A 144,179-nucleotide genomic window follows, 5' to 3' on the forward strand; every position below is an offset into this window, starting at 1 on the left:
CTGCTCTTGAATGCCAGAGAACCTCACTGGAACACTTGTACTAGGATGTAAGATGGTCACCATAGTATTGCTTATCTTAGGGAGGATGTGAAGGCACCTACGGCCATCCCCAGGGGACTGGATCAGGCAAATGAGGTAGACACCTACTGGTTGGGGTCCACTTTCTACCCAAGCCTTATTAGAACAAGAAGTCAGAACTTCTATAAGAGAAAGGACTGGGAAGCAGGAAAATGGGGGGGCCTTCTGGAAGGATTCAGGATTCAGGGGTCTGGAATTAGTTTGAGTTGAGGAAAATAAATATAATCAGATTTATTGCATGTTAAAATTTACAAGTAGATATTTACTCCTGCTACACTGTCATTAGCAGCTATTAGACTCACTAACTCCCAGGAGCCAAATGGAAAGATGATGCTTAACCCAAAGAGAGTGGATTGGTAGTGGTGGAATCTTTGGCAGAGGACAGTCTAATGGGGGCATATTTTTGCATGATGGTAGTGAGAAACCCATGGTGCAGCACATGTGAGATTTTATGCATGGCCTAAAAAAGATTTTCAGAAAATCTAGAGCTTCTTTTTCTTAAGCGAAAAGTGTAACTGTGTCCTAAAAATAAATATCCACTGTTTAGATGGATGCTAGCAAGGTCTAAGCAGTGTATGTGAAGGTCTTTTCAGGGAAGAAAAATAAATCTGTGTTCATTTACTGTGTAGAAAAAATAATCCCTCAAGTTTTAAAAGATTAATGCATCAGCTCTTTTTGCAAGTGTCGATTATTATCTTGTAGCACTCAGAGGAATTTAAAATTCCAATGCCTTTGTCTCTCTTGATGTAAAATAAGGGGCTGATATTGAACTTGCTATAACCAAGGGTGAGGACACAGAGTGTTCTCTGTCCAGCTCCAGCATCAAAGGCATCTTTGCTTGTTGAGTTTATGCAGGGACAAAACCTTGGGAAGAGAACTCTCTGGGCAGTGAGCATCTTCTGAGAAGAACCTGTTCTGCTGCGCCCCACCCTTGTTCCCCTGGGAGTCCAGGCAGAGGGCTCCTAGGAAGAGGGCCAGGGTGGGATGGAGAGACGAACTTGGACTGAGATGAAACCACATGCCAAGGCCCGGGCTAAGCATCCTGTGAGGTCTGGCTTGTATTAACGTTTCTCACACTTGCCCTCGTGAAGCAGGCATTGTTCCCACCCATCTTACAGATAAAAACACTGAGTCCAGAGGAATTAAAACAGTTGGCCCAAGGTCACAGAGCTAGTTCATGAGCATGCTAGGATCCCATCCCCAGGTGGAATTTTCACACACTGAAAACTGAAAAATATTTTGAAGCTTTATATCAGGACTCGGTAGGGCTTCAGCTAGTTTGTCTGAGCTTGTCTTAAAGATGTCTCCCACTCTTCTTAGGATGCTTTGGCATTCCAATGCAGTCAGCAGAAAATAGCTGTAGGAACAATTACTGTCCGAAATTGAGTCTGCAAATTTCAGGTCATTCAGATCTCCATTCCATATGCAGACTTTATTAATACCCTAGCTTCAGGTTCAAAATGTCATGTTCACTGAAAAATTGGAGGGGAAAAAAAAAAAAAAAACCAGTCTGTTGTAGCCATTGGGAGCTCTTGCCAAGTGAGGCTCAGCTGCCGGGGACACTTAACAATTGCCCAAAGAGATGGAGTTGGAGATGCAGTCTGGCTTCCAAACCTTTAATAAGCTATGGTTTTGAGGTTGTTTGCCTCTAACCTTTCAGAATTCCTGCTCTGCAGGGAGGAAGAGGCATCAACTCAAGATCAAGGTTGATGAAAAGTTGAATATTCAAACTGACATTCACCAAGAATGATGAGAGAGGGAGCTTTAATGGCATAACAAACGATTCTCCTGAAAGAAAATGTCAGGCAGGCTATTTTTTTTCTTGGACTTTCTTTCCTCATCATCTCCGCTCTCCCCCACCCCCCCCCCCCCCCCCACCAATCCACCCACACACACTTAAATTTTGGCTTATTTAAACTTCAGGAGAGTTGCCAGCCAGGCAGAGAGAAGTGAAATTAGGACGATTCCAAAGCCTTGGTTTCCAGACACTAATAAATTAGGTGAATGATCAGGCATTGGTGAAAATCTTCATCGGGGCCAATTTAAAAGTGATTCTTCCTGCCTGAGTCAGCACTGGCTTTGGTGGGGCTTGGGGTCGTGGTAGAGAATCTCTCCAGCTGTCTGTGCTCTGCGTTCTGGCTTATCTTGGGATGGAGAGGTGAAATCGCACCCTGAAGTGGATTCAGTGTAATTAGGGCCAACAGAATTGTTCTGCTTCCAGATGAAATGTTTGTTTCAAACAGATCAGCTTTGCAAGGATGTCGCCGAAAATCTCAGCTGTTCTATTTGAAGATAAAGTCTGTGTGCATTTAGTCTGCGGCTCATTTGGCTTTCCCTGGTGTTGAATTTTATGTGAGTATAAGGCCCTCCTTGGGATTTTTCTTCAAAGAGGGAAATGACTCATGTGCTATGGTCTTGTTATTTACAGGAGAGTGGCAAGTTGTCACAAGAAAGGGTCTAAATTTTAATGTTTCAAATTGATTTGGTAAATTTTTATAGCTAGTTCTGTCTATGTACCTATCTATGTTTGTTCCTTCTTACCTATCGATCTATCTACCTACTGACTTATCATGGCCTAAATGTTTGTGTCCCCACCACATTCATATTTTGAAATCCTAACAACCAGTTCTATTTACCTATCTATGTTCATTCCTTCATATCTATCTGTCTATCTTTGTATCTGTCTACCTACTTACCTACCTACTGGCCTACCTACCTATCATGGCCTAAGTGTTTGTGTCCCCATCACATTCACATTCAAAAATCCTAACCTTTAAAGATGATGGTATTAGAGGGTGAGGCCTTTGGAAGGAACTTAAATATTGAGGGTGGAGCCCTCTTGAATGGGATTAATATTTCATCAAAGAGGGTCCAGATAAATCCTTTGCTTCTACCTTTTACACAGTAAAATGGCACCAGCCATGAACCAGGAAGAAAGCCCTCACCAAACCAAGCTGGTGCCTTGATCTTGGACTCTGCAGCCTCCAAAACTGTGAGGAATAAATTTCTGTTGTTTATAAGTGGTATTTTTTTATAGCAGCCTCAGCAGACTAAGACAGTATTTTTCTTCTCCTTTTCCTCCTCCTCTGTCTATCTATCTAATCACTCAACAAATACTTCTGGAGCTCCTACTATCTTCCAGGTCATATGAAAAACCCAAGACGAGCTCTTTTTGAAGACCCCAAGAACCAACCCTTGATAACCTCTCAGAACTTTATTAAAAGCTCAGATCCCATGCTCCTCTCCTAGGAATTCTGAGTCAGTAGCTACTATTCATTAAGAACTTCTTAATGCACTAGGCAAGGTGTGTAATCTCATCTAACCTTTACAACATCCATTCCAAGGGGACAATGATTCTTCCCATTTTACAGAGGAAGCTCAGAAAAGTTGAATAGCTTTCCCAAAGTCTCACACCACTTCCCTTCACTTCTGACTCATCTGAGGACCAATTGCAGATGAGAGAATCCACCCCAGCTAGCTTAGGCAGAAAGAGATTTAATAAGGAGGGTCCAATGCTTATAAAAGCATTGGACAGATTGGAGAGGCCGCTGGAGATTGTCACCCACCAGCAGAAACACCTCCTAGAACAACAGTGAAGAACTGGCCTGCAATAGGAGCTGCTGCCTCTGCTAGGATGCTGCAACTGGTCCATTTTGCCCACTCTGTAGTCCATGCCAACTGAAGGAATACTGCTATAACTATTCCAAAAAAGCAAATGCCCCTATGGCCAGGCCTGCCAGAAGGTGCAACAGATATATGCTCTGGGCCATCTTCCAAACTGTGAGTGCCTGCATGAAGAAACCTAGGTCACATGCAGACCTGAGCTGCAGGGGGCCATGGGTATGATATTCTTTCGCTTCCCATCCTCCTAGTGGGCAATAAAGCTCATTGCAAGCAGGTGGGAATGGAACCAAATGAGCCAGTTACTCTGATACCACCTTCTTAAAAAAAAAAATTATTTACTTATGACTGCATTGGGTCTTAGTTGTGGCACTCAGGATCTTTCAGTGCGGTGAGTGGACCTCTCTCTATAGGTGTGGTGTACTGGGTCCAAAGTGTGTGGGCTCTCTAGTTGGCAGCACACTGGTGCAGTTGCCTTGCAGTGTGTGGGATCTTAGTTCCCTGACTGGAAATCAAACCCACATCCCTTGCATTGAAAGACAGATTCTCAACCACTGGACCACCAGGGAAGTCCCCCACCTTCTTCTAATTTTCATCCCTTCTCAGAGTCCAGGGCTTCTCAGTGTCTCTGCTCACCTGACTTCTACATACCAAAGGGCCTCAGAGTTTGATCCTGGGTCCTCTGCTCTTTCTGTATCCTCTCCCTAGTGATCTCTCCCAGCCCCATAGCCTTTAGTCTTTCATTTTGATTTGTATGTCTTCAGCCCTATGTCTCTCTTGATCTGAATATCTAAGAAGCATATCAAACAGGGCATGCTCTGAACAGAACCCATAATTCCAGTAAAGCATAGTACCATCATCCAACTGCTTCAACCCCAAACTAAGGAAATATCCTGATACCTTGCTTTCTTTTCTTCTCCATGGAGGATCCTAAGCATGTGATGTCACTGCATCCTCCCCCTACCCCCACCCCAAATACTGCATCACAGAGCCGTCCCCTGGCTTCCCTATCCAAAGAAGGTTCCTCTCTACCCACGTTTCTGTTACATCAACCTGTTCCTTAAATTCTCTTGTTAATTTACATGTTTACTAATTTGTTGACTGCCTCTCCTTCTAGAATATAAACTTCACGGAGGCAGTTTATTTCCCATTATCCCTTCAATGCTTAGAGCAGGGCCTGGCACGTAATTGTTGCTCAATAAACATTTTGTCAACTGAACAAGTGGGAGAATAAATGAATGATGACATGATCGTGAAGGCCCCTCCCTCTGAAATAGTCGGCCTGCTCAGAATGATCCAAAGGCTACCCAGTCACTGGAGTTCAGGCCAAGGCCCGTCACCTTCAGGAAACTGAGGACACGGTGCTCTTTCCCTCCTCTGCACCAGTCATTGACATGTGGTACATATCCAGTGGCAGCATTCTAACCACTTTGCCCCTGTCCTATCTTTTCATCTAGACTCTCTACTCCCTGAGGACAGGCCAGTTGCCATGCCCTAGTAATTTACATTTACCTTACAAAGCATCTGGCATCTACACAGCTGCTATTGAGCCAGAGGCTAGACAAACATTCTCCCAAAGACTCATGACAATTTCACTAGTATGAGCCAGCAGCTGTCAGATCCCATTTGACGGAGGAGGTTCAGGATGTTCAATGATTCACTCAGGGTCGCATGTTCAATGACAGATCTGAGAGTCAAATTCTGAAACCCACTTCCTGCCTTACGTTTGGATCTTCTAGGTCTTCCAGGTTGGGTCCACAGTAGGTGATCCATAAAGACTGTGAGACTGATGAGTGAGAGTGTGGGGTGGCGGAAAGAACACTGGTCTGGAAGGCAGGAGGCCCAGTTCATGCTAGGGGCAGCTCTGAGCAGGATCTGCCACTCTCTGGGCCTTGGAGCCCCTTGGCAATTGGGGTTGTTAGATTGGATAATTTCTGCAGATTCATATTCTGGGACCCCAAGCAGCAATCTCCTGGAGAAAAGAATCTTTTCATTCTCAGCTTGTAGCATCCCCGGTGCTTGCAACAGTGCTGGGTACACAGTGGGTGTTCAATAAATGTCCATTGACAGATGACTCCCTCAAACCCTCCCTTCATCTTGGCAGGGTGGATGTGATGGAGTGAGGATTCAGCCTTCTCCAAGTTGCAATTAAAGGGAAAACTGGCCAGAGGGATATGGTGGTTGATCTGGCACCAAATGGGCTTCCCAGGGGGCTCATTGGTTAAGTATCCACCTGCCAATGCAGGAGATGCATTTGATCCCTGGGTTTGGAAGATCCTCTGGAGAAGGAAATGGTAACCTGTTCCAGTATTCTTGCCCAGAAAACCCCATGGACATAGAAGCCTCGTGGGCTACAGCCCATGGAGTCACAGAGTCGGACATGAACTGAGTGCGCTGAGTTCCACATAGTGGCTCAAGATCCACGAGACTGCTGAGGCCTTAGGAAGCATGGCAGCCACCAGCCAGACATACTTCTCTTCCTCAATGAGCTGTTACCAAGGCAATGAAGAAAGATCCTGTATCATTCTCTGTGTCTCGATATCTGGTCACTGCACAAAACCTCCCTTCCCGGACTGGTGACTACAGCTCTGGCTCAGCCTGCAGAACTGTCCACTCTAAATGGTCAGATAGAAGCTGCTTGGCAGGGTGTCTGGCTTTCATTTTGTGGTTGAATCCAAAAGCTCCAAATATATGTGACCCTGAGACTATAAAGGAAGATCAAAGGTTTCCTGGCAGTCCAGGCTGAATGCTGCCTTCTTAAGTCCCTGCATCTGAGTGACCACTAAGGCACAAGGAGATGGGAGCAGCCTTCTAATTCACCCTGTTGTCTGCATCCACCCACCAGGCCTTACTCTGGTATTCGGATGCCTTCCTTGGGATCCTGCCAGCCCCAGGCCACCAGGAGATCCAGCTCTCTGGGAGTCCAGGAAACCATCCCAAAGCCATGTCTCCCTGCTGAGGGACACAGCATTCACCCAAAGCCTGGGCAATCCTCTTAGGGCTGTTCCCCATCGTAAACAGCATGGTAGGAGTTTCCAAGCAGGAGAATGCACAGAGGCCTGGTTGAGCTCTCTGGGAAACCCTGAACCATCTACCCAGAGGCTCCTCCCTCCTGCCTCTCTCTCCTCCCCTTTCACTCCCCCGCCTCCTCATTCTTTTCTTTGGCCTTTGCCTGTTATTTTCTTTGAAGGAAGGAATTATTTTGCCCCAGGAAACTCATTTATAGTGAAATGAGTGAAAGGTCTGGGCATCTGGTCCCACGTGGGGCTTGTTCTCGGGTTATTGCTTTAGCACGGTTTCATCTGGCTCTCTGGAGCTTGGGACATCTCCCTGACAACATCACACCTGGTTTCAGCTGGAAGGGAGAGGACTTCAGATTTTCATCTTCTGGGCCTCTTTGTTATTATTGGAGCCAAGGTTTGGCCTGGGCTCAGATGGGGGGTGGGGATGCCTGAGAACTGAATCTGGAAAATGGCTGGGAGGCCAGGGAAGAGAAAGCTTCCCAGTGCCTTGGAGTGCCTGCCCCTCCTGGCTGGCACAGGGCTGACCTGCAGCCAGACCAACCTGGCGAAGCCTCTGGTCTTAGGGTCATTGCTGATTTTAGATGCATGAGAAAAGGCCTTCTTAGGCCTCTGGAGATGAGGAATTTTAAGTGATTTGGCTTAAGTCAGAGATGCATGAAGATGTGAAACAGCAAAAGGGTTAAGCTGGGAGAGAACCATATGCTAAATTTCCTGAGTAGGAAGATTGCTTTTTGGGACAGTTTATAGGTTAGTGGTTAATATTTCCTTAAAAGCTGGCTTATTTCTATCCCTTATTTATTATTTTCTTAAAAGTCGCTTTGAGAAAAACCAAATTATCCTTTAGCATGCCTAAGAGGATTTTGTCTATCGTATGTTTCAGGATCTTTATGGTGTGTATATCTAGCAGAAACCATTTCCCATAAAAATACCAAGGGAGGGCATTTCGATGGAATTTTAAGCTTATTTAAAATTAATTGCAGATTCATTTCACTGCACATTTGTTGAGGGTTTTTCTTTTTTCATTATTAATATGAAGAAATGGCGAGAGTGCTGCCAAAAGTCTGCGAGGAGAAAGTGGCTGCTGTTAAAGGTTTCTAGAAGTAGCAGACATCTGCCTAAGATAGGCATTCCTAGGCTAACCAGGCTTTGGCCTGTCTCTGATTAAAGGGAGCCCACGGCTGGGTTGGGAGTGAGACTCGTGGGGCCTCTACCCTGCTTCCTGCTTCCCTCCTTCCTCCCCTCCAGCCTGGGCAGTAAATCCCAAAGAGGACACAAACGGCAAGTCTGAGGTCGCACAGAATTCCAAGCTGGCAGAAAGCACAGACTGGATGGCCGGAGAGCGGTGTGCCTGGGGGTGGGTGTGGGAAACAGATTTCTTCCTGGATTGTCTCAAGGCAAAACTCACATAGGCTCCTTAGCTCTGGGTTGAGTTACCTGGGAACTTGGAAGGGTACCTCCCAGCAGAAGCAAGTTGGTCACTATGTTAGATAATCACTCTGGAGGTCTTTGTGAGGAGACCATTGTAACTAAGTTCAGTTTCCTTGAACTGCTGAGGTCCCAAAGATGTATGCATCGGAATTTGGTCTTGGTAAAGTCTATGGGTCCTGAAGATGAACAAAAGGACTCGGTAGGCATCTAATGCACCAACTTATTTCACACTGGGAATTGAATAGGGTGAGGGACTTTTCCCAGATCACTCAGCTGGCTGGGGAAGAACCAGGATTAGGGCCCTGGCCCCTGATTCCCGGTCAAGTGTGCTCCATTCCACGTCCATGCTATGGGAAAATAAGCTCTTAAATTGCAGAGCAGAGACACCAGGAGAAACTGGGAAAGGCTGATGAAAAGGCATAGTCCCTTCTCATGGGGAACATGGGGGTATTGAGTGGTATTCAAGACTAGTTAGTGAGAAGATTGTTTATTTTTAATAAGTTCATTATTTTTAAAAATAAAATTTAAGAATATTTGTTTATTTATTTGGTTGCACTGGGTCTCAGCTGTGGCATGTGAGCTCTTAAGTCTCAGCATGTGGGATCTAGTTCCTTGACCAGGAATCGGACCCAGACCCCCTGCATTGAGAGTACAGAATCTTAGCCATTGGGCCACGAGGGGAGTCCCTAAATATTTCTGCTTTTCCATGATTGGCTTAGGGCCCATGGGCACTTATCACTGGTCAAGATGATATGTGGACTTGTGAGGGTGTCATTCAGATCTCTCATTTTGTGGCCAGTGCCGTCATGAGCACCGCTGTGCAGATGAGACCAAGGGCGTGATCTGAGAGGGTCCACCCCTCTCACCATCCCGTGTTTCCTGACCCCCGTAAGTCTCCACTCTACCTGGACGACCACAGTGCCATTTCAGCTCCCCTGGCATCAGTGCCAGACAGATCCGGTGTCCAAGATTCCTTGAAAAGTCTGAGTGTTCTCCTCTCCCTGCACAGTTACTATAGGAACTGGGGAAGGAATCAGGAAATGGTTTACCATTTATACTCGGGATCATAGTGCTGGGTCCTTTCTCAAGGCAATATGATCTGCTCTCCAATCATGGCTCTCCTTTTCAAACTCACAGTTCCCGAGAACCATGGAAACTGGATGCAGAAACATTGCGTCCCAGTGTGACAGCTTCTGCTTCCTAGCTCTCAGGTTTTTGGGGTCTTTCTTCCTTCCTTTTTTTCCCCTCCTCTTCCTTCCTTCCTTTCTTTCTGGCTATATATATCAAATAATGCTCTAGTCCATTGTCTATCTACCATGCCTCAGAACAGCACAACCAATTAGCAATCACCAATTAGATTCTCACAGGACAAGGTGGCTTGATTGCTACTCTAGCCTTGCTGCCTATTACAGTAATTATGTCTACCTTGCTCCTGCTGATTGAACGCTTGCCTCAGCATCATCTTGCCTGGGATCCTGTCATCTCCACTAGGATTCATGGCAGTATTTTCAACCCTGTCCTGCTGAGAATTGCCACAATCACCACTGAGCTAAAAGATGCTGGTGAACCCCTTTCCAGTGCCATCTTTATCGCCTTAGAATGAGGTTAGGCTCTGGTAGCTTTGAGAAAACAAAGTGAGCTCTGTGCTTTCACATAATAGACCCATTCTAACAGTCCTACCTTTCTGAGAATTGTACCCCTTCCTCAATATCATGCCAACATTCTATCATCTTTATCTCCTGGGCCACAGGCCATCACTGAGCCCAGCCTTGAATAAGGCCTCAGTCCTTGCCAAGACACAGACATGTTCCCGTGTTAATAAATAGAAAAGATATTCAGCCTTATCTTTAGCCAACTAGAGCAAGCCCAGACTCTCAGGATTCACACCCACATGATGCCATGGTTCTTACAGGTGTTCGGCAGCCAGGGACAGCCACTCCTCTGAGGTGTAAGCAGTTTTCTCCCAGAGCAGGCACTGTGCTTCTCCTCTTGGGCTGTGCTGAACCCTGACCCTGGTTATTGGCTTAAGACAACAAGTGATGGTGCATGAAGATCGTGAGAAAGCCAAGAATCATTTCGGGAGGTGCCCGTCTCAGGCAAAGTTTCTCTGTGGTCTCCAGGCCTGGGGAGGCCACTCTTCTCTAGCAAAGAGAAAGGAACTTCTTTTTTATCCTGAGGATTCAGGTCATCTGGGGTTCAACATTCTTGGGCTTGCTCACCCAACGTCATCTGCTCTACATCTCAGGGCCCATTCTTGCTGGGAAGGTTTTGGCTTTGATCTGAGAGACTTGTCCTCTTAGTAGCATTGCCACCTGTACAATTAGACGTGGGACCTGAGTTGGAGCCCAGGAGTCCTTGTGAGTAAAAGAGATCAAGGTGTCCACAGAGGCTCTCTGGCTCTCACAGCGAACCTTGAGTTGATTGCTACCTGATCTGGGTCTGTCATTTTCTTTCTCTTCCCTTTCTTTTAAAAAATAGACTTTAATTTTTAGAGAAGTTTTGGAGTCACAGTAAAATTGAGCAGAAAGTACACATAGTTCCCAGATACCCTCTATCAACCCCAACACACACACAGCCTCCCACACAATGTCCCACACCAGAGTGGTACATTTGTAGAGTAAAAAGTGAGATAGAAAAAAGAAATTAAAATAGGTCAGTAATCACAATAAATGTAAAGTAGCTAAAAATCTTGGTAAAAGATAAAAATTTATTTCTTAAATATGCAAAATTCAGCTTATATGCTGTCTACAAGAAACATAAGTAAAACATAAGGATACACAAAAACTGAATGTAAAAGTGTGGAAGATATATGCAAGGTAAGTACTAAGCCAAAGAAATGGTGTGGTGATACTACTATCAGACAAAATAGTATTTAAGGGAAACAGTGTAACTCACAGAAGCAGAGTATCTCATAACCATAGGACATTCTTGACCAGAAAGATGTAACACTTCTAAGTGACATGCAAAAAAAAAAAAAAAGATTTAAAATATGTAAGGCAAAAATGGACAGGACTGTAAGGATAAATTCACAAACTTATGACCAAAGTAGATTTTTAACATCCTTTTCCTATTATATGATTTTTCTAGGAGATAAAAAATTAACAAAGATATAGAATATTTGAACAAAACAAAGTTTGACCTAATAGAAATGGACTGACTTTTGCACACAAAAAACAACACACATTCTTTTCAAATATTAGTACCTACAGAATATTTATGGAGATTAAAAGTACTCTTGCCTGGAAAATCCCATGGATGGAGGAGCCTGGTAGGCTGCAGTCCATGGGGTCACGAAGAGTTGACATGACTGAGTGACTTCACTTTCACTTTTCCCTTTCATGCATTGGAGAAGGAAATGGCAACCCACTCCAGTGTTCTTGCCTGGAGAATCCCAGGGACGGGGGAGCCTGGTGGGCTGCCATCTATGGGGTCGCACAGAGTCAGACACGACTGCAGTGACTTAGCAGCAACTATAAGAAAGGTCATGGAGTAAGCCTCATAAATTTCAAAAAGATTACTGTCATACAGACCACATAATCTAATCACAAAGCAATTAAGATGTCAATAACCATAATGACAGGAAACTACAATGAAAAAGGAAACACTTCTCAATAACTCATGGGTTAAAGAAATCATAATAGAAATTAGAAAATGTTTAGAACTTAACCCTAATGAAAATATTACACATCAAAACATTTGAATCAGTTCTAATGAGGTAGATGAAACTGGAGCCGATTATACAGAGTGAAGTAAGCCAGAAAGAAAAACACCAATACAGTATACTAACACGTATATATGGAATTTAGAAAGATAGTAACGATAACCCTGTAGGCAAGACAGCAAAAGAGACACAGATGTATAGAACAGTCTTTTGGACTCTGTGGGAGAGGGAGAGGGTGGGATGATTTGGGAGAATGGCATTGAAACATGTATAATATCATATGAGAAACGAATTGCTAGTCTAGGTTCGATGCAGGATACAGGATGCTTGGGGCTGGCACACTGGGATGACCCAGAGAGATGGTATGGGGAGGGATGGGGAGGGGGGTTCAGGATGGGGAACACGTGTACACCCATGGCGGATTCATGTTGATGTATGGCAAAACCAATACAGTATTGTAAAGTAAAATAAAGTAAAAAAAAAATAAAATGATGATGCAGCCAAAGCATTATGTATAGGAAAGTTTATAGCCTTAAAAGTAATTATACAAGAAATGAAGAAAGCCTAAAAATTATTGAGCCAAACACCAAATTTAAGAAGTTAGAATAAACTCAGAAAGTGAGGGAAAGTGATAAAAAGATAAGCAAAGAAAGAGAAAAGAAATATAAGCTAGAAGTAATTTAAAAAATGCTATAAGTTAGTGTTTGAAGAGATTAATAAACATTTGTCAAGATTGATCAAGAAAAAAGGGGCACAGTTGAAGGAATGGAAAAGTAACCCCAATATGTAAAGTTTTAGTCACTCAGTCATATCTGACCCTTTGTGACCCCATGGACTGTAGCCCACCAGACTCCTCTGTCCCTGAGATTCTGCAGGCAAGAATACTGGAGTGGGTGGCCATTCCCTTCTCTAGTATGAAAAGGGGTCTCATATCATTCTTAGCTTTTTAAAGATGAGATTTAAGATTCCTCCTAACTTTGGCCTAAGTTCTTTGTGGGAAACTTGAGCCCCGAGACTGACTGTGACTCGAACAGGGACAGAAGAGCTGATGGACCTGTCTGCCATCACCCTTTTTCTTGTCTGATCTTGTCTCTTCCTTTACATAGCCTGACATTTCTCACAGAAGAATTGTCCCTTTGATTTATAGGCTATAGCACCTCTTAAAATAGTGGCTGAGTATTGCAGGGTGTGTATCTCAGGGTTGCCTTCAGTCAATTCTATGCTATGGAGCCCCTACATTGTGCGAAACATGGTATCAAGATAAATGAAGTGAGAGTGAAAAATCAGTGCTCTTAACCTCTAGTAACAGAGTTTATCATAGAGAGGAATACAATAGCTTTGGAATAATAGCTTGGTAAGCCACTGGGACAGAAGGTGAGGGTGCTCGTAGGAGTCTAAGCCACAGAGGTGATGTTTAAGTTGCTGTGAGTGAGAACATGAGAGGAATTTGGTTTTGCTCATTTGAGGGCTAGGGAGGGAAGATCGGAGGAGAGAGACACAGGGGAGAGGAGGCAAGAGGGTGTGAACCTGGGGACTACATGAATGGACCTGGTCAGAATATATTCCCTAGGGGTGTGGAGTGAATGAAGGACTTCTCAGAATGAAGCTTACTACTCTTTAGTCTGAATAACTGTGAGATGCTGCAATGAAGCATGTCTATGTCTTTACCAAAAATATTTTCACTTAACCTACTTCCCACTGTGAAATTGTGAAAATGGAAGGCTGGTGGCTTGTCACTTCAGGCTCCAGGATGAAAAAGAAAAATGAGTAGGAGCTGAATATCAGTGGTTATGATGAGAATGTGAGCTCATTCTCTTGGGTGAGGAGATGGTTTGTATCAGTTATGACTGAATTCAGCTGCAACTAAGAAAAAACCCTCCAAGGAGTGGTTTAAACAAGGAATTGGTGCAGTGTCTCAAGTTACCATGGGGGACTCAGGTTCCTTCTGTCTTATTGAGCTGTGTGTGTGTGGCTTCTGTCCTCATGATTGCAAGGCTGCTGCTCTTCTACAGACCTCTTGTCCACGTTCCAGGAAAGAAAGGAAAAAGGCCAGAGGCATGAATCTGTCCTCTTTTGAACAGCTTTCCTAGAAGCCCCATCCAGTGACTTCTGCCAGGGGTGGGTCACATGGTCACACTTAGCTGCAAGAGAGTCTAGGAAGGAGATTATTTCAGCCAGGCACATTACCTCCCTGAGCAAAATCCTGGTTCCATCATTAAGGAGGAACTGGAAAATGGCTATTGGGTAGGCAATTAGCTGTGTCTACCATGAAACTCATCTAAACTAGAGCTAAATGGGCTGGGAGATCCCAGGAGCCGTCTGAGTTATTTGGAGATGAATAGGACAGACTTTGAGGAGCTCACAATTTAGGGGGGAAAACAAGTGCCTAATTGGAAAAACAAGAACATTGAATTGCATTTTAATGCAATGGGGTTAAGAGAAGTGATAGAAGTGAACACAGTGGGCTCTGAGCACAGAGGCAAGAAAGTTTCCCCAACCAAGCTCAGGGAGGCGGAAGAGCCCCAGAGCAGAAGCTAGCCATGTGGCTGTGTGTCCGTGGCTGTGCAAAGGGAAGGACCCTCCTTGGCAAAGGGGCCCCTGTAAGTGAAGTGCGAGGGTGAGTACGGAGTCTGTGTTACGACAGTGGATCACAGACAGGCTTGTGTATGGGGACCCTCAAGCCTAAAGTGGGAAGGCTCAGAAAGGAAATTGAAAACAGCAGCAGGAGCAGATAGTCAGGAGCTGTCTCTGCTAGGCTGTGGATCTTGGCCTGCATCCTCAAGGCTCTGGGAAGCGACTGGAGGGTGCTGCTCAGGGAGTGACCTGGTCAGAACTGTGTTTCGGATGGCCATTCTGGCAGCCCCATCGTGGGGGCACAGGTTGTTCAAACAGGAGGCAGAGAAGCAGGGAGGGTGCAGGGGGAAATGAATGCTGCACAGGGGAAGGGAAGGAAGGGAGTCTCCCCAAACTCTCAGATGTGGGGGCAGAGTACATGCTGCCCCTCCCCAGGTCTGTTGTGCAGGTGATGAGTCTGTGCTGGTGCTCCATGTTAATTCCACCAGGAGCAGGGGAGGGGAGAGGGGCTGTAATTCGGGGAGGGTGAGGCCAGATGATCTCTTGCCATTGTGTATGGATTCTGAAAAGAGAACTTTAATCAAGGCATTTCAGATATGAACAGAACCTCTCCTTTCTCAAAGTTGAGGAAATTCCCCAAGGGTCACATGTTTGCTGAACTCGTTTCCTGCCTCCTACATCAGTGCTCACTCAGCTCATGGACTGTACCTTTCTGTCTGTCCGTCCAGTTGGCTTGACTGTCGGCTCAGAAAGAAAGGAGACTCTGTTCTGGGGAGCGGGATTGCTGAGGGGCTTTGAGGTTTAGCAGCAACTAGCCTTGGCTGCACTGGTAAGGGTCGAGGGAGGTTGCAAGGAGGCAGAGGCCGCTCAGGAGGGGAAGGGGTGAGCCGCTGGGCATCAAAGAGGAGTGTAGGCAGACTGAAGACTGCCTGAGAGGAGGCGAGACGCTGCCAAGGACGTCGCCTCAGTAGCTGCGCTCCTCACAGCAGCCCGGGAGGCTGGCGGTCCTTCATCTGTACACTGGGTGACCCTCACAGTTGACCTGGGTTCAAGTCGTCCAGCTGACCTCGAGCTCAGAACCCCTGGAATCCTGTGCTTGCTGGACCGACTGCCTTCTCAGTGCTCACCCACCCAATTCGGCCTTTGCGTGGTGTCGGCTGATGGACCGGACCCGTGGCTGGAGAGGGCTCGGCGATCGGTCCGCAGGTGGCGCTGCGCACCCAGGCAAAGGCACAGCGCGGGCCGCGGGCCTGGGGGTGGGGCTCTCGACCCGCCTGCCCAACCTCAGCGCTCCGGCAGGAATTAAGAGGACAGGGTGCCGGAATGAAAGGGCTTCCAGACTTCACAGGAAATTCCCCGAATTTCCAGAGCGGCCAGCGAGGACAGCCGAGCGCGTGCGTTCACGGCTGGAAGCGGAGACCTGGGCTTCCCAGCAGGAACGGGGCCGCCAGAGCGTGTGGCATGGCCGCGTGGAGACCCTGGGACTTCTAGGGGTGTCCTGTCCCGCTTTTCCTGGGTCTGTGATGGGGGCTGGGGGCCGCAGGGCTCTGCCACCTCCAAGGCCACGTTTAATGTGGAATCTGCCCAGATGATTTCCACCAAGGCCACAGCCACAAGAGATCCCACTTAAGATCTGCGAACAGGTTTATAACCACGTTTTGCTGAGAAGCGTAATGGAGGTATCCAGGCGGAGTTTATTTTGCGTGACTGGTGAAAGCCGAAAGGCTGGTAGTCCCTTGCTAGCTGTGGTTTGGGCGCTTCGCACCTGTCTAGGGACTGAGCTTCCTCAACTGTTAAGTGAGGGGATGAGGCTGGGACTTGGCCTTTGAGCTTGGAGCTTCTGAGATTTTGGAAGTAACAACACCTTGCCACATGGTTGAGCTTAGCCCACCTGTTTCAGCAGATTGGGGTGGGTAGCTTAGGAGTTCTTCTGGAAGTTATTTCCAGTCTAGCGTAAGGGAGGTAGAGAGCCTCTGATGTCAGGCTTTAGAGGGGAGGGAAAGATAAAATTCAGACACCGGGTGTGGTGTCAGGCCCCAGGGGAGGAGGAAGGGGGAGTATGGCAGAGTGAGTGCTGCCTGGGGACCAACAGAAATGAAAACAACCAAAGGAGGGAGTGCAAAGACTCCACTCTCCTACTTGGCCCACCATCCTGAGGTTTCCTTAGGACCTCCTGCTGCAAGACCCTTTGCCACCCCCAGGACGTCAGCCGCTGTTGTAGGAAGTGTTGGGCACTAACCTGAGGTGTGAACTGTGGGAGGGGCCTGCTTGTCACACTCTGTCTTTCGATTTCTTGCCCACCCTGCCTGCGGTCCAGGTTGGGGGTAACGGAGTGAGTTGTTGTTCAGATGTTAAGTTGTGTCCAACTCTTTGCGACCCCATGGACTGTAGCACACCAGGCTTCCCTGTCCTCACTCTCTCCCAGAGTTTGCTCAAACTCATGTCCATTGAGTCAGTGGTGCTATCTAACCATCACATCCTCTGCTGCCCGCTTTTCCTTTTGAGATGGGAATCTTGTTGATGAGTTCTTGTCCGTAGAGCTGAAGAATGGAATCCATGAACACGCAAACACTCATGGTAGCAAGCAAATAGCATCTATTAAAGAGGAGGAAAGTACAAAGCTCTCAGCATAGACACTGAAAAGGGGATAAAGAGTACCCCCCAAGGTGGGACTTACAGCAGTTTTTATTTCCTTCCTTAAATCATATTATTTCTAACCAATCAATTTAAAGGTCAAGATACTTAACATCTTTATGGCTTCTCTTGATCCTTGGATTAAGTCACCACCCTTTTTCATACCCTCTGGCCATTTTACCATGGACCAGATGTATGGGTTTAAGATTAATGATCACCAGTTGTTTTTCCCTCAAGCCTATGGAACAGAATTTAATTACTGCCCTTCCCTGGATCTGAGTGCTGATAATTTATCAGACTAAAGACACATTCCAGGAATTCAAGACAAAGGATGTTTATTGAAAACAAGACTGAGGTCTCAGATTTCTACACTGACTGCCTAGTAACTTCTACCTCACTTTTGCTTCAATCTTTCCCAGCATCAAGGTCTTTTCCAGTGAGTTGGCTCTTTGCACCAGGTGGTCAAAGTATTGGAACTTCAGCTTCAGCATCAGTCCTTCCAATGAGTATTCAGGATTGATTTCCTTTTGGATTGACTGGTTTGATCTTACTGTCTTCTCCAGCACTGCAATTTGAAAGCATCAGTTCTTTGGTACTCAGCCTTCTTTATGGTCCAACCCTCACATCTTCTGAGGGATTCCCGCCCGCAGTAGTAGATGTAATGATCATCTGAGTTAAATTCACCCATTCCAGTCCATCTTAGTTCTCTGATTCCTAGAATGTCGAGGTTCACTCTTACCATCTCCTCTTTGACCACTTCCAAGTTGCCTTGATTCATGGACCTAACATTCCCGGTTCCTATGCAATATTGCTCTTTACAGCATCGGATCTTGCTTCTATCACCAGTCACATCCACAGCTGGGTATTGTTTTTGCTTTGGCTCCATCCCTTCATTCTTTCTGGAGTTATTTCTCCACTGATCTCCAGTAGCATATTGGGCACCTAATGACCTGGGGAGTTCCTCTTTTGGTATCCTATCATTTTGCCTTTTCCTACTGTTCATGGGGTCCTCAAGGCAAGAATACTGAAGTGGCTTGCCATTCCCTTCTCCAGTGGACCACATTCTGTCAGGCCTCTCCACCATGACCCACCCGTCTTGGGTTGCCCCACAGGTATGGCTTGGTTTCATTGAGTTAGACAAGGCTGTGGTCCTAGTGTGATTAGATTGACTAGTTTTCTGTGAGTATGGTTTCAGTGTGTCTGCCCTCTGATGCCCTGTTGCAACACCTACCATCTTACTTGGGTTTCTCTTACCTTGGCGTGGGGTATCTCTTCACGTCTGCTCCAGCAAAGCACAGCCACTGTTCCTTACCTTGGACGAGGGGTATCTCCTTACCGCTGCCGTTCCTGACCTTCAACGTGGGATAGCTCCTCTAGGCCCTCCAGTTCCTGTGCAGCCACCACTCCTCGGGTTGCTCCTCCTGGGTGCCGGCCCTGGCCTCGGGCTCTGGGTGGCTCCTCAAGGTCACCGCCCCTGGCCTCAGGCATGAGGTGGATTCTCCTGGCCGCCCCTGATCTTGGACGAAGGGTGTCTCCTCCCGGCCGCCACCACTGACCTCGGACACAGGGTAGTTCCTCTCAGCCGTTCCTGTGCCGTCACAGCCCGGCACTCTAGGCCGTTGCCCCTGACCTCGGACGTGAGGTAGCTCCTCTCGGCTGTGCTTAGTGGGAATCCTTCAGAAGAAATGGAGTAGCCATCATGGTCAACAAAAGAGTCCAAAATGCAGTACTTGGATACAATCTCAAAAATGACAGAATGATCTCTGTTCATCTCCAAGGCAAACCATTCAATATCACAGTTATCCAAGTCTATGCCCCAACCAGTAATGCTGAAGAAACTGAAGTTGAATGGTTTTATGAAGACCTACAAGATCTTTTAGACCCAACACCCAAAAAAGATGTCCTTTTCATTCTAGGGGACTGGAATGCAAAAGTAGGAAGTCAAGAAACACCTGGAGTAACAGGCAAATTTGGCCTTGGAATGCAGAATGAAGCAGGGCAAGACTAATAGAGTTTTGCCAAGAAAATGCACTGGTCATAGCAAACACCCTCTTCCAAAAACACAGGAGAAGACTCTACACATGGACATCACCAGATGGTCAACACCAAAATCAGATTGATTATATTCTTTGCAGCCAAAGATGGAGAAGCTCTATACAGACAACAAAAACAAGACCAGGAGCTGACTGTGGCTCAGATCATGAACTCCTTATTGCCAAATACAGACTTAAATTGAAGAAAGTAGGGAAAACCGCTAGACCATTCAGGTATGACCTAAATCAAATCCCTTATGATTATACAGTGGAAGTGAGAAATAGATTTAAGGGTCTAGATCTGATAGATAGAGTGCTTGATGAACTATGGAATGAGGTTCGTGACATTGTACAGGAGACAGGGATCAAGACCATCTCCATGGAAAAGAAATGCAATAAAGCAAAATGGCTGTCTGGGGAGGCCTTACAAATAGCTGTGAAAAGAAGAGAGGTGAAAAGCAAAAGAGAAAAGGAAAGATATAAGCATCTGAATGCAGAGTTCCAAAGAATAGCAAGAAGAGATAAGAAAGCCTTCTTCAGTGATCAATGCAAAGAAATAGAGGAAAACAACAGAATGGGAAAGACTAGAGATCTCTTTAAGAAAATTAGAGATACCAAGGGAACATTTCATGCAAAGATGGGCTCGATAAAGGACAGAAATGGTCTGGACCTAACAGAAGCAGAAGATATTAAGAAGAGGTGGCAACAATACATGGAAGAACTATAGAAAAAAGATCTTTGTGACCCAGATAATCATGATGATGTGATCACTCATCTAGAGCCAGACATCTTGGAATGTGAAGTCAAGTGGGCCTTGGAAAGCATCACTATGAACAAAGCTAGTGGAGGTGATGGAATTCCAGTTGAGCTGTTTCAACTCCTGAAAGATGATGCTGTGAAAGTGCTGCACTCAATATGCCAGCAAATTTGGAAAACTCAGCAGTGGCCACAGGACTGGAAAAGGTCAGTTTTCATTCCAATCCCAAAGAAAGGCAATGCCAAAGAATGCTCAAACTACCGCACAATTGCACTCATGTCACATGCTAGTAAAGTAATGCTCAAAATTCTCCAAGCCAGGCTTCAGCAATACGTGAACCATGAACTTCCTGATGTTCCAGCTGGTTTTAGAAAGGGCAGAGGAACCAGAGATCAAATTGCCAACATCTGCTGGATCAAGGAAAAAGCAAGAGAGTTCCAGAAAAACATCTACTTCTGTTTTATTGACTATGCCAAAGCCTTTGACTGTGTGGATCACAATAAACTGTGGAAAATTCTGAAAGAGATGGGAATACCAGACCACCTGACCTGCCTCTTGAGAAATCTGTAGGCAGGTCAGGAAGCAACAGTTAGAACTGGACATGGAACAACAGACTGGTTCCAAATAGGAAAAGGAGTGCGTCAAGGCTGTGTATTGTCACCCTGCTTATTTAACTTCTATGCAGAGTACATCATGAGAAACGCTGGACTGGAAGAAGCACAAGTTGGAGTCAAGATTGCTGGGAGAAATATCAATAACCTCAGATATGCAGATGACACCACTCTTATGGCAGAAAGTGAAGAGGAGCTAAAAAGCCTCTTGATGAAAGTAAAAGAGGAGAGTGAAAAAGCTGGCGTAAAGCTCAACATTCAGAAAATGAAGATCATGGCATCTGGTCGCATCACTTCATGGGAAATAGATGGGGAAACAGTAGAAACAGTGTCAGACTTTATTTTTTTGGGCTTCAAAATCACTGCAGATGGTGACTGCAGCCATGAAATTAAAAGACGCTTACTCCTTGGAAGAAAAGTTATGACCAACCTAGATAGCATATTCAAAAGCAGAGACATTACTTTGCTGACTAAGGTCCGTCTAGTCAAGGCTATGGTTTTTCCAGTAGTCATGTATGGATGTGAGAGTTGGACTGTGAAGAAGGCTGAGAGCCAAAGAATTGATGCTTTTGAACTGTGGTGTTGGAGAAGACTCTTGAGTCCCTTGGACTGCAAGGAGATCCAACCAGTCCATTCTGAAGGAGATCAACCCTGGGATTTCTTTGGAAGGAATGATGCTAAAGCTGAAGCTTCAGTACTTTGGCCACCTCATGCGAAGAGTTGACTCATTGGAAAAGACTCTGATGCTGGGAGAGATTGGGGGCAGGAGGAGAAGGGGACGACCCAGGATGAGATGGCTGGATGGCATCACGGGCTCGATGGACGTGAGTCTGAGTGAATTCCAGGAGATGGTGATGGACAGGGAGGCCTGGTGTGCTGCGATTCATGGGGTCACAAAGAGTTGGACACGACTGAGCGACTGAACTGAACTGAACCCTCACATCCCTACATGACTACTGGGAAAACCATAGCTTTGACCTTTGTTGTATGGACCTTTGTTGGCAAAGTGATGTCTCTGCTTTTCAATACACTGTTTAGGTTTGCCATAGCTTTTCTTCCAAGGAGCAAGCATCTTTGAATTTTGTGGCTGCAGTCACCATCTGCAGTGATTTTGGAGCCCAAGAGTTAGTCACAGCTGAACTTAGTTGTGACAGCACCCAGGTGACACAGGTCAGGAGATTTTGGGAGAACTGAGATAAGGTTGGGGGCGGGGTGGAGGCTTGATAGGGTGGGGCTGCCCTCTTATCAGAAGAACTGAGTCAAGAGCCTGGAATCTTCTTCAGGATCAGCTGAGCATCTTCTGTCAGCTTGGAGGCTAAATTCTCAGTAAGATGCTAGGGACACAGCCCAGGCTCTCATGCTCATAATCTTCATTACACATCATTATTATTTTGGTTATGGTTAGTAGCACCTTCCTTGTATTGGGTGCTTCCTGCAGCATCTACATCAGTCTCCATAACAGTCTATTAGGTGGAGGCTCTTGTTATTCTCGGAGAAGGCAATGGCACCCCACTCCAGTACTCTTGCCTGGAAAATCCCATGGGCGGAGGAGCCTGGTGGGCTGCACTCCATGGGGTCGCGAAGAGTCGACTCGACTGAGTGACTTCACTTTCACTTTTCACTTTCATGCATTGGAGAAGGAAATGGCAACCCACTCCAGTGTTCTTGCCTGGAGAATCCCAGGGACGGGGGAGCCTGGTGGGCTGCCGTCTATGGGGTCGCACAGAGTTGGACACGACTACAGTGACTTAGCAGCAGATTGTTATTCTATTTCATGGAATAACAAGCTCTGGCAGCACACCAGAGCATATGTTGAGCCAACAGTAGCCCTGGAAGGTAGGCAACGCACTGTTGGGCTCCCATTTATGTCATGGGGGCAGTGTGTTCCAGAGAGTGCAGGTCACTTGCCTGAAACCCACTGTAAGGATCAAAGCCAGTGAGTGACCTGAAGACAGGGTGGCAGCCCAGATCAGACATCTCCTTGTGGGTCTCTCCCTGTGGGTCTTCAACCCACCAGCTCATCCACGTGGGAGTAGTGGATGTTCAGCCCAGGTGGTTGAAGTTCAGGCTAGTGGAGTTAGAGGATGAAGGAGAGGGCCTTGAGCAAGCTCTGGAACTGTAGTGTGGAACTTCAGGCATCCTGGGTCAGAGTGTGCTGACCTGTGGATAGGGTCACTCAAGAGGCCCTGCTGCCCCACCCCAGAGTCCTTGGCCTTACATTGACTTTTACCCTCTGACCTGATGTGTCTATGGAATCTAGCCTGGACTGTCCTCCTAGCTCAGGTGTTGATCTGAAGGGACCCAGTATAGAAGCCACAACGATCCAAGAGCCGTCTGTCTCCAAGAATTTAGTGGTATGTGCGCTTGTGGGTGAGCAATCAGGTCAGTGTGCCCTGATGAAGACATGCACAGACCATTGACTCCTACTCACCTCCATCTTCCCTTCTGCCAGCGTATTAGGTGGAGTTCTCTCTGCTTGAGCTCAGAAGTCAGGTTGGGCCCCAGTGTAGGGCTGCAACTCCGCCCCAAGGAAGGACTAAGAGAATCTTCTCTTAAGACCTCAGCTGGGTGTGGTATTGGCTAAACCAAGCATGTGCAAGGCTGGAAGTGATTTCTCCGCCCAGCTTCTCACCCATGGCAGCTCTTTTCAATCATCCATTTGAACTGTTCCCTAAATATGGTTTTCACTGTGGAAGGTGGACACCATCTCCCTCCAAGCTTCAAGACTGCTCCTGAATCTACCCGTCTGGGCCTTATTTTGAGCCTTTTGAAGGTACTTCTGTGTGTGTGTGTGTGTGTGTTTTCTCTCTCTAGATTTAATCTATTTTAAAAAATTAAATAAAAATACATGTTTATTATATTTATATATACTTTTCCATTATAGGTTATTACAAGATATTGATTATAGTTCCCTATGCTATATGGTAGGTCCTAAAAAACAGATGCTTCTTGGGACTTCCCTGGGGGTCCAGTGGCTAAGATTTGGTGGTCCCAATGAAGGGGGCCCGGTTTCAGTCCCTGGTCAGGGCACTAGATCCCACATGCCACAAGTAAGACCCGGTACCCCAAAGAAATAAACAATAATTTTTTGGAAAAATGACAAAATCCCCCAGATACTTCTGGTTTTTAGCCCACACTATCCTTAAAGGATGCAGTGTTTTGGATTTTATACCTTTGTCTAAAGTGTCCAGTGGCCAAATCTGCTGTATAATATACATATGTTGCTCCTGTTAGGAAGGGTGAGGCAGATCCCTGGGGACAAACTTGGGCAGGGCTCCAGACAGGTTATGAACCAGAAAAGCCAACTATAGATGGAGGGCACAGCTCCTCACAGCCTGAACAGTAAGCAAGCAACAAAATACCCTCTGAAACAATATCACTTGCTTATTTGGGGCACATTATGTGCACATGTAAATAAATAGAAAGAGGCTTGGAGGTGATCTTAGGAAGCTGAGGGATGGTTGCCTTTGGGGAGAGTGGAGGGAGGGGCTGGAATGGAGGTTGGTGCATGGGGACTTTAGCCTTATTTGTACTATTTTTCCAACTGTTATGAGAATTAGTTGTCTAATTAAAAATTGACAAATAAGTTTCTCTTTCTGGCGGTTGCCACATACCTGTTTTAAGCTCCCAGCTGTTGCTCTGCATCATGGGGAGTGGGCCTGTGGGTGCTCCACCTTGGAAACCCAAACACCCGCAGAACATCTTGCATACCAGGCACTTTACCTGAGTGACCGCACGTGTCATCAGCCAGCCCTGGGTGCCTGCGGCCGGCCCCTGGCCTTTGATCTGATTCTTCTCAGCTCCTGCCCTTCCAGACTCTGGACCTAATTTCTTCAATGTCTCCGCAGATGGCAGCCCATCGAGCCAGGCCGTGTACGGTTGTTCTTCTCTGGCTGCCCTGACATTCCTTCCCTTTCTCTCTCTGTCTCTGATCCTTCTCTCTCCATTGGCACAGGTCATGGCTGCCAACAGGGGAGGACTAGGCAGAGGGGAAGATGTTTCCAGTTTTGTTTCTACTCTGGTTCCTGAAGATGCTCCTGGGCTGGATGCTACAGGAATTTCTGGGGGCCCTTCTGAACCCATCATGATCCCCCAAAGGCCTGGTTATTGTACCCCATTTACTCACTTATCCTTCAGATGTTTGTGGGTCATCCACCACATGCCTGGAGCTGTACTAATCCCAAAGCCTGCTGCTTGGTGGACTCGGAACCCACCCACCTCTTCCCATTCCTGCAGCCACTCTTCAGGCCAGGCCACTGTCATCTCTCATCAGCTACAGCAGCATCCAACTTTGTCTTCCACACATTTCGCCTTTCTCCAGCCAGAGCAAGCTTTCTAAATCAAATCTGATCATGCCTTCCTTTGCTGAAAATTCCCTATGGCTTCTCATTGGTCTAGAGACAAGTCAAACACCTTGATATAGTCCACAGGACTGATGGATGTGACTCCAGCTCACTCCTACAGCATCCATGCTCCAGCCACCCTGAACACTCAGGACCCCACCCCCAGGCTCTGGTCTCTGAGTCTTTTTGTTGTTCAGTTACTAAGTCACGTCTGACTCTTTGTGACCCCATGGACTGTATAGCACACTAGGCTTTCCTGTCCTTCACTGTCTCCTGGAGTTTGTTCAAATTCATGTCCATTGAGTCAGTGATGCCATCCAGCCATGTCATTCTCTGTCACCTGCTTCTCCTCCTGCCCTCAATCTTTGCCAGCATCAAGGTCTTTTCCAATGAGTCAGCTCTTTGCATCAAGTGGCCAAAGTATTGGAGCTTCAGCTTCAGCATCAGTCCTTCTAATGAACATTCAGGGTTGATTTCCTTTAGGATTGACTGGTTTGATCTGAGCCTTCACACATGCCTTTCTTCTGCCTGCAACATTCCCTGCTTCCTCATTCTCTCTGGCTCATCTCACTGAAGCTTCAGGTCTTAGGCAGCACTTCTTTCTGACAGAAGCTTCCCTGAACCTTATCCTCCTACCTGAATTCTCTGCGTCTTTCTCTCAAGGCATTTCTCACACCCTGTATAATTGCATGTTAAATTTGTCTGTTTCTCCCACCGGACTCTAACGCCTTGAAGATAGTGTCTTGCATAATCGTAATGACAACCCCACAACAGAGTGAGCTCTTTCTTAACCAGGCACCATGCTAAGCATTTTCTATGCCTCCCACCATTTTAATTTTCACCTCTCTTTGAGGTGGGAACTATCATTATTTCCATCTTAGAGGAGGAATTGAGCCTTAGGTCAAAAATGTGCCATAGTCAAGCAATTAGATGGTGGAGCCAGGATTCAAACCCCAGCAGTGTGACTTCAGAGCTTGCATTAGAGCAGGGGTGTCTGTCTGATGCATGATTATAACCCTAGCTCCTAACACAGCGCCTGCCATCTAGAAGGAACTCAATCACTATTTCTTGAATGAATAAATAAATCAAGAGTTGTTCAGTGATGGGCAGCAAATGTAATCCCTGCTAGGATTAGTTCTCTTTAAATGCAGCGAGGGTAAGCAAAGCTACATTATTGATCCACAGCAGAAAGAGCTAGCATACATAACTAAGACAATCTCAAGATTCTTTAGCCAGGCAGCACCACTGTGTCTGTCTGCTGGGCTGGGCTGGTCTGCCTGGCCAATGGGATTTGGTAAGATGGGGCTGGACACACAGAGAAGGTCCTGGAGTCTGGAAAGGTATTGACCCTCATGACCAGGTCAGGAAAGAGTCATTTGAGGAGTTTCAGGTTAGCAGAGACTCAATAGGATCGGAAAACAACATTTACTGTGGGGAGATTGATGGGGAGAGAAACAGTCCATAGGACTTGGATTTATTTTATTCTGTCCAAAGTGAAATTCCTGCTGATGTTTTAAGTCAGTGGTTTTGGGGCTTCCCTGGTGGCTCAGTGGTAAAGAATCTATCTGCCAGTGCAGGAGATGTGGGTTCAAACCCTGGTCTGGGAAGATCCCACATGCCTCAGAGCAACTAAGCCTGCGCACTGCAAATACTGAACCTGTGCTCTAGAGCCTGTGCTTTGCAACAAAAGAAGCCACTGCAATGAGAAGCCCCAGCACCACAACGAAGAATAGCCCCTGCTCACCGCAGCTAGAGGAAAGCCAGCACAGTCATGAAGACCCACGGCAGCCAAAAGTAAAGTGACCCATAAAAACTTCAAAAAATGTCAGTGGTTCCCAGCCAGGATAATTTTGATCCTCAGGGGATATTTGGAAATATCTGGAGATATTTTTGGTTCTCACAACCTGGGGTGTGGGGACTGCTATTGGCATCTGGGCAGTAGAGACCAGGGATGCTACTGAAAACCCTACAATGTACAAGACAGCCCCCCAATCCCAACAAATCGGACCCCAAATGCTGTTAGTGCTGAGGATGAAAAGCCCAGATTTAAACAGTGGAATGAATGGGTGAACCCAGAGAGTAATGATGTTTGCTGAAGTGCCTTCTCTGCTGGCCTCAGTTCCTAACAGTGCAGGCTGTGGTGGGGAGGGACCAGAGGTGACAGATGCTCTCTTTACTCCCCCATTCTCTCCCCAACCTGGAAAACATTATCAGGGACTCGGCCCCTCTCTGTGGTTTGCCTCCCCTTCTCCTCATTCCTCACAGTTCTGTTATCACTCCAGGATCAAAAGTTTGGAACATTTGGTGCCCATATTTGAGGACAGTGAAGGGGGTGGATCTCAGGTGTGAGCACGGTTGGCTCTCTTCCTCCAGGGACCCTGATGTAGGAGCATGCACACTGCTCATATCTTTGGGGGTCACTCCCTCCTGGGAGTGAGAATGGGACGGGGAGGACATTGGGGGTGGTCTTGGGGGTTTACCCAGGCGAGTGTGTGACTGGTTTTGCCATGCCCCAGCCCCTGGCAGCCTGACTCCTCCTTTAGGGGCCTGTTTATATGCACACTGTGGTGTGTCCTGAGTGCATCCTATGTTCAGAGACATTGTCAGGGACTGTGTGGTTAGGAGGATGCTTCAACCTTCAAGGCACATATAATCTCTTAGGAGAGAATAGGATTCTCTATCTCTCACTCTACTCTGTTATTTCAGGTCCTAAGAAAAGCAAACCCCAAGATAGAGTTAGAGGTGCAAACGATTTACTGGGGGAAACACCATGGAGGATGAGGGACGAGGAGCAGGCAGGGTTCCGACACCTGTGAGAAAGAGGGGCAGGAGCAGAGGTTGGACAGGAAGCATCTTATTTGCTGGTCAGAGCTGGCACCCTGCATGAATGGTACCAGTGCCTGCTGTGTCCAGCCCCTGGCTCTCCCCACCGCTGACCCTTGGCATTGCTTCTGTGGCCTTTCCAGTCACCTCTGTAGGAACCCTGGACCACGCCTTTCTCAGAAAGCAAGAAAACAACTGAAACCCAAACTCCTGCCTTGGAGCTGTCCAGGCCCCCAAGTCGGGCTTCATGGCCAGCATCCCACCTTAGTCCTCTCCCCGCTACTGGCCTGTCATCCTAACCAGGTGGATGGGATCTGCTGCCCGTTTGACCAGGCTGCCTCCTCAGCCCACTTTTGCAAGTCTGCTGAGACCATCTTCTTGCCCAGAGTGCCTTTTTTTTGCCGTTGTTGTTGATAGTTAGTGAATAAGTCATATCTAACTCTGGTGACTCCGTGAACTGTAGTCTGCCAGGTTCCTCTGGCCATGAAATTCTCCAGGCAAGAATACTGGAGTAGGTAGCCATTCCCTTCTCCAGGGAATCTTCCCAACCCAGGTATCAAACCCTCATCTTGTGTCTCCTGCACTGGCAGGCAGATTCATTACCACTGTGCCACCTGGGAAGCCCCTTCTTTTTGTTTAGTCAAAACTAAATCTACCTATTGCCTGGCCTGAGTCGACTCCCACTCCTTCCAGAATTTCTTCAGCCCCCACTGATGTTCCCAGTCCTGGCATTTCTGTTTTATTCAGAAGCACTGCAGAGTTCCCTGGTGGTCCAGTGGTTAGGACTTTCACTGCCATGGTCTGGATTCAATTTTCAGTATAGTTCCTCTGTTACAGCAAGCCACTTCTCTCGTGCTACCAGTGACTATATGGGCATGCAGGGACATACTTCCATCATCTCAGAAAGTTCTCTTGGACAATACTGAGAAAAAGAAAGGCATTTTAAAAAATTAAGGTACTTATTTTTGGCTGCACTGGGTCTCTGTTCCTGTGTGCAGGCTTTCTCCAGTTGCAGAGAGCGGGGGCTGCCCTCTAGCTGCGGCGCCCGGGCTTCTGATTACTGTGGTGTGGCTCATGGGTTTGAGAGCTCGGGCTCAGTAGTTGTGGTACACATGGTTAGTTGCCCCGTGGCATGAGGGATCTTCCTGGGCCAGAGATCGAACCAGTGTCCCCTGCTTGCAAGGTGGATTCTTAACCACTGGACAGCCAGAGAAGCCCCAGAAAAGGCATTTTTAAAAAGCAGGTGTGAGGTGTAGCAAGAACTTTCTCCAATCTTGAATTACCCCCGTTTAGGGGCTCTGGCCAAGAGAAGCCACATCTTTAAGGCTTCCTTGTTGAGCTGAAAGGAGGCCCCTCGGAACCATTCCCAGTCACTAGAGATGCTCCTGCAGTGTGCACAGGCCTTGAGGTCACAGGAGCAGTGGTCTTGGGGGGGAAATTAATAGGGCCCTGGTCCCCTCCCAGGTCTGGGTCCCTGCCCTCTGGCTCTGGGATGCATCTCTGGATGGTCAAATATCTCTGGCTAGTCACGGCTACTCTCCACTGCCTGCAGGAAGGGGAGGTCTGTGCTGTATCTGTGCCGCCCTGGGTGCAGAATTCCTAATGTACTCAATAACTGACATTCTGCGCAGTTTTATCAATTATTAAGCAGAAAGCCCAAGGAGAGTCTGAGGAGCCATGGAGTGTGGGTTGGGGAGGGAGTGCTAGGGAGGAGAAGTGGATGGTGAGTGCGTGAGGCACTGGGCAGAAGGTTTGAGCGCTGACCCTTCCACAGAGAATAGAACCTCGAGATCAGGGAGTGGATGGGCCTGACCCACTCCTGCCAATGAGTCTTTGGGTGAGGCTTCTCCTTTCAGTGGGCTTCTGACAAACCTGAGTGTGCTCAGGAGTTACCAGGAGGCTGGTGGGACTTGAGGCTTGGTTGATGGGAGAGGTGGCGAGGCCTGCAGTGAGCTGGGCGGCGGACAGGGCCGCACTCCTCCAGGTTTGCAGGGCGGTCATCTCGAGCAGGGGCACCCAACCTCCAGGCCACGTGTCGGCATCTCCGGTCAGATCAGTGGCGGCATTAGATTAGAAATAAAATGTACAATAAATGTAATGAGCCTGAATCATTCCCAAACCATCCCCTACCCCCTGGCTCAAGGAAAAAATTGTCTTCCACCAAAATGGCCCCTGAGGCCAAAAAGGCTGGGCATTGCTGCTCCTAGCAGGGGTGGGTACACTTTTTCTTTAAAGGGTTAACTGTTTTGGGGTTTATGGGCCTTATGGTTTCTGTTTCAACTGCTCAGCTGTGCTATAGCACATTAGCAGCTGGAGATAGGTGTAAACAGGTGGGCATAGCACTGCTGCCATCAAGCGTTGTCTGTAGAGACGGGTGGCAGGCTGGTGCCCGGCCTCTCATCTAGGACCTCAGTCCTCAGTGTGGGATCCTGGACTTGCCATCACTTGGGGTCTTGTGAGTCATGCAGAATCTCAGGCCCCACCCCAGATCTCTAGAAACAGATCTGCTTTTAATAAGTCCCCTGAGCCTAGAGAAGTCTGAGGATAGAGTTTAGAGTTATTCTGGGGAGATCTGGTCAGAATCACGCACAAAGTATAGAAATGGCAGAAAGCAAAATTTCATCTCAACATCAACTTTCTAATGGGACTTTCCTGGCAGTCCAGTGGTTGAGACTCCATGCTTCTGATGTAGAGTCTGTGATTTCCACCCCTGGTTGGGGAACTAGGGTCACCCATGCCAAGAGGCATGGCCAAATAAGCAAATTGCAAGCTTTGTGTGTGTGCGTGTGTTTTTTTTTAAAGATGGACTTTTTGTCAAACAGAGCTGTTCTCAAAGGCAACAGGAACACCTTATCACAGAGATGTTCAAGGAAAAGCTAGATAACCATGTGTTCAGGATGGTAGCGAGGACTTGGGCAGGATAAATAGTATCATGGATAAGTGTCCTTGCTGGGAGGCAAGCTGCATGGGTTTGGATATTGGTTATGCAAGAGGATGTCTCCCCCATCCTTATTTCAGATTCCCTGTCCGTAAAATGGGATCATCAAAAATTTCACAGAATTGTGCTGAGACTTGACTTCAGTAAATACTGCAACAGCACTTCCTATACACTAAGTGTTAAATGTTACTAGAGTTTACTTAATTCTATAACAGATAGCAATATTTTTGTGCTTCCCTGGTGGCTCAGCAGTACAGAATCCGCCTGCCAGTGCAGGAGATGGAGCTTCCATCTTGGGTGGATGGAATCCATAGGAGAAGGAAATGGCCACCCACTCCAGTACTTTTGCCTGGAAATTCCCATGGACAGAGGAACCAGGTGGGCTACAGTCCATGGGGTCACAAAGAGTTGGACAGAATTAAACAACAGCATTCATATTTTTGGTTGGATTGAGGACCAACCTTCGTGTCTAAGGTCTCTTTCTTCCAACCCTGAGATCTGAGGTGAGAAAGAGGGAATATTTGGGGAGCAACAATCCTAGCCAGTGTTTTTTGGGTATTTGGTGTGAGCCAGGCATTATGCAAGCATCGGTTAATGGCTCTCAAATTACTTTCAGATACTTGTTGCCATGGAAAAGCAGACAGATTATAATCTGTTGCTGCCCAAACGCTCGGCGGTGTTTCAGCTTTAGAAAGTCAGACTGAGCCCAGAGCTGAAGTGCATGTTTGTCATCAATAGATTCACTCTGTGTTGAGGGGCCAGAACTCTCTAGAGCTAGTCAAAGAGCCACCTCTTTTGACCACATCACCAGCTCACGTCTCAAGACGGCAGGGGCCAGGACACTTGACTGCACACACTCACACACACACACTCAAATGAGCCTGCTGACCCCCGATTCTATTTGTGTAGAGGCACCCATAGATGTAACGCCCCCTCTATCCTTATTGGTTTGCATTTTATGATCCCTAACCATAGGGTTTAACCATAGACATTGATTTCTTGCTCTGTCACTTCATAGCTGTGTGGTCAAGAGCAAGCCTCCTGACCTCTCTGAGGCTTGGTTCTTTCCCTTATTAAAGGGACTGATGATAACCCATGCTTCATAGGGCTGTGGTGAGACGGAAGTGCGAACATGTGAGATTTCCAGGAGCCGTGCAGATGTTGGCTGTCATTTTGATGAATCGTATAAGCCTCTTGAAGTATCTTTCTCACCCTCAGTGCTTGCCACAGAATAAGGGGTTAAAACAGACTTATCAGGGCTTCTCAGGTGGCGCTATTGTAAAGAACTGGTCTGCCAGTGCAAGAGACAAGAGACATGGGTTCAGTCCCTGGATTGAGAAGATCGCCTGGGGGAGGAAATGTCAACCCACTCCAGTATTCTTGCCTGGGGAATCCCAGGGACAGAGGAGCCTGGCGGGTTATACAGTTCATGGGGTTGCAAAGAGTCGGACACAACTGAACGACTCAGCAGGCATGCACAGACTTATCAACTATGAGATGAACAAGTGATCTCCTACAATGTGGGAAGGAACGGCTCCTGCGGAGGAGTGAGGTGATGTCCTCTCCCTGCCCTGTCCTCGGGCCCACCCCTACAGCTCTCAGCATCATTTCAGATCCAGGGTTCCTTGTGTGCTGCACAAGTTTCCATCAGCCGGTGGCAGGCCTACCCACCTTTCTTCCCCATAACAGCTTTGCCTTGATTTTGTGAATGCCAACACAGAGTTCTTATCTTCCCAAAGAAACCTTTCAAAAACAACATACTGAATTTTTTTATGATATGTGTGTGCTTTAGTTTCAAAAAGTTGGTGGGAAGGAAAGGGAAGATTGGCCTTGTACCCAAGGGCAGTAAGCAGTCAGGCTGGGGACTCCTTTCTCACTGCTTTAAACTCTCTTCCATCTCCTTCCTCGCCTCCTTCTCCCAGCATATGATTTTTGGTGCTTTTTGGTTAATTAATTTAAAGTGACGATCGTCTCAGATGAAACTGTAAATGAGTTTCAAATGGCGCAGCCGGGCCACCCACTACTGGAAGATCATATTGCAGTGACAACATTAAAACTTGAACAACCCTCAACAAGGCGGGAGGAGGGGAATCCTGAAACCTCAAGTAAAAACACATTTCCAGCTCAATTCCTTGCTGCAGCCCTTAAAAAAGTAGAAACAGATGGATGGTGGCTTTGATAATGAGAGAGGCAATCAACTTTAGATTAAAAAAAAACCCACCCTAAACCTACCCAAAAAGGATGAGTCTGACAGTAAAATCCCAGACACATAACGTTCCATTTAAGAGGCTATTGACATATTAGTCGGGAACAGAGGGGGTTCTGAGAGAGGTCAATCCTCCCCTCCCAGAGCACTCTGCATTGTTCCCTCGTCTCTAAAGCTAGAGCACTCAGCCCCCTAATTGAAAACACTGCTGTATCTTTGGATGTCAGTGATGGTCAGATTTCCCCTGGAAATCACTAAGTGTTCTCGGGAGGCTTGGCTGCTGCCTGCTGCCAGATTCTGGAGAGCCGAAAAGACATTTCTGTTTTTAATTTAACTTAATTTTTTTTTTTGGCTGGGGGAGGTGTATGAGTGTGATTTTGGGGGGAGGCGGAGGACAAGATACCAGGAACAGAGAGAAACAGTTCAATATCAAGAGAGAAGATGTTGAAGTCATGAGATCAGGACTTATCATGCTTCAATTTGGCAAGCTGTGTAGCTTGGGACGAATTCTGGCCTGTCTATGCCTCCACTTTTTTTGTCTGTAAAATGGGGCTGAAAAGGCCTGCCAGGAAGGTTCTCAGTGACGAATCTGGGTAGCGTGTGCGAGAACCTGTTATATAGGAGCTGGGGGTCTGGGGCTATTTTTTCAGCTCTACCACTTGCCAAGCTTGGGTCTCGGTGCCAGTTCCTGCCAGTTCCTTCTGTGGGCCTGTCTGACTGGGGCTGCGTTTCTGTGCTGCCCAGCAGCCGAGGCTGGGAGGGAAAGATAGTGGCTGGTGTGCATTTGCTGGGGTGGCCGCCCTTTGTCCACACCTGGCGTCCACACATAGCCATGCCCTTGATAAATCATGGTCGAATGAGTGAATGAACCCATGAGGGGGCTTGCATAAGGAAAAAGGTAATACTGCGAGAGAGTGGTGAAATGAAATTGACTTCTCAGGAATGGCAGCACGTTCCTCAGGGGACTTTGTCAGAAGAGATGGGCAACGTGAGTTTCTGTGGTCCAGAAGGTTGCTGGAGATCCCAAAGAGAAGAGAGACTCAAATGGAAAGAAGCCTTGGTTTGGTCCAGAGAACATTTGCACATTTGACAGTTCAATCTTTTTGGAAAATAGGGAGATTTGGTTCTGATTCAAGTTTCTGCTCAGGCTCATTTCAAAGGCTTTTCGGTCATATTTACAAGCATCATGAGGACTGGGCCTTGGCCTGTCTTATTCACTGAGTGTTCTAAGCATCCAACAGGTGGCTGACGCACAGGAGATGCTCAATAAATAAGTAATATGTAAATGTAGGAATCTCTCTCTCTTTTCTCTCTCCATACCCCCATCCCCACCCCTGAAGCCAAGATGAACACTGAGCTTTGACGGCTTCTGTACAAAGTGGGACTTGAGAGTGGCAGCTTTCTTGGCTGGAGAATTGCTCAGGACAGGTAGCTGATACACCTACCAAATTGCCTAGTGGGAGCTGGGGGATCATGTTCTCACCTGATTGGTGTTCCCAATAGATGTCCTCTGATCCAGGTACTGTTCCAACCACTAACTCCTCTGTGCTTTGCAATTTCCCAGGATGTCAGAATCCATATGTATTTCTTTTTTTTTTTTTGGAATATGATTGCTTTACAATGTTGAGTTATTTTCTGCTATACAACAACATGAATCAAGCATGTGTGTGTGTGTATATATATATATATATATATATATATATATATATCTTCCCTCTTGAGCCTCTCTTCCACCCCTACCCCCATCCTACCCCTCTAGGTCATCACAGAGCACTGAGCTGAGCTCCCTGCGCTATGTAGCAGCTTCCTTCTAGCTATCTATTTTACATAGAGTCATATATGTATTTCCATGCTATGCTTTCAATTTATCCCACCCTTTCCTTCTACAAGGACAGGGTCCACAAGTCCATTCTCTACATCTGTGCGTCTATTTTTTTGCTGTAAATGGGTTCATCCCCATACCAGTTTTCTAGATTCCATATTTATATATATATGATGCTAAAGCTGAAACTCCAGTACTTTGGCCACCTCATGCAAAGAGCTGACTCATTGGAAAAGACCCTGATGCTGGGAGGGATTGGGAGCAGGAGGAGAAGGGGACGACAGAGGATGAGATGGCTGGATGGCATCACCGACTCGATGGACATGAGTTTGAGTGAACTCCGGGAGTTGGTGATGGACAGGGAGGCCTGGCAGTGCTGCAATTCATGGGGTCGCAGAGTCAGACACGACTGAGTGACTGAACTGAACTGAACTGAATATATTTATATATGTGAATATAGGATATTCGTTTTTCTCTTTCTGACTCTTCACTCTGTGTGACAGGCTCTAGGTTAATTCACATACTACAACTGACTCAAGTTCATTCCTTTTCATGGCCGAGTAATATTCCATTGTGCACATGTCCCACATCTTCTTTATCCATTCATCTGTTGATGGACATCTAGGTTGCTTCCATTTCCTGGCGGTTGTAAATAGTGCTGCAGTGCGCCCTGGGATACACATGTCTTTCTGAATTATGATGTTCTCAGGGTTATTCTCAGGAGTGGGATTGCTTCTGGCAAGAAGGTTGTTTACTTCCATGTCCTCAGGGGTGAAAATAGCAGCAAGTGAGAACCGGGCCCTGTTGTTGGAGATGTGAGGGCTTAAATCTCATTCTGATGGCTGGTTTGGACCCTGGTTGGTGCTCCAGCAAGACAATGTGTGTGTGCTTGTGTGCGTGCTCAGTCATGTCCGACTCTTTGCAACCCCATGGAACATATAGCCCGCCAGGCTCCTCTATCCATGGGATTTCCCAGGCAAGAATATTGCAGTGGGCTGCCATTTCCTTCTCCAGGGGATATTCCTGAATCAGAGACTGAATCCATGTCTCCTGTTTGGCAGGCATATTCTTCACCATTGAGCCACCAGGGACGCCAGCAGATGGCAGCTGGATGATATGTATGGTGAGCTTGACCCGAGCTCTAGTTTTCTCCTCTGCTTCTCTCCCCGCCTACCCATCCTTACTCTGAAAGTCTAGGCCTTGGGAGGCATTAGGTTGAGGGGAGATCAGGAGGAAGGTTGGAAGGAATTCTTCCATACTTTATAGCAAGCAGCTCTGGCAATACCATGTTCCGTCAGCCACTGGTGACCAGCATTGAAGAGCGTGGATCCCCTAGCTGTTTCTTTCACCGGATGAGCACTGGGGTAGTTTTGAGATGAACTGGCTATTGTTAGAAACATTTAGAAACGTCTCCCCTTTCCTCCAATTTCCTCCTCTCTGCCAGTCTCAGCTCTCACAGCTGGAAGAAATTTCTCCTTCATCTGCTGTATTCAGTCTTTCACTAAGCTCCATCAATTTTGCCTTTGAAATTTTTTTTTGTACCCGCCCCTTCTCTCGTTCCCACTGCTAATCCCCGAGGCCTGGCTCTCATTCCCTTTGCATGCCGAGCTGCCTCCAGCACCTCTTGGCAGAGTTCCCTGCCTCTGGTCTCTCCGTTTTCAATCCAAGCCAGTCTCTTCTCTCTCAAGCCCCGTGTGCATCTAAGGATGCCTCAGTTCAAATTCTGCAGACTCTCCAAAGCACTTGGCATGGCCTAGATGGCTTTTGCAGCTCCCACTGCCTTAATTTCTTCTCAGAGCAGTGGCTATATTAGTTACCTGTGGCTGCTGTAACAAGTTACCACAAACGTGGTGGCTTAGAACCACCAAAAGTTGTCCTCTTAGAGTGTGGGAGACCAGAAATCTGAACTGTCTTAGGGGCCTAATCAAAGTGTCAGCAGGGCTGCGCTTCCTTGGCAAGGCTCCAGGGGAGAATCCCTTTCCTGCCTCTTGCAGCTTCTGGTGGCCACTGACGTTCTCAGCTTGTGGCCATATCACTCCTCTGCCTCTGCAGTCAGTCTTTCTGCCTCTGAGGTCACTTTGTCTTCCCTTGATCTGTCTGTGTATCAAATATCCTTCTTAAAGGGATTGTACTTCGAGCAAGTCTGGATTATCCAGAATAATCTCCCCATCTCAAAATCCTTAACTTTATCACATCTGGAAAATCCCTTTTGCCAAGTAAAGTGATATTCACAGGCTCCCAGGATTAGGGTGTGGATATCTGAAAGTGAAAGTGAAGCTGCTCAGTGTGTCCAACTCTTTGCGACCCCATGGACTGTAGCCTGCCAGGTTCCTCTGTCCATGGGATTTTCCAGGCAAAAGTACTGGAGTGGGCTGCCATTTCCTTCTCCAGGGGATCTTCCCAACCCAGGGATCGAGCCTGGGTCTTCCACATTGTAGGCAGATCCTTTTACTGTCTGAGCCACCAGGGAACTGGATATCTTGGGGGACCATTATCTAGCCTATCTCGGGCTTCTTATCCATTCAACATTTCAACAAATATCTATTGAGCACCTACTATGTGCTGCGCTGTGTTCTAGGCAACGAGGTTCGTAAAGAGCGTTTTTTCAGACCCATTAGCCCTCAGGGTGAATGACCCTTATCTCAGTTCTTTACCTCCTGGTGCTTGCCTGTTCAGTCGCTAAGTCATGTTCTGCTCTTTGCAACCCCATGGACTGTAGCTCACCAGGCTCCTCTGTCCATGGGATTTTCCAGGCAAGAATACTGGAATGGGCTGTCATTTCTTCTTCAAGGGAATCTTCCTGACCCAGGGATAGAACCCTCATCTCCTGAGTCTCCTGCACTGGCAGGTGGATTCTTTCCCGCTGCACCACCTAGGAAGCCTTCCCTCCTGGAATGTGGTATTTTTACATAGCAGGATCATCACATTGTATCACCGTTACATGCCTGTCCCCTTCCATTTCTATGAGCCCCTTGAAGATTAAGCTAACTTACTTATATTTGTACTTAATGCTAGATGGGACTCAGTGAAGGTTTGTTAAATCAATGAACAAGTCTCTTATGGCTTCCCTTCGTTCCTGCTAAATATATTTCTAATGTCCTTGGATGTTATGTGAAAGCCACTCAGTTGTGTCTGACTCTTTGCAAGCCCATGGACTATAGCCTGCCAGGCTCCTCTGTCCATGGAATTCTCCAGGCAAGAATATTGGTGTGGGATGCCATTTCCTTCTCCAATAATACAGTTCTGTCTCATAATTAAATATTTAGGGTCTGGCCTTCTTGGTGGTTGTCTCCTTGGGCCTGGGTGATAGCTGTTGAGGGCATATGCTGTCCTACTTTGCTCCATCCCTGGAAGTGTTATATACAATTGTTTCTTCAGTGCTTCCCGCTAGCAATTTCTATTGCCCATTGGCTTTGGGAGGAATGCGAGACAGAGGAAGTGGAAACATTAGAAGACTGTGGTCCTTATCACTCCTGGGTCACATTTTCCTGAGGGCTTTACTTCTTGGTGTCATCCAAGCATGGCTCATCTACAGCTACCACCTCTGGTAGGACAGCACAGTTCCGATCTGGGCAGACAGTGCTCTTTGCTTCCCTTGGCAGATGAGATGAATCTTCTCCTCTGTAGGGCCTTTTCCCACAAGACCTAACATAATACAGAAGAGGGACAGACTGTACTACGTATGGCCTTGTGATGTTGGTTTACAATTTTAAAGTTAATCCTTGTTTCCCTGTCTTAGGAAAGCAAAAATGTATTTAGTACAATAAATTAGTGGTGCCACTGGAGGCTTGTGAATCTGTACACAGCCCTTGGAAATGTGGGGCATGGTTGTAACCAAATGTCTAGAAAAAAGCATTTTGAAAGGCAGTGTGACTCGTAACTTCACACCTAATTGTCTTTAAACCTTGGCCCTTCCTTGTTTCAGCTTTCTGTGTGCCCCCCCAACCTCACCAATACCTATTTCCTTAGCTACAGCATTATGTGTTGCTTTTCCAGGTGGAAAATGAAAGTGAAAGTGGATAAGTTGTGTCCAACTCTTTGCGGTCCCATGGACTGTATAGTCCATGGAATTTGTCAGGCCAGAATACTGGAGTGGGTAGCCTTTCCCTTCTCCAGGGGATCTTCCCAACCCAGGGACTGAACCCAGGTCTTCTGCATTGCAGATTGCAGGCAGATTCTTTACCAGGTGAGCTACAAGGGAAGCCCAAGAATACTGGAATGGGTAGCCTATCCCTTCTCCAGCGGATCTTCCAACCCAGGAATTGAACCGGGGTCTCCTGCACTGCAGGTGGATTCTTTACCAACTGAGCTATCAGGGAAGCCCATTCTTTTCCAGGTGGAAAAGAATCTAACAATAAAGGTCATCTCACACACACACACACACACACACACACACCCCACATCCTTGTAACTCTCTGGCCTCCAATAGAACCTAACAAAGTAAATAGATAGACTGAGCTGTTTAATAAATTTAAATTTATCACCAAATATCTATTGCAGATAGATATTTGGATGTTGATTAGTTGTACTGTGCTTTCCAAGCTGTGTCATTCACTCACCTCTTAGATGACTTTTGTTATATCCCTATACCACTCATAACGTCATTTTATTAACATTTGTATTTAATTTGCCTCAAATGTTAACTTGTAAAACTTATTTTAAAAGGAAATACTGCATCTGTACCATGGATAGAAAACAAACATCACTTATTATAAATAGAATGTAACTGTAAAAATAAATACACTGAAAGCAAAACAATGTTATTCCCCCCAAAATTTAAATGAGCAAGGAAATGCAGAGCAATGAAAATCAAATTGATTCACAGAATCTAATTGATTCACAAAAATGAGACGCTCAGTGAGAGAAACAGAATGGCTGTGACCATTCGGTAATAAAAGAATATTAAGCTTAATGTCATTTGATTTAATATGACCACGTGTTTCTGTGTCAATTAAATTATCAAGTCTTTCAGTTTTGAGAGTGATCGGTCCTAAAAATTCCACCTCACATGCACCCACCATCAGAAAGGACACCTTACCATTGCCCAAAGGGTAAATTTTTAAAATTAAAATGTTTTTGTATATATTATTTTTGTTGGTGTTAGTGTGCTCTGTTGTGTCTGATTCTTTGCGACCCCATGGACTGCAACACGCCAGGGCTCCCTGTCCATCCCCAGCTCCTGGAGCTTGCTCAAACTCATGTCCATCGAGTCGGTGATGCCACCCAACCATCTCATTCTCTGTTGTCCCCTTCTCCTCCTGCCCTCAATCTTTCTCAGCATCAGGGTCTTTTCCAATAAGTCAGTTCTTTGCATCACGTGGCCAAAGTATTGGAGCTTCAGCTTCAGCATTATTTCTTCCAATGAATATTAAGGACTGATTTCCTTTAGGATGGACTGGTTTGATCCCCTTGCAGTCCAAGGGACTCTCAAGAGTCTTCTCCAACACCGCAGTTCAAAAGCATTAAAAGTATGTATTATTAGTACATGTAAAAGAATATATGCATTCATAAATTCCTTTGTGTGGTATTACAAATCAGAATTATAAAATGAATCTGGGAACCTACCTCATCTTAGAAACATTACTATTGAGTGTGCTTCCTCTCTGATTCTTGTCCTTGCCTCTCTCTCCTCCCCATCTCAGGTAAAAATTGTCTTGAATTCCTTTACATTTGAAAATAGTTTAACCACATATGGCATTCCTGAACACTATGTTATTTAGATATGCTTGAATATGAGCTTTATAAAAATGCTGTCATAGTGTCAGTATCTTCTAGGAGACAGGATAATCAATTATGGTATGTGTACCCAACAGGGTGTTATTTCAAGTGAAAATGAATACTTCATACTGGCATGGGACCACTTGGATTAACCTTGTGAGGCATGAAGCTGGTCACCAACTCTCATTCTGTTCAGACCTCACCTTAAGAGAAATTTAAGGGTGGGTGAAATGAAAAGGACTTCCCTTCCTCCACCTTTCGCACCGCAGTTACTTCTTAAGGAGAATAGAAGCCCAAAGCTGCTCTCCTTAGAAGGCCTGCCGGCAAGACTGGCCCTTAACTGACATGGGGGAACTTGGGTTTGGGAAGTGTCCCCACCATCCCCTGGTAAGGGAGAGTCACTCTGCCTAAGTGGTCCAAACAGTATGATTCATGCTGAACACCTGGGTTCCCCCCAGGAGCTGAAATCTTGGTACATGGCAGACAGAGGTGCCTAGGGGGCCAGCACCCCATCCCACTTTCCCCCAGTAAAAATCACAGGCAGAGGCTCTGATGAGTTTCCCAGGTAGACAGCATTTCACGTGTTCATGATAGCTCATTGCTGGGGTGTGACGTGCGTGCTGTGTGACCCCACTGGGGAAAGACTCTTGTTATCTGGGCCTGCTTGCCAACTCTCTGGAGGTTGCCCCATGCACCTTTGTCTTTGCTAGTTTTCTGTTGTATCCTTTTGCAGGTATAAGTCATAGTCCTGAGTATGGCTTCCCTGGTGGCTCAGCTGGTAAAGAATCTGCCTGCAATGCAGACCTGGGTTCCATCCCTGGGTCAGGAAGATTTCCCTGGAGAAGGGAGTGGCAGCCCCCTCCAGTATTCTTGCCTGGAGAATTCCATGGACAGAGGAGGACAGTGGGCTACAGTCCATGGAGTCATGAAGAGTCAGACATGATTAAGCAAATAATACTTAACTTTCACTTGAGTAGGGATGATGAATCCTCTGAGTCTTCCTGGGACCAGTCTTGGGGATTCTGACATTCTTCCAAACCTTCTTCTTTCCTGTGCCACTCTGAAACCTGAATAGAGGGGCCTTGGCTCTGGGCTTTATATTATACTTTGGAGGGCCCTGAATCTCTGTCTCACATACACACACGTGCATGCACACACCACATACACACACCTCTGACACTTGGGATCTGGAGCTCAGAGCTGGCCCAGCAATCTGTAACCCTAAACATCAGCCCTCGTTCTATCACCATTCAGGCCCCCAGGAAACCCTTCTGCACATCTCTTGCTTTATGTCCTGGAAAACTGCATCCAACTGCATGAAGGTGGTGTGTTGAACTCCTCTAAGAATGTCAGAGGCAAACATCATCTCAGAAAGCAGGATCTGAGCAGAAGTGCTTGGGTGAGAGAAAAGGCAAATTAATTAGCTTGTCAAATCCTTCCTCTCAGCTTGAATGCAGTAGATTGTTGTATAACAAATTATTGTTTCTCAGCAGTGCCAAACATTCATTTTCTTATTTCTCTTCATGTTCCAGCTCCTGGTTCTGGAGATAAGAATAAGCACGGTATTCACAACACTTGCACGTAGATACTGAAGCATATTTTACTGTAGTAAACAATTCATATGGCTCTTAAATTTGTGTATATTCTGCTCAAGACAGTATGTGCGAAGCGTGACATCAGCTCCTTACATTGGTGACTAGTTGGATGCTGAATCATAGAATTGCAAATTGTTTAATTTTTGTAAAAATATTAACTATCTAAATTTTCAAGAAATTAAAAATTTCAGCTTTAAGTATCTTTGATTAAAATATTTTATATTCATTATTATGATTTATATTTTTCTGTTTAATTTTGGTAGCAATTTAAAATATTACAGAGAAGAAATAACTTTTTACCAAACTCCTATTGAATTATAATTTTAATTTTTTAAATTTTTACACATATTTTTATGGTATTTTAAAAATAAAGGTACATTCACAGTTATTCCCTTGAATATACATTTTATTTTTAATTATTAGATAATTATTGTCCATAGAATAATATTTTGTAAAAATGAACATGCTTGGAGATTTTGCTGAAGTGATGGCAAAAAGTAAATGAAATAAATATAAAATAATACATGAGCTATGGCTGTCTTTATTTTAATGCTTCTCTGAATATCACCAGCCCATTAATGGAACACCCAGACACACACAGTAATAATTAGGTTTGTTTGTCTTTGATGGAAGGCTTTCAGTCATAAAAGCCACAACTTTATTAATTTTTTATGTCTTATTATGGAGATGTTTTTGTCAAGGTAGAGCGTAGAGCACCATAACTGATGTAGCAGTTGGCTGGTGGTGTAGCTTTTGCTCATGGAGACATGCGGTGTGGGGCCCCCAGGTGCAGGCAGGCCTGTTTCCTCCCCTCTTTTTATTTTTCTGATTGCATTTTGTAAATAATGAGAGAGTAAATTCCTAGGCAGGTTGATAAGAAGTCTGGGGTCCCCGAAGAGGAGAAAGGGGTCTGGGGCTCTCAAGGAAGAGATAGGGGTCTGGAGTTCTTAAGGAGGAGGAAAGGACAAATGTTTTTCCTACATTCTTTAGTAAGGGTTATATAACAATAATATATCCTGCTTGAGGACATGTTTCTCCTTCCTGAAAACCTTCTGACTGATCCTGTTATCTTAAAATGTATGCTATGGGAGTGGGTCTAGGAAGATCTTTACAACCTTGAGATATTCTTTTGATTTATTGTAATAACCAATTAAAAAGTATATAATTCCCTTCCTTGCTAAGACTAGGGACTGGGGGCACTTTCTGTCCCCCTTGTGATGTCTGTGTCAGAAGCTTTCTCTGTCCTTTTTTATACTTTAATAAAACTCTGCTACACAAAAGCTCTTCAGTGATCAAGCCTGGTCCCTGGTCCAGAAGTTAAATCTTCTTCGGAGATCATGAATCCAACACCGTTCACTGTAAGCTGTCAATAATATGTTATATGTTTTTTGTCTTTTGAATTGGAGGATGATTTCTTTACAATGTTGTGTTAGTTTCTGCTGTAAAACAGTGTGAATTAGCTATGTGTATACATATATCCCCTCCTTCTCAGCCTCCTTCTCAACCCACCCCCCAACCCACCCATCTGTGTCTTTACAGGGCAGTCCATCCTAAAGGAGATCAGTCCTGGGTGTTCATTGGAAGGACTGATGTTGAAGCGGAAACTCCAGTGCTTTGGCCACCTGATGTGAAGAGCTGCCTCATTTGAAAAGACCCTGATGCTGGGAAAGATTGAGGGCAGGAGGAGAAGAGGACGACAGAGGATGAGATGGTCGGATGGCATCACCGACTCGGTGGATGTGAGTTTGAGTAGACCCCGGGAGTTGGTGATGGACAGGGAGGCCCGGCGCCTGCAGTTCATGGGGTCGCAAAGAGTCGGACACGACTCAGCAACTGGACTGATCTGAACTGAGCTCCCTGTGTTGTACAGCAGCTTCCACTAGCTACCCATTTTACACATGGTAGTGTATATATTACTCCCATTCCTCCCCTCTTTACACACAGTTCTAGAAGGGCCTGCGTTCTGGTGTGGAGCGAGTGTCCGCCAGTCACGTGGACCAGGGCATAGCTGGTTCAGTGTGCCTGTGTCACCAGGGCCAAGGGCACACCAAGGCCAAGGGAGAGAAGAGCCCGAGGATCCTCCCTAGTGGCCTCTGTGGGAAGCCTGGAAAAACCTCCTGCATGCAACCCTCGGGTGTCTACACACCAAGCTGGGAGCATGGATGCTGGGAAGGCACCTTCCAGAAACGTCACTCCAGGCAAATTTCCTGAACCTCTTTGAAACTGTTTTGACATGTTTAAAACAGGACTACTCATTCCTACCTTCCAGCCTTGTGAAAACTGGAGATTTGTATTTAAAACCCATAGCATAGTCCCTTGGTTGTGGCTTCATACATGTTTACCCATGTTTTGGGACAGGGAAACTGAAGACATTAAACAAGAGGCTAAAGTCATCCTGGTGGTTACTAGAAGGAAGAATTCAGGTATTTTGATGTCCTACCATTTTCTCAGTTCAGTTCAGTCACTCATGTCTGTCTGACTCTTTGCGACCATATGGACTGCAGCATGCCAGGCTTCCCTGTCCATTACCAACTCCCAGAGTTTATTCAAACTCATGTCCATTGAGTCAGTGATGCCATCCAACCATGTCATCCTCTGTCATCCCCTTCTCCTCCCACCTTCAACCTTTCCCAGCATCAGGGTCTTTTCAAATGAGTCAGGTCTTTGCATCAGGTGGCCAAAGTATTGGAGTTTCAGCTTTAGCATCAGTCCTTCCAAGGAATATTCAGGACTGATTTCCTTTAGGATGGACTTGTTGGATCTCCTTGCAGTCCAAGGGACTCTCAAGAGTCTTCTCCAACACTTCTCCAACAGTTCAAAAGCACTGATTCTTTGGCATGCAGCTTTCTTCACAGTCCAACTTTCACATCCATACATGACTACTGGAAAAACCATAGCTTTAACTAAATGGACCGTTGTTGGCAAAGTAATGTCTCTGCTTTTTAATATGCTGTCTAGGTTGGTCATAACTTTTCTTCCAAGGAACAAGAGTCTTCTAATTTCATGGCTGCAGCACCATCTGCAGTGATTTTGGAGCCCCCAAAATAATGTCTGTCACTGTTTCCATCGTTTCCCCATCTATTTACCATGAAGTGGTGGGACCGGATGCCATGATCTTATTTTTCTGAATGTTGAGTTTTAAGCTAACTTTTTCACTCTCCTCTTTCACTTTCATCAAGAGGCTCTTTAGTTTTTCTTTGCTTTCTTCCACAAGGGTGGTGTCATCTGCATATCTGAGGTTATTGATATTTCTCTTGGCAATCTTGATTCCAGCTTGTGCTTCATCCAGCCCAGTGTTTCTCATTTGCATGTAAGTTAAATAAGCAGGGTGAAATTATACAGTCTTGACATACTCCTTTCCTGATTTGGAACCAGTCTGTTGTTCTATGTCCAGTTCTGTCGCTTCCTGATCTGCATACAGATTTCTCAGGAGGCAGGTCAAGTGATCTGATATTCCCATCTCTTTAAGAATTTTCCACAGTTTGTTGTGATCCACACAGTCAAAGGCTTTAGTGTAGTCAATAAAGCAAAAGTCAATGTTTTACTGGAATTCTCTTGGTTTTTTTGATGATCCAACGGATGTTGGCAATTTGATCTCTGGTTCCTCTGCCTTTTCTTAGTCCAACTTGAACATTTGGAAGTTCATGATTCACATACAGTTGAATCCTAGCTTGGAGAACTTTGAACATGACTTTGCTAGTGTGTGAGATGAGTGCAATTGTGCAGTAGTTTGAGCATTCTTTGGCATTGCCTTTCTTTGGGATCGGAGTGAAAACCAACCTTTTCTAGTCCTGTGGCCACTGCTGAGTTTTCAAAATTTGCTGGAATATTGGGTGCAGCACTTTCACAGCATCATCTTTCAGGATTTGAAATAGCTCAACTGGAATTCCATCACCTCCACTAGCTTTGTTCATAGTGATGCTTCCTAAGGCCCACTTGACTTCACATTCCAGGATGTCTGGCTCTAGGTGAGTGATCACACCATCGTGATTATCTGGGTCATGAAGATCATTTTTGTATAGTTCTTCTGGGTATTCTTGCCACCTCTTCTTAATATCTTCTGCTTCTGTTAGGTCCAGACCATTTCTGTCCTTTATCGAGCCCGTCTTTGCATGAAATGTTCCCTTGGTATCTCTAATTTTCTTGAGATCTTAGTCTTTCCATTCTATTGTTTTCCTCTATTTCTTTGCATTGATCACTGAGGAAGGTTTTCTTATCTATCCTCGCTACGCTTTGGAACTCTGCATTTAAATGTGTATATCTTTCCTTTTCTCCTTTGCCTTTTGCTTCTTTTCTTTTCACAGCTATATGTAAGGCCTCCTCAGACAGCCATTTTGCCTTTTTGCATTTCTTTTTCTTGTGGATGGTCCTGATCCCTACCTCCTGTACAATGTCACAGACTTCTGTCCGTAGTTCTTCAGGCACTCTGTCTATCAGATCCAATCCCTTGAATCTATTTGTCATTTCCACTGTATAATTGTAAGGGATTTGGTTTAGGTCATACCTGAATGGTCTAGTGGTTTTCCCTGCTTTCTTAAATTTAAGTCTGAATTTGGCAATAAGGAGTTCATGATCTGAGCCACAGTCAGCTCCTGGTCTTGTTTTGGCTGACTGTATAGAGCTTTTCCATCTTTGGCTGCAAAGAATATATTCAATCTGATTTCGGTATTGACCATCTGGTGATGTCCATGTGCAGAGTCTTCCCTTGTGTTATTGGAAGAGGGTGTTTGCTATGAACAGTGCGTTCCCTTTGCAAAACTCTATTAGCCTTTGCCCTGCTTCATTTTGTACTCCAAGGCCAAATTTGCCTGTTACTCCAGGTATTTCTTGACTTCCTACTTTTGCATTCCAGTCCTCTATAATGACAAGGCCATCTTTTTTGGGTGTTAGTTCTAGAAGGTCTTGTAGATCTTTATAGAACTGTTTAACTTCAGTTTCTTCAGCATTACTGGTCGGGTCATAGACTTGGATTGCTGTGATACTGAATGGTTTGCCTTGGAAATGGACAGAGATCATTCTGCCATTTTTGAGATTGCATTCAAGTATTGCATTTCAGACTCTTTTGTTGACTATGATGGGCACTCTATTTCTTCTAAGGCAGTCTTACCCACAGTAGTAGATATGATGGTCATCTGAGTTAAATTCACCCATTCCAATCCATTTTAGTTCGCTGATTCCTAAAATGTCGACGTTCACACTTGCCATCTCCTGTTTGACCACTTTCAATTTGCCTTGATTCATGGACCAAGTTCCTATGCAATATTGCTTTTCATAGCATCAGACTTTACTTCCATCATCAGTCACACCCACAACTGGGTGTTGTTGTTGCTTTGGTGCCGTCTCTTCATTCTTTCTGGAGTTATTTCTCCACTGATCTCCAGTACCATATTAGGCACCTACTGACCTGGGGAGTTCATCTTTCAGTGTCCTATCTTTTTGCCTTTTCATACTGTTCATGGGGTTCTCAAGGCAAGAATACTGAAGTGGTTTGCCATTCCCTTCTCCAGCGGACCACATTTTGTCAGAACTCTCTACCATGACCTGTCCGTCTTGGGTGGCCCCACATGGCATGGCTCATATTTTCATTGAGTTAGACAAGGCTGTGGTCCATTTTCTGGGCCCTGATAACACGCTGTTCCGCTAAAGTCCACCTGCTCTCCTGCCCACACTTGGGTTAGGAAGAATGTCAGCCCCGTGAAGCATCCTGGTCTGAGAAATAGTTTACTTTCCTTGGAATCTAGCTCTAAGGATTTATAGCCTGGTAGGTGCACGTTGGAGGTCCCCTTACCTGTAAGTTATTCCACCAGTAATTAGATTTCTTTCCATTGTGGGAAGCCAGCATGTGTAAATTCACTGAAACCTGGGAACAGATGATATAAAGGTCACTGGAGCCTCCACTCAGCCTAAAATGCATCTTCCATGAAAATGATTTCTCTGGGCACATAAGTCACTATGGTCCCAGGATAACCATAGCTCAGCTCTTACCATTCCCTGAATGCCATGCTCAGTGATGGAGTATTCACAGCCCCCTTGGCAGCCTGCCCACCTACCTGGCCCTGCCCTCTGAATGGAAGAGCCTCGTTGACACCTGCTGTCACAGAGGGAGGTGATACAGGTAGAGAGTGAGTGGGTAAAGAGGAGGAAAGAACCACTCCCTTTCCAGCTCCTTTTCTTCCAGGCAAGACTGACTCCAGTTCAGAGACCCTTAGTCCTTCAGGTGAACCACTTGGAAGTCAAAGACACTTTGAACCATAGCAGAAATCACTAGCCATTTGCAAGAGGATAAAATTAGGTACCTACTTCATACTAGCCACACAGTAACATGTCCCAGGTGGATTAAATATATGTTCATTAAATATAAAATATTAACAAATTAAAAGACAATATAGGACTATATATATGTAAGACATATAATCTAAGCTGTCATCCTTCTCTAATGCAGGTTTACAGATAATCTCACATATATAGTCTTATAAGGCCAGGCAGAAGGCACACATCATATGCTTCAGTCTTGATCTTTGTATCTCTATATCTTGGGGCCTTTCTAAGTTTGGTGGCAAACCCAGAGGTCAAAAAAAGGAAAAGTTTGGCAGATTGGACCACATAAAAATCTTAAAAAGCAAAACAAAACTGTACTGTGAAAAGCACCATAAATAAACCAAAACATAAATACATAAATGACAGTTTGGGAGAAAGTATTTGATACACATTCTATCAGGAAAGCTGTAAATATCCATACCATAGCAAGCATTTCTTCAAATCAATCAGAAGCAACATAAGTGGACAAATGGGCAGTTCACACACACACACATACACACACTATACAAATGGTCCATTAAAGAGGAAAAATATTAAATTATTTGACCTCTAAAACTGGGAGAAAAATCATTGTTTGATTTCACAAATAACTAAGAAAGTTTGAAAGAAAGCAACATTGTGGCTTTGTTTTTATTCTTGCCCATCCAGTGAAAAAGAGTGATAACCTTCAGAGCCGAGAGTGAAGACATGAGCTCTCACACGCTGTTGGTCGGAATGAAAACCCCCACACCCTTTTAAAAGAGAGTAATTTGTCAATAGATATGGGCTTCCCTTATGGTTTAGCCAGTAAAGAATCCACCTGCAATGTGGGGGACCTGGGTTTGATCCCTGGTTTGGGAAGATCCCCTGGAGAAGGGAAAGGCTACCCACTCCAGTACTAACCTGGAGAATTCCATGGACTGTATAGTCCATGGGGGTCGCAAAGAGTCAGACACGACTGATTGACTTTCACATAAATTTAAACAGCGCTTATTGAATAACCCGGTGGTCTCTTCTCTAGGAATTTATCCTCCAAGATCATGGCATGAATGAGTAAAGATGTAAGTACAAGGGCATTCATTGTATCATGGTTTATAAGAGCAAACTTTTAAAAAAAGTTTAAATTTCCATGGCAGAGCATGGTCTTGCTGTGTAGCAGAATCACAGTGTAGCACGAGGCAACATTTTTCTGAGCAATTGCTGTGGTCTAGGCGCTGTTCTGAGTGCTTCCCATACCTCAGGGTCTCCGATCTCCACCCTGGGCCACTGAGCAGTACCTGTCCCTGTTAGGAACCGGTCTGCACAGCAAGAGGTGAGTGGTGGGCTGGGTGAGTGAGTGAGTGACGCTTCACCTGTGTTTACAGCTGCTCCCCATTGCTCGCATTATAGCCCTGCCTCTTGTCGGATCAGCGGTGACATAATAAGTGTAACGCACTTGAACTATCCCCAAACCATTCCCCCCCATCATCAGAGGAAACATTGTTTTCCATGAAACCAGTCCCTGGTTAAAAGTTAAAGACTGCTGCTATACAGGAGCTTGTTGAACCCACTCAGCACTTTATCAAGTAGACAATGTTGTCATCACGCACACACTGCAGAAGAGGCACAGAGAGGTTATTAACCGCCACAAGAGCACACAGCTGAGAGAAGTCAGAGCTGGTATTTGAACTGGGCAGTGAGGCTCCTGAGACACCAATCAGGAAGGGGGTCACTGATATAAGTTGCGCTGAGTGACACACCAACGTGCAGAAAGATATAGCCTTTTGATGAAAATACATGTGACTACATATATAATATGTATTATTTATATGTGTTTCCATTACAGTAATTATAGAAAAATAAATTTGGCAGGAGTGACTAAATGGGGGCAGAGAGAGTAGCTTGATTTATTTTCTTGAAAAAAGGGATGATATTAAAAAAACAATAAAACTAGCTGTTTAGTTTCCTTTTTTTATTGTATTACCCATGCCCACTTGATTTGAATGAAATAAAAATGGCCACATTTGGTTTTGTAACAAAAATATATCCTTGAAAAATATTATATCCAGTTCACACAAGAAATAAAAAATCCCAGTTTGGGAAATTTAGCTTTTGATAGTTTGTATTTAGCAGTAGATATATTACTTTAAATAAAGACTTTAAAAATGACTTAAAAGGTAGGATGTCGTCACCGTAGAAAAGGTGGAATTATAGAGCTATGAGAGTGAACTGGTCATCTGGTGGGCTCTGGGAAGCTGGGAAAGCTGGGACCTCCTGTCCCACGGTCCACGCTGGATTTATTTCTCTCCTTGTTTTCTCCCCAGCATCTTGTTACCATGACATCCTACTCTAGTCCCCCAAACCCAGAGTGAGCCTGGTTGGGGTGGGGAGTCAGCATGAAGTTGAAGAGCTCCAACCCAGACAAGTGATGTGGCAGGAGCTGGTCTAGGATGGAGAGCCTGTCCATTTGCTGGTGGCCAGAGTCCCAGGGTCACAAGACCTCCAGCCACTGGACTCAGAAGGGGACCCTGGACACAGCAGGCACTTGTGCTCTATGGACCGTCTGGTATAAGTGCAGAGCGGAGGCCAGTGCCATGGCTGGAAAGCAGTGGGCAGCTGGGCTGTGGAACCTAATGAGGCCACGTTTAAGCAGCTTGGACAGCTCTTGACGAGTGGTTCTCAACTGAGGGTGATTTTGCTTCCTAGGGACATCTAGCGATGTCGGGAGATGCTTTTAGTTCTTATTGCAGGGGAGGGGATGCTACTGGCATCCAGGGAGGGATAGGCAAGGAAGGCTCTGAATATGCTACAGACCAAGTATTGTTGTTGTTGTTTAGTTGCTAAGTTGTATCTTGACTCTGTGACCCCGTGGACTGTAACCTGCCAGGCTCCTCTGTCCATGGGATTCTTCAGGCAAGAATACTGGAGTGGGTTGTCATTCCCTTCTCCAGGGGATCTTCCTGATCCAGGGATCGAACTCATGTGTCCTACACTGACAGAGGAATTCTTTACTGATGAGCCACCAGGGAAGATCTACAAACCAAGACTTATCCAGCTCCTGGTGGCTCAGATGGAAAAGAATCTGCCTGCAATGCAGGAGACCCACGTCCGATCCCCAGGTGGGAAAAGTCCCCCGGAGAAGGGAATGGCAACCCACTCCGGTATTCCTACCTGAAGAGTCCCATTGTCAGAGGAGCCTGGCAGGCTACAGTCCTCAGGGTAGCAGAGTCAGACACGACTGAGCGACTAACAATTCCACAAATCTGTATGGGGCCCGGAATTAGATTCCGTGTTTGGCCTTGCTCTAGGAAGGCTGGGGTCCTGAGGGCCCCACATGTGGAAGTTCCTTGGCTGATGTGCTCCTTCTAGAGGAAAGGCAGATTGCCCTAAGGACAGAGGGAGATAACCAGGCCAGTCCTCCCTGGGGCACTGCATTTCTGAGGAGCTGGGAGGAATTAAGTTATAATACAGTGACTAACATTAATACAGGGCTTGACAGGTGACAAAATGCTTCCTCTGTGCTAGGGTTCATACAGATTGGGGTCCTCTGTACCACGCCCCCCCCCATATTGTTGGGGTCATGGGCAGGTTGGGGGAGGGGAAGGCTACATCTGCTTCTCATTCTCCCATGAAACGAGTTCCTTGTCATTAACTCGCCAGAGTCTCCCTTTGATCACAACTCTGACAGTGCAAACCCTGCTTGTTATTCCAGGTTCCCCTTATGGGTGGGAGGCCTTCCCCAGCAGATGTGAAGGCAAACAGACGCTTTCTTCCAGTGTTGTGGTTTCCTGGAGTCTGGCAAGCTGGAGCTAGGATGCTGTGACATCAGATGGGTTAGGTGTGGGTTTCACATACCTGATGTGTGTCTTATAAGCTTGGAGGAAGTTGTGTTGCTCAGTTGCTAAGCTGTGTCTGACTCTTCATGACCCCATGGACTGCAGCATTCCAGGCTTCCCTGTCCTTCACTATCCCCCAGAGTTTGCTCAAACTCATGTCCATTGAGTTGGTGATGCTATCTAACCATTTTATCCTCTGCTCCTTCTCCTTTTGCCTTCAATCTTGCCCAGCATCAGATTCTTTTCCAATGAATCGGCTCTACACGTCAGGTAGCCAAAGTATTAGAGCTTCAGCTTCAGCAACAGTCCTCCAATAAATAATTAAGGTTGATTTCCTTTAGAATTGCCTCTTTTGATCTCTTTGTAGGGAGGGTGGGCAGCAAAAACTGGCCAGGGAGGTTGGGCATTCAGGAAATGGACTGGATTTCAAGTGTCAGGCATTTCATATACATTATTTTACTTGTTTCTCAAGACAACTCCTTGAAATGGGTTTTATGATAGTATCTATTTTTCATAGGAGGAATTCTAGTTCAGAGAGGTTTATTAACCTGTCCAGGCTCATGTAGAAAGTTGAGCTCTTGGAAAGTATTTGAGTCCAGGGCAGTGGGGTGGTGCTCTTGGGGCTGTCGTGGGTTCTGCGAAGGCAGATGAGGACTGGATGAGGGTAGAGTGGCAGGAGAACCACATGCCTGGGACAGGTCAGGCCAAGGTTATGGACAGCGTCACCATGCCATTGAGCAGGGCAGCTTCAGGCTAGAATGAAGGAGTGGGATCAGAGTGGCCACTGGACAGAACATCAACTCTCTGGGGATTGGAAGAGGCAGAGTGGGGGGAGCTGGGAGTGAGCAAGAGAGGACAGAGGACACCTGAGAGGGGCCTGCAGACCAGAACAGGAGCGGAAAGAGCTCTGGGGGACTGAGCTTACTGCATCTCATGTGTGCCCTGTGACGGGGAAATGGAATGTCCCATGTAAAATAACACATGACCCCCAGGGGAGCATCTCCCCTCTGTTGATGTATGGGCTTTAATGAACTACAGGGTACCACTAGCTTCTTGGCTTCTTTGAGTGATTTAGAAAAAGCGCCCTCTGGGTAGGTGCCTAGTTCAGAGCTTGGGCTGGATTTCTGCCCTCTTGGCTTGGCCAGGTGTTGACACAGGCCAGGTGCTGATGGAGGACATCTATAGAGCAGGCCCATCACTGGCCTGGTGGGGCTGTGTGACCAGAGATGAGGAACCCAGGAGAGTGGGTTGCTGCATCCAGCCGCCAGGAGGGTGGGGACTGACTTGTACCTGTATTTGTATGTACAGCACCTGGCACCGGGCTGGTTTGGCAGTGTCTGCTGAGAGAATGAATAAAAGAGGGTTGCTTCAGTCCAAGGGATTGCAAAGAGTCAGACATGACTTAGCAACCGAGCAACAACACACCTTCCTTTTGGTTTCTTGAGTGAGTCTTCAGCCTTCTCTGGAAGAAGACTTGGGGGTGAGGAAGAGGATGCTATGGGGCATGTAAGATGGAGGCTAAAAAAGGGAGAAGCTAGACTCATTATGTCAACTTCACAGTAGATGCTTTAGAATTCTTAAAAAAAAAAAAAAAAGAAGAAGCTGTATGTTATTGAGTGATGGTGGGTTATTAGGAGCCAGACCCAGTGCTCACCCTTCTGTGATGGGCAGTTTTATATATCACTTTGCCTAGACCTGAGTCTCCAGCTATTCAATCAAATGCTAATTTAGGTATTGCTATGAAGGCGTGTGTGTGCTAAGTTGCTTCGTTTGTGTCCGACTCTTTGTTACCCTGTGGGCCATAGCCCACCAGGCCCCGCTGTCCATGGGATTCTCCAGGCAAGAATACTAGAGTGGGTTGCCTGCCCTCCTCCAGGGGATCTTCCTGACCCAGGGATCAAACCTGCACCTCTTAAGTCTCCTGCACTGGCAGGCAGTTTCTTGACCACTAGCATTATCTGGAAGCTGTGAAGGTAGATGTCCTTAAAGTCTAAAACCAGTGACTTTAAGTAAAGGAGATGATCCAAGGCAACCCGGATGGGCCTGATTCCATTAGTTCAAAGGTTTTAAGAGCAGAGCTGAGGATTCCCTGAAGGGGAAGAAATTCTGCCTGGGGCCTATAGCTGGATCTGAGTTCTAGCCTGCTCTCCCTAAGGGCCTCCCCTGTGGATTTCTGACTCACCCAGCCAGCCCCACAATCTCATAAGCCAATTCCTTGCAACAAGCCTCTTAGTACGTATCTCCTGCTGGTTTTATTTCTTGGCTGAACTGGACCAATATACCTTCATATGGATCAATTTATCTAATCCGCTCAAAAACACTGTTATGATTCTCATTTTAAACTGGAACCCAGAGAAGGTGAGCAGTGCCAGCAAGCAGCTAAGCCAGGACTCAAACCACAAGCCTTCTCCCTCAGAGCCCACGTTCTCAGCTGCTACCGCAGAGACTCGCAGGGTGACAGCCGTACAGATAGTAGCCAGCGCAGGATAGCTGACAGGCTTTCAGATGGATGGGGCAGTCGTGACTGACTGACTGGGACACTGTGGTGAGGGAGGCGGTGGCAGCTGCCCAGAGCAAGTCACCATGGCACTCAGACCTGGGGGACACACACATTTTGACATCCCCTTCCAGCAATAATCTGTCCTTTCCTCTGAGTGCCCTGACATTCTGGGTAAGCACAAAATGTTCCCTCAGTCTTGCGTTTGCTTGTACATTATTTTGCTTTTGAGTTATCCTTTGGTGGTTTGTTCCATTTGTTTTCTCATAGGGCTGAGCTTATTAAAGTTCCCTGACATGTTCACTATCCATCCTCTATCCTGAACTCTTTCCTCTGATTCATTCATTCATTCAAAATGATGTTGAATTACCCTTCTTAACAAAGCAGCACCCAAGAAGAAGTTGGGGTGGAGGCTCAAAAGACACTGAGCGGCCTCTAATATCTTGGGGGGTGCTCCTTGGCTGGGTACATGTCATACTTGAGTGAAAATTACCCCTGAGGAGAAATAAATTAAAGAAAAACCTTTGGGTCCAAGTTTGGGGTGCTGATTTTCCCACCGTTTAAAATAATGGAGTAGACACCTATGGCATTTGATTTGTCTCTGTGTAACAGCTCGGACTGGAAACACTGATTTGTGCTCACTCCTGGCTGTCCTGCCCATGGCCCTGCAGTCCTGAGGGGACTCAACACGAGTAGACCAGGGGCTGAGGAGCAGAAGGCATTTCCTCCTAACAATGCCTTCTAGAAAACGCAGAGTGGAACTCGAGCCACAGTCGTTGTGTGCGGGGTAGGTGTGGGGTGTGTGCACATGTGTGTGTTTTTCTCTGTGCCAGAGGAGGTGTGGGCAGTGGGCGTAAAGAGGGTGACTAATAATGAGCAGGAACTGGGTAATTCTTCCAGCTTGAGAAATGAAGTTTGAAGCCACGGATGACACTGGGGTTCTGAACTCACGGGCCCCCCAGGAGTGTGGCTGGGGATGGAAGGCTCGGTCTAGGGAAGCCAAAGGGGGACAGAGACCAGTGCGCATGGCTTAATGACAGTTCCAAGGATTAGAGTGTCTCCATTCTCTGTCTCTGTGTCACTAGCTTTGTGTCTCGGTTTCTCCCCCATGTGTGTGCCTATCTGCTCTTTTTCTTTGGAAGCAGAAAAGCAATTGAGTGGTTTACAGAATCACCAGGAAGAGAAATACTGGGACCTTCCAAAGGCACAGGGACAGAAGGAAGAACCACTGGCAAACTCACTTCTCAGAACCACTGCCGATGCCCTGCTGGCTCCTGGGTGTCACCCAACGGCACTGCGGCCTGCAGCTGCTGGACCCTGGCTGCTGCCCAGACCAGAATCAGGAGAGCTTTTCATAGACCTGGCAGATCGAAGCTGGGAGACTTGGAGGTGACATGAGTCCTCAAGGGACCCACCAGCTGGCTTGGTGGGGCCAGCTAGAGGCAGCCTTGGGATTTGGGTTTACTGCTGGAAGTAAAGGAGACAATTATGGTCAACTCTTGTGCTAGTTGGGCACCAAGTGTAGACAAGGAATTTCTAACTTTAATTTTACCCTGAAACATCAGCAATCCCTTCCCTAAATTTCCCTAGAGATTTTAGGGTGATTTCTGACCCCTAGTAAGATGGATAGGAACTTCCCATGTGGTGCTAGTAGTAAAGAACCCGCCTGCCAGTGCAGGAGATGCAAGAGAGATGAGTTCAATCCCTGGGTTGGGAAGATGCCCTGCAGGAGGGCATGGCAACCCACTCCAGGATTCTTGCCTGCAAAATCCCACAAACAGGGGAGCTTGGCGCTGTGGTACATGGAGTTGCAAAGAGTTGGGCACAACTGAAGCGACTTAGCACTCACACGTGCACACACGAGGTGGATGGATCAACAAGACTTTTCCTGTGTCTCTAGTTCATCAGGTACAGAGTCTTCCGGAAAATGAGTCAGCCAAGTGGCAATGGAGTGGGACAGAGGAAAAGGGAAAGTAAGGACTCAAGATAATGTGAAAAAATGAAGATACTGGACTCTTCCAGCTCTCCATCCCTATTTTGTTTTGACTTTGAGCCATAGATGTTTTTGTTTAAGCTGAGATCTTGACTTTCAGACGCAAGCTGTCATGGTCCTCAAATTTGGGAAGCAGTGATGGTGGAGTGGGTGACACCCAGAAGAGGAGTTCCCATCCTCTCATTGTAAGCTGGTTGCTATTTTATTGCTATGGCCAGTTAGAGCCAGCTCTGGGAGGGGAAACTTCCAGAATCCTGGGACGTGACCATCTCAAGGTCTCATCCTGGAAGAATGGGTGTATGCATGCATGCTCAGTCGCTTCAGTCATGTCCAACTCTCTGTGGCCCCATGGACAGTAGCCCGCCAGGCTCCTCTGTCCATGGCATTCTTCAGAATACTGGAGGGGTTTGCCATGCCCTCCTCCAGGGCATCTTCCTGACCCAGAGGTCGAAACTGCATCTCCTGCAGTACAGGCAGGTTCTTTACTGCTGAACCACTGGGGAATCCCCCCTGGAAAAACAGTCCGACCGGAAGGAACAGGTGGGGGGTGACGTCTGTATTTCTCAGCCAATTTCTAGAAAATGACAGAGAGGGCCAGTAGTGAGTTTAGTCTCCCAGAAATCACAGGCTTTGCAGCCCTTGGGATATGCGAACTTTCTGGTTTCCTTCCTCTTTGTACCAGAAAACCAGACCTGCCTCTGCCAGGCTTGGGGCTGCAGATGGGACCTTGGAACCAGAGCTAAAGGGAGAGACAGCCTGAGACCCATGACTTCCTCCACACAGGGAGAGGTGGCTCCTGACTGGTGAGAACTGGCTGTGCCTAGGTGTGGGTCTGCGTATATCTGAGTGTGTGTGTGGTTGGTGGTGGGGCACAGAGCTGAGGCTGGCTCTGCTGAATGCCTGCTCTTCACACCCTCGAAGGGAGAAGGCATTCTCCTTGATGCCTGGGAGATGCAGAATATCGGAGAGAAGAGAGAACACATTTGCCCGAAACAAAGCAAATCCCTCAAAGGTTCTTTCCCATTTCTGATTCTAAAAAATGACCTGCCCTTTCATCGGCTTCTCACATTCCCAGCCTGTCTATGTCACTGTCGTTTTCCAGTTCCTGGCGTTTCAGAGTTCATCCTTTCCCTTTTGTCTCTCTGTCTGTCCGGGCTGGTTTGCATCTCTTTGTCTCTGCAGGGTCTGTGTCCCTGCCTCTGTCTGTCCCTCCCTCCGCCTTGGCGGGCTTCTCTCTCATCTGTCGCTTTTCGCTCCTCTCCTCCTGACTAGCACTGAGCAAGTGGCTGTCAGCCGTCCCTCACTAGAGCTGAATCCCAGAGACGGCCAGTGTTGGATCTGATGAGAGATTTTGGCTCCCCATCTGATTTCCCTCCAACTTGGTTTTGAAGCTCCACGCAGTTCGGGGACGTCTGGAGGCTGGCTGGGCCGTGCTGGGCTCTGCAGCTCTGGGCCCCCAGCCTCACTTGGCTCTTGAGTCCCACCCCTTCTCCTGACTTGGAGTGATCCCGTCATCCTGTCTTACAAATTGGGACTGCTCCCTGCATGTGGGCTTTGGTGACAGCCACCAGATGGCAGGGACTGGTTTTTATAGTAACTCATTAACCTCTTGCCATCCTACAATTAAGAAAGCATTTAATTGCTTTTTCTCGAGCCATCCTCTGAGTGATTTGGGCAGCTTGTGTTCATCATGGGAACCAATTTGCAGCTAGAGCCCGAGAGAGTGGGAGCAGCTGGGTGTGGTGGGCTCAGACGTGGTGAGCATCCCGGGCGGCCCTGGTTTGCCTTTGGGGGCCTCTGGGTGGAGGGGAGCACGAGCCTCAGAACCTTTCCCACCCTGACTAGCTTCCAGCTGGGGTGATGAACCCGTGGATTAGCGCTGAATGTACCTGTGAGGCTATCTACGCTTCCCATCTTGTTTAAAAGTTTTTAAATAATTTATTTACTTTTTATTTTGGCTGTGCTGGGTCTTCGATGCTGTGTGCAGGCTTTTCCTAGTTGTGGAGAGCAGGGGCTACTCTAGTTGCGTTGTTTTTGGTGCTTCTTATTGTGGTGGCTTCTCTCGTTGCAGAGCACGGGCTTGGTTTCTCCACAGCATGTGGGATCTTCCCAGACCAGGGATTGAACCCATGTCCCCTACATTGGCAGACAGATTCTTAACCACTGGACTACCAGGGAGGTTCCTTCCTTCTCATTTAACTGTGGGGGAGACTAAGACCAGATAAGTTAAGGAACTTGCCCACAGTCACCCAGGTAATCAAAGGCCTGATCAGGGGGCTGGAGCCCGAGCATTAGTTTCCCTCTGCCATACTCGGGGTGACTCCTTGCTCTGCCAGCATTCCCTGGGAGACGAGCCTCTGCAGTGTCTCTGGAACCATGTTACTCACATACCTCGCCTTTAGGTACGTAAACCGTGCAAGGGTTCTTTATTCAGGAAATAGCTCAGAGCCTCCCCTGGATGGATTAACCACCTTCACCCAGAGAGGCGGGACCCACCCACCTCTCCCAGACACACAGGCAAACAGCCCACCTGGCTGCCCTACTGCAGCACTGGGGGTCACTGAATGCACAACGCCGTGACCCTTGGAGCTCTAGCCCGCAGCAGAACTCTCACTAGCCTTACTTAGGTGCCAAGCGCACATCAGCTGACCAGCTCACGGCAGAGGCCCCCAGGCCTCCCAGAGACCGTCAGCATCTTGCCCCATCCCTTTGCCAGGCGCTGCCTCCACAGGGCGGGTCCCGGCATCTGTCATTGCTGTGATCTTGTTCCCTTACTGCTGGCACCCTTCCGACCCTGACCCCACCTCCCCAACCCCACACCCTTCCACTGGGTCTTGGGTGCTTCTGCTCCACAACAACCAATACCTCAGTACCAGCAGGATGGACAGATATTTGCACCACCCAGACGCCCTAGGTCTTGCCTAGGCTGCTGGGAGGGTGGTCAACAGGCCACCTCTGGGGACCGTCTTAGCTCAGAGGGCTGCTTTGCACATAGTCGTGCTCTTCCAGTGGTGGTAGCGGGGGGCCGTCCCATCTGATGACTGATCCATGGGGAAGGGCAAGGATCAGTTATTTTAGTCCAGTGCAGGACAGCTCTGATGGGCCATTTCAGATCCAGAGCTCCCCATGAAGTCAGCCAAGGGCCTGGGTCCCAGCTTCATTTCTTCCCCCGACTTCTGCTTCATCCCAATCACAACCCTAGGTATTAATCCCAAGAACATTCCTGCTTATGAAGAAATATTAAATGAGGCAACTCTGTATTTAACATTTTGAAGAAGTGCCAGACTTTTTTAGATTCCCACCAACATGTAAGGGTTCCAATTTTTCCACATCCTCATCAGCAAAGTCCATTTTTGTGAAAATGGCCATCCTAATGGGTGTGAGGTGGTATTGTGGTTTTAATTTGCATTTCCCTAATGACTAATAATATTGAGCATCTTTTCATATGCTTAATGGTTATTTGCATATCTTCTCTAGAGAAGTGTCTACTTGTATTCTTAGTCCATTTTTTAATTGGGCTGTCTTTTATTGCTGAATTATAAGAGTTCTTTGTATATTCTGAGGAATAAATCCTCATCAGATATATAATTTGCAAATATTTCTTCCTCTTCTGTGGATTGTCTTTTCATTTTTAATAGTGCCCTTTGACACAAAGTTTTTAATTTTGAAGAAGTCCACTTTATCTGTTTTTTCTTTTGTTTGTGATTTAGGTATCACGTCTAAAAAAGTGAAAGTGAAAGTCACTCAGTCGTGTCCAACTCTTTGTGGCTTCATGGAGTTCTCCAAGCCAGAATACTGAAGTGGGTAGCTGTTCCCTTCTCCAGAGGATCTTCCCAACCCAGGGATCGAACCCAGATCTCCTGCATTGCGGGCGGATTCTTCACTGCTGAGCCACCAGGGAAGTCCCATATCTAAGAAACTGTATCCTAATTCAAGGTTAAGTGAGCCCCCGTCAGGGGCTTTTTCCTCCAGGGCCCACCACACAAAAATGAAAAAAAAAAATGAAGTCACTCAGTCGTGTCTGACTCTTTGTGACCCCAGGCTCCTCCGTTCATGGGATTTTCCAGGCAAGAATACTGGAGTGGGTTGCCATTTCCTTCTCCTGTAGTAAGTTTTAAAAAACTTTAAAAACCTTGTCTCCAGCTTTATTTGTATACAATTGACATATCATTTTGTGTAAGTTTAAGGAGTTCAATGTGATGACTTGATACACATATACATTGGAAAATGATTACCAGAATAAGCTTAGTTAACACCTCTGTCACCTCACACCATTACCATTGTGTGTGTGTGTGTAAAAACATTTGAGGTGTAATCTTTCAGCAACTTTCAGTTATACAATATGATATTGTTATCTGTAGTCACAAGGCTGGGTATTAGATCCTCAGAATGCGTTCATCTTATAACTGAAAGTTTGCTCTTTGACCCGTATCTCCCTATTTCCTTCACCCTATGATAAGTTTTGAAACCAGGCATGTAAGTCCTTCCTTTTGTTTCTTCTTTTTTAAGGATTGTCTGTGCTTTTCTGGATCCCTTACATTTGCATGTGAATTTTGGGACTCAAGGGGACAAGAAAGGGAGCGGAGCTTTTAAAGTTGCTGAGAGTAAGGCCTGTGATATGGGACTCCCACCCCCGACCCCTGGCCCCCGCCACGTTCTTCATTAACTTTAGTGTGTATGTGACTAACTGGGCAAGCATTTACTTATTTATGCATTTATTTGCTTATTTACTTAGGTATTTTGTGAAATAGGGTAAAGGGGCTACTTCTGGGGTTCCTGTTGACTCAGTGTGGAATAGGGACAGAGACCTGGAGGCAGGAGGTCCCGGCAGGGAAGACTCCAGGAGTGAAAGCCTTTCCAAACCGGGGACAGCGCCTGGCCCCTTGGGCTGTTCCACTGGGGACTTGAGAAATCCACGCGCACCCCGCCGTCCGTCGGCAGGCCTGTCGGTGGTAACACAGAGCACAGAAACGGAGCTGCTCCCTGGACAGGGCGTGGGAGAGAGGCATGTGGCCCCTGTGGCAATTCTGCAGGACAGAGTTCGACGACAGGGCCCCTGTGCGGCTTTAGAAGGGTTAGCAGTGTAACCCGCGCCTCAGTGCGGGAGGGCGGCTCTCCCCCGCCCGCCGCGGACAGATGGGGTTCACGAGCTCCCGGGACTCCGTCTGTCACGTCTCCCGCCGCCCGGTCTTCTCTGGAGCCGACAGCTGGGCTGGCTGCCTGAAGCCAAGTTCCTCTCAGCGCCGTCTCTCCCTGGGCCGCTCCTGCGGCTGCTGCATGGCTGATGAGGCCCCGCGTGACTCGTGTCCTCTGCGCAGACTCCAGGGCTGCGCTCTGAGACCCAGGGAGGCCAAGGTCTGGCCAGAGGGTGCAGGTGTGCTGGCGGATGGGTGTAAGCATTCCAGGCGTCCCGCGTTCAGGAGTGCTGTTTACGCATCCTCTCCTCCGAGTCCTTCAGGGAGACAGCGTTCTGCCTCCTTTCCTGGGACTAGAATTGTCCCCTACTCAGCGCTGCTCAGATCTGGTTCCCAGATGCCTCTGCGAATAACTTAGTGGGAGAGGGCTTGCTTACTGGTCCTAAAGCCTGGAAGAATCCTGCACATTCAGAGCCATGGGTGAAAGACAGCTTGGTTCAGGAGAGGCCGCAGACTTCAGAATCTCCTTCAGATCTCTCTTCAGATCTCCTGCCTGAGATCCATCTCAATTCTAACTGGCTCTGTGACCTTGGACAAGTCACTTAGCATCTCAGCTCCCATCTTCTCCTTTGGAAAAACTTGATAGGGTTGTTGGGGTGATGAAATTAACATACAATAAAATGCCCAGTGACTTGTAGGCCCTGAAGGGCTGCATTTGCATCTGCTGAAGATGGGGCTCCTAGGAAACCAAGCTTCAAGTCAGAGTTTAGCAGTCAGGATACTAGCTAGGGTATGCCCTGGGGATCAACAATCTTGGAAGGAAAGAGGCAGAAGCAGCTGTGGTCAGAGGGCGAGTGTCCCGAACTCTCACACAACTCTGAAGCCAAAGTGAACTTTCACACCCTGTGCTGGAGGTCCCCATGTTTGATCATCCGCTGGAAGGACTTCTAGGACTCAGCGTATAGTGGTCCTCACAGCAATGCTTTCTTTACTACAGTGATAATAAATAAACCTCTTGGGCACAAGCTTCCAAGACCCCTCACCTGGTGGAGTCATATAAGACACACTCATTCTTCCAGCAGCAAATAGTGGCAACATGTGTGGCCTGTTCTCAGCCAGGGGTGCTCATTAGAGATTCAGAACAAGGGTTTTTGTTGGGGGGTGGGGGGGGTTGAGAGGGGCGAGGACTGGCCATTCAGGCACCTCTGTCTGCCCTGCACCAGAGTTCCTGACTCCCAGGAGGAAGGCAGGAGCTCAGCATGAAGCATAATGTTTGGACAGTGTAGGTAGAGTGAGCCACTCTCAGCAGGGAATGGAGGGGATCCTCCAAAACCCCAGGTCCCAGATGCCAACTAGGGGTCAGCCTGGCCAGCAGGCCTTCAAAGGAGGACAGCTTTGGGTGTTTATCAGTTCAGTTCAGTTCAGTCGCTCAGTCATGTCTGACTTTTTGTGACCCCATGAACCACAGCACGCCAGGCCTCCCTGTCCATCAGCAACTCCTGGAGTTCATCCAAACTTACGTCCATCGAGTCAGTGATGCCATCCAGCCATCTCATCCTCTGTTGTCCCCTTTTCCTCCTGCCCTCAATCCCTCCCAGCATCAGAGTCTTTTCCAATGAGTCAACTCTTCACATGAGGTGGCCAGAGTAGTGGAGTTTCAACTTTAGCATCATTCCTTCCAAAGAACACCCAGGACTGATCTCCTTTAGAATGGACTGGTTGGATCTCCTTGCAGTCTAAGGGACTCTCAAGAGTCTTCTCCAACACCACAGTTCAAAAGCATCAGTTCTTCGGCACTCAGCTTTCTTCACAGTCCAACTCTCACATCCATACATGACCACAGGAAAAACCATAGCCTTGACTAGATGGATCTTTGTTGGCAAAGTAATGTCTCTGCTTTTGAATATGCTATCTAGGTTGGTCATAACTTTTCTTCCAAGGAGTAAGCGTCTTTTAATATCATGGCTGCAATCACCATCTGCAGTGATTTTGGAGCCCCCAAAAATAAAGTCTGACACTGTTTCCACTGTTTCCTCATCTATTTCCCATGAAGTGATGGGACCAGATGCCATGATCTTCGTTTTCTGAATGTTGAGCTTTAAGCCAACTTTTTCACTCTCCTCTTTCACCTTCATCAAGAGGCTCTTTAGTTCCTCTTCACTTTCTGCCATAAGGGTGGTGTCATCTGCACATCTGAGGTTATTGATATTTCTCCTGGCAATCTTGATTCCAGCTTGTGCTTCTTCCAGCCCAGCGTTTCTCATGATGTACTCTGCCTATAAGTTAAATAAGCAGGGTGACAATATACAGCCTTGACGCACACCTTTTCCTATTTGGAACCAGTCTGTTGTTCCATGTCCAGTTCTAACTGTTGCTTCCTGACCTGCATATAGGTTTCTCAAGAGGCAGGTCAGGTGGTCTGGTATTCCCATCTCTTTCAGAATTTTCCACAGTTTATTGTGATCCACACAGTCAAAGGCTTTGGCATAGTCAATAAAGCAGAAATAGATGTTTTTCTGGAACTCTCTTGCTTTTTCGATGATCCAGCATAGTAAACCTTTAATGCACATTTCTCCACTGTAATGTCTTCGGATATGGTCCTCAGAGGAGGAGATGAGATCTTGGTGTGACAGCCCTCTGACTGCCGAAGCCTGCATGCCACAGCACCCCCAGCAAGACCTTCATTAATGGCGGAATCTGCATCCAAGTGTCCACACAGGTGTGAGGTAAGGAGTGCTCGTGGGCCTCCGGACTGTGGAATGTCGAGGGGCTCTGCCATTGGAAATGTGGCTACGTCACCTTATGCGGACCTGGAAGAAATAAACCAAGAGAGCCTCTGACATTGTCCATTCATAAATCATTTACAGAATGTGCACAGGTCAGACAGCAGGAGAGAGAAAGTGGTGTTTGGCGTTCAAGGGGCCTTATCTGTAAACACTGATGACCAGAGAGGAATAGAACAGACTGGTGATATAAAGACGTATTTGCTGAATTGAATTAATCTCACTGACCACCTTCCTCGTGCTAAGAGCTGGGGATTTAGAAACATAAATAGGGCTTCGTTTCCACCCTTGGGTGCTCACCATCTAGAGGCAGGGACTGACCTGTAGTCAGAAAGATATAATTGGAGAAGCAAGACAGGTAACTGAAAGAAGCAGAGAGTGAGGAGGGCCTGGGTGAGCCTGGTGCCTAGTAGGAATGGAGTGAGGAGAGAAGGCTTCCTGAAGGAGGTATCATTCAAGTTAGGCTCTAAAGGATAAGTAGAATTTCACCAAGTGGACTAAGAGAGAGGAAGGAGATTTCAGGAATGGCCAGTATAATAGACTTGGGGTAACCCAAAGCCTGTGGATCCTTATGATCCCTGGTATCTTATCCTTTTGAATGATTTCTTCTGGATCAGGAAAATTTCCTGGAGTCATGGAATCTCTGGTTGGAGAGAAGCTTAACAGCTCTCATAGCTGATGTGCAGCTACGTCAAGCTGTTGGGAAGTCTTGCCTGCATCCCTCTGATGACAGGAAGCTCACTACCTCTCAAGACCATGCATTCATTTGGATGGCTCATCACGCTGGCAGTCTTCCTTCCTTCTACTGAGCTGGAATCTTTTTCCTTGTTTCTTCCAGTTATTGATCCTGATATTTTCCTTTGGATTGATGACAAATTTAGATCTTAATGAACTGTGAGAGTGTATGGGTTTTCTGCTATTACTCTCCAAGTATTCAATAGTTCTTCTATCTATTCAATAGTAGCAAAGGAAAGAAGGCAGTGACTGGAACTGGAGAGCCAAAGAGAAGCAGTATAATGAAGCGATTAAGAGTGAGACTGTGGAGCCAGACAGTCACGGGTGGAATATCAGAGCCACGCCCCTTATTACAGAACCTCAGCAGGTGACTTAACCTCTCCGTGCCTCTGTTTCTTCATCTGCACACTGGGGACGAGCAGAGTCATTGGATGGTGGTGAGGATTGAGTGACTTGGTACTTGAAGTGCTCAGAACAGTGCTGACAGACAGCACTGTCAAAGTACAAGCTTTGGTTGCTATTAAAACCGGCTTGTCACTGCTGCCAGGCCACAGGAATGGTGCCGCATACCTACTGAATAAAATGAAGTGAAAATAGCCAGCATGGCTGGATGAGGATCAAGCTTCTGCCTGTGAATGAAAGCTATCGACTTCACTCACACTGCTGCGGCTAAGTCGCTTCAGTCGTGTCCGACTCTGTGTGACCCCATAGACGGCAGCCCACCAGGCTCCGCGGTCCCTGGGATTCTCCAGGCAAGAACACTGGAGTGGGGTGCCATTGCCTTCTCCAGTGCATGAAAGTGAAAAGTGAAAGTGAATTCTCTCAGTCATGTCTGACCCTCAGTGACCCCATGGACTGCAGCCTTCCAGGCTCCTCCATCCATGGGATTTTCCAGGCAAGAGTACTGGAATGGGGTGCCATTGCCTTCTCCGTCACTCATACACTACGTCTCCACAAGTCTCTCTGCTTTTGTAAACTGTATGTGAACCATTTGACTGTCCCCAAAGTTTCCCATCACTCAATCAACAGACGTGAGTTTGAGCAAACTCCAGGAGTGAAGGACAGGGAAGCCTGGCGTGCTGCAGTCCGTGGGGTCGCAAAGAGGCAGATACAACTTAGCGATTGAACAACAACAAAAATTTCCCGTGTATGGGGTCTCCTTTTGCTCTTTAATTAAAACTGCTGCAGGTCCCCATTTCATTTCATGAATAATGGAAAACCCGTAGTGTGGCCCCTTCTACCTGGAGTCCTCCCTACAGCACCCAACTTTAGACTGTTGTCTGTTCCACTGTGGGTCATGGGATGTTAATTTTTGTTTGTGGGATTTTCTGTTTTGTTTTGTTTCTTGCTGTTCTGTGCAGCATGAGGGATCTTAGTTCCCTGACCAGGGATCAAACCTGTGCCCCCTGCAGTGGAAACTTGGAGTCTTAACTATTGGACCACCAGGGAGGTCCCATTTGTGTCACATCACAGCACAGGGAACTTCAATATGGATGTCACTCATGGCTGCCCTGAAGGTCCAAGGGCTGCTCCTTCCCCAGTGTCTCCTCCCCCAGGCCTTCCTTCTGCCCCCCGGGTTCCTGGCTCCTCACTCCTGTGGGACCTCTCCATATCTCTCTCTCACTTTGTTCTCTTTCCCCTTTCATTCCTCTCTCCTGGGCTGCCCTCAGAAGCTCAGGATTCTTTCCCTTTATTATGAAGAGCTGTGTTTGGCCCTCCAGCCTCTACTTGGACTGGCCTGTTTCTGTAAATGAAAACCATGGGCAGGAACCAGCAGAGAGTCTCACATGTTAGCTTCCTTTCACTATGATCAGACTGTCCATGTGGCTCCCGTCCCATCACCAGACTTCATCAGTAAAGGGATCCAGACCATGATATATTCTTTCCTTGATTTAAATTATCCTGGCCTCTTTAAAGACAGATGGAGTCACTGTCTTTTACTTTTTAAAGTGATTTAAAATCTTGCCTGCTAATCATGGGATAGTCTTCCTTCCTCCTTTCTGACTCTCCAAATTCTGCCTGCCTGCCCTGTAGGAATGAACTGAGTCTGCCTCCTCCATGAAGATTCCCTGATCATAGGACTTGGAATCCCATGGCAAGGCCCCCACTTAGCCATTACTTATCTGTTACCTGGAATTAGATAATTCAAGTCCCTTGCTTATATGACTTGTCAGTTCAGTTCAGTTCAGTCACTCAATCGTGTCTGACTCTTTGCAACCCCATGAACTGCAGCATGCCTGGTCTCCCTGTCCATCACCAACTCTCGGAGTTTACCCAAACTCATGTCCACTGAGTCAGTGATTTGTCACTGCAGTTCAAATGCCCTTTCCCAGAAGTCTTATGAGACCCAAAGTTCCTGGCCTGAGGACAGGAGGAGCAAGGAGTCAGAGAAGCATGGGTTTAATCCTGGCTTCCACATCTGTTGGCTGTGTGGCCTTCTGCTGGTTACTTAACCTCTCTGAACTCTTTCTCTCATCTATAAAAGTGAGGATGGATGCTTATATCACATGGTTGCTCTGAATATGATCAAAAACCAGAAAATAAGTGTTGGTGAAGTGTTAGTCACTCAGTTGTGCCCAACTCTTCATCACCCCATGGACTCTAGCCTGACAGGCTCCTCTGTCCATGGAATTCGCCAGGCAAGAATACTGGAGTGGGTTGCCATTCCCTTCTCCAGGGAATCTTCCTGACCCAGGGATCAAACACGTGTCTTCTGTATTCCAGACAAGGTTGGTGAAGATGAAGAGAAAAGGAAACCCTTGTGTACTATTGATGGGATTGTAAAATGAAACAACCACTGTGAAAAACAGTATGGTGTTTCCTCAAAAAATTAAAAATAAAATTATCGTATGATCCAGGAATTCCATCTCTAGGTACATGCCCAAAGGAATTGAAAAAAATCTCAGAGAAATATTTGCACACCCATGTTCATAGTAGCATTACTACAATAGGTAAAAGGTATAAACAACTTGTGTTTAAGGCAGATGAGTAGGTAAACAGAATGTGGTATATCCATGCAATGGAATATTATCCAGCTTTTAAAAGGAAGGAAATTCTGGCACATGCTGTAGCATGGATGAACCTTGAGGACATTATGGTAAGTGAAATAAGCAGATCATAAAAAAGACAATATGTACGACTGACTCCACTTGCATGAGGTGCGTAAAGCAGTTTAGAAAGACAGAAAGTGTAACAGTGGCTGCCAGGGCCAGAGGTGAGTAGAGAATGGGGAGTTATTGTTTCATGGGTCTAGTGCATCAGTTTTACAAGGTGAAGAGTTACGGGGATGGATGGTGGTGATGGTTGCATAACAGTGTGAATGTATTTAATACCAATGAAATGTGCATTTAAATATGGCTAGGATGGTAATTTTTGTTATGTATATTTTACCACAATATAAAGAAGAAGAAAATAAAAGAAGTATGTCAAGTGCCCCACAAAGGGTCTGATACATAGGACGGGTTTATCAATTTTAGATTCCTTTTTCTTTGGAAGAACCCACAGAAGGGAGGAGCAAACAGACAATGGGCTTGGATGATGCTCGGGGACTTAACACTGAAGGCCAAGGGTACCCACTGGAGAAGCCAAGGTCGGGGGCGATAAGAACCAGCTGGGTCCAGACGCCACCTGACAGACAGGCAGAGCCCTTGTCTGGGGCCGATGCAGGGAGCTGATACGTGGCAGAAACAGGAGCAGCTGACCTCCTTTTTTTTTGCCCAAACCAATGGAAAGGCAGCTCTCAGGACTCCTCATAGTATGTCCTCTTTCCCAGAGCTGCTGACGTGGTTGGACTGCTGCCTGAGGCCCCAGGGCTTGCCCCAACCCAAAGGGAAGGAGAGGTGGAGGAGGGCAGACTTCAAGGAGAGGCACACACACAGCCCAGGAACTTAGGCATCAAGGAGACTCCGGAAAAGACAGACTGAGGTATGGGGATGGAGCGGGAACTAGCTCTGCCCCTCTGAGCCTCAGTTTTCTCATCTGTGCAAAGAGAGCACTGGGCTCTAGGATCCCTAGGAGGAGGGACTTCCACCAGCAAGCTCAGGGAGTTCGGCTGAGTGTGTGTGTGTGTGTTTCCTTGGAGAGCTCTTTGCACTCAGATGTGGCTAACTCAGATCTCATTGATTCTGAACATACAATTTTTTTGACTTGGACTAGGCTGAAGGCTATGCTTGCATAATTTCACACAGAAAAGGGCTTAATTGCTCACAAGAAGTGTTAGTGTGATGATGAAAGAATCATTTCTGTAATGCCAGGCTGCCTCTCCCCCAACGCACAACTTTAAGATCCCACCAGCATTGATGTAAATCCCCTCCCCACAGACCCCTCTGCCTCCAGTTGTCTCTGACCTTTCCCTGTGGGTCTGGGAGACTTCTCCAATTCTACCATTCAGCTTATTTATCTGAGATTCTCTATGTTCATTCTTTCATTCAGTCTATTGATTATGATTTTAATTTTTATAGTCATATTTTCCATGTCCAAGAATTGCTGCTTTTCATTGCAACTTTTTACTCTGGATATGAGTGTCATCATCTTGACTCTTTCTGAACATGTTAATTCTTATTCTAAATTTGTCTTCTGTTTCCTATCTGGAAGTTACTCCCTCTTGGTGAGGTCAGGGCCTCTCTTTTACGGTATAGGTTTTCCTTAGATGTTCAGTGATTCTTGGTGGTCTCCTCCCATTTGCATGTAAGAATCTCTGTTTCTTGCAAGACTCCTTGTGCCAGGGTCCAGCCCTGGTGGATCCAGGGTGATTCGAAGGGGAGACGGATAGGCGAGGAAAACTTATTTATTTAGAGATATAAGATTAGATTAGGAAGAAATAGTATAGTAGGAAAATTAAGTGGAGAAAAGATGCTGAATAACTTGGTTTACGGGGAAAACCAATAAAATCTCAGGACAAGAGATTTGCACCATCTACGTTAGGCCACCGGCACCCACTTGAATATCGAAGGGTGCCCCGCCTAAGCTCCCTTTCGCGTGGGTCTTAGCAGCCAGGGCAAGTAAGTAGATGTAGTGAGCCTCCCCGCTCCAGATGGGAATTCAGCCGAAAAAGGAGAGAAGAGAATGACATGGGGAAGCCCAGCGTCAGTGCAAGATTCCAAAAACTTTATTTTTCAAAATCAGCTTATATACCCCAAGTTGTACATAAAGAAATAGTGGAATATGCAGAGTTATGCAGGGGCAGCAGTTCTGACCCTCATTGAGACAAACAAGGCTTTCTTTTTGCATACCCTCCCGTATACAAAAGGTCTCAGATGGTTTACATTATCTTCTGGCCAAGAGGCCTGTTAATATTTTTATGGCTCTCTTCCTGGATAATTGTCTATCAACCAGAAAACTCCTTTTCCCTAGAAGAGTTTTTTCTTTACTCTGCATCACCCTCAAAGTACTAAATAAAGTTACATTCCTGTAGAACAAAGGTGCAGTGGGTTATAACAAAGAAAGTACTTAACTCAAAGATCTAATGTTGCTAATACCAGGTCTACTACCTGTTTTTCTATATACCAACTATATCTAAAAATAAAAGATATGAAAATTTGGCAGCAAGTATTGGCTCAACAAATGAAACCTTTAATCAGTCCTATTCTAATGATTTTGACTCCTTGGAAGCCCCTACATTCCTAGGATGTTTTAAGCTTCCTGTGCCTCCTGCGGTCAGGAGGCCTCAAACAATCACATGCGCAGCTGTACAAGTCCTGCAGGCAGGCTAGAAAGCCATCAGAGGGGTTTTTGAATTGAAACACTCGTATTATGCCCAGGAGATTTATTATCTAAAAGCTCTAATTTTTTTCCAGAAAAAGGTGGTGGGGAGACAGCCCCCTGTTAATGACAGAAGAGTAGGTGGAAAGCATAACACAGTAAAGCAGGCAGACTCTGGTCTTGGGGGGTGGATGCTCAGGAAATTCCAGAGGGAACCCCTGAAACCTGATCATGTCCTTGCGTTTTGTCAGGCTTCCTTCTGCATGACCTTGTCATGGGCGGGATTCCTCACGCTGGCCCCCCGGAATCCTCGTGTGTTGGAAGATTTTTCTCTGCATTTGTTCCTCTGTCAGCTCAGTCAATTCAGTGCTTTCTGGTTACTCTTTCACAGGAATTCCTCAGAATTTCTGGTTTGCTAACTCTACTCACCCTCCCTCCTTTCCTTCCTTCATATTTTCAGTGTTGGTAGAAGTAGATCTCTGATTTCTCTTCTCTCTCTTCTTCCATTCCTGCGCCTTCTTCTTCTTCCCCAAAATGTATCACTTCAATGATCACAGACACTTTGTCAGGAGGAGAAAGATTGGCTATGCTCCATCTGATGTCTCTTTTGATTTGACTCTTTTGTGTTTCTTTTCACAAACCTTGGAGTAATCCAAAATATAATTATCACTTTCCTCTTTTTATCAATGAAGAAACTGAGAGATTAAATGCCTTCCTTGGAGTTGCATAATTTGACATCACATCCTCCGACTCCAGGTTCAGTCTTTTCATCTTCTCTTCCATCTTTCTGAAATCCCAGAGACCTTCAACCTGCTCCCTCTACTCAGAAAGCACAGTTCAAATCAGTGACCGCTGTGCATTTGAGTCTGAATGAGCAATGTGCAATTGTATGCTCACAGTGGGAGTTGGCCCAGGAAGACCCTGATGCATTGTGGTAGCAGAGATGGTTAGGATTTGTCCATGAGCTACAAATCACTATTTATTTAAAACTATTTCAGAATTTAGATTAGTCAACAAGTTAGGACAGCTTTCTTCCCCAAATGAACTCATGATGATTAGACTACATTGCCTGACTTATTGAATTGTTTATTGATTTTTTTCCCCAGGTAGTAGTTCTTAATAAATTTCTTAATAAAGTAAATAAAGTAATGTAGTCATGATGTGGGGTCTAATCAGGAAACCACCTCTCAGAAATGATGGAACATGGGAGCTGTTGTGTTTGCACTGGAACTGAGACTTTCAAGCAAAAGGGAAAATTTCCACTATGTGCTCAGGGTCAGGAGGAGGTTACCAGGTCCGTTGAAGGTTGGGACTTGAAATAGGAGAAAGTCAAGTCCCTAAGACCCTGGGTGGGTGCTGAGTTCAGGTTTGACACTGGCCAGTGAGTGCATTTCTCAAAGGGCCCTTTGTATTATCACCCTTGGGGTCCTTGCCCTAAGTCCCTAGGGAAAGTGGGCTGGGAAGCTGAGCAAGGGCCCTGGACATGACTGTGCTCAGTAGAAGCAGCCAGTCAAGGATGGTGCAAAGAGGTGCACTTGCCTGTGGGTGCACCAACAGAGGAGCTGGGAGGAGCCAGAGGGGCAGGGCTAGTTCCCTCTCCATCCCCATATCTCTGTCATGCCATTGTGGTTAACAGGCCCCTGCAGGACCTGGGACCTGAGGCCCAGGAAGGGAACGAGGTGGAGCTCAAATCCAGAAACCTCTGTGATTCTCACTCAAGTCACCACTGGTCCCAAGGCTGATGAGATCACATAGCAAGAGTCACATAAGAGAAAACTGTGAAGAAGCAGAAGTGGATTTCAATCATCCCCTGGACTTCTCCCCCTGTCTGCTCTGCGCCTTCTGAAGCTTGGTTTGGATGGCCATCTTCCCTATTACTGCTGAGAAATTCACCATGGCCCAGCATCTCTTGGACTCACCAGGCACCTGGGCCACTTGCGCTGGATGAAAGAGCTTGTGGAGAGTCTGTGGATGAGGCCTCAGCATCTGGCCCTCTGGGACTGGCCTCTCCACCGACAGGTAAATGAAGTCTTCATGGGATAAATCAGGTACCAAATGCAGGTGGAGATACGTGGGCTAAATGAGGTGTTCCAGGCTGGGTTCTGAACATTTAAGAGAATCAACAGTCATAGGCAGCCACAGAAGAGATTATTCCAGGAGAGATGCTACAAGGTAGATGTATGCAATGTGTGGATACCAAACTGGGATGAAACTCCCTGTTAGGGTGGGGACTCCCCCTGAGACCAAAGGTCCCTCCCTGATCGCAGCAGGGACTCTCTCCTCCCCTTTGGTCTGGAGGTTTCCCAAGCACAAATGCAGTCTAATGCAGTCTTTTTCCCTTCCCTCCATCCTACACATGGGTTGGTCTTTCCCAAGGGCACAGTCCATGTCTTCTCCACCCAACCAGGAGTTTCAGAAGTTTATGTCTTCAAAGACTTTGAGAGCTTCCCAAGGGCAGGGAACCTCCCAGCTTCCCTGGGAGGTTTCCCAGAACAGAGACAGTGTCTCCCAGCTAAAACAAGAGTTTCTTGCATCCAGGGACCACGTTTCTCATTTTGTTTTCTCTCTTACTAGGCAAGACTGAGCCCTGCACACAGTGGGTACTCAGAACTTCTTATTGACAACCTAGAACCATGGTGGTGGTCCTGGGGATGGTGGGGGCTTGGTGCTGAACTGGAGATAGCATTCACCCTTTAATCACCCGATTCAGGTGTTTTCCCTAGGCCTGCTTCCCCAGGGAACCATGGGTTCTTCGTAGTGCAAATGTTCTCAGGAAAAAGGGCAGTGCTTGTCAACAGCACCATACACATGCTTTTAATTCAATCTTCTTCAAGCGAAAACTGTTTCAGGACTCACCTTAGCCCTGGGAATTATTGAGCAGTCATTACAGAATTCATTAGTTTGCTAACAACCTTTCAAGAACTTCCCACCTGTGATGTTGTGGCTGATGCTATGACAAGTCACTCCAGAGTCTACCTAATTTGTTCTGGGAGGCTATGTGTGTGAACATGCACGTGTATGTATGTATGTGTGTGTGTGGTTTTCAAGGTAATGATGCAGGAAGTGGAAAGCCCGTAAGAATCATTTATTGCATGACAGGCAGCAGGATTCCAGCTCTGCAGTTTGTGTGACCTTGGATAAGTCACTTGACCTGTGTGGGCCCCTGTGAGTTTATAGCCTGGAAATGAAACAAATCATCCTGCTAATCAACTGACCTTTTGAGAACAGAGTCTTCCCCTCTCACTGTCTCCATAATAGGAGGAAATGAAATAAAAATGATTGCTTCTCTTTTCTTCCACAGTTTTTTTTTGAGATGGGAAGAGGGAACCCTATTTCTATTCAAGATCTCAGTTTTGAATTTCTCCTCAACGAAAAGCCAAGGGATGTATGCTGACAGGGCTGATATGAGTCTCTGATGTGGGTCATCATGGTGGTGTTGGCACTCAGTTCTGAATAAGTTTGCCCATTTCATTTGGGCTGGCTCGTACAAGATCAAGGAAGCCAGCTGTTACAAGGCCAGAGTCGACCACATCCTGAATCTGAAAGACGCCAAGTCCCAAGTGCGGGGCGGAAACATGCTTCTACCTGTTTAATCTCATAACTGACTGACCGCATCACGTTAGATACATCTTGCCCATCAAAGGTCATCTTCAGTGTCCAACAGCTCATCATGCACCAGTCAGCACCTCACAGGAAAGGCCAAACGCTCACTGGCTGAGCTCACTCGGCTGCTCAAGTGGACTTGAGCTTGAATCCCAGCCTGGCTTTGGGTGTTGGACATTTTGGTTTATTCATGTTTTCTGAGGCTCAGCATAGTTATCTTCTATTACATGGTGACTGATGGGGACTGCGTGGAAACCCTTCCGAGCTAGAAGTGCCACCACTTTAGAGACTCTAAGAAGCTCTGTCAGCTACAGAGGAGTCTGGGAGCGGCGGCTGAAAGCCAAGCGCACACACACTCAGCGTTCTCCTGGAAGCCCCTGTCGCAGGTTGTTTCAAGCTGGTATTAAGTGTTCAGCTTTGTACTCTGTTGAGTATAAAGGACTGAACTGCTTCCCTATGGAGTTAAAGAAAACCATCCTTTCTAAATGTGGAGAGACTCTGTTCCCCATCTGCAAATTATTATTTCTTCTAGGGATGTATTGGACTTCCCTGGTGGCTCTGTAATGCAGGAGACTGGGTTCGATCTCAGGGTCAAGAAGATCCCCTGGAGAAGGGAATGGCTACCCACTCCAGTATTCTTGCCTGGAGAATTCCACGGACAAAGGAGCCTGGCAGGCTACAGTCCATGGGACTGCAGAGTCGGACATAACTGACGGACTAAACACACAGAGATGTGTTTGGTGGTGTTTGTGTGTGTGTGTGTGTGTGGAGTGTATATGTGTATGTGTGTGTATGTGTCTGACTGTTCTTGTCTGAGCTTTTGCTCTCGAAGACAGGAAGTGGAAACTGTGCCAAAGGGACACATAGTCCTGGCCTTGACCCTTCACGGTGCAGATGATGGAAGGGAGCACCTGGGCTTGGCACAGCACAGCTTTGACTGGGTTGCTGGCCCCTCGTGAGGGATGCTATGTGGTCGTGATTTGGGACACTGGACTGTGTACCCTTATGAATGTCTTACCTGGACTAAACACTGATAGGTTTTGTGTTTTTCTTTTCCTCTGAAACAAATATAGCTTGGCACTATCGAGTGTCTTGGGATGAAATTAATCCTTTGGATAGAGGATGGAGGTGGTCTAGAAACCAGGCCAGAAGCCACCCCAATGAAGGCCTTGGTTTGGGATTGGGTTTACATCACTTAAGAACTGACCTTGTAAGACTTAAGAGGTTTAAGGCATAGCCACTCCTAGTAACAGTCATACATTTCCCTCTGGGTTGCAATTCCCTTCTCTTACCCCTAAGACTTCATTCAAGTCAGCTGGCGGTGGGGTACCGAGATCCATAGTGTCCGCTCACTGCTGCTGAAGGGAGCTTTAGGTGCACGGAGCACACTGTGATGATCGCCGGCCTTCAGGAGGCAGCCCAGCTCCTCAGCATGGAATCACAGGTCCTCCAGGACCTATGATTTTCCTCTCCTACACTAATGCAAAGCACCTCCTCGCCATCACTAACCCCTGCTCTGCACAGAGCAGGTGATCAGGAAATGGGTGTTCTTGTAATGGAACTGAGCAGCTAATTTGATCCAAACCCTGTGGACCCCCTTGGGTCACCTTCTCCCTCCATACCTGCCTGCTCTCCAATGCCACGTCTCTTGACCTTTCCACTGTCGGGACCTTTCCTTTCTGTCTTCCTCTGTATTTCCACTCTTAGACTCAGGTGAGGGGTCCTGCTTGGACTATTGCAGTATTCTCCAAGCAGGCTGACCTATGCTCAGATTCTCCCCCATTTCCTGTCTGCTCTTCAGGTTGTTGCCAGGAGATTCTCGGCAGGTCATTGCTTTGATCTTGTTCTTCTCTGGCTCCAAGTCCTTATTGGCTCCTTGTTGAGTGTAGGTAAAATCCAGTCTTCCCAGCCCGGCCTTCCACAATCTAATGTCAGCCTACTTCCCCCAGCAGCACTGAGGATACTCTAGCCAAATGTTGTGTGTGCCCCTGTGTCTGGAGTCACTGTTAGTGAGACCTTCCCTCTCCTTCAAGGAGCAGTTTCAACGTCAGCTTCTCCCATCATCTTCCCTGTTCCCCTCGATTCAAAGGCTCCCTCTCTTCTGAACTGCACATGTGTTCCGGTCTCTTGACATGTATCATGCACGACCGTGTAGTGCCGTTTGCACGCCTCCTTACTCAAGCTCAAAAGCAGGGCCTATGACAGGCACCTTAATGTCCCCAGTGCCCAGAGCACATAGTGGCAGAGAACAGGAGCTCAATCAAAGTTTGTTTAATGAATAAATACATAATTCAAATCCAACGCCCTGCTGTCTTCCAGTGAACTCAAATCATCCTAGGCAGAAAGCATATTTACCTTTGTAACCTGACCTCTACCATTGGTCAAAATTAGAATAAGAGCTTTGAAGATTAAGAGCTGTCACGCTCTATCTGGTACCTTTCAGACTCAAGGTTGGGAGTGACTCACAGTTTACCAGCCATGGGTCTAAGATGTTGGCAATAGCATCAACTGCCAATAGAATGACGCCTGGGCTTCCAGGCCTGCTGTAACCTGTCCCTGGAGTGCTCCTTCTGACTTCAAGGCCCTGGGCTGGTATCTCCTTCTCTGATCTGACCCTCCCCCAGGACTATCGGGCCTTTGATTTTGGTGTGTGTTCCTCTCTTACTTTCATTTTTCAGCTCTTATCCACTAGGAAGCTTTGGGTACAAGCAACAGAAAGCACTTTGGCTAATGTCAATGCAAGGAGTTTATCGTAAAGAGGCAGCTGAGCTCATGGAATTGAAGGGCAGGCTGGAGAGCCAGCCCAGAGGGCCTGGAACCAGAACAACATATGAAGTCACATATGGGTCTCAGAAACAGGAAGAATTGATAAAAGGACAGATCTTAAAAGGCTGCTATTGCTGCTTCTGCTGCTGGTACAAGTAAGTGCCAATGACTTTTAGTCTTTTTGTCACTCTGGTTCCAAGGAGAATCCAACTGGACCTAGAATGTGCTTCCTTTTTGCCATCCACTGCCCTGCCCCCAGATCCTTTTCTGGTTACCAGCCTACCACTCAGAGTTCCACCTGTCACTAGTCGCCCTCCAGTCCTGTACAGTTGCTCATGAGAGGTCTCCGAGCAGCCCCCTCCAGACTTCTGCCTGGTCCCAGTGACACAGCCCTCTAAGTGGTAATGCGGGCAGCAGCAGGAGAGCTAGACACCAACTGTCCTCCTGCTTCGAAAATAAAGTGTTTACTTGTTTAGCCAAGATGACGGGTCATTGGTGGCCAATAGCATAAAGCAAATTTGGATTCAATGAGTCACTTTAAATTTCATAAACCTTACATTTCCTTTCCCCTGGCACAAAACATAGAGTCTAATTCTGAAAACTCACAAGCGATTTGTTCTTATAAGGGCAAACCTGAGACCAGTTTACTAATTAGCGATTTGTTCCTCCTTCCTGGGCTTTAGTGACGCCATCTTTAGGCATAACTGCTAGATTCAAACTGTCAGTCCCGTTTGTTCCAGTACCAACAGAAGCTTCCTGAGAAGCAGTTCTGAGCAGAAGTCGTAAGCACAGCGCCCTTCATTCCTACCCATGGGCCTTGTGGGTTCACTTCATGCTCGTTTTCTCCCTAATGAAAGGCAAGGGAAATATCAGCTAGAAATTTCATAATCAGAGTGTTTGCCTAGTTTGCTATTTTTAAACACCATGGGCTGTGCTTGAAATGAAGGATGTGCCTGAGGCTAGTGAGCGTGGCTGGTGGATGAAGAGTGAGTTTCCCGTCTGCAAAGCTGCGCTGGAGAGGACAAGGAGCACGCGTAAATAATGGATTAAGAGTGGCTCCAATGAGAGCCTATTTGTCCAGCAGCCTCAAAATGAAAACACTCCGCCGATGACTCATTGGATAATAGTAAATATGACGGGCTCATAAAACCGCTGGTTCCCACGGGGGCTGTTGCACAGCCTTTGTCTGGTCTTGAGCTTGTTACATTCAGAAGCTACCAATTTAAAACTTCCTTCCCCCAGTAAAGACGTGGCTCCTGGATGGAGAGAGTTATTGGTGTGATTTGCAAAGTCTGGATGTCACAGGGGGAGGCGGTCTGCCTCCCAACTGAGATGCTGCTCCTCTGCTCACCAGCCTGTGTCCAGGGGTTGGGTCCAGCTCTGCCCTGGGCCCCACGGAGACCTGGATGCTATATGGACTTCATTAAGGGGAAGGCAGAGACCTCGGCCCCAGGAAACCTGAAACTGAAAAGAGATGTCTTGACATAAAGTGAGGGTTCTGAGTTCAACCTGGGAGACGAGTAAAGAACATAAACATGTCTCCTCTCCACCAAACTAAGCATTTCCAGCCAGAGTACCGCTGATACAACAGGAAGAATATGAGATTCTGTAGGACTATGGCTGTTGGGAAGGGGATTGTTTTCATGTTTGGGGAAGCTACGTGGGCAGAGGGTTTGAGTGGGTTCTCTGAAGTTAGAGGCTTCACTGGCACCCAGGGTGGGAGGGGGGAGGCAGAATGAGTTGGAGAAGTGTCAACATTAGTGTTATCTGAAAATGAGATGGAGTTTCCTACCGGTGGAGGTGTGCTGGAGGGAACTGATTCCATAGTCACTGATTTCCTTCGGCGGCTGATGCCGTAGGCATGGCTTGGATGTTCACTTGTGGTAACAAAACAGAAGCCCTGAGGATTGACTTCAGTTTGCGGGTGGGTTGGTTGCCCTAAGAGACAGGTGCTTTATGCAAATTCCTCAAATGTAGGAGTAACAGTGAAAGAGGGAATTAGCCTCAGCTCTGTTGCCAAACCACTCAGGCAAAGGGGCAGAGGTGGGGAGATTAGAGTGGGTTGAGTTTTTCTGTGTTCTGGGGATCAGGCCTGATACTTTGCATAACAGCTCTTGACCAGCAGTAAGGGATTCAGGGACTGTGTGACCTTGGGCAAGTCACTTACCCTCTCTGGCCTTCAGTTTCCTTCACAGTCAAATCACAGCAGAGGTGTAAAGGTAAGTGTCATTTACACTTGTAATTCACTAAGAATTAGTGCATGTATCTATTCAAGAAACCATTTCCCATGGCACCTTGATGTATCAGGTACTGGGGAAACAAAGACAGCTGGGACCAGGCCTGCCCTTGAGCAGCTTGTGGCTCATACGAACATCTGTGATGGGGTGGGTGTGATGCCACGGTGGAATCAGTGAGGACTGGGGAACCCAGGGCTGTAGTGCAGGGCAGGGAGGGGTAAGAGATAGTGGCAGCTTTCTGTGCCTGGGGGCAGTTGGAGAGGAGCAGGAATCTAAGCATATTATTATTCTCCTAAGCAAAGATTAGCAGAACGCAGAAGACCCTTGGAAGGCTGAGCTGTGATGTAGGCACAAGGCCTAGAGTTACCAACATCGCCATAGGACCAGCTCCGGGCTTCCTTCCTGGGGCATTTGCCAGAAGGGAGCAAACTCTCCATCACTTTCCAGTGGTCCTTGTACCTGAAGAGAAGAGGACAAGAAGTAGGAGCCAGAGGGCCCCAAACCAGGCTCCTGTTCACGCCCACTCAGTGGTCTTGTCCTCCACTCTGGCCTTGCGGGGCCTGGGAGTTAAATGTGTGACTCAGCAGAACTGCCCCTGATTACAGACCTTGGGACTCAGGGGCTCCCAGTCAACAACCCAAATCAGGAGTAGGAAATTTGCGAATGACAAGGATGCATCTGTTTGTGGGATGCAGAGTGTTTGTGCTGGAATTCCTTGGGGGTAGGGAGCAGGGGAGAGTTTGCATTTGGTTCCTGCCCTTAGAACCTTACACCCTGTGGGGAACTTGGAACATCCTAATAGTGTTTGCACTGAGCAATCGTCTTAGTTTTGCAGACATCTTAACTGGACAACTTGGTAGTCAATGATGGTGTGGACTCTGGAGGGAGTCAGACCTGTGTAAACATCCCAGCTCTGCACTTGGGCAACTGTGGAAACTGGGGGAAGAAACAAATCTCTTCGTGCCTCAGTTTGTTCATCTGTATAATGGGTCTCACAGGGGAATAAATGAGAAAAGCATGTATGCTCTTAGCAAATAGAAAGTGCTCAACAGATGTGCAGCAGCAGCAGCAGCACCTTATTATTGTCTCTGTCTTCATCTTTATCACCACCCTTATCATCACCACCATTATTCTTGACCCATGAAGGTCAGGAATGGAGGGGTGGATGGCCACCCCCTCCCATAGGTCTTCTAAGTGCCTCCCAGACTCCTTTTTTCAGGGTCAGAATTCTGAATAAAATATTTTATCAAGCAAACTTTCTCTGACTGACCATGAGTTTTAGACTTTCAAAGGTTTCATCTTAACTGATTTTTTCCAGAGTCTGCTGGACTGCAAGGAGATCAAAGCAGTCAGTCCTAAAGAAAAGCAACCCTAAATATTCATTGGAAGGACTGATGCTGAAGCTCCAATACTTTGGCCACCTGATGTGAAGAGCCCACTCATTGGGAAAGACCCCGATGCTGGGAAAGATTGAAGGCAAAAGAAAGGGGCAGCAGAGGATGAGATGGTTTAATGGCATCATCAACTCAATGGACATGAATGTGAGCAAACTCCGGGAGATAGTGAAGGACAGGGGAGCCTGGCGTGCTGCCGTCCATGGGGTCACAAACAGTTGGACATGACTTAGCAACTGAACAGCGACAGCAATGCATTGATATTCAGCAGTAAAAACGTGACAGAAGATCAAACTCAGGACTTTCTGGGTTCATCTGTGGTTGTTTTACTTCCCATCATGTCAAGCGAAGAGGAGAGTCTAGCTGAAAGCTGGATCCTAGATGTTAATCGTTGGTTCCTCGAAGATCACCCTCACTCTCTCACAGTGCTGGTTCAAAGACTGCTTGGGGGCAGGCAAATATACCATATGTTATGAGGTTGAGTTTAGAAGCCGAGAAATAAATTGTTACTATTATGGATGAAGCAATTATCATAAATCTATTTTTAATCTCTTCTTCCTTTTAAAATAATCTAGGCTGTCTTTTCATAAGAGGAAGAATCCAGGCTTTGATATAAGGGAAGGTGCAAAAAAGCTCTCCTTTCTCTAGCTGAAAATGCTAATTGAGCAATACTTATTTTTTTAACCTTCATTAACTGCATTAGTCTGCATTAACACCTTTTAAAAACCTCTTTAAAACTGTGTTCGATTCACCTTCTTTAATCTCTTCTTTTCCGGGAGTGTGGAATCACTTTGATCCTCATCTTCATCTTTTCTTTGATGACAATTTTGGGTTTAATTTGTATTTGGGAATTGAAATGCAAATTTGCAGTTACCCACAACCCCCTCCCCCTCACACTCTGCTGGAGTGGTGAGGACCTGGATGAATATGGACTCTGTATGTCCCTGGCTAGAGCCCCCTCTCAGGCCCCAGGCTGGGGTAACAGTTTACTCTGGTTCCAAAGGTCCTGAACACTCGAGAAAGTTGCATAAACTGCTCAGTATTGTGCCTGCCTTTGGTAAACCTTCAACCAGCTGTAGAACAGTTGTTTCTTTTCCAAAATTTTATAGGGAGCTTCTTTCTTTCTCTGAACACTGCTTTTCTTTGTCCTTTGTCATAGTGCCTTGATGTCGGAGAGAAAGCTGTGGAAATTTTCAAGAGAAGAAAGACATAAAACTATATCATTTTCTCATGAAATTAAACATAGAATTGCCATAGGACCCAGAAATTACACTCCTGGTAAATACCTCAACATATTGAAAACAGTTGTTCAAATAAAAACCTATACATGAATGCTCACACCAACATTCTTTACAGTAGCCAAAGGTGGAGACAGCCCGAGGGTCTGTCACCTGATGAAAGGATAAACAGCCTGTGGTATATCCAGGCAATGGAATATTATTCAGCCATGAAAATAAATGAAGAAATGAGCCACTCTACAATGTGGCTTAAACCTTGAAAACCTAATTCTAAGCAAAAAAAGCCAAGCGCAAATGCCATGTATTCTATGATTCCATTTACATAAAAAGTCCAAGGTCAGCAAATCCATAGAGACAGAGGGTAGGTGACTGGTTGCCATGTTGGGGTGGGGGACAGAGAAATGCGGAGAGACTTTCCTTTTGATGCGATGAAAATGTTCTGGAACTAGACAGTGATAAGCATTGTACAACAGTGGGAATGTGCTACAAATCAATAATGATAAATTTTATGCACATTTTGCCCCCAAAATAATTTTTTAAAAGAGACTCCAAAGGGAACTGGGTTTAACCGCAAGATAATATCAACAGCAGGCCTGGGTTAATGCATGTGGGGAGACACTAGGAAGGCTGGAAAAAAAATAGCCTTGGCAATCAGGCAGACCATGGCTGGGCTGTCATCAGCCCCACTACTTCCCAGTTTGCACCTGGGCAATGTTATAGCTGGCTTTAGGAGCCCAGTCTGTTTCTTAATCTGTAAAATAGGCACAATAATCCTACTCACATGTGGTTAAAGACACTTTATTTAACTTGACACTTGCTCCTTGGAAGAAAAGCTATGATCAACCTAGACAGCATATTAAAAAGCAGAGACATTACTTTGCCAACAAAGGTCTGTCTAGTCAAAGCTATGGTTTTTTCAGCAGTCATGTATGGATGTGAGAGTTGGACTATAAGAGGCAAAGAATTGATGCTTTTGAACTGTGGTGTTGGAGAAGACTCTTGAGAGTCCCTTGGACTGCAAGGAGATCCAACCAGTCAATCCTAAAGGAAATCAGTCCTGAATATTCATTGGAAGGACTGATGCTGCCGCTGAAACTCCAATACTCTGGCCACCTGATGCGAAGAACTGACTCATTGGAAAGGACCCTTATGCTGGGAAAGATTGAGGGCAGGAGGAGAAGGGGATGACAGAGGATGAGATGGTTGGACAGCTTCATCGACACGATGGACATGAGTTTGAGCAAGCTCCAGGAATTGGTGATGGACAGGGAAGCCTGGCCTGCTGCAGTCCATGGGGTCTCAAAGAGTGGGACATGACTGAGTGACTGAACTGAACATGTGCTTATTGAGAGGATGAAGAGAGATGACATGGTTAATTTTCTTAACACTTGCAGGTGCTCAATGAGAAGATTGCTCCCCTCCTCTTTTATATCAACTGTTATTTTTATCACAAGCAACCAATTTTAGTGGACTCAAGCAAATAAGGAACTTCACTGGAAGACTCTGGGGGCATTCCAGAAGTCAAAGGCAAGTTGCTTGAGGGCAGGAGCCAGCCTGGTATGTGGGCTCCAGCCTCTGGTCGGTGAGGCTTCACTTTGCCTCAAGCATAAACATCCCCTGACCACCGTATATCTCCTTTTTTAATCTATCAGGGGAGAGAGTCTGATTGGCCCAGCTTAGGAGGCGAGAGTGTCATCCTTGCCCAGGGCAGGGTCTTGGAGTGCCTTTATATCCTGGGAGTCCTCTCTTGAATCCTTCAAGGGCAGTGCCCAAAGAATGGGAGTCCTGAAGCAGTCAGTCACCCACTGGTGCCCACTACTCTGCTCCTAGTGGCTGGGGTGGGGCAGGGAGTGAGGAGAAGCAGGGCATGCCGAGGAGTGGAGCTGCAGCCCCTGATGCAAGCTTGACCTCCCCCTGCACGGCATCTCCTTCTCTTCCCTCCTCTAATTGGATGATGCAGCTCCCAGCATCTTCATGACTCTTCACACAAGCACACAAGTGCCCCTTACTGACTGTGCAGCTGAAAGCAAGCCTTGGCGCGCCTGGTTCTTTCACTTTTCACCACAATGTAAGACTGATGGAGCTCCTTGTGCTCAATTCAAGTCCACCTCTTCCTTGTGGCCTTCTGTGATTAGCCCCCACCCCAACTCAGTCTTACCTGCCTCTTCTGTTTCTCTTTCCCAGCAAAGACTGCTGACGGATGCCCTTAGTGCTGTTCAGCTTCTCATAGCGTGCGTGCGTGCGTGCATGTGTGTGCGTGTGCGTGTGTGTGTGTGCGTGCGTGTGCGTGCGTGCGTGTGTGTGTTATGTGCACATGTGTGTGTTCTCTACAATCCTGGTATGTGGGCTCCAGGGCCGCATCGTTCATTTGCAGCTTCTGTGGCACCAGCACGGTTTTTAGTGATGTAAAGGGGTGATTGGGAGTCCAGGATGACTGCAAAGAGATAGAGGGACCCTCTAACGGGTACAGGTGAGGACTTGTTGATGGAGAAGGACTGTGCTGCCCAGTGAGTCCACATCCATCCTGGGCAAGGCCATAGAAAGAGGGTCAGCCTCCAGAATTGGAGTCTCAGGCCACTAGAGGTCTATTTGCATGAAGACCAGAGGTTCTCATGGGGAAAATCTCACCCTAAGGGAAAGAGGAGGCCACACAGCTGTGACTCTTCTCAGAGCAGGAGTGGGTGACAAAGTGTACCTCACACTGTCCTCTGCTCAGACTCCCAGGAGGTAAAGCACCCACACCTCTGAACCTCAGATGCAGTATCCCCACTGTGGGGCGGGAGGTAAAACTTCCATGCATTTGAATCTCTCTGGGCCCCTTACTGACTGTGTGGCTGAAAGCAAGCCTCTTCACCTCAGTTTTCTACTCAGCAAAATGGGCACAAAAACACCTGTTTTTGAGGGTTGCTGAGATTAAAGGTAATGCATTCAGCAGGCCTCACTTCATGTAAATGACTTTAAGACTTAGGGCTGGAGAATGTGGGTGGCAACTCCTGGAGTTTGGAGGGAAATATAAATAACCTGGAAAGTCCTGTGACTGGCTCCTGCTCCGTCTGCCTGGTGGTCAGCTTTTGTTGGGTAAACACCTCTTGGGAGGCAGGGCCCAGCTGTGAAAAAAGTCCGTTTGCTCTGAGGTCAGGGCGGGAGATGCGTTTGGGGAAGGCAGTCTCCCCTGTCTGTGGCCTGACTGGTGTGTCCTGGCAGCTGGCCAGGGCTGGTGAGCCCGGACAGGCAGATCTTCTAGGCAAGTGGCCTACCCTTGCTCACTTCTGCAAGTTGACTAAGACTAGTGTCCTCTATTGGAGAAGGCAATGGCACCCCACTCCAGTACTCTTGCCTGGAAAATTCCATGGACAAAGGAGCCTGGTAGGCTGCAGTCCATGGGGTCGCTAAGAGTCGGATACGATTGAGCGACTTCACTTTCACGTTTCACTTTCATGCATTGGAGAAGGAAATGGCAACCCACTCCAGTGTTCTTGCCTGGAGAATCCCAGGGACGGGGGAGCCTGGTGGGCTGCCGTCTATGGGGTCGCACAGAGTCGGACACGACTAAAGCGACTCAGCAGCAGCAGCAGCAGCAGTGTCCTCTATTCTGAACTGAGAAACTGTAAAGACCCAGAGCTGCTGAGATGGGTGTAGAGAAGGATGTTTATTTTCACCCCCGATCCCCGCAAGAGGCAAAGTTCCAGGGCAGCAAACCCCAGATAAGCCTAGCATATTTTCCTGGAAAGTTAATTTTCCTGGAAGATTCTAATATAAAACTCAAACATGTTGGAAAGCAAAATTCCCATGAATTTTTTAGATGAAAATCTGGAAGTTTTTCACAGTTAGAAGGGAACTTTCAGTTTTACTGCAGCCTGTGAAAGTACCCACTCACTTCCACCTAAGACTTACTTTCATAGATAAGTCTGGGTAACTCTGTATTAGAAGTGTGTGTATGTGTGTTGGGGGGTGGTTACTGGGCTATAACTTATAACTGCAGCTATAGACTTTGGATTTTAATCTCTTTTCTGGATCTCAGAACCACTGTAAGGACAAAACTGAACTATTGCCATGCCTCTAAGTCAGATTTTATTTTCTTGGGCTCCAAAATCACTGTGGATGGTGACTGCAGCCACAAATTAAAAGACGCTTGCCCTTTGGAAGGAAAGCTATGACAAACCTAGACAGCGTATTAAGAAGCAGAGACATCACTTTGCTGACAAAGGTCCATCCTGTTAAAGCTATGGTTTTTCCAGTAGTCATGTACAGATGTGAGAATTGGACCATAAAGAAGGCTGAGCACTGAAGAATTGTTGCGTTTGAACTGTGGTGCTAGAAAAGACTCTTGAGAGTCCCTTAGACAGCCAGGAGATCAAGCCAATCAATCCTGAAGGAAATCAATCCTGAATATTCATTGGAAGAACTGATGCTGAAGCAGAAGCTCCACTACTTTGGTCACTTGATGTAAAGAGCCCACTCACGGGGAAAGACCCTGATGCTGGGAAAGACTGAGGGCAGGAGGAGAAGGGGACGACAGAGGCTGAGATGGTTGGACAGCATCACCGACTCAATGCACATGAGTTTGAGCGAACTCTGGGAGAGAGTAAAGGACAGGGAAGCCTGGCATGCTGCAGTCCGCGGGGTCACAAAGAGTAGGACACAATTGAGTGACTGAACAACAGGGTGTATATTGTCACCCTGCTTATTTAACTTATATGCAGAGTACGTCATGAGAAACTCTGGGCTGGAAGAAGCACAAGCTGGAATCAAGATTGTCGGGAGAAATATCAATAACCTCAGGAATGCAGATGACACCACCCTTATGGCAGAAAGCAAAGAAGAACTAAAGAGCCTCTTAATGAAGGTGAAAGAGGAGAGTGAAAAAGTTGGCTTAAAGCTCAACATTCAGAAAACGAAGATCATGGCATCTGGTCCCATCACTTCATGGGAAATAAATGGGGAAACAGTGGAAACAGTGGCTGATTTTATTTTTTGGGGCTCCAAAATCACTGCAGATGGTGACTACAGCCATGAATTTAAAAGATGCTTACTCCTTGGAAGGAAAGTTATGACCAACCTGGATAGCATATTAAAAAGCAGAGACATTACTTGTCAACAAAGATCTATCTAGTCAAGGCTATGGTTTTTCCAGTGGTCATGTATGGATGTAAGAGTTGGACTGGGAAGAAAGCTGAGCGCCGAAGAATGAGTGCCGAAGAATTGATGCTTTTGAACTGTGGTGTTGGAGAAGACTCTTGAGAGTCCCTTGGACTGCAAGGAGATCCAACCAGTCCATCCTAAAGGAGATCAGTCCTGAGAGTTCATTGGAAGGACTGAAGTTGAAGCTGAAACTCCAATACTTTGGCCACCTCATGTGAAGAGCTGACTCATTTGAAAAGACCCTGATGCTGGGAAAGATTGAGGGCAGGAGAAGAGGGTAACAGAATGAGATGGTTGGATGGCATCACGGACTCGATGGACATGAGTCTGAGTGAACTCTGGGAGTTGGTGATGGACAGGGAGGACTGGCGTGCTGCGGTTCATGGGGTTGCAAAGAGTCGGACACGACTGAGTGACTGAACTGAACTGAACAACAACAAACTTTCCAAATTCCAGGCAGAAAATCAAGAAGGAGGAGACACAGCACAGCCTGAGGCCGTGACTCAGTAACCCACGAGCTGCGGCATCTCAGGGCACATATCATGACAAGGAGTGTCAAGAAATCACAGGCTTTCCTGTCACTCAGGGAAAAAGTAGGGGTCATTCCAGCTCATAATCAGCCCGAAAGTTGTTGTTTTCCTTAGATAAAAGCCCAGGCTGCCTGTAATGTCTCTTGCCGTCCCAGTGTAGATGCAGAGAGATCAAAATGAAGACGATTCTTTTAACACCCCTGCTGGCTGATGACTAGCTAGTCTAGGTGTTACCCATTATCTGGTGGCTTTGGGTAACTTATTTAAACATTTTAAGGCTTTTAGTTTTCTCATGTTTAAAATAGCACTAATTAATAATACTTTCCTTAAAGTACCGTTTGGAGAATTTGGTGAGGCAGTGAATACCAAAGGGCTTAGTTTGGAGTCTAGAACATAACAGACACTCGGCGCATATTAATTATTATTATTAAAAGTGAGAAAGCGACAAAAACTGTTCAAAGGATTGGGGAATATAGGAAATAAATGGAAGCCAAATCTCAGAATTTCCCTCCAGCAATACTTTAAAAAATGAATTAAAAATTGCAAACTCCAGTAAGTAAGCAATCACTGATAGCAGCCACATGAGGAAGACATGCCCCGGTCCTGTGAATGTTAATATTGACGGCGAAGAGAAGAAAAGAGGATTCTGAGTGGGGAGGAGAGATGTAGTACAGTGAGGCTTCTCTTTGATGGATAAAAATCTAGACTTTTTTTTTTTCTCCCAAGAAGACCTCTGATCTGGAGAGATGCAAAATGACTGGGTTCCTCTCCCTTTTCCTAATCTGTCTTGGGAGTAGTGGGAAGGCTTCATGGGCACGTGAAGTGGGAGATGGTAGCGAGGGAGCTGAGCCCCCTCCAACAGACATGAAGGTTTCAGGTCTATGTTCCGAATCACAGGGAAGATCTTGGCTCAGGCTGTTCCCCACGGTGATGGAGCACAGCCTCAAAGCAGGTGGGGAACACCTGGGCCAGGCCACTTAGCAGACTTGGGACGAGAAAACAGAACCCAGTTACTCTAATCAAGAGTGCATCCTGCCTGAGTTCAGCTCCTCCCCACCCCGTACCCTCCAGCATCCCTCAGGATGAAGAAAAGTGGCCAGAAATGCTTTCCCCAACCCTCAGCCAGGAGACAAAACCACTGGTCTCAGGTGTGGCAAAAAGCACTGAGAAGGGACTTCCCTGGTGATCCAGGGGTTTAGATGCTATGCTCTAGTGTAGGGGATCCGGGTTCGCTCCCTGGTCAGGAACTAGATTTCCCAAGTGGCAACTAAGGATTCTGCATGCCACAACTAAGACCCAGGGCAGGCAAATAATTTTTTTTTTAAGTGCTGAGAAGCATGTTCACTATATTGATGCAAACAGGAAGTCCAGAACTATTCAAAGGAAAGAAAATAAACAGAAAAGATAAGGCAACTAGTTTAACTGTTATAACCGAGAGAGGAAAGTACCCAGCTTAGAAGAAAAGATGATCATGAATCAGAAGGGGCTTCTCCACTACTGCTTCATATACCCGTTTGAAGACTACCCAGACTAGTTTCATAAACCCATAAATGCTAACCCTAAGTTACAAGAGAGAGGAACAGAAGGGGATAGAGATTGCAAAGCCCCAAACTAAATGCCAGACCCAAATCTTCATGTATGCTGAATAAATTAGAAAGAGCCAGGAAGGAACTGATACCCTTGAACATAGACAAAATTGAAATTATGGACACAGAGAACAGGCTTGATGAGGTAGAAGAAAGAGATTATAGTAGTTAGAGTAGAGTTGCTGCTGCTGCTGCCGCTAAGTCGCTTCAGTTGTGTCCGACTCTGTGCGACCCCATAGACGGCAGCCCACCAGGCTCCCCTGTCCCTGGGATTCTCCAGGCAAGAATACTGGAGTGGGTTGCCATTTCCTTCTCCAATGCATGAAAGTGAAAAGTGAAAGTGAATTACTAGATATCAGCTGAGAGGGAGATGCTCCAATATGTTAAATTCAGGTGTTGCCTGAATTTAAGAATGCATCACAGGATAAAGAGGATGTACTTAAAGTCGGACCAGACAATGTCCCTGGGATGGAGAAAGGAATAATCCTGCAGATCAAAAAAGCATGCTGCTGCTGCTGCTGCTGCTCCTAAGCCGCATCAGTCGTGTCTGACTCTGAGCGACCCCACAGACAGGAGCCCGCCAGGCTCTCCCGTCCCTGGGATTCTCCAGGCAAGAACACTGGAGTGGGTTGCCATTTCCTTCTCCAGTGCATGAAAGTGAAAAGCGAAAGTGAAGTCGCCCAGTCGTGTCCGACTCTTAGTCTGACTCTCAGCGACCCCATGGACCGCAGCCCACCAGGCTCTCCCGTCCATGGGACTTTCCAGGCAAGAGTACTGGAGTGGGGTGCCATCGCCTTCTCCCCAGAAGAGCATAGGTGATTACAAACACTCATTGCTGAACATAGCTTAGGTAAGCTACTGAACTTCCAGGATAAAAACAACAGTATCTTTGGATATTAGGAAAGCAAAAGCAAATCACCAACAAGGGTTAGAGAGGTGGTGGGGGAGGGGAGTGATGTAGGAGGAAATCAGGCTGACTCTGGGCTTTCTCTGTCATAATCATTAACTCCTGAAGACCATAAAAGAATGTCTCCCAAAACTCTGGGAGAAATGGAGTGTCATCTAAGAATAGGCATGCTATTAAGTACAAAGACCAGGCAGACAGGATTCTCAAGTCTAAGAGAATTTGTGAACATATCAGGCACAAACCCTTAGTTGAGTTCTACTTGGTAAGAAAACCCAGCCAAATAAGTTATGAATAAAAGTAAAGAATTCAGGAATTAAGAAATATTGATGGTGATCACAAATGCATTTAAAAATGAAGTTTCAAACAACTGTGGGAGTATAGGTATCAACATGAACTCTTAAACCCTGTAAACACAAAATAAAAAATACTAATGTCTTTATACAAAGTGGGAGATCAGTTGATACTGTTTATTATACAAACAGGCTTCCCAGGTGGCACAGTGGTAAAGAACCTGCCTGCCAAGGCAGGAGGCCCCAGAGATGCAGGTTCGATCCCTGGGTTGGGAAGATCCTTTGGAGCAGGAAATAGCAAGCTGCTTCAGTCTTCTTGCTTGGAAAATTCCATGGACAGAGGAGCTTGGTGGGCTACACAGCCCATGAGGTCTCAAAGAGTCGGACATGACTGACCGAGCACAGCAGCAAGAATTATACAAACGTGTAGTTTGAGAAGATACTCCTTGTAATGTACATGCTTTCTTTTGGCGCCTCAGATGGTAAAGACTCTGCCTGCAGTGCAGGAGAATGGGGTTCACCCCTGGGTCAAGAAGATCCCCTGGAGAAGGGAATGGCTACCCACTCCAGGATTCTTGCCTGGAGAAGTCCATGGACAGAGGAGCCTGGCGAGCTACAGTCCATGGGGTCACAAAAAGTCAGACATGACTGAGTGACTAACAATTTTTCACTTTTAGTTAACCTTACAGGAATCTTAAAAAAAAATTTTTTTGTGTGTGGTAAAGAACATTTATTTGAAGTTCAATGATTTCTTCTGTTTCATTTCAGTTTCCTTTTCTGCTGATAAATTCATGTAAAATTAAATTTAATACTTTTTATTAAAATAGCATATATAGCATTATCCCATTTTTATTAAAGTATTTCTGACTTTCTCTCTACATATGTATCCAATTGTTTGGCTTTCTCTTCATATAGATGCAGAGAAAGTTGCCTGCAATGATGTTTACCTAATGTTAATAATAGTTATTTCTGGTTGATAGTTAACTTTGATCTTGTAATTTTCTGCTTTGCTTAAGTTCTTTATGATGAACATATGTATCTTTTTAAAAATAAAAACTGTATAGTGATTTTTTTCTGTTTATTGTTGTAGAAAACCCTGACCATAACCATACCGAGAAGTTAACAGTGTTTTTAATTCTGAGTGTTGGTAACGGGATACTATTCTTTTCCCAAGAATAGATACCAAGAGTAGTGTCTATTGCTTTTTCCTGTAGTTTTCAAAATTTTAAAAATAAAAAATCCTAAATTGAAGAACGTGATGCAAATAAAAAGAAAGAAATATACATTTTGCAGAAGGCACACTTTGAAGGAAAGCAAATGATCCTAGTTTGGGATATTGACTAAAGTCTGGAAGTAATCAGAAGAGAAGGGGTTAACGCTGTAGGAATCAGCAGGGTAGAGACTCGGAATTGAAAGACTAGCCTGTGAGCAACTACAGAGAGCACCTGCAAATTCTCTGATGCAAAATGTGGCCATTTCAGCTAAGATTGGCATGGGCTAGTAGATTGGTATGTAGGTAGATGATATATAGACAAATAGACAGATGATTGGTGCTAGATAGATTGGGATCCAGAGGAGAATCCTGGATGGAAAGAAGCAAGATGATGAGGAACAAAAGAATTTTGGTGGAATCCTCTTCCCTCCCTACTTTTGACAAGGGGTTTCTCAATTCTCCATGCATATAATGGGGTACCCGGTAGGTAGAGCCTGGATTTTAAAATAAAGTTGGAGCTGGAAAAACTCCTCTGGGGGCTTGTGAACATTTGAAGCTGTGTAGCGTAAGACTGGAATTCATCTTTTGGACAGGTCTGGGAGTGACCTCTTCATCAGGGCAGCAAGTACCTGTCCATTTTTCCTGGGGAATCTCTGAAACATGGGTGAAGTGTACCAGCATCAGAGTCTGCAGACTGCAAGTTTCAGTGGCTTGCTTAGGATGTACCTGGTATGTTAGGAGAGTCTGGTCCTGTGGAGTTAGGGTCCTGCCTACACCCCACTCTCCATCCAACACCTGGATTTACAATATTCTCACAGTGGCTTGTTCCTGTCCTCTTTTACGTTTTCTCCCGAGAGCCAAGAACCAGGCATCACTAGGTATGGGAGCTGCGTTCCCCCTTCCCTACAGATCTGCTTGGGGGCGGGGTGACTGTGCGTGGAACTGGGCAGGAGTTACTGTTGCGCTTCCCTCACCCATCAGAGTTATTCCAAAACCCGGAAGTCATTCTTCTTTTTCTTTTCCATTATGGTTCATTACAAGATACTAGTAGTTCCCTGCGCTGTACAGTAGCACCTTAGTGTTTATCCATCCTATGTATGTTTGCATCTGATAATCCCAAACTCCCAATCCTTCCCTCCCCCAGGCAGCCATAAGTCTGTTGTGCTTTTGTTGCTCAGATATTCATTTGTGCTGATTGTCACATCTGGGCCCTGGTGTTCAGGCCACATGCGTGTGGGCCCAGAGCTGTCCAAAAGGAAAGGTAAGTCCCGAGCCCAGAAAGGACACAGGCTTTGCACTGGGGAGGGGTGGATTTTCTTCTCTCTCTGGGGCCAAAATGAGTGGTCTTTGAGGTGTGCAGACTCCTGGAGATTCCTGGGGCTGTTCCCCCAACCTGGAATCCTGCTAGGAGCTGGGCAGGCTCTAGGTCAGACTTTGACTATGAGCTTTAAGACTAGAAACATCTGGTAGCAGTTGCAATTAGTTTCCACCTTCAGTAAAATTGTCTTAAAATATCAGTTTGGTCTTAGATGAGTTGGAGGGTGGAGACACTGGCTTGCGTCCAGGACTGAGATGACACACTAAGGAGGGTGGTGGGTGCGGTGGCTGGAGAATCAGATGATGAGCTGGTAGGCGGTGATCTCCTGTGTGGAGCTGTGTGGGGCAGTAGAGAGGGGGAGTCAAGTAATAAGAAACAACCAGAGAGTCCTATGAACATATTTGCATTCTGCGGGGAGGCTCAGAAGTCCACGGAGAGGAATCCTGGGAAGCACCGCCCCCACCCTCCCCCGTCACAGGAGACAGATGCTTGGACTTGTTATGGGACTGTTAAAGGAACGGTGACCCCAGAAATCTGGAGGATGGAAGCATTTGGGTTGCTTGTCAGAACGTTTAGGTCGAGTGTGCATCTGCCGTCCTCATTTCAGGAAACGCACAGCCATTCTCACCTGACCATTTGTGGGCGGCTTTAAAACCCTGAGTTTAAAGGTACTTGACGTGACTAACCGGAGGACCCTGAGCCAGCTGCAGCCAAGATCCCAGAGGCGGGGGTGCTGTGGGCTCCCACCCCTGAGAGCCGGGGGCTGGATGAGCTGCACTCCTGCATGGGGCCCCCTCTGCTCACACACATGCCTGCTGGGCTGCATTCCCCCCACGGCTTGACGTTCCCTGTCCCAACTGGACTTTCTTCTTTTTTTAGACACTGCAGGAGTGGTTTTAGGAACTGAAATTTCCCTGTTCTCTACTTCATTTCATCCCTACGACACAGCTTATGAAAAATGGACCTTTTTTTCTCTTTTTCCACCCTAATTTCCCCCCTTCCATCTCCATTATATTTTTTTATTTAAAAACAAATCATTTGTTTCTTCCTATTTAAAAAAACTTATTTATTTTGCTGTGCTGGGTCACTGTTGCTGCTCGGCCTTTTCTCTAGCTGTGGCAAGCAGGAGCTCCTCTCTAGTTGCCTTGTGTGGGCTGCTCATTGCAGGGGCTGCTCTTGTTGCTGAGCATGGGCTCCAGGCCTGTGGGCTCAGTGGTGTGGCTCCCGGATTCTGGAGCACAGGCTCAATAGTTGGGGCACACAGGCTTGGTTGCTCCAAGGCATGTGGGATCTTCCCAGACCAGGGATTGAACCCATGTCTCTTGCATTGGCAGGTAGATTTCTTTTTTATCATTAAGCCACCGGGGTAGCCCTTATTTCTTCGTATTTTTAAACATAACTCATATGCCTATGGTAAAAATTTGATCTCGCTTAATTTGGGGGACTATATAAGCTTGAGAAGCCTGCAAGGTATTGCAATTGGGTTGTTTTGTTTTTCTGGGGCCAAAAGGAACCTGCTGCTGTCGGGCAGAGTCTCGAGTGTTGTGGGGACTAAGCTGTGGTGCCAGGAGGGCAGAGGAGCGACCACTGGAGGGCGCTCAAGTCTGTGGGCTGCGCCGGTAGTGGCCTTGCTTGGTGGTAGTGGCCTTGCTTGGTAGGAAGAGGGCGCTGTGGAGCCAAGCAACCCAACACTAACTTCTGCCCCTGCCCGTCACACCTTGAAGGATTCACCTTGCGCTCAGTCGCTCAGTCATGCCTGACTCTTTGCGACTCCAGCCCTCCAGGCCCCTCTGTCCATAGCATTTTCCAGGCAGGAATAGTGGAGCTGGTTGACATTTTCTACGCCAGGGATCTTCCTGACCCAGGGATCGAACTGGTGTCTCCTGAGTCTCCTGCATCGGCAGACAGATTCTTTACCACTGCACCATATGGGAGAACCACCCTCTGGAGAACCACTTGGTATGTGCCTTGGTCCAAGGGCACCCCACCAGCAAACTCTACCATCTTCTACGACTCAACCCTTATACGTTCAGGGCCTTAAGGCACCTAGGTGAAAGTGAAAGTGAAGTCTCTCAGTTGTGTCCTACTCTTTGCGACCCCATGGACTGCTGTCTACCAGGCTCCTCTGTCCATGGGATTTTCCAGGCAAGAATACTGGAGTGGGTTGCCATTTCCCTTAAAAACATGACTACATTTCATCTTCACAATAACCCTAGAAGGGAGATGTTATTATTCCTATTTTATGAAAGGGAGCAAATGGAGACTTAGAAAGAATAGGGAAGTGGTTCCAGGTCAGGATCATTCCACTAGCAAGGAGTGGGGCTGAGAATCTCAACTCACACCACTGACCCCAAAGTCCAAGCCTCAAGCCACTACTTCTCTGTGTTGCCCCCAGAATCAAGCTGAGAAAGCATCATAGTCCTTGTGGGGAAGGGGAGGGTTTTGGCCGAGCAGCAAGAAGCCCACTAACCCTGCCCAGGGACCAGGTGTCATGGAACTGCCATTCCATGGGGGTCGCTCTGCTTTTCACAGGGAGCCATCAGGCCCGAGCAGGAAGTGGAGACTTATCTTTTGGTTCAATCTGACTAGGGATGCTGGTGTGCAGGATGTGTGTTCTGTGGAGAGCAGCTGCTCTCCCTGAGGGTTCCTGGGTCTCAGCCAGTGACACCACGGCTGTGAAGGCTGCTTGCTGGCTCAGGGGCTGCTCCAGGTGTGGGAGTTCCTGGTTCATCTGAAGGGTGGGGCTCAGCTCCTGCTGAGCTCAGTCTTCAGCCAGGAGGAAGGTACAGCATCACTCCAGGGAGGCTCACATCCGTGCAGCACAGTAACACGAGGCTGTTTCGAAATGGGGGTGTAGGGTAGGGATGGGAGTGCCCTCTGGGGAACAGGGAAGCCCGGGGCAGGTCTTGTCGGTCTAAGCTTCCTGTGACACCCCATGGTCAACAGAACCAGCTTCTTAGAACTAGAAGTACAAACCAAATTAGCCACAAGAGGAACTTGTCTGAAATCCTCATTTTATGGGTGAGGAAGCTGAGATGTGAAGGAGGCCGTGACTCATCTCAAATGACAAAGCCGGCAAGGGCAGAGGGGAACAGGCTTCTGACTTCTCAGCACACTTTTGGGCTACTCCAGGACTTCCCTGCAGTGACCCTGGGGTCTTTTGCTATCTTATTGGAGACTAAATCCATGCCGTCCCCTCCCTACCCCCTGCACCAGCTCCTCCTAGGCCACACCACACATTCCCTTCCATCGCCCCAGCTCTTCACTCCCGCCTCCAGGCCTTAGCCCACGCTGTCCCCCTGCCTGGCCTGCAATGCTGCACACTGACCACACTGGCTTGCCTGTAGAACGCCTCCTCATTCTTTACAACCTGTATCAAATATTACCTCCTCCAGTCTCCCCACCTGGAAGCAGTTCCTTCTTCCTCTTTACTCCTGAATCCACTTTTTGGGCTTTTCTGTGGGAGGAGTTATCTGCTTTCTCTCTTTTTATCACAACAATGAACAAACTGTGAGTCTTCCTTGAGACACTGGGAGTTGAGAAGTGTGAGTACTGTAAACCCCTGTTTGGACATGAGAAATCTAAGACTCAGAATGTTAGGTGGGCGGAAGCCAGGCCTCCTGACTCCCACGCCATCTGAGTGGGAGCCAGCCTGCTTCCTCTGCAGAACCACCACTGTTGTCTCTGGGAATGAATCTTCTGGAGTTGTGCAGCGCACAGCCTAGGCAACTATATTTTACAGCCCTGCCTTGGTGTCAGGCTCAAGGTCCTATTTGAGGCAGATGCTCCATAGATGTGGGCGAATTCAGCAGAACCGCAATTCAGAGGTAGCTCTCTTTTCTTTTCCTTCCCTCCCTGCTTCCTTTCCCAACCTGTTTCCCTGCCTTTAACTCCCTGCGTTTTCCCACTGAATTTTTCATTGGGAAGAAGCACATTTAGAGATGTGAAGCGCACACTTTGCTGGGCTTCAGCTTTGATGAATCTTTGATGCTGACCCTGGGGAGGCTGAGGCTGCGGCAGACTGGGGGAGGTGAGGGAGGAGCTGGGGAGGGGCTTCTACGCCTGATTCTCCCTCTTTTGCCTCTTGGTGTCGGGGAGAATTCAACCCGCCTCACGCTTGGCAGGCCTGGCTGCGCTCTGCACCCCAGACGTGTGTGGATGGGAGGGCTGAAGTGTGTGCAAGCTGTGTGTGGGCGGGGCCAGCACAGGCTGGGGGCAGGGTAGCCAGAAGTCACACCACCAGACACCACCCATTCCAACCTCAGCTCCCTCCACTCCCCCTCCCTTCTCCTGGGGCTTTGAGGTCACACCAGTTTCTGGCTGTGTGGCTTTGATGAGTCGTTTAACCTTTCTGAATCTTAGTTCTTCAATAGCAAATTGGAGATGCTAATCCCTTCCTCTGCAGGCCAGTGTGAGTAAATGAGATACTTATTGACTGTGCCTGACTCACACTACAGGCTCAGTAAAAACCAATCTTCCTATTCCTCCATTCAAATCCACTTTTTGGCAGGTTTTAACAACAGTGTGGGCAGGGCGGGCCCTGCCCGGAGGTCTGATACTCAGCTTAGCCCTGTCTATACAAACAGTAGAGAATAATCAACTTTCAAAGTGCTGTTCTTGGCATCCCAAGGCATGAGTTTGAGTTCTGAGCTGACTCAGGGTTGTGCATGTGACTCCAACAGCCCCTTGCGTGGGGGGCAGTGCTGCCTGAGTCATAGCTGGGTGCCCCCGTGATACCCAGCACAGGTGCCTGGCCCTGAGCACCACTCGAGTGGTGTAGCTCAAGTTAAAGGCAGGGAAACAGGTTGGGGAAGGAAGCAGGGAGGGAAGGAGAAGAAAAGAGAGCTACTTCTGAGTAGATGAGGGTGGGGGTGGGGGTAGGGTATGGTGGCAGTGGGCCATTGAGTGTGGTGAGAATGCCAGCCATTCACCCCCTCAGAGCCTCTCTCTGCACAGACTCTGTCAAGGTCATAGGCTCATTACCCTAAGAACAGAGAGAGGGATTTGTTTTGTGGCCCTGCCTGTGTAATTTGCTTCATATCATCTCATGATGCACGCTTTACTAAAACCCGTGGCTGGGACTCTGCTGTGAGCCGCTGCACAAACACCTCAGCCTGGGCTCAAGCCACTGCTACTTCTTTCTCCCCGCATTTCTCTGTTGGCTGAGATGGCACAGCTGGCCCACTGAGGCTGTGTCCAGTAGGCCAACCACTCTGCCCTCCTCTGGAGCTTCCCCAGGGCCCCTTTGGGCATTTCCAGCAGAAGATAATTGGATAGCACAGGGCTCACCATCAGTCTAGCTCTGCTCCCCAGACCTTCCCCCGCAGGTTGACTCTGAAGTGGTGAATGTGTGTCAGTGTGTCTGGATTCACAAACCCCAAGGCTCCCCTTGGCTTTTAAGGTCCTTTCCACTCGGAGGGGCTAATGCTAGGATTAACCTTGCAAGTGCGTAATGGACTGTGGTGGTCCTTGCCTTGTCAGGGATAGCAGGGAACTTTCAAATCCCCTGGGTCTTCTCTTGAACTGCCCTCAGATCTGCTCTCAGGGGCTGGTCAGCTGTCTCAGATTTCTCCCTCTATTTGGGGTCAGCAAGGAACCCAGACAGTCATCCTCCCCAGCTCTCCCCACCCCCTCAGTAGTGCTAAGTGTCAGCCACAGCCAAATGCACATGACTTAATCAGACTTCTCCCCCTCACTGTCCCCAAAGGAAGGGGATTTTGACTGAAGTAGAGTAAGGGCCTAGATTACTCAAGAAGCCCTGAGTGAGCCCTGCCTTTCAGAATCACTCAGCTTTGCATCAGTCTGTACAAGCAGCAGGGTGTAAGGATGAGAAGACAACTGCCCTTGGCATTGAAAGGCCTTGTTTGAGCAGAAGAAAGTGCTCTGTGGTGGGCAGGGATGGAGCCTTTCAGGACGGCCCCTGAAGACCGGGAGCCAGGGGTCTCCCTCTGGGACTTTGCCCCCAGGCTGAGGGATAGAACAGGCATCCAGGTTCCTCTGTATGTGCCCAATGCCCATCTTGCTGCCCAGATGGCCCTGAGGCATCTGAATGTCAGAGCCTGGCGTTGCAAACATCTAACCCCCAGCAGGGGTCGCTGTTTTGGTGTCCAAGACCAAGCTAGAGGGTGGTGTCTGGGTTTGAGGGGAGAACCTGAGGGCTGGAAAGTGAAGGCGTGACACTTCATTAGGGATGGGGGTGTTCTGCAGCTGGAGAGCAGATGGCTTGAATTTGGCTCCCAAATCTGAGCCTCCTAGTGGGGCTGTGGCATCCTGAACACCCCACTTCAGGATGAGGAGGCCAGGTTCAGTTCTTAGGCCCCCAGCCCTTCACATGCCCCCATGCCCCAGGTGGAGGAACCTAGCAGGGCTGTCCCCTCTGCCACAGTCATCACCGTGATCTGGGGAGAGCTGGGAAGCACCTTAGGAGCACAGCATGTACAGTTAAGAGGTGGGGGCCTGGGGCTGACTCTCACCCACCCCTGGGGAGGCCCTGTCTGTGCAGTGAAGGGTGGACGAGAGGTGCCCTGAGGTACGTTCAGGCGTCTTGGCTCTCACTCCTACTAGCCAGAAGAGCCCCAAGAAGGGTCAGATGCTGGAGTCTGGGGAGGCACGCCTGTCGACGGGACGTTTGGACTCCAGGCATTTTGCAGAAGCAGGTGGAGTGGGCAGCTGAATGATAGTTTCTGAACGGCGTCTTGTCCTGCCAGCTCCCTTCCCTGCTGGCAGGAAACTGCCCCATCAGAGAGCCTGCGTCTGGCTTTCAGAGGTTTTCCTCCATTGACACACCCAGGGACAGAAGTAACACTGAGGCCTCTGCCACTGGGACCAGGATCATTGTAGGGGGCGCGGCTCCAGGACTCGGAGCGCTCGTGGGAGCAAGAGGGGCCTGGCAAGCGGAGAAGCACTCAGAGACAACTTCCTCCATGCAGCTGTCTGACCTTTGCTGCCAGAGCTTCACTGAGCCTAAATTCTTACAGAAGCCTGGTTCTCCTAGAGCTCAAGGTACCTGAGGGTGGGGGTGGGGGATGGGAGTAGGTGCATAGCTTCTATCCTGCATCATGGATGAGGGCCCCAAGGTTCACAGTGACTTGCCCAGAGTCACAGAACCAAGATTCAGCAGAGCCGGGTTTTGTGGCTGTAAGATCTGGCTGGGCCCCATGGCCCCATGTGGGCTTGGGGTAATTTAGGGAAAATCATAGGTTTCTGCAGCTCTGTGGTCACTTCAGGGTCAGTCCAGGAAGGGTTTCAGGGCCCCTGGGCTGGGGCTGGGGCTTTTGGCCCGCGGGAGAAAGTTGTGAGAGCTGCTGGCTGGGCCTACTCATAGGGTTTTGGAAATAGAAGGGAACTCAGACTTTGCTGAGGTCAACCCCACCCTCTCTGTTTACAGCAGAAATGCCTGAGGCCCAGAGGGGCCAAGATCCCAAATAAGGTTGCCAGCGAGTTGTGAGCACAGAGGAAACTGACCCTGGTCTCCTGGCCACCTCTCCACGTGGCCCCGCAGCTTGTCTCTTTCCAGTAAACTCTGCCCTAGATATAGGCTGCTGCTCTGCTGTTTTCCCCACCCCACACATACAAGGAACCTTTTCTCTTTGACACTTTCCCCTGGGCTTCCGAGTTTATACTCTTGTCTCTCTATTCTCTGACCTCCCACTGCCCTGCCTGCTTTGAGCAGTTGTTTGTCTGTCCATTCGTCCTTCCATCTATCTATCCATCCATGCGCTCATTCCTTGATCAAGGGTTTACGAACACCTCCATGTCCCAGGCTCTGTTCTGGGCCAGCCAGACCTGGGTCTTGCACGCTCTAGAAAAGGGCAGAGACTTCAAATGGAGAATCCCCCCCATCATCCCAGGAGGCCTGTGATTCAGGCCATAACGGGAAAGCGCGAGGGCAAATAGTGCGTGTGAGTCCTGTCCTGCTGGGAGGAGCAGGGAACTCTCCTGCAGGGGGTGACATTATTCTACCCCCCGCTTAAGCGCCACTGGTTCCTCAAGGTTAGGGACCTCAAGATCTAGCCCTCTGGCGTCTTCCCAACAAAGAGCATAGTAGTGGGGGCCCAGCGGTGCTCTGTGAAGCCTGGGGAGATGAGTCGGGAGTCAGACGAGCATGGCTTATGGACACAGCTACAAGTGATGAAGCTTGGGGCAAGTTCTTTAACCCTCCTGAGCCTCAATTTCCTCATCTGTAAAGTGAGGATGTAGGTGGCCCACCCTAGATCTAGGAAATGGGGACAAATACACGGTCCCTTCTTTCCTTGGACTTGACACTGGGAGGATTCGTTTCTCAAGCCCTCCAGCTTGTTCCTTGTTCTGGCTTTTTGTTCCTTTATAATCTTGTGGTGCAAACGAATAACAGACTGACATGACATGACTGATATGAAGCGGTTGTTATTGTTGAAAAGAGCACCGGTTTTGAAATCACAGGCTCAAGGGCTGCTTCTACCCCAAGTAACTGTGTGGACTTGGGCAACCTTCTGTCTCTGAACCTCATTTTCTCATCTGTAAAACTGCCTCCCAGATGATGGAGGTATCAGATAGCAGCACCTGGAACTATTGAGCATTAGAACCTGGGTGAACTCCAGAGCAGGCTGACGGTCTAATAAGAACATGGGTGGGATGGAGGCCAGGCCAGCCAGCCTGGTGCCCCAGCTCTGGCCTTTAGCTGTGTGAGACCCTCGGCTCTTATGCTGCAGACTTCCGTCAGAATGAACAAGCAGCGCTTGGGTGCAGGGGGCTGTGTTGTGCAGGGAGGGCCCAGCTGGTTTCCAGATGCAGGCACGGCTACTGCATGAGAGGACCTGGGAGGGCTCATAACTGGCTTTGTGTCCACCTCTCCGTGCTCCCAACCCAGGAAGCGCTGTCCTTCCGGTGGAGCCATCAAATATTCAGAGCAGAAGATGGTGGCGCTATGAGCCGGGGAAAGCAGCCCCTCCTGGCCTTCAGGTTAGCCAGCCCTCCACGAGGCTGATGTGTGGACCCGCCCGTGGGTGCCCTGGAAGCCTGTACCCGCCCCCCTTCTTTCATCTCCTTTCTTGTTCTAGACACTCCCCCTTCTCGTTTGCCAGTTTTTCTCCTTCCTCCTTTTGACCTTCCCTTCCATCGGGCTTGCCCTTCCCATCTCTGAGGCCCTTTCTTTCCTTCATGCATTCAGAAACTTAACTGACTGCCTCCTCCTTACTCCACCCAGGGTCTAGGCAGATGCCCAGGTTGGTTGATTGGCAGTTCTGATTCGCAAGAGTTGGTTTAAGTGCCCATGGACTCCTAATGTATAAAAAGGTACAGAGAGAGATGCACCATCTTGACCTTGCCCTCCTGGGTCCTTGCTAGGCATGGACGTATCCCCAGACAGTATAGATGGAAATTCTCAGCTCTGGTCCAACCCTTTGTTTCACATACAGCAGATCTAGAACCAAGTAGAGAGTGGTTTGCTTAGGTCACTCAGCGGATTGATGGCAGAGCTGGGACTGGAACCCCTGTGCCCCAGCTTCCAAGATTTCCTCTCCCCAGGTCCCAAGTCTCTTCCAGTTTAGCTTAGCTTCTCCCAAAGCCCCCCTTGGTCTCTTCTTGGAGACCTGAGCCTTCCCTCCAACACACCTGGTTGGTGCTAGGGCATTTTAGGTGCTTTCTGGAGGTAAGATGAGGCCAAGGGAGGTCAGAAGATGCAGGTGGCATCCAGGTGAAGCAGATATTGGGGACAGGGACACCATGATGAGGGAAGAACCCCTAGAGGTACACCGACAGCAACTGTGGGTCTTTGGGGAGGAAGTGGATGGGCACCCAACCCTCCTCCTTGGTCAGAAGGGCTATTGTGAATAAGAATAGATTCCAGATCTTGATCTCAAATGGTGTCACAGGCAAAGTCATTGCTATTTAATCCAGTGAAGTATTTACATTCCTCCTTGCCCTGCAAAGGAAGCCAAGGCGTAGAGAGGTTCAGTGACTTGCTGGAGGCCATACAGCCAGTGGCAGAGCTGGGATCCGAAGCCAGCCTGGCTCCATGAGGGGGGCTTGGGGTGCCTCTGGGTTGTTTGTGTGGGGGCCTCTTGCTCTTGAAGTACCAGCAGGCGATAGGTCTCCTCCTCCACCTGCTCGCACCTGCACCCCTAGACACACCCCATCACCGTGATAACTCTATTGGCTCATCCAGGGCAGCAGTAGGACCTTAGCAAAGAGGCTCTGAAATGCAGGACCTGGCCCACCTCTCAGGTGAAAGCATTGAGTGCTTCTGTTTATCTACTGCCCCCAGACAAAGAACTGCTTTTCACAAGTTTTGGTAAAAAGCTGCTTGTGTGATCTTTCTTGGAAGACACATTTGCAGAGGCAGACCTGTGAGATTCAAGACCCAGACACACACAGTCAAGGTTTTTGGCCCGACAAGTGGTCCCAAGGATACACGAAGCAGGCCCCACTGGTGCCCCTGACTTCTGGGGAATCTCTAAGCAATTATGCGCATGCTCTTGGGTCCTAACCCTTGAACTGCTGAGACCTCCTTGTCTCCTGATAAAACTATACAGACTTCCCTGGTGGTCCAGTGGCTAAGACTTTGTGCTCCCAATGCAGGGGGCCATGGTTTGATCCCTGATTTGGGAACTAGATCCCACATGCTGTGAGAAGAGTTCACGTGTCACAACTGAAAAAAAAAAAAAAAGATCTCACACGCTGTAACTAAGGACTCTGCATGCCATAACCAAAAGATCCTGCATGCTGCAGCGAAGAGCCAGTGCAGCCAGATAAGTAAATATTAAAGCACAGACAAGCGAAACAAAAAACACCTAATCCTTGGCGTGTGCAATTAGAAAGAAAAGAATGGTTCTATACATTGGGCTTTTCAAATCCTGGCTATTCCTAGAGCCTAGAAGTACATTTAAGTGTTAGAGACCCATTGTAAGAAAACTCAATCTCTTTTCACCTCTGATGCCTGGCATCACAGAGGAAATGCCCTCTTCTCATTCGGCAGGCCTGGGACAGGTGGGCACCAGGGATGACCTGCTGTTCCTGCCCAGGTGCCCACCTGAGAAAACCAGTGAATCTTTTCCTTCTGACTGGGCTCATTAAGCCAGGCACTTGGAAAAGGGAGAGAGAATTTCCTCATTTTATAAAAATTTAAACTCCTGTGCAGAGGCAGCCAGCTCCTACCTAGTTATTTTCTCTCTCCTGCCTAGAGATATTTAGTTATCTCTCTTCCTGGTGGGAGATAAGGGACTGGAAGAAAATGGAAGCAGCGGAGGGGGGCGATGATTCATTCTCTGGAGGATGTGCTGCCTTCTGAGGAACTCATGAGAACAATCAGCATTGACTGAGCCCTACCCGTGAGCCAGGGACTTTGTATAGTCTCCATTTGTACAAAAATTCTCTGAACTGAAGATTCTTTTCCCAATTTCACAAGATGCCCAGAGAGGTCAAGTGGCTTACCTAAAGTCACACAGCCAGAGGCTGGAGGAACTGGAATTCAAGCCTGAGTCTCTGTGCCACGAAGGCCTGGTTTGAGAGCACTGTGCTATGTGGCTTCCTGTGGGAGCGATAGCTGCTAGCAGCTTCTGGGTGATGGGGTCAGGTTTGGAACATGCTGGCTCCTGGCCTGCTAGCCTGGGGACTCAGACTGTCCTTACTTGGCTCTGGGTGGGGCCCACTCTGGGGGAGGGCGGGATGACTAGGAAGATACTGGAAGATCACATTCCAGCCCATGAGAACTGAGACTCTTTACTTTTCTTTGGGGGGAGACGGTTCTGGAGTCCAAGTTGGAGAGTTTGGATCTTGGATGTTTGCTAATTTTTCCTATGACAGGTTCAAGCCACTTACATTCTTACACCTCAGTGTCCTTATTTTTTTTAATTTTTTAAAATATAAATTTATTTTAATTGGAGGCTAATTACTTTACAATATTGTATTGGCTTTGCCATACATCAGCATGAATCTGCCATGGGTGTACACGTGTTCCCCATCCTGAGCCCCCTCCCCTCTCCCTCCCCGTACCATCCCTCTGGGTCATCCCAGTGCACCAGCCTCAAGCATCCAGTATCATGCATCGAACCTGGACTGGCGATGCATTTCATATATGATAATATACATGTTTCAGTGCCATTCTCCCAAATCATCCCACCCTCTCCCTCTCCCACAGAGTCCAAAAGACTGTTCTATACATCTGTGTCTCTTTTGCTGTCTTGCATACAGGGTTATCATTACCATCTTTCTAAATTCCATATATATGCGTTAGTATACTGTATTGGTGTTTTTCTTTCTGGCTTACTTCACTCTGTAAAATAGGCTCCAGTTTCATCCACTTCATTAGAACTGATTCAAATGTATTCTTTTTAATGGCTGAGTAATACTCCATTGTGTATATGTACCACAGCTTTCTTATCCGTTCATAGTGTCCTTATTTGTAAAACGAGGCCATCTGTTAGGGTCAACACAAGGGTCAAGACAACGATGTCTGTGAACAGCCTCAGCCTGGCACACGGGATGTGCTCACAACACGTTAGTTTCTCTCCACAAATTCTGTCCAGAGCAACGTTCCTCTGAATTCCACGTACCTCACTTTGCTGTACTGCCCACTGTGCCCACCACAGCTCTGTGGAAGGAAGGAAGGGGACTGTCTGCCCCTACTGGTGGGGGCAGGGTCTCCATTTGCTCTGCCCAGGCCCAGGAAGAGCCCACGACGCTCATCAAGTGCGTGTGGAAGGCGCCTCCACATTCCAAGATGCCCATTGATGTGGTGAGCTCCGTAGCATACAGACTCTGTGCCTCTTGCAGGGGAGCCTGGGAAAGCTAGGAAGAGGACACCTAGGAAGAGGACACCTCATCCCGAGATCCATCTGGAGGCAATGCGACCGGAATTCAGACGTGTCACAAGCTCAGTGTTTGCTTATTGAGCTTGGGACCTCTTGGGGAATTGTATCCTGTGCTGCCCGGCGCTTAGAAAAGGCACATTTTAGCCTTAATGAAACGATGATTCATCTAAAAGCATGGACAGAAAACCTCTGCCTTAACCAGGACCCAGGAGGAGCAGGTTGACCTCACCAAGTAAGACCCTGTTGGAAGAGGCAGGCTCAGGGCCAGCTGGGAGAGTCTCAGCACAAGAAGTGGGACTTGGTCAAGGCAGGGCAGGGCAGGAGGAGTCATGGGCTCTCTAGAATTGTTTTATCATTTTGGGGGCCTTTTCTATTATATGCATGAAAAAAAATTGGAGTATAGTTTCTTTACAATGTTGTGTTAGTTTCTGCTGTACAATGCAGTGAATCGGCTCTATGCATACATATATCCCCTTTCTGTTGGTTCTCCCTCCCACCCCACCTTCCCCATCCCACCGCCCCCCCACCTTCCTCATCCCACCCCCTGACCCTCCCAGGTCATCACAGAGCACTGAGCTGAGTTCCCTCCACTCTACACCAAGTTCCCACTAGTTATCTATTTTATAAATGGAGTATATATATATATCAGTTCCATTCTCCCAATTCATCCCTGCCCTCACCCTGCTTTGTGCCCACATGTCTGTAGTCTGCACTTATGTCTCTATTCCAGCTCTGCAAATAGGCTCAGCTGTACCATTTTTCTAGATTCCACATACATTTATTATCATTTATTCCTGGACTTCCCTCATAGCTCAGTTGGTAAAGAATCTGCCTGCAATGCAGGAGACCCCAGTTTGATTCCTGGTTCAGAAAGATCCACTGGAGAAGGGATAGGCTATCTACTCCAGTATTCTTGGACTTCCTTTGTGGCTCAGCTGGTGAAGAATCCGCCTGCAATGCGGAAGACCTGGGTTTGATCCCTGGGTTGGGAAGATCCCCTGGAGAAGGGAAAGGCTACCCACTCCAGTATTCTGGCCTGGAGAATTCCATGGACTGTATGGTCTACGGGGTCCCAAAGAGTTGGACACACTGAGCCTATTTCACTTTTACAGCTTTGTGAGGTACAGATGTAGTTACTTCCATTTTACTGGCGAGGACAACGCGGCTCAGAGAAGTACAGTATGCATTCCAAGTCACGCCGCTAATAGCAAGACTCTAGAGGGGCACCCAGGTCTAGCTGGTTCCAAGGCCTGCGTCATTGCTACTGCTCCCTGGGGTTCTGGCTATGGTTGGCTTGCTAACGAAATCACCAGTCAGCATTCCTCCTCAGTCATGAGCGTGGAAAAGCCAGTGACAATTCAACAAACTCTGGGTGGACAAAATCAATTAATAAGAATCTTTTCCCCTCAGGGGGCTCATAGTATAGGCGGGGTGTGAGGCAAATAGCCAGGCCATCTCGGGGAGGCACATCTGTGACTGGAGAAGTGACCGTGCATTGAACCCAGCCTGAGGAACCAGAGAGCATTCCTCAGGGAAGAGGTGTTTGAGTCTGAAAGAAGAATAGTTGGAATTAGGACCCTCAGTCCTCTTGTAGGCAGTGGGGAGACTGGGACACCCAAGGTACTGCCTTCCCTGCACAACCAGACCTTCAGTTCATCACTGGGTTGCAGGCATCTTGAGATGAGAACTTGGGAATTTCAACAGATGGGTGGCTGCTGATGGCTTTGCATCAGAAACATAGTCAAAGTTGGGCAGCGCAGGGACTTCCCTGGTGGTCTAGCAGCTAAGATTCCATGCTCCCAATCCAGGGGGCCTGAGTTTGATCCCTGGTTGGGGAACTAGATTCCGCATGCTGCAACTAAGAGTTCACATGTCACAACTAAAGATTCTGTGTGCCACAACTAAAAGATCCCTCATGCTACAAGTTAAAAAAGGAAGAAAAAAAAAAAAAAAAAAGAACCCACATGTCACACGAAGACCTGGTGCAGTCAAATCAATAAATTAATAATAATAATAATAATAAAGCTGGGTCGTGCACAGCTTTGCCCTGGTCCTACAGAGTCAGAATCTGGAGGGTTGAGGGGAGTCAGGGAACTTGGGTTTTAAACCAATGGATTGTCCGCAGAACTCACACACTGCATCAGGAGGGTACATGTTCCCTCAGACCCAGCCCTGGCTTGAAACAAGGGAAGTGCTCAATAAATAAGAAGTGAAAAACAGGAAGAAAAATATACTAGAAAATTTAAAAAAGGAAAGATGTATACCTTGTTCTTTTCCACCGTGAGCTTATAATCTCTCTGGGGAGATAAATCACCCACATCAAAAAGACTCATGATTCTGTCCTTTCATAGGCTCTATTAAACATCCACTGCTTGGATCAGACAGGGCTTCCCTGGAGGCTCAGACAGTAAAGAATCTGCCTGCAATGAGGGAGACAGGGGTTGAATCCCTGGGTCAGGAAGAACCCTTGGAGAAGGAAATGGCAACCTACTCCAGTATTCTTGTCTGGCAAATTCCACAGACAGAGGAGTCTGGCGGGCTACAGTCCATGAGGTCGCAAAAAGTGGGACACAATGGAGAGACTAATGCCCAGATCAGACAGGCAGGGCTGAGGCAAGTCCCTGGACGAGGATTGGGACATGAGGAGAGGCGACAGAATAGGTAAACTCTCCACCATTTTTGTCAGATCCAGGTCAACCAGCATTTATTGAGTGCCTCCTGTGTGGTGGGCCCTGGGCTAGCTGCCGAGGATATGGGGGAGAGACATGGTTTCTGCCATCTAAGAAGGAACTGTTTAGAGAGGAAGACAGGCAAGTGAATAAAAGATTACACCTCGGTGGGGTATACAGAGAGAAGGCAACAGCCAGACCGTGGCATGATGATAAAAACAGGGGCTTTGGGCTTGGATAAGCTGGGGTCAGATCTCAGTTCCAACACGGCCCAGCTGGGCACCTGGGGAACTCCTAAGGTCATTCAGCATCAGGTCCCCGTGTGTATAACGGGATCGTTTGAGGACGTACGGCAGGTGTCTAAACAGTACTGCAGCTGATGTACCACTGCTGGGCCCGGGAGCCACTCAGCAATGTCAGCTCTGTGGATCACGATGTACAAAAGGGAAAGGGATGAACTCCGTGAAGGTCAAGATCGGGGCAGTGATGCCAGGACAGAGTTTTGAAGGATGAAAATGAGCTCATCAGGCAGTTGAGGATGGAGACAGTGGGAACATGCTGTACAAAGGCTGCCCGAAGCATAGAGTAATGTATTGTTTTCAAGGATGCGGCCAGACAACCTTAACCACTTGGGAGCGGCTGGAGGTGAGAAGGATGGGAGAGGAGTGGGAGGCAAAACTGTTGGAGTGGATCCTAGGTGCCATGTGATAGAGCTAACAGGCCATGCTGCCACTCTCTGACGCTTCACCCGTTGCAGACATTGCTAATCAATCACAGACCTCTTCTTTGCTGAGCCAGAATATGACTCTGACACTGTGGGCAAATTTTCCAGCCACCTGATTGGCACTGACCTGCAAGTTGAAGGCTATCTGCCATCCCTGAGTGAGGACTAGAGACAGGTCCTTCCAGAACCCAATCATGTATCCCTGCCCCCAGCGGGGAGTCTTATCAAACCTTTCCTGTCTCTGCCACACTGTGGTTTGGGCTGCAGTGAGCTGGCAAGCCATAGTCTTTCCTTCCTTTAGATTAGCCTTCTCTGGGTCCATGTCCTAACCACAGGTCTAGGAGGCAGCTGGAGCAGCCTGCCATTTGAGGTCTGGCTGGCCCTGGGCTGTTCCACCCTCCCCTCCCCACAGCGAAGGCAGCAGTACCACCCAGCCCCAGCCAGGATTGACTCTGTGTGTGGGCGGATCCCTCTGCTGGGTCTGGCTTTCTCTCCACCTGTAGCTGCTGCAGCCCAGGGCCACCACATCAGGCCTAGCAACAACTTTCCTCGCCCAAGATGATTCCAGTTTGGCCAGAATCTCATGGTGCTTATGTGAGTGAGGGATGTGGGCAGGGCGGGGCTCCCTGTGAGACTGGCCACTGCGGCAGGGACCAGGAATAGCCCAGACAGCACCACGTAGATCAGGCCTGCTCCACTGAAGCAAACCCTGTCCTTGGAGAGGCTGGAGTGAAGAGTACACAACTCAGTTTCCAGACAGTGTGGAGTCAAATCCTGGCTCTGCTATTTACCAGTGTTACCAGTTTGCTTCTCTCTGCCTCAGTTTTCTTATCTGTAAAATGGGGATGATAATAGTAATTCCTCTTGAGTTTTTTGCAAGGATAAACTGACTGATTCTTAAAAAAAAAGTGCTGGCATTTAGTAATCACCTTATAAAGATTAATTATTGTAAGGAAAGAAGGACAGAATGGGTACACAGAGGGCTTGTAAATAGGATAGAATGGTTCTGAATATGACCTTGTTGGGCTGGAAGAGCACCTAGAGGGGTCATGACTGCAGAGGCTCCAGTTTTATGAAAAATCAGTTCTTCCCTCCCATTTGTCAGGGGCCTGGGATCCCACAGCCTGTCCTGACCCACCTCACAACTCCTGGGACAAACCTTGCCTCTCCTCCACTGGAACTGACCTCCCTGTCCCCCAGAGGCACAGAACTCCTGTGAATTCCCTCCAGGCCTGGTGAGATGGGAAATTAATTCCCTTTAATCCTGTACTTAATGTACAAGATTCCACTCCCCAGTGAGACAGTGAAATTAATCTGCCACTAATTTTCTGTTTGCCAAGCCTGGGTGTCAGCATTTTCAACTCTGCTTTCCAACTGTCTTTCATCCTGGGGAACAAAGACCAAATCTCTTCTCAGGCTCTGTTTATTCTGTGTCTTCAGGAAAAATGAATCACCCAGGCATTCTGCTTTACTGGTTTGAGAAGGAGGGTGGAATGAAGTTTGCCCGTCTCTCCCGGAGGGCACAGATTCCAGGCCCATCACCCCAGCCTCTCCCCAGCTTTCTGGGTGTGATGGGATTAGGAGCCCCATGATCTGTTTGCCTACTCAGGGTCTGTGTGTGTAAGTCACAGGATGGGTAATGGCCACCTCCTGAGAACTGCAGGAGGGGGAGCCCCTGAAACTCTAACACCAAGCTCTAATGTGAGGTGAGGACCTGGGTCCCCTCTTGCCAGGGTGTTTGTGTGCAGGCTCAGGACTTGGCCTCACCTACCTGTCTAGCCTCTGTTCCCAACACCTAAGATTTCAGCTATGCCTGCTCTTTCCTGAGCACATTTATTCTAAGCTGCTCCCTCTGTTGGGCCCCCTGCTCGCCCGCCCCCCGATGCCAAAGGCTTTGACCTCTCTGTGCCTCCTTATAACAGGAATAATAGTAGCACCTGGCGGAGGGGTGGGACGGGTGGACTGAATGGGACCCTAAAGTCTGAGAAGCACATGATGTGTTGGCAAGTGCCTGATAAGTGGGAGCTGGGACTGACTCAAATGCCCCACCTCTGGGCCATGTTCCCAAACCCGCAGCCGACAGGCGGAGGCCTCTCCTCTGGGCCGCCTTGGCACTCACACCTCTGCTCTGTCAGGGTGCCCTGGCCTGAGCCTGGTGCATACTGCTGCATGCCCTGGAGCCAGGGAACGGAGTCTCTCTGCATTTTGTTTTCCTTGCCTGTAGAGCAGAAATACTGGTAATAATGACCTCACTGGGGTTGCCACGGGGAATTAAATGAGATGATGCTCATTAAGGGTTTAACACAGGGTGTGCTCTGGGGTAATCAGTGAATAAGTATCATGATGTCTCTTGTTAATACAGTTATTGATCATGCATTGAGAAGTCTGTCTTCCCCAGCAAAAGCTCCTGGAAGTCTGTCCTTGCCCAGCGCAGCTCCCTAAAGGCAGAGACAAGCCTGCGTTTTCTGTGGGACCTTTGGTGCGCCATGTCCTGGGCGTGACTCCAGAGAGTGGCAGGTGAGGCTGACCAGGCGGAGGGAGGTGCTGGGAGCTCACCTATCCTGAGTGCAGGATGATCTGCGCCCAGCCTCGTGTGTCCCTGGGGTCATCTCCTGGCGCCATCTGAGTGAGCTCACGTCCCCAGCCCTGTGTCTCTGTAAGCGGGACCATTGCCCCGGCAATGGTGATGACCTTGTGCCACTCACTGTCCCCTCCCCGTGTCACTAGCCTATCAGCAAGCCTCCAGGTGTGTCAGAGAGACCCTGGAAACCATCGAACCCATCCTCATCCTCATAGCTGAGAAAACTGAGGGCCGGAGAGGCTGTCCAGCTGGCCTAAGGCCACACAGAAAGTCAGAGGCGGCCCCAGGGTTGGGTCCAGTCTCTTGATTCCCACTGGAGGACTCTTCCTGACACTGGGCCGCCTGTCATCGCTTCACGAGAACTGCCATGGTGGAGGAAGGACACCAGCAGTCATGGGCATCTACTAGGTACGGGGTACTTTGTAGGCCTTTGTGTGTATTAGCTCAGTCACTCCTCCTGCACATCTGGAAGAAGTGATGCTACGCTGTCTATTTTATAGGTGGGAAAACTGAGGCTAAGAAAGATGAAGTCCCTGATCAAGTCACAGTAAGGCGATGGCAAGGCTGGAATCCAAACTTAGATCGGTCTGTCTCCAAAGCACGTGCTTTTTCTGTTCTCCCTACAACCTCCTGTGGAGAAATGGGCATAGCTGGGCCACAGCCCTGGGTGCACAGGCAGGGGGCAGCCAGCCCTGCATCTCTCTCTGGCTCTGCAGTGGGAGACATGAGGCTGCTTGAACAACCAAATTACAGACAGTGACTGAGGAGTCAGGAACAGCCAGGGCTTAGATTAACCTGGTGGAACTTCCCACTACCTCCGTGACCCAGCCCATGGCCCCTCCACCTGGACAGATTCCTGCTGCTGGGGTGGGGGCAGCAGGTGTGTGCGGCAGGGTTTGCAGCAGGCTGGGACTGGAGCAGCAGAGACCAAGGCCCGGCAGCTGCCACGAGCCTCAGGCTGGCGGTGCCAGGAAAGGGGCAGGAAGTGGTTTGTGGGGAGCGGTGACGAGGCTGAGGCTGTTCGATGTGGTTTCTGCTCTGGAAACCTGACTCATGTGGACGAAGCTGAGGCCCCCCCTTCCCCAGGGGGCAGTTAGTGCAATTACAGGCCCTGGTTGGGCAGGGAAGGGAGGGTGTGTGCTCTGAGGGAGAGGCCGAATGGGGCCTCAGGAACCCAAGGCCGCCCTAGGGGTCCGCGGTTTCCCCACCGCCCGGTGGGCGGAGGGCCTGTGGGCGGACAAGTCAACGAAGGCCAATGGGCCTGAGCCGAAGAGGAAACTGGCGGTGCGCGCTCTGCCTGTGCGGAGGGCTCCTGGGAGGGAGGCTGCAGTCTTCCCCGGAGCCCCAGCTCAATTCTGACTCACCACGTGAATTTGGGCAAGGCCCTCTTCTTTCTCTGAGACTCACTTTCTTTCTTTATCTCTCAAAGGAGGTTTCCACCGTTTCCACCAGCTCTAAGAATTAGATGACTCTCCCCTGCCCCCACCCAATCAAAGGCGCATACAAACCGCAGGCAGAAAAATAACAACACAGAAAACCACAGTTAACAAGTAGTGACTGCCAGGGATGTGCTGGGCCCTGCTCTGAGCCCTTTGCATGCTTTCTACTGAGTTGACCAGAAAGTTCTTTCGGGTTTTTCTGTAAGATGTTATGGAAAAACCCTGATGAACTTTTTGGGCAACCTTCTCAACAGCCCTGATGTGCCCATTTCACAGATTAGGAAATAGACCAGAAAGTCACAGGGAGCTACTGGTGGGACACTCTGGCCCGCGTCCTGGAGAGAAGGGGAAATCTTCCGATTCTGAGCTGAGGCGTTACCAGGCCCCCATGTCCCCATGCTGTCCCCTCCCCTTGCTCTAGAGCCCCTGGCCTGCTCTGTTACTCCCTCTCATGCGACCTCCTTAGCTATTGAGTCATGCCAAAGGGGTAAGAAGTTGCTTTCTCTGTTCTAGGAAAGAGGAATGCTGGACCCTGCTGTTCAGGTACCTTACCGCCACCCCGACTCCCCTGTCCCCCATCAATTCCAGGTGACAGAACCAAAGGCGACCTTGTTGGCCAAGCAGAGTGAAGCTTCAGGGAATTCTGGGGAGCTTCCTTGGGGTGGGGGGCGGTTAGTCGGGTGGAAGGGCTGCATGTGCCCATTCTGAGAGTCCAGCTGCTGCTTTTACTGGATGCATGATAAGCTGTGTAACCCACGTGCAGTTTTATGGGAAGAAAGTGTTGGCTTGCACAAAACAAATCTGAATATCCTGATGGAGTTCACCCCGCCTGTTTAATGAATAGTGACACTGAGGCTCAGAGAAGGAGAGTGACTTGCTCCACGAGAACTTGATGGCGGAGCTGGGCCTAGAACTCACGTGTCCTGACTCTGAACTCTGTGCTTCATGCCCACCACAGCTCAGGCCAGGAGGGACCAGGAGCTGCCTGCCTAGAGTAAGAAAGGGAGCTCTTTCCTTGTCAGAAATTTCAAGCAAGGCCTTTTTGGATTTTATTAAGCAGGACATGACTACTAAAGTAGGGGCAACCCAGTTTACTTAACATTCCCCTCTCCATCTTTATTGATATAACTGACGTATAATATAGTGTAAGTTTTGAACCGATGGTTACTGAGGAGGAAGGGAGAGGGATGGGATAGTTAGGGAGTTTGAGACTGACATGTACCCACTGCTATGTTTAAAGTAGATAACCAACAAGGACCTACTGTATAGCCCAGGGAACGCTGCTCAATGTTATGTGGCAGCATGCATGGGAGGGGAGTTTGAGGGAGAATGAATACTTGTATATGTTTGGCTGAATCCCTTTGCTGTCCACCTGAAACTGTCACAGCATTGTACTGGCTATACTCCAATATAAAATAAAAAGGTCAAAAAATATTGTAAGTTTCAAGTGCACAGTGTGATGATTTGATGCACCCATATACTATAAGGTGCTTACCACAATAAGGTTAGTTAACACATCTTTCACCTCCCATAAATACCATTTTATTGTTGTCGTTGTTATGGTGAGAACATTTCAGGTCTACTCCCTTAGCCACTTTTCAAGTACACAACACAGAAATGTTGACTGCAGTTCACCCTGCTGCGCATCACATCTCTGGGACTTAATCATTTTACAACTGAAAGTTTGTACTTGTTGACCAACTCTTCCTGTTTACCCCACTCCTCAGGCCCTGAAACCATCCTTCTACTCTCTGTTTCTATGAGTCTGATGGTTTTAGATTCCACATGGAAGTGAAATGATACGGCTTTAATCTTTCTCCATCTGACTTATTTCACTTAGCCTAATACCCTCAAGATCCATCCACGTTGTGGCAAATGGCAGGATGTCCTTTTTATGGCTGAATAATATCCCAATGCAATGGAATGTTTCATTCCATATATGTAAAGCACATTTTCTTTATCCAGTTCATCCGGTGATGGACAGCAGCTTCCTGTTTCTCTTGGGGAATGTGGAACAGTTATGGCCAGAAACCTGCAGATCTTCAAGATGAAAATGCCACCAAAGTATTTAGCAAGAGTGTCTGCATACAGTAGGTGCTCAAAACTGCTAACTGAGGCTGACACAGCTGTGTTTGCCTACCCAGAGTCACCTTCCCACCGTTTGACTCACAGAAAAGAGTCCAGGAGGACAGGAGTGAAGGCCAGAGTTTCCTCCAGGGCCAGGGGCCAGAGTGTGTGCTCTCCCCTCTCCCTTGTACATGTCATGACCCAGGTCTGAATCTTGGGGGGGGGTACTGGTTTGAGGGTGCAAAGACTCCTGGCTCCAGGGTCCTGGTCCTAGGTCGTAGGTCTTGGATCCTAGTCCTAAGGTGTCACCAGCCCTTTCCTGTGGGCCTCAGTTTTCTCCTCTGTGGAAGGGAGAAGTTGAACCAGCTGGCGGTTCTCAACCCTGGCTGTCCAGAACATCACCTGGGCAGCTTTCAAACAATCCCCAGGCCCAGGGCTCACCCTGAGTCAACTGAACTTCAGTGAGTTCCGTCCAAGTATCTGTGGTTTTGATTCTAATGCCCAGCAAAGGGTGACTGGGGGGTGAGGGAGTCCTTGAGCTGCATGGGTTCTCAACAGGCTGCTCTGTGTAGGGTTCTGCATCCCCTCTTGACTTTGATTGGGCATCCATCTCAGCTGGAAGTGTTCCCCAGCATGTCTCTCCTGCTGTGTAACAGATGACAGGCAGTGGGCCCCTGGGTGCTGCTGGGAGAAGGGCCACCCAGGGATTGGACTCCAGGGCCGAGACCGAGAGACGACATTCTTCTCTGCACATGCCAGTCTGGGCTGCTCTGATTAGAGCATGGCCTCCAGCTCTGAGGCAGACTTCCAGCAGGAGTCAATCCATCCAAAGACTTGAGACTCTGGTGGCCTGGATGGGGATCCTGGCAGGAAGCTGGGGTTGGGGCCTCAGTAGGAGCCCGCCGAGGGCCAGCATCCAAAGTCAGACTCCCAACATCCAGTTCAGGTTCTGCTGCCTCTGGGCCTCAGTGATCTCATCTGTAAAATGGGCCATATGATCCTCAGCTCAGGTGGTGTTAGGAGGCTGCTGTGGGGATTCTGATATGGAGACCCTTGGAGAGAGGTACAGGCAGTACCAGGATGTAAAGTCTCCGGTGGAATGACAGTACAGGAATGAAAGCTAAGGGAGGGCTCAGATGATACAGTACTGGGAAAGCTGAACCCAGGGAGTCTTTATACAGGAGAACAAGGCCTCAATACGTGCATACAGGTGGGAGTATTTTCACCAAGGCATCCTTTGCAAGAAGAATTTTAAGGACTTCCTTGGTAGTCCCATGGTTAAAAACCTGCCTTCCGATGTAAGGGACATGGGTTTGATCCGTGGTTGGGGAACCAAGATCCCACATGCGTCAGAGCAACTAAGCCCAAGAGTCGCAGCTACTGAGCCTGCACACGCTGGAGCCTGCACCACTAGAGAGTCGGTGTGATGCAGCGGAGACCCAATACAGCCAAATAAAAATAAATTGAATTATTTTTAAATTTTAATTAATCATTTAACATTAAAATTTAATGTTTAAAAATGTTATTAAAAAAAATAATTTTATCAGAAGCCCCAGTTTACAAAACGTGTAACGTGGCTGATGTGGGGACAGTTAGTTCCTGGATTTGCCTCCCCTTCTCCCCCTCCACAGTGGCCTAATTTGGGAATAAGTTTGAAAGTCACTGACCTTGAGCTGAAAGACCAGCGTTTTGTCCTTCTGAGCTCTGGTTCAGGGGAAGAGTATGCAGTGGTGGTGCTGGTGGTGGGAGGTGGTTTGCTCTGCATCCAGGAGCTTTTCCCTGCAGTGGGGTTGGTAGGCGCTGAGTCAGGGCCTGGAGTGCTGGTCTCTTTACCGTACCTGAGACTTGAAGGGTGAACGCAGCCTCTTCAGGGGTCCTTTAGGGGCCCTGCGTCCAGGGGAGGCCTGGCAGGGGGCCCATCCTGCCTTGGTTCTTGGTTGTGTGCGGAGAGACGGGCTTTTCTCAGGAAAACCTTACATTGACCACTTGGCTGGGTCCCTTGGGGGGCATGGTGGCCTTGAGGTGGACAAGAAAAACAACACGACGACTTTTCTTTCTCTTCCCTCCGTGGACCTGCCTGGCAAGAGGAGCAGGGACAGCCCCATCAGGTGGCACCCGGGTGGGGAGTTCATGGAGGGAGGAGGAAAACAGCAGAAGTCAGAACTGAGGGTGCAAAACCAAGGGTGCGTGGTTCAGAGAGCAGGGTTGGGAAGGGCTAAGATGAGAAGATCCCCTGGGGGTGGCTCAGACAGTAAAGAATCTGCCTGCAATGCGGGAGACCTGGGTTCGATCCCTGCATTGGGAAGATCCCCTGGTGGAGGGCCAGTATTCTTGTTTGGAGAATCCCATGGACAGAGGAACCTGGTGGGCTACAGTCCATGGGGTTGCAAAGAGTTGGACATGACTGAGCAACAAAGCACATAAGATGAGACAAGACTGGCACTCCAGGCCCGGAGGGTGGGGCTCCAGTGGGCTCCGCCTGCAGAACGTGTCCTGAACCTACTACTTCCCAGCACCTCCACCTGGCATGCAACCCTGCGTGAACCACATGCCCTCACATGCATCCTTATTGGCCCTCCCTGCCTGACTGCTCCCCCTTCTTCTTTTTTTAAAATATAATAGATGTCAATTTTATTTTTATTTATTGAAATAAAATTTGGCCGCATGACATGTGGGATCTTATTTCCCTAACCAGGGATCCAACTCATGCGTCTTGCAGTGGAAGTGCAAAGTCTTAACCACTGGACTGCCAGGGAAGTCCCTACTCCCCCTTTCTTATATTCCATGTGGGGTCAGAATAATCTGTAAGAAAAGAAGGACATTATCATGTCACTGCTGGACCCAAAACCCTGCGCAGCTTCCAAATTTCTGCCTGGATCTCCAACTTCACCGCCTCTCGTCCTCCTCACCCCTCACTGGTTAACAGGCCTCCAAACTGTTCCTGGAGCCCCCAGTCTAGCTGCAGCTCTCTCCCGTTCCCAGGAGCACCTAGTCTAGGATTGCCAGATTAAACAGAGGACATCCAGTTACATTTGAATTTATATAAACAAAAAATCTTTTTTCTTTTTTTTTTTTTTAGCATAAATATGTCCCCAGTGGCAGATTCATTGCTTATCTGAAGTTTAAATGTAACTGCACAGTCTGTACTTTTATTTGCTAAATCTAGCAGTCTTAGTCCTGTCCAACCCCTCTAGACATGATATTTATTAGATCAACTGTCCTGTGTTCATGGGCTATTAGAAGCAGGTGGAAAGCTATCTTGCAAGTATGTTATTTCACATAAGCGTGTTTAAGTACAATTATTTTAAATAAACTCTTTAATTTCAAATAAAGGCATGAATTTTAAATACATTTATTTTTCCAAAATAAATCTACTTGATGTATGTGGGGTGTCCTAGAAGCCATATTCTCCCTTCTCTTTTCTACCTTTAGTGACCCGAGGGGTGGAGATCTTAGGAAAATTGGAGGGGGTGGTCTTTTAAATTAGAAAATCTGGGTTCAAGTGTAGGATCTGTCATTGACTTCCTAACTGTAAGTTGGGGAGTTTTTTCTCACTGCTGTGGCCTCAGTTTATTCATCTGTAGAAAGGGGCTAAAACTCTATCTGCCTCATAGGTCATTATGAGATTTGTGACTCATGAGCATATTCCAAGAACTGGCCATGTGAGGGGGCTGATTATCAAGACCCTGTAGCCTGGGGTGGTCATATTCAAAAGCTCTGAGGCTCAGCACTTGGCTCCGCTGTGAGAGCCCAGCCTCTTGAGCTCTTGGGCCTCCTTGGCTGTCCATGCAGTTCCAGGTCATGGCACCAGGGGTCAGGCTTGCACATGGATGGCTGAGCTCAGCCTTTATGGTGCTCCAGGGGCCCTTCAGCCTGGGGGGGCGTGGGGGAGGGGGGCAGTTGGGGGTGGGAGGGCATAAGGATGGGGCAGTGGCCTGTGTTTGACATGGTTCTTGGCTCTGTGGGTCAGTGACCTACAGATGTGAAGGGTGAACTGCCCTGCTCTCTCCTTTTATATTTTGCTTGGCGCTTCTTAGAGGACTCCTCATCTCTTTGGCCCTCATCAAGAGACCCCCATGAAGGAAGCTGAGTTAGTAGGCAGCTGGAATCTGGAGAGAATTCTGAGCAGGGAGTTTGAAGAGAGTTTGGGCTGCTCTCTGCCAAGTTACTGGTGTCCTTGCGGGTTATATTGCCTTCTGAGCCCTGGCTCCTTCTGCAATGGAATGGCATAAGAATGCCTCACTTGGGATTTCCCTGCCTCCCTTAGACTTTCAGTGGCTAGGTCTCCTCAATTCCAATGCAGGGGGCCTGCGTTTGATCCCTGGACAAGGAGCTAGATCCCACATGCCGCAACTAAAGATCAAAGATCTGATGTGCCACAACTAAGACCCAGTGCAGCAAAATAAGCAAAATATTTCTTTAAAAACAGAAAGAATGCCTCCCTTTCATGGGTCTGTTGATCTGGTGAGCTGATGTGTTGCTTTCTGGCAGGGCTAATGTCTCTAACATCTGTCTAGAATGGCTTATGTTTGAAGGTGGAGACCCACCCTGAGCACAAACTACCCAGATGATAAAGAATAGATGAAAAGAACCCAGTGTGGGGGCAATGGCGAGACACCATGTGATCCCTTGCCAACTTCTGGAAGTAAGCACCAAGCTGTGCGGAGGGTCAGGGTGCCACCACCCAGAGAGGGGCAGTCTCTGGCTTGATCACTCATAGCTGGGGGCACAAGCTCAGGGCTCACTGGGCAGGAGGCCAACGGGGCTTGTTGGCCCATGCACGTGAGCAGTAGATCAGACAACCAGAGCGGGTGTGCCGGGGAGCCAGGTCACAGCACACAGGCTGTCGGCTCCTGGGACTTCAGATTCAGCTCAGGGTGTTTCTGGGCACCCTCTCTGGCTGCGGGGGCTCATTCACTAGAGGCAGACACAGATGCTTTCAGTGCAGTGGAGTGAGCCGCAAGATGGTTGCCATCTTTGGTCCAGGCATTGGATCCAGAGGATGCTTCTCTTATCGTGGCTCCCTGGCCTCCGCTGAGAACCTCACACATCTGCCTCTATATTGTGCAGCCAGAAAGGTGGCTCATGCGGGGCCCGAGAAGAGTTGGTGTGTGTGAACTAGGCCCACCCTTTCCAGGGGCCCGGCCTTCCTCCCAGCCCCACACCTGCTGCACCTCAGCCAGTGGGAGCCGTGCGCTGGGGATTCTGCTCTGTTCCCTGGCTGCCACTGCAGTGTGGCTGGGTTGCTCCGGGAAGCCCGAGGGCTCTGGGTAGTGTGCTTTCTCAGGGTGGGTCCTGATTGCCCTGATGGATTGCCCTCTCACCCCTGCTGGGTTACTGTGGTTTCCTCATCAGCAGAAATGACTCCTCACCCACAATTGCATCAGTCTTTCCACAGATCGAGTGAGTGAATCATGTTGCACGATGTGGTTTCGGACCATGCCCTGTGCTCTGCGAGGGGCTGGCTGGGCCAGTGGGCTGGGGGCTGGGGCGGACTGTGCTTTGACTTGGACTTGGGAGAGGGAAGCAAGAGCCAGAAGGGGATTGCCAGGGGCGGTGGGGGTGCGGAGGGGAAATGGAGTTGGTGTGAGAGGATGTGGAACTCATTCTCACGGGCCTGAGAGGGGGCTGAACCAAGTGTCCAGTGACCTTGACCGCAACCGCATTGGGGAACCATACGGCTTACTCACCCCCAGCTCTACCACTACCTTCAAGAGGAAAAGAAATGAAGTGCACAAGCTGATTCACCCTCTAACGCACTGCAGGGCGGGGGTGGTGAGGACTAGGAGATGAGCTGGTTTCGCTTCCTCTTCTTTCTCTATTTTGAACTCCATGGCTTGCTTCCCCTTTAGCTGACATGTTGTGACCACGGGCTGAGGGCTTCCAACCTCAAGGCCAATTTCTTTCCTCTCTCTGCTTCACAGCCTACAACTGCCCTTGGGTAGAAACTGTCTTCAAGGACTGTGAGGACTTCAGGGGGTGGATTCTTCCCAGAGGTAGAAAGAGGCCTCCTACTCCCCATCCACAGCAGCAGGAACAATTCTGCCCATTTCTCAGGTGGAGAGGATGAGTCCTCAGGGAAACGTGGCGAGTGCCTTGCTCTCCTCCTCTTTCTGAACCTACAGCACGGCCGAGCTCCATATGTCAGAATCGTGGGACCCTCCGGGATCTGCCGGTGGGAGTGGATGGCAGCGTCTTCTGTCCAGGGAGAGGACGGTGTACAGAGGCTCAGAGGAAGGGCCCTGGAATGGGTCACAGTTTCAACCTTACCAGCTTGAGCAGAAAAGAAACAGGCGGCTACACATGGAGGTGTCACCGGAGCACAGCAACCCAAAACACAGGGTCTACACAGGCATGATCATGCCTGGACTGGTGTGGATTTGCCTGAATGACAAACTCCTGTAAGCTACTGAAATCCGGGGGGCTATTTGTTACCTAGCATGGTCCATCTGGGGTTCCCAGGTGGCACTAATGGTAAAGAACCCGCCTGCCAGTGCAGGAGACACTAGTTAGATCCCTGGGCCATAACATCCCCTGGAGGAGGGTGCGGAAACCCACTCCAGTATTCTTGCCTGGAGAATCCATTGAACAGAGGAGCCTGGTGGGCTATGGTCCATAGAGTTGCAAAGAGTCAGACACGACTGGAACGACTTAGCAGGCATGAGTGCACACAAGCATGGTCTATCTACCCTGACTCCATAAATGCAAGCTCAGGAGATTGACCTTGATCTTGGAGGCCATGGGAAGTGAATAATAAAGTCTTAGAATGGCAGTTCCTACACCCCACAGTGGGGCTAAGACCGAGCTCTGTCTTCCCCCTAGATTGCATGTTCATGGATGCAGTGATATGGTTGTTGTTTTTCCATCACTGAGTGTATCTGGAGCCTGGGACCGTGCCTGCTATGAAATAGATTCTTATTAAGAATTTGTTTTCTCCCTTCCTGCCCCCAGTTTCTCTCCTCTCCAATTTCTTCTCCTTGTGGACACCATTCACTGCCTCCTTCATTCCTTAATTTTGCCCCAAAATATTTCTGAAGCATCTATCACACCCCAGGCACTGCACTTTGCACGTGTTATTAAAGTTTTATGCCAATCTTGACAAAGAGACACTTACCCCGTCTTCTAGGTGAGAAGCCCTCTCCTTTTCCTCCAGCTGCCTCCTTCCTTTGGTGTTTTCATCTTTACTGGGAGCTCCTTGGGGGCAGCAGACAGAGCAACGGAGAGCGAGAGCGAGCCAGGATGCTTCCAAATAGGGCAAGTCTAGGTTCTTCCCTCCAGGAACTTGACTTGGTGGGGGTTGTGTCATGTCAGCAGATGGGTGCCATCTTGCGTGGCACTCCACCAGAAACAGGCACAGCACCTCTGACACAGGGAGAACCCTTGAGCTGGGACTTTAGATGTGTCCCTGTGTCCCTGGAGGACAAGGTTGGGAATGGGGTGGACCAGGGACTTTGTGGGAATTCCCACCAAGATGAAAAGTAATGAAGCAAGTAAATTATTGAGGGAAAAGAGTACAGTACATGTGAGAGTTGGACCATAAAGAAGGCTGAGCACCAAAGAATTGGTGCTTTTGAACGGTGGTGCTGGAGAAGACTCTTGAGAGTCCCTTGGACTGCAAGGAGATCCAACCAAGCAATCCTAAAGGAAATCAACCCAGAATGTTCATTGGAAGGACCGAAGCTGAAGCTGAAGCTCCAGCTCCAGTAATTTGGCCACCTGATGCAAAGAGCTGACTCACTGGAAAAGACCCTGATGCTGGGAAAGATTGAGGGCAGGAAGAGAAGGGGACGACAGAGGATGAGATGGCTGGATGGCATCACTGACTCACTGGACATGAGTTTGAGCAAACTCTGGGAGATAGTGAAGGACAGAGAAGTCTGGTGTGCTGCAGTCCATGGGGTTGCAAAGAGGACACAACTAAACAGCAAAAACAACCTGTGGCTAGACACACAGGCAGACTCAGACGGAAAGCCCCTGAGTCTCACTCTTATGGCAGTTTGAATTATTTTATGGGGCATTTCTTCCAGGTTTCCTGAGGTCAGTCATTTTGATTTGCTTGGTTCTCAGTCCATATTTCAGAGAAGGCAATTGCACCCCACTTTAGTACTCTTGTCTGGAAAATCCCATGGACGGAGGAGCCTGGTAGGCTGCAGACCCTGGGGTCACTGAGGGTCCGACGACTGAGCGACTTCACTTTCACTTTTCACTTTTATGCACTGGAGAAGGAAATGGCAACCCACTCCAGTGTTCTCGCCTGGAGAATCCCAGGGATGGGGGAGCCTGGTGGGCTGCCGTCTATGGGATCGCACACAGTTGGACACGACTGGAGTGACTTAGCAGCAGCAGTCCATATTTGGTGTATCTGTTTCCTTCCATGTATGTGGAGGTATCTCTTAGCTAAGATGGATTTTACTGAAAAGGCTGTGGGTAGAGCATCTCTTGACATCACTCCCCCTTTGATCTCCAAGGAACTTTTCTGCACACGTGTGTTCCAGGGGTTCTTCTGACTCTGAGAATAAGAAATATGTGGTCTGGGCAGGGCCCAGCCTCTCCCTTAATTGTCCTGCTATTCTAATCCACAGGGAATGAATCTCCAATGGCTTTACTCTGGGGCAGGGGGAAAAGGGCCATCTATCTCCTGCCTGGTAAAAACTTGGCTTATTTAGGGAACAGTCATTGACTCAATATGACTGGAGTGTAAAGCGAGTAAGGAAGATTTCCTGGAGGTCATGTAGGAAGAGCGGATAGAGCCTGTGTTTTGACATTTAAAGACTTAAGGTCAATGTATGGCACAAACCACTACAATATTGTAAAGTAATTAGCCTCCAATTAAAATTTTAAAAAAAATTGTAAAAAAATAAAGACTTGAGAGGCTTCTTCATCCTCGGCCAGCAGAGCCAGGAAGTGAAAGGACCTGCTCAGCTGTTGCACAAGGTGGGTGGCTGGGGGCTGGGGGCATGAGGGGGCAGGGGACTGTGGGGCTGGGGTGGAAGGATGAGGAGGGGGCTGAAGGAGTTGTCTTGGTGCTGAGGAGACCCTGGCCTCCTTGTCCTGGAGGCAATTAACCGCCTTGCAGGAACTCTGGCTGCCTGCGGTGGGGGCATTAAATATTTATGAGTGAGTGCAGCTCCTGATGTTTTCTGAGCAATAACTTTTCATGATGTGTGTTTGGTGAGCTTGGCAGCCGCCCCTCCGGGGCTGCTGGCGCATTAATGCCGCTGGTGGTCCCTCCCACCACGCTCTTAGCAGTATGTTTGCCCTGATATCAGGAGATGGAGCAAGGCCTGCTCTGAGTGATGGGGGGGTGCTGGGGTGGGAGGGAGCCTGGAGGAGGGGTGCCAGCAGGGCAGGGGACAGGCGTGCTCCCATCTGGAGCTGACGGGAAAGGCTGAAAACCCTAAATCGCAGTCATGCCTCACCTTCTCCAGCTGATGTCCTCAGGGGTGCTGAGGCTTGAGGACCCTGAGCAGGGCTGCGCAGCCATCACTGGGGCACGGTGGTGGCTCTCTGTGGGACCTCAGTGGTGCACCTCCAGTCTCCAGACCCTGGCCCACGCTGACTGTTAGGATGTGGTGCCAGACCTCTGCAGGGCTGGTGTGTGCTGAGGTCCTGGGGGTGTTGCCGCAGCCCTGCCGGTGGGGACAAAGCCCCTCAGGGTCCCTCTCTCTGTCCTCCTCACTCAGCCAGGACACATATAAGGAACAGGCTTGGCTTCATCTGCGGATTCCCACTTAGTAGCAGGCAAGCTCTTGAGCCCCTCTGAAGCTCCACTTCCCCATCTGTAGAATGGAGGTTTGAAATTGTGGCGAGATTACAGTGCTCTGAGGATAGTGTTAGGTCAAAATGTGGCCCTTCCCCACAAGTGCCCTTCAGGGCAAAGGAGACAAAATGGCCAAAGGGATACATTACAGCATTGGCACCTTAGTGCCTGGGCAGGTGTAGGCCTCAGGAATCCCTGCCCTTCACTTACACAAGGGCCCAAATCTGAGTGTTGCTCTGTCCTGTAAGAGGGGTGGGAATAACGGGGGCAAGGGGACAGGCAGAAGGCAGGAGAGGGCACCTCCTCGTGGCACCAAACCTAGTGGCCCAGCCAGCCCGGGGCCCTCTAGGCCAGGAGAGAGGGTCTGGCCCAGACACCGGGGAGGGGGTGAGGGAGGGGAGGAGCAGCTCGTCCTTTGCCCCAGACTACCCTCTTCTCATCTTTCAGAAGGAGGAAGGGGTGGGCAGAGTGGGTGGGAGTTGGGGAAGGATTTCTGAGCTCTCCTGAAAACTGGGTCTCCAAGGGGCAGCCAAGCCCCAGCTGGATACGGTGTGACCTGGAGGGGCCCTCCTGGGGGATTAATAGGGTGAGGAGGGGAAGCCTGAACCAGAGAAGCTTTTTCAATATTGATGAAAACTGGTTAGGCAGATTTCAAAAGCAGATTGAAGGAAATACCTTCAGTTAGGTTCAGTTCAGTCACTCAGTTTTGTCTGACTCTTTGCAACGCCACGGACTGCAGCTCACCAGGCTTTCCTGTCCATCACAAACTCCCAGAACTTGCTCGTTCATGTCTATCGAGTCGGTGATGCCATCCAACCAGCTCATCCTCTGTCATTCCCTTCTCCTCCCACCTTCAATCTTTCCCAGTTTCAGGGTCTTTTCAAATAAGTTAGTTCTTCGCACCAGATGGCCAGAGTATTGGAGTTTCAGCTTCAGCATCAGTCCTTCCAATGAATATTCAGGACTGATCTCCTTTAGGCTGGACTGGTTGGATCTCCTTGGAGTCCAAAGGACTCTCAAGAGTCTTCTCCAACACCACAGTTCAAAAGCATCAATTCTTCGGTGCTCAGCTTTCTTTATAGTCCAACTCTCACATCTATACATGACTACTGGAAAAACCATAGCTTTGACTAGATAGATCTTTGTTGGCAAAGTAATGTCTCTGTTTTTTAATATGCTATCTAGGTGGTCATAGATTTTCTTCCAAGGAGCAAACATTTTTTAATTTCATGGCTGCAGTCAACATCTGCAGTGATTTTAGAGCCCAGAAAAATAAAGTCTGTCACTGGTTCCATTGTTTCCCCATCTATTTGCCATGAAGTGATGGGAGTGGATGCCATGATCTTAGTTTTCTGAATGTTGAGCTTTAAGCCAACTTTTTCACTCTCCTCTTTCACTTTCTTTAAGAGGCTCTTTAGCTCTTCTTCGCTTTCTGCCATAAGGGTGGTGTCATCTGCATATCTGAGGTTATTGATATTTCTCCCAGCAATCTTGATTCCAGCTTGTGATTCATTTAGGCCAGAATTTCACATGATGTACTCTGCATATAAGTTAAATAAGCAGGGTGACAACATGCAGCCTTGATGTACTCCTTTCCTGATTTGGAACCAGTCTGTTGTTCCATGTCCAGTTCTAACTGTTGCTTCTTGACCTGCATACAGATTTCCTAGGAGGCAGTCAGGTGGTCTGGTATTCCCATCTCTTTCAGAATTTTCCACAGTTTGTTGTGATCCACACAGTCAAAGGCTTTGGCTTAGTCAATAAAGCAGAAATAGATGTTTTTCTGGAATTCTCTTGGTTTTTTGATGATCCAGCAGATGTTGGCAATTTGATCTTTGGTTCCTCTGCCTTTTCTAAGTCCCGCTTGAACATTTGGAAGTTCACGGTTCACATACAGTTGAAGCCTGGCTTGGAGAATTTTGAGTATGACTTTGCTAGTGTGTGAGATGAGTACAATTGTGCAGTAATTGGAACATTCTTTGGCATTGCCTTTCTTTGGGATTGGAATGAAAACTGACCTTTTCCAGTCCTGTGGCCACTGCTGAGTTTTCCAAACTTGCTGGCATATTGAGTGCAGCATTTTCACAGCATCATCTTTTAGGATTTGAAATAACTCAACTGGATTTCCATCACCTCCACTAGCTTTGTTCAGTGATGCTTCCTAAGGCCCACTTGACTTCACATTCCAGGATGTCTGGCTCTAGATGTGATCACAGTATCATGGTTATCTGGATCATGAAGATCATTTTTGTACAGTTCTTCTGTGTATTCTTGCCACCTCTTCTTAATATCTTCTGCTTCTGTTAGGTCCATACCATTTCTGTCCTTTATTGCGCCCATCTTTGTATGAAATATTCCCTTGGTATTTCTTATTTTCTTGAAGAGATCTCTAGTTTCCCACATTTTATTGTTTTCCTCTGTTTGCGTTGATCACTGAGGAAGGTTTCTTATCTCTCCTTGCTATTCTTTGGAACTCGGCATTCAAATGGGTGTATCTTTCCTTTTATCCTTGCCTTTCGCTTCTCTTCTCTTCTCAGCTATTTGTGAGGCCTCCTCAGACAACCATTTTGCCTTTTTTGCATTTCTTTTTCTTGGGGATGGTCTTGATCACTGCCTCCTATACAATGTCACGAACCTCCATCCATAGTTCTTCAGGCACTCTATCAGATCTAATCCCTTGAATCTATTTGTCACTTCCACTGAATAATCATAGACCTGTCTCCTGACTTCCCTGGTGGCTCAGACGGTAAAGCATCTGCCTCCAATGTGGGAGACCTGGGTTCAATTCCCTGGGTCTGGAAGATCCTCTGGAGAAGGAAATGGCAACCCACTCCAGTACTCTTGCCTGGAAAATCCCATGGATGGAAGAGCCTGGTAGGCTACAGTCGGTGGGGTTGCAAAGAGTTGGACACGACTCTATAATCATAAAGGATTTGATTTAGGTCATACCTGAATAGTCTAGTGGTTTTCCCCACTTTCTTCAATTTAAGTCTAAATTTGGCAATAAGGAGTTCATGATCTGAGCCACAGTCAGCTCCCGGTCTTGTTTTTGCTGACTATATAGAGCTTCTCCACCTTTGGCTGCAAAGAATATAATCAGTCTGATTTTGGTGTTGACCATCTGGTGATGTCCATGTGTAGAGTCTTCTCTTGTGTTGTTGGAAGAGGGTGTTTGCTATGACCAGTGCATTCTCTTGGCAAAACTCTGTTGGCCTTTGCCCTGATTCATTTTGTACTCCAAGGCCAAATTTGCCTGTTACTCCAAGTATCTTTTGACTTCCTATTTTTGTATTGCAGTCCTCTATAATGAAAAGGACATCTTTTTTTGGTGTTAGTTCTAGAAAGTCTTGTAGGTCTTCATAGAATCATTCAACTTCAGCTTCTTTAGCGTTACTGGTCGGAGCATAGACTTGGATTACTGTGATATTGAATGGTTTGCCTTGGAAATGAACAGAGATCATTCTGTCATTTTTGAGACTGCATTCAAGTACTCATTTTGGATTCTTTGTTGACTATGAGGGCTACTCCATTTCTTCTAAGGGATTCTTGCCCACAGTAGTAGATATAATAGTCATCTGAGTTAAATTCACCCATTTCAGTCCATTTTAGTTCACTGACTCATAAAGTGTTGACGTTCACTCTTGCCATCTCCTGTTCGACCACTTCCAATTTTCCTCGATTCATGGACCTGATATTCCAGCTTCCTATGCAATATTGCTCTTTATAGCATCGGACTTTACTTCCATCACCAGTTACATGCACAACTGGGTGATGTTTTTGCTTTGGCTCCATCTCTTCATTCTTTCTGGAGTTATTTCTCCACTGATCTCCAGTAGCATATTGGGCACCTACCAACCTGGGGAGTTAATCTTTCAGTGTCCTATCTTTTTGCCTTTTCATACCATTCATGGGGTTCCCAAGGCAAGAATACTGAAGTGGTTTGTGAACCACGTTTTTTCAGAACTCTTCACCATGACCCATCTGTCTTGGGTGGCCCTACACGGCATGGCTCATAGTTTCATTGAGTTAGACTGAGGCTGTGGTCCATGTGATCAGATTGGTTAGTTTTCTGTGACTGTGGTTTTCATTCTGTCTGCCTTCTGATGGATAAGGATAAGAGGATTATGGAAGCTTCCTGATGGGAGAGAGTGACTGAGGGGAAAACTGGGTCTTGTTCTGATGGGTGGGGCCATGTTCAGTAAATCTTTAATCCAATTTTCTGTTGGTGGGCGGGGTTGTGTTCCCTGCCTGTTGTTTGACATGAGGCCAAGCTATGGTGGAGATAATGAAGATAATGGCGGCCTCCTTTGAAAGGTCCTGGGACTGGTCCAGGGAATACCCAGAACTGCTCAAAAGAATGACTTAGAACAGTGTGGAACCAGGAGGGAGAGGAGAAAAGGGGTGCAGCTTTTGCAGTCACCCCAGCCCTGGCTTCAGCTGGAGGGGCTGGGGGAGGAGGACGAGATCCCCAGAACCATGCTGCCAGGCTGCAGTTGTCCTTCTGGCTTCACTTTTGTAAAGTTAGCCCCTGATTTTGAGAGTGTCTTGTTAGCTGATGGGGCCTTTGGAGCATCTCTGAGACACAGTGAGGGGAGGTGATGGAGAGAGCCTGTGCCCTCAGCCAGTCTGGAAACTGAGAGCCACCAGCATTGCTGGCCAGTCGGTAACTCTCCCTGCACCTTCTCCTGTCCCTCAGAAAGTGTTTATAAAACAAGGGGGATCCTTTAAAAAAATCTCAGATTTGTGTATGCCGCTACTTAAAACCCATCAATGGCTACCCCATGTTGTTAGGATACAGCCCCTAATTATTTCCTTGGCCTTCAATGCCCCACCAAGTTCTCCACCCTTAAGGCCCCCCTCATTCCAAGCTCGCTGCCCTTCCATCAGCACCCAGCACACAGTCTTCCTGACCTCAGGGTCTTTGTTCCTGCCCTTCCCTCTGCCAGGAATGTTTGCCCACTTAATGCCTCCTCATCCCTCTCAGACCTCTCAGGCCAGGCCAGGCCCTCTGTCCCCTGATGAAAACACCCTGTACTTCTTCCTTGATGGTGTTAACCACAATTACAGTGAAACCATCAATTGTCTAATTCATCCTTGACTTTGTGCTTCCCAAGCTTAAATGTCAGCCTTGGGGTTGGGGGGAGGGGTGTGAGTGGGCCATGTCAGTGTTAATCACCCTATAATATTACATATTCATGGTATGATATATCTGAGAATAAGAAAAACATTGGAATCAGATAAATCTGGGTTTTAAACCCAATTCTGCCACTTACTAAGTGTGGGACCAGAGCTTGAATCTTAAACTAAGAAGCCTTTATTCCCTCATCTATAAACTGAAGATACTGATCGCAATTTGGGGCTTCCCTGATGGCTCAGACGGTAAAGAATCTGCCTGCAAAGCAGGAGACCCTTGTTCAATCCCTGGGTCGGCAAGATCCCCTGGAGAAGGGAATGGCTACCCACTCCAGTATTTTTACAAGGAAAATCCCATGGAAAGAGGTGCCTGGAGGCTACAGTCCATTGGGTCATAAAGAGTCGGACGTGACTGAGCGGCTAACACACTTTCCACACATATCACTATTTTCTTCATCATCTGTTGAGAGGATGAATCTAGTTACACCTGGGTGGGTTCTTGGCCATGTACTGTAGCCACCTAACAACGGATTTTGGCCACTTCCCTGTGCAGGGTTTTGCTCAGAGCCAGGCACAGCAAGGCCTGGGTTCCAGCCACGTGGCTGGCCCCTGGGGCCTGCGGAAGGGCAATGCTGATGCTAGCGGGAGACCTCGCCCCCACCCACCTCCTCCAGCCGTGGGAACATAGAAGCTTTCAGGGGGAGGTGTGCGGTTTCACTTTCAGAGTTCTCAAACAAGAAGACAAAAAGAGGAAAAATGAAACCACCCGGGAAAGTGGCAGGGGCCCACTTTGTCTGCAGCCTGACAGGTTTTGCTCGGCGGGCACAGCTGGCCTCAAGTATTTATTTATTTTTTAAGTCACTGACTCATGAGTCAGTCGGTTGGCTTGGTGGTAAGACGCAACCCGCTATCAAGGAAATAGCTGATGAACGACATGGCGTGGACACCGTGCCAACACACCGCTCCCGACTTCTGCAAATCCCTTGTTTTCGGGCCAGCACGGGCCAACTGGAGCTGCGGTTCCTCGCGCTGCGCTCCAGGAGCCACCGCCAAGCGCATCTGAAATCCTCAACGGTTGTCTCATGATTGCTGCTCACCGCCAAGGCATGTTTGCTGTAATTACACCGTGTCTAAAGGAGAAGCACAAAAGACTTGTTGATTTTGGATGGGGGCTGACCTGGGCTCCTGGCAGAGTGCGGGCTGCCCCGGTGAGGACGTGACCAGCTGGGACAAGTGCTGAAGCAGGCCCGTTGCAGCCCGGCCGCCTCGGCCTCGCCCTGCCACCGCCAGCTGACTCAAGTCGGCTTTCTTTGGAGAATCACCCGAGGGGAACAAAACGAGGAACTGGAGTTCCTATAAAAAGCAGCTTGCTCCTTCCTCCAGCCAAGTCCCCACATGATAATCATCTCTGAAGTGGGCCACCCCTCCCTCCCAAGCCGCTAACCACGCTCATTGTCTGTCTCTTGTCTCTGTGAGGAAACATCTTGGCTTCCGAGAGCGGCCTGTCCACCCTGGCTGGGGAGCGGCGGCCATCCCATCTGAGCCCGGCGGCTTCCTGCTTCCCCCACCCAGGCTGTGCTGGGCCGTTGAGAGGTCGGCCAGAATGTGCTGGAAAGGAGAGCGAGCTGGCTTGGAGTTGGGGACCCTGGCTACAGTTCAGAGGCCGTCGCTCATGTACTTAGGGACGTGGACAAACTGCTTGCCCTTGTAGGGGGTTCAGTTTCTCCATCTGTTATTTCGGGAGGTGGGAGTTGGGCTACAAGGTGGTTTCCAAACTCCATTTAAATGTCTTCCCAGGGAAATATTAGATGGAACCTCGCTGCAGAAATCAGAACTCCTGGATGGAGGTGGAGATTGCATCCCCCAACTCCAGCCACCTAGTGTCTCTAGCTAGGGGACCTCGGGGACCCTGGAGGAACCCCTGGGTACCGTGGAACACAATTTGAAAACCGTGGGCTCTGATCTCATAGGTCTGTGCCAGGCTTTGCGTTAGAAGAATCTATGCCTGTTGAGGTAAAATCCTAGGGGTTGCCTTTGGCTCTGGCAGGTGAACCTGATTCCATCCTGGGATGGGGAGGGGGGATCATTTCAGCAGGAATACAACAACCCATGGTAACAACAACAACAGCAAGAACAATTTTGCTCCCGCTGAAGTTTCTTGAGTAACTGGCAGGCCGCCACGAATGTACTTAGGCGGAAAATCACCAGAAAAAAATGATATAATCTGACAGATTTTTCACAGGCTTAAATATTCATGAATTAAAGGAATTGGCAGAATTTTCTACATTATTAGCTTTCATCATGGCTGCAGGAGCAGTTGGTATACTGGCTGCTCTTCAAGATCCATTAATCTCGTCCATCATAAGAGCAGCCATTTTAAAATTAGCTATTTTTACTGAGTGATGGTGTATGGGGGAGATGGGAAAATGGAAATGCTATTCCAGTTTAAAGGTCCTCCTGCTCCTCACTTTGAAATCAGCAGGGGAAGCCAAACAGCGTCTCTGCAGGAAGGGGGTCAGTGTGACTCCAGGGTTGTGAAAATTGAAGCACAAGGTGGTATGCAGGGCCCCTCTAGTTCCTTCACTAAGCACAGCAAGACTTCTGTCTGCCAAACCCAAACTCTGGGCCAGAGACTGGGCAGGGAGTTTAAGACACCTTTCTGGGATGCTGAAACCAAGAGACCCAAATAGGATTTTCTGGGTGCAGATGACATTTTGATAACAGTCCTGCTACCAGATAGCACTCGGGGTGCAGGACTGCAGAATGGCCAAGTAATAATAGTCATCATTTGTGGAATGTGTACTCTAAGCTGGATACTGGGTACTGGAAGGTATCTATCTACTGAAGGGTACTGGAAGGTACCTACCTTCCAAGTTTTTTGATGCTACAGTGAGATGGTGCATGGTTATTTTATATACATATATGTCATATATGTATATAAAATAGTTGAGGAAACGAATCAAGAGAGGTCAAGTCAGTTACCTGAAGTCTCATAGCCAGTGAAAGGCAGGGTCATGATTCAAAGCCAAGCCTGTATGTCCCCAGAGGTAGAGTGTTATAACTGCTTGAGTGAACTCAGGGAGATGGTGATGAAAAGGGAGGCCTGGCATGCTGCGATTCATGGGGTCGCAAAGAGTCAGACATGACTGAGCGACTGAACTGAACTGACTGATGGCACTGTGGAGGATCATTCTCTCAAACACATCCAGAATCTGCTAGGAGGAAGCTGCTTCTTTCAAAGCATAGAGCAAAGTTGTGGATCAGATCATTCCTTGAAACTTGAAATCAACAGGTTAATTTCTTCCTCCCTCCCCCCCTCCTTCCATCCTTCCTTCTCTCCTCCCTTCATTCCCTCTATCCTTCCCCCTCCTGTTTTAAAATGTAGGTTTTATTCTTCTTCAAGTATGGGAAAGCCAGCAGATCAGAAGATGATTGCTGTTGAAAAGGTAGTTTATTACTCACAGTTCCCCAGAGGAGGGCAGGCCATGCCACAAGGGGCCATGTGGGGAAGTACCAGGGTAGATCAGAAGGCAGGAGTGAGGGGAAAATGTGGGCGAGAGTCTTTACTGTGGTTTCCAAGGGAAGGAACAGATGAGGCAAGCTAAGCAGTTTAGGATTTGCTAGTTAGAATGATTTCAGCGGTGCTCTGGGGTGCAGGGACTGACCCTAACAATCTGGTACCTGGCCCCTGGGGTGAGGAGGGAAAGTAGGTAGTGACCCAAAGTGTGAAAGCCTGAAAAAGGAGGTAGCTGGGGGGCAGGGTAAGGGGATGGGTGGAATGAGGGACTGGTTGGTTTGCATATGAAAGGTGTGTTTACCATCTCAGAGTTTACTAGCCTTGGGAGCTGCAGACTCTTCAGGGTCAGTAAAGCCCCAGATGTCAAAGCATCAGAAAGTCGGAGGGGAAAAAGACATGATTATTACGCTCACTCTCACTCATCCATCCATCCATGCATCCATCTGACTATCCAGTCACCCATGTATTTATGCGGGGTGCTGACTTAGGCACCTCTGGAGGCCTTGCTCCGATTCTTCAGTACAAAGCTGAGAGCTGTGTGCTCAGGACAGCCTGCTCCTTGCCTACCAGCCTCATCTTGGAGGCAGGGGTTCCGGGAACTGGACCAGGATTTCCTCGGTTCACTTTTCTGTATGCAGGTCTGCCTTGTTGCACATGAGCCAGGGCTCAAGGAATTGCAAAGAGGTACTCTGTTTAGGTGCTATCCAAAATATTTAACAATGCGGAGGCAGAGGAGCTAAGTAGATGCGCAACCAGATGGGTGCATTTGGCTGCACATCACCTGCCTGGGTGAGACCAGATCCTGCTGTGCTGCTGGGGGTGGGGGCTGGGGGAGGGGAGTGGCGGTGGGGGGGTGCTGAGAGAGTGTCAGTGCTCCCTGTCTGCCTACATGGGACCGGCAATTGCTCTGCGTCTCAGAATATTTCTTTGTTGCTGAGGAGTGAAAACTGCAGACAGATTGAATGGGGGAGCTGGCATTTGGGTAGCAGTTCTCACGTTTATCATCAACAATAATGATGATTAGTCATCATAATAATTAATAATTATTTACACTTGTATGGTGCTTATTTGTGGAGTATTTACTCCATGCCAAGTGCTTTTAAAACAGCTTATGATTGTAGCCAAAATTTACCGAGCTCTGCTGGAGGCCAGTCACTTCTGTGCTTAGAACTGTCTGGACATCACCGTGGTTAATCCATACATCATCCTTGTAAGGCAAGGATGTAATCTCCCTTTTACAGGTGAGGAAAGAGGTTAAGTCTCAGAGAGGTTAAGTAACCTATCCAGGACGACACAGAGAGTAAGTGGAAGAGGTGGGTCTCAAATTTCAGTCTATCTGACTCCCTCTCAGGGCTCTCCTGTGCCCAGCCTAACCCTTGGCCCTGTACATTCTTGTTCCTAGGGGATCAAAGAGAAGGGTCAGGGCCTGGGGCGGTAGGCACAGGTGTTCAGGCACTGGGGGGCGCCATGACCTGCTCCTGGGTCCTGGCTAAGGAGTGTTCCCCTCCTCTTTTTTTACCTTTCTATTCTTGATTGCCCATCTTAGATTTATTCTCCCACTTCCTTATCTGTTCCTCATTCATGACTAAATCTTGTCTCCAGTCCCTCTTCCACGATTCTTCCCAACTGTGCTCTGCACCTCTGAAACCACCCACTCCAGCTTTCTGGGGACACAGGAAAAATCGTAACAATCATGTATGAGCCCTGGGGCTTTCAACTCATCAACAGAGGTAAAATGCCTGTTGCTGCCAGAGAGGGACCCTCTCCAGGAAGGAAGTAAAGGCAGGTCCAGGGGTGACTCCTCTGCAGGAACATTTTTTCTGCTCCCCAATACTGTTGGTCCTCACAACAGTTCTGTGACATGAACAGGAGGGAAGGTGGTACTGCTGGCACTAGGTGGGAGTTACAGATCTCTGCTCAGTTTTTTTCTTCTGCAAAATGGGGATAACAACACCAACCTAATATTTTGAGCTTGAGCTCAGTTGCTTCAGTTATGTCCAATGCTGTACGACCCTATGAACTGTAGCCCACCAGGCTCCTCTGTCCATGGGATTCTCCAGGCAAGAACCCTGGAATGGGTTGCCATGCCCTCCTCCAGGGGATGTTCCTGTCCCAGGGATCAAACCCGCGTCTCCTACACCGCCTGCATTGCAGGCAGATTCTTCACCACAGAGCCACTGGAGAAGACCCAGTGGTTTTCAGTGAGGCTTAAACATGTCAGTGTATTTCCCAGACCACAGCAAGCACTATACAAACATTGACTACGATTGTCGTATTGGATACCATTGTTGTCACTGCTTTCCATTCTAGCTATGTGACTTTGGGTTTACCTTTCTGAGTCCATTTCTTCCTTTTTAAAACAGGGATATAAAAATTGCCACCTGGGGTCTTGGGAGGTCTTTCATTGCACATAAAGCACCTTGCACAGTAGGGTTCCCAGGTGGCGCTAGTGGTAAAGAACCCACCTGCCAATGCAGGAGACGTAAGAGAGACGTGGGTTTGATCCCTGGGTTGGGAAGATCCCCTGGAGGAGGGCATGGCAACCCACTCCAGTGGGCCTGCCTGGAGAATCCCATGGACAGAGGAGTCTGGTGGGCTACAGTCCACAGGGTTGCACAGAGTTAGACACGACTGAAGCGACTTTGCACGCATGCACGCCTTGCACAGTGCCCACCTCTCAATAGGTGCAAAGTTACCCACCATTCTCTTTCCCCTCTCCTCTTCCCCATTCACATGTGTCGATCAGCACTGAGGGAGGTGGTGTCTGTGGCTGTCACAGCAAGCCAGTGATCAGTCTAGAAATAAAGCCTTAGACTAGACCGGGTTGGCAGAAAATGCCTATCTTTGTTGCTCAGTCTACATTTTGACTGCATTTCGGCTAAATCTGTTTGTCCCCAGTGGTCTTGGCTCCCTCAATCCCTCCTCAATCCGTGTATACCTACCAATTACTTGACGGAGAAGAGTCCGGCACAGTTCTGAAACACAGGGACACTCGGAGCTTCATGGGTTTCCTCCGGCTGGATTATGGTGCAGGCATTAAAGTCTTTAGCAAGCTACAAAAGAAAGGTAGTACGGAAATGATAAATATTCTTTCTGAGCTCCATTAATTCCTGTCTTTGGGCAGGACTGCACCAGGAGGCTGACTCATCCCATGTGGTGAGGCTCCCGTGGGGGCTCATCTCCCACCACTGTGTCTGCCTCCCTGGAGAGGCCACCACCCTTTTTCTTCCTCGTGGGGTCCAGACTGTCATTGCAGAAGGGGCCAGATGCAGGACTCTCCAGAGCTAAAGCTCCCCACCCTCTGCCATTGCTTAGCCATATGGTGGAGCACAGCAGCACAGTAGGTGCTGGGTCCCCAGGCCACCCTTCTGCCCAGGGAACCTCTAAGAGCTCAAGTGTCTTTGCACATGAGGCCTGTAGGTGGCAGCGACTCCCAGACCCAAGAAGATAATTCGTGTTGGGGAGAGGGGTTGAGCCTGGAAGCAGGCTTGACTTGGAAACACCTGGGGATTACAGGTGGAGCTTGGAATCAGTCTGGAAGGCTAATCAAGACAGCTTATCAACACTAGAAAGGGCAAGACTAGGAGGAAAGTTGTGAAAGGGTGGCTGTAAACCTGGAACGCCTAGTTTAAACACTTGCTCTGTTGCTTTCTAGCTATGAGACCAAGAGCAAGTTGCTTCCCCTGATCCCCTGTGCCACAGTTGCTCCATCTGTAAAATGGGAATCATGGAGTAAGCAATGCAAAGGATTGTTTGAAGGCTAGATTAGAAATTACTTGTCAAGGTAACTATTCAATAAAGACTAAATCTATGCTGAAAGTCCGCTTCATCAAACAAGGAGTAGTGCTGTAGAAAAATACCGTGGCTGCATTGTCTTCTCCAAGCCTGGGTCACAGAACCATGGGTCCAGAACCCAGGTCACAGGCTAGGTAAGGGGACAGGACCTGAGAGAGCTGACCTGTGCACCCGGCCTGGCAGCTCCTTCCTTCCCAGCCCTGTCGGGCTTAATCCTCAGGCATTAAAGTCCTGGGTCTGCAGTGCTGGCTCCTGACTAGGTGGGGGAGGGTGGGGATAGGGAGAGAGGAAGCTGAGGACAGGCTGCTTTCCACACAGTTAGCTCTTGACAGCACCTTTTCATTAAATCATCTCTTTTGAAAGGCTTCTGTCCCCAGCATAATTGAGGCTTTGGTTCCCTTCACTGCTGTCTGCTTGTTTTCCAAAGAACTGCCTTGGTGCCCCTTGGAGTTTCTGACAGATTTTCAGAGCAACAATTAGGGAGTCCAAAGAGGGTGTGTGATGTAGCCTCTGCTTGGATGCCTGGTGTGCCTCAGGCCTTGGGACAGGTCAGGCTGGATGGGATCACAGACCTGCCTGCTTAGACTGTAGGGCTGGGTCTCAGGCATCCCAGGAAGTGAGGAGGCTCTTTTGGTGGAAACAGATATCTGCTGGGCTCAGGGGTCCCCAGCTCCCATCCTGTTTTTTTCCATTCTTTCGTCTTTCCTTCCTGCCAGTATTGTATTGGCTTTGAACTTAAACGCCCTAGAAAGACATTCATTAGGCAGATAGCACTTTTTATCAAGGAGGCTTTGGGCTGTGTCTGTAAAACAGCCATGAAGTCCAACAACACAGGAACAGAGGCTTTGGCTGGCCCATGAGGGTTTCAAAGGCTGCAGATCTGACTCTTAGTCAGTGATTGAATCCCCTTTGCAACCTCCTCTCCAAGTGGTGCTGGCCTCTCTAACCACGGGTGATGCAGAGCTCAGGACCTTCAGAGGCAGCCAGTGATTATCTGTCGAGGTAGCTCGGATCGGTTGGTTGGCTCCAGGGACATGGGGATGAGGCCAGAAGCTGCACCTGTCCAGGGATATTAAAAAAAAAAATTATTTACTTATTGGCTGCATCAGGTCTTGATTGTGGCAAGCAGGATCTTCGTTGGAGCGCACAGACTCTCTCGTTGAGGTGCACGTGCTCAGAAGTTGCGGTGCTCAGGCTTAGTTGCTTCGCAGCATGTGGGATCTTAGTTTCCTGACCAGGGATCGAACCTGCATCCCCTGCATTGCAAGGCAGATTCTTAACCCCTGGACAGCCAGGGAAGTCCCCAGGGATATTGAAGTAGCACTGGGAGAGGGGTGGGATTGCTGTAAGTATGAAAAGGCTCATCCTGCCCTCCAGGAACGCGAGAAGCTCAGTAGAAACCTGTCTTGAGTCCAGCTCTTTGAGGGAACGGGAGACAGTTTGGGCATAGCATTAAGGGTGCAGGGGGTCAGGAACTCTGTACTGAGAAAGGGCACTCACACCGCATCCCACCCCATAATCTAACCTCGATGCTTAGAACTGCCCCGGGAGTTGGGTCTCATCATCTGCATTTCATGGCTGGAGAAAGGGGTGCCCAGCAGGCTGTGTATCTTCCCCAGTTGCCAGAGGCCTGGCCCAGTTTGTGGCTGTGTGTGGGCCAGCTGAGGCAGGATGCCCCACCCCTGGGGGCTTTCGCCGCTTTCCTCTTGGGCTGCTGCGCCATGCTTCGGTACCACCATTCGTGTGTGGGGACTGCTTGTGTGTCTGTCTGGTATTGGGCAACAGGACTTCCTGTTTATCTGTTGCCAGGGGCTCTTTTACCACCATTAAGCCTGCCCTCCTGGAGGCCGAGCGTTCTTCTCAATTCTTTCTGCATAATCATTTGCTGGTTTCTTCAGGGATGGGCAGACTCCTGTCACCCAGAGCCATTTCCCCACCTGGGTTCCCTTCAGGGCCTGAGGGTGCCAAGAAGCCCTGGGCCCCTCCCAGGGGACCTCACCGCATGACCTTGTGAGGTTGACTCACTCCCTTCCTGAGGCCAGCCACAGCCCCAGCAGCTGCCTTTGCAGCAGTTATCTTGCCCAAGGGTGCTCAGGTTTCTCTTTCTATCTAAATCCCCTTGTGGACTCAGAATCTTCAAATGGGGGTAGTGGCATCAGATAGACCCAGAGGTGAACGCCAGCATCTGTCATTCTTTAGCTGTGTGATCTTGGGCAGGTCACTGCTCCTCTCTGAGCCTTGATTTCTTCAACAGTAAAACAAGAATAAAGATTAAAAAATCAGAATTAGTTAACACTATGATTTTACTGTCTCTGTATCAGGTATTATATTTTTTTTTCTCTGATAAAGCAATCTTTGTTTGTTCTTAGGTTTTGGAGAATATGCTGGCTATATTTTCTAGGTCTATATTTTTTCCTTTAGCACTTAAAAAAATTGGAATATAATTGCTTTACAATGCTGTGTTAGTTTCTGTGTGCAACAACATGAATCAGCCTTTTGTATATATATCCTGACCCTCTTGAGCCTTCCTCCTATTCCTCCACCCCCTCTTCCACCCATCTAGGTCATCACAGAGCACCTAGAGTCTATCACAGAGAGTGAAGTAAGTCAGAAAGAGAAAAACAAATATTGTATATTAATGCATATATATGGACTCTAGAAAAATGTTACCGATGAACCTGTTTGCAGGGCAGGAATAGAGGTGCAGAGATAGACAATGGACACAGAGGGGAACAGAGAGGTTGAGAAGATTTGAGAGAGTAGCGCTGACATGTATACACTGCCATGTATAAAACAGGTAGTTTAGCGGGAAGCTGCTGTGTAACACAGGGAGCTCAGATCAGGCATTGTTCTAAGTACTTTATACACGTTATCTCATTTAATCACTGTAACAACCATATGACGTTATTCATTTTTTTAACCCCTATATTTTAGATGAGTTAAGTGAGATCACACAAGCAGTTATGGCAGAGGTGGGATACAGGAGAAGTCAGATCTACAGTCCTATAGCTGTGCTATGTCTCAGGGATGCACATGTTTGTCTAATAAATTATGACTCCTTTCCCACATAAGGAATAAATGTAATGATGTTTGTATGTGCCCTGTGCTGAGCTTGGCATATACTAGATGCTCTTTAAACCTTCCTTGTCCTCCTTGTTTTCCTTGTCCTCTTCTGGCTCCCCCCACCCCTTTCTTTCTTGCCCCCCATGTGGACACACCTTATGGCTACAGCAAGGGGGCCAACAGGCTCTGTCTGAGGAAGGCTGGTGGGATAAGCCTGAGCCGGTGTCTCACACTTCCCGCTGTCCCTCTGCATCGGGGACAGCCAGCAAGCAGTTCAGCACACCAGCAGGCATGGGCCCAGCGTCCCTGGAGCTGACACACATCTCTGTTTCCCAGGAGAGTAGGAGGGTGTAGCAACTGTCCATGGGAGGCTGTCAGTAGGCCTGGGGTCACAGGGTTCCTCCCATGTGCTCGGGGAAGGTTGTCTGCCTCTGTTTACATCCATTTCCTCATGGACACGCTGGAGGTTAGAGATCACGTGGCACCTGACTAAAGGGGAGAGCCGACAAGGTACAGAGCCAGCCACTGGGTCCACTGGGGAGACTTCCATTACATCCCACAGCCATATAGATAACCAAGGCCTTCGGCAGAATTCGCACTTTCCTAATCTCTTTCTTTTGGTTTCTCAAACCCTCAACCAGCTCAACCCCAAGGGGCAGCCAGTTACAGTTCCCCACAGACAGACTCAAGCCTGCTGGAACTCTGGGGAAGTTTCAAGAACCAGTTTGACCACAAAACCGAGAAGCAGGTCTGTTAGGCCCTATCTGGAAGGAGTGGTCATGGTAGCTGTCAGATGGGGATCCAAATTAGTCATGGGAGGAACAGGAGCCAGGCTGGGGGTGGAAGCAAGCCCCGATGGGCTCTGCTCCAGGGCCTGGGATCCAGCTGGGGCAGAAGCAGAGGCTGTGTTGCAATTTCACTGCAAATCAACTGGGCCATCTCTTGTGGGTGGCACTGTGCAGGGCTGCCAACCCTTGTGTTTTTTTTCATAGATACGGAGATGCTATCACATGGCCCAACTGCCTTCAGCATCGTGCTGTGAGATGAGGCTGGAGGGAAGTTCTATGATAGGCATTCTTGGCCGAGCCAATGGCTCTGGTGGGGTCGGGTGGAGGGGGCCAAGGTGGAGCCAATGTTTGGACAAGTTGGAAGCAATTGTTGGAGGAGCTCTGAGCCAGAGGTCCCCCTCACTTCGGGTCAGAGTAGGCCTCTGGATCTGTTTTCAAGAGAAGATGTAAACACCAACCACACCCGCTAGCCCCCACCCCCATTTAAACTGTTGTTGGCTATGACACACAGTAGCCAGCTCATCAGCCTGAGGTTGTCACCTTCCGTTTGGGATACGCAGTGCCTGGAAAGGCAGTGAGGTGTGGTAGGAAGAACATCAGCTTTGGAATCTGACCAAATTGAAATTAAGTCTCAGCTCTGCCTGAAATGCTGGCTGACCTTGGGTAAATCACTTAACTTCTCTGGATCCCATTTTACTCATCTCTGAAAAAAAAAAAAAATAGTAACTGTTTCTAGTAAGGGTCATTGTGAAAAATAGTGATAAGGTGGGAGGAGGGATGGCATACAGTAGGAACTCAGTAAAGGTTAAGTACGTTTCTTCCTCCTCTTACAAAACACACAGTCCTTCAGCCACTTCTAGGTTTCTCCTCTTAATCTTGGCTATTGGCTGAAAGGCCTCATTGCCTGGCTGCTTCTGCCTAGATCAGGGATCAGCAAACTCTCTCTGTTAAGGGCCATAGGGTAAATATTCCAGGCTTTGCAGGCCACATGGTGTGGTGTCTTTGGCAGCTACTCCTCTCTGCTATCGTAGTGCAAAAACAGCCACAGATGGTTTGTAAATGAACTGGTGTGCCTGTGCTCTAATAAAACTTTATTTGCAAAAACAGGCTGTGGGCCAGACTTGCCCATAGACTGCAGCTGACCAGCCTTTGGCCTACAGTTTCAAGACTAAACACACCTGGTTATCTCCCAAGGGGCTTCCCCAGGCTGGTTTCATTTTGTCCATCCAATAAGTTTTGTAATTCCTCTCTCGAATATTCCCCAACCCATTGAACAGGACCCTTTTGGTCTTTTGCTCATGAAGTGTTAGGCTTGCCTCCAAAACGTTGCTTATGCTCTTCCCCCTGTTTTCCCATTTCCTCTCCACCCTTCTACACTCCGCCTCCAATCATTCTTGCAGGTCGTCCTATAAAATAAAGGGCTCAAATCAAGGTCTCTTAAGTCACATTGGGTGAACATCCCTCAACGTCCCTCAAGGCCAAACTCAGATCACTGCCACAGTATCACTCCCTTTTCGGATCTCCCACATCTGTGCTGTTGATGCCAGCATGGCCCTCATTGGCCCCTGGGTTGGACTGGTGTACCAGTTTCAGTGATAAGCCTTTGAGGCTTAGTCTTCAGCTTTCCTCCATCCAATGCATAACAACTTGCACTCTCACCCAGCTTGATATTTCGGGAGTTCCTGTGTATATGGATCCAGAAGTGTCTCAGGCATTATCTCTGCAAATATTGCCTGTCTCTCATTCTCCTTATTCTTTCTTTCTGGAGCTCCAGTTGGTTGTAGCTTAACCTCTGTATCTTATTTTCCTTGATTTTTATTTTTTGCCCTCTCTGTTCCAATTTCTGTTTTGTTTTGCTCTTCCTATATAGCTGGGCAATTTCATTAAATCTCTCCTCTAATTCAGTGATTCTTTATCTAGTCTGGTATATCCACTGCATTTTTAATTTCATAATTATATTTTTCTCATTTCCAGAAGTTCTATTTGAGCCTTCATAAACACCTGCCTATAAATTTTGGTAGTTTCTTATTCCTTTATCATTTGTCTTTGTTCTGTTTTTTAAGTCTTTAAGTTTTTCATACACAACTATTTAATGATCCAGCTTATTGTTCTAATATGTTAAGTCTTTGAAGATCTAAATCAATGTTTTTCAAGTGAGGGCAATTTTTATCCTTCAAGACATTTGGAAATGTCTGGAGACATTTTAGTTGTCAAAACTGGTGGTGTGTGTGTGTGTGTGTGTGTGTGTGAGTGTGCACACACACTTTTGGCCTTTAGTTGGGGGAGGCCAGATATTCTACTAGACATGCACAGGATAGCCTGTATGGAAAAGAATTACCTGGTCCCAAATGTCAATAGCTCTGAGGCTGAGAAATCCTGGTTGAAATCTGTGGCTTGTCTTTGCTGACTCTAGTTCATGGTGACTCATTGCTTTGAGTGCAGGGGTTTTTTTTTTTTTTTGGTTTTTGGTTTTTTTGGTAGTTTGGCAAATCAAAGTGAGAACACTTTACTCTAGAGGATTTGTATTTGCTTCTTCTAACCACCAGGGGGCACTACCAACCTGGGACTGAGTCACTATTCTGGCTTGGGGGTTCTGCATCACATAGGTAGCGTACATTCAAACCCCAGACTTCCATGAGAACTGGCAATATGAAATTCTGTGTGTTAGACTTGGATGAGCTGGAGTGGACATTCATTTGCTGGCTTTGGATTTCTCCACATCAACCAATGAGTGAAGAGCTGAGCCTGGACTTAGCAAATGAAATGTGGCTTGAGTAACACTTCTTTCAGCCCACCCCGCGTCACGTGTGT

This window comes from Oryx dammah, unplaced genomic scaffold, assembly GCF_014754425.2.
Source record: "Oryx dammah isolate SB20612 unplaced genomic scaffold, SCBI_Odam_1.1 HiC_scaffold_11209, whole genome shotgun sequence".
Lineage (NCBI taxonomy): Eukaryota > Metazoa > Chordata > Mammalia > Artiodactyla > Bovidae > Oryx > Oryx dammah.